We start from the raw sequence: 117,394 nt of genomic DNA on the forward strand, positions 1-117,394 counted from the left end.
TTTGATCAATGGGGGATGAATCGACCACATTTCTGATCTCTCGTCTTCCTCAATTCATTGCTCATAACTGTTTTCTTCTTCTATCATACGCATGTTCCAATCACTCTTCACATTTTAACTGTGTTCCATTCTATTGCTAATTCCATTCCTTTCTTTCCCTGCTTAGACTCCATTCCATTCCCTGTCAATTATGATCCTTTTCCAACATATTGCAAACATTTCTTACTTTATCATGCTCTTTATTAAGTATCATTCTAATTTTATGGCAAATGTAATGCAATGTACTCATATCTCCTCTTTTGTCAAAATGGAAACGAGGGCATTATTGGGAGCAAAAGGCTACTTTTCATTAGAAAAAAGTGAAGTTTCTACAATCAAGTATAATGACAAGGAACAAGGGAAAATTGATTAATACCAAGGGGATACAGTTCCTTCTTAATGACTGTTTCGATAGATATTAACAGTAGTCTCAAAATTCTATCCCGAAATAGGCACATTTGTCAGCTCCCTTGTCTTTTGCATGAACATCTCGGATCATGATCTTCACCCTTTCTGTGTTAAGCCTTTGTAGTATTTGGACCTTTTTCGTGTCTAGACCGCCCTTTCGGGTTTTCGCCCTAAACACATCTCCCAAATTCAAGCTGCCTTTTCGGGTTTTCAACTTGAAAATTTTCTTTTTTTTTTTTTTTTTCATTATTATTTACTTATTATTTTTTTTTTATGCAAAATATTTCTTGACAGCATCGGCATTCACCGGGTTGGAAAACTCCCTTCCATCCATCTCCGCCAAAATTAGTGCTCCTCTTGAAAAAGCTTTCTTCACCACGAATGGTCCTTCCCAATTCGGTGTCCATTTCCCGCGAGGATCATGCTGGTTCGGGAGAATTCTTTTCAATACTAATTCTCCTTCTCGAAACTGTCGAGAGTGTGCCTTCTTGTCATATGCCCTCATCATTCTTTTTTGATATAACTGCCCATGGCAAAGTGCTGTCAACCTTTTTTCTTCTATGAGATTCAATTGCTCATAACGAGCATTGACCCATTCGGCTTCTTCCAACTGTACTTCTTTAAGGACCCGAAGGGAAGGGATTTCCACTTCAATTGGCAAAACTGCTTCTATCCCATATACCAAAGAGAACGGTGTAGCTCCCGTGGAAGTTCGGACTGTTGTGCGATAAGCATGCAAAGCAAAAGGTAACTTCTCATGCCAATCTTTGTATATATCTGTCATCTTTTCAATTATCCTTTTGATGTTCTTGTTGGCTGCTTCCACTGCTCCATTCATCTTTGGGCGATAAGGTGTTGAATTGTGATGCTTGATCTTGAACTTGGCACAAACCTCTCTCATCATCGAACCATTGAGGTTACTAGCGTTATCCGTGATGATCCTTTCTGGGAGACCATAGCGGCATATTATTTCTTTTTGGACGAACTTACACACCACTTTCTGGGTCACATTGGCATAAGATGATGCTTCTACCCACTTAGTGAAGTAGTCAATTGCCACCAGAATAAATCGATGCCCATTTGATGCCTTCGGAGTTATCAACCCAATCACATCCATGCCCCACATTGAGAATGGCCATGGTGATGTCAATACATGCAGTGAATTAGCAGGGGTGTGGATTCTGTCCGCATATATCTGACACTTGTGACACTTTCGAGCAAAGTCTATACAATCCTTTTCCAACGTGAGCCAGTAATACCCTGCCCTCATGACCTGTCTTGCCAACTTATGTCCACTTGCATGTGCTCCACAAACTCCTTCGTGAACTTCTTCGACTATTCTCCGAGCTTCGGTTGAATCCACGCATCTCAAAAGTGTTTGATCCCTACTTCTCTTGTATAAAATGTTCCCATCCAAGAAGAAATTCATTGCCAACCTTCTAATGGTTTTCTTATCATTTTCTGAGCTTTGATCCGGGTACTGCTGAAATTTGAGATAGTGCACAATATCGTGGTACCACGGTTTCCCGTCTATTTCTTCTTCTACACTAGAGCAGTGCGCGGGACACTCTCGAAGATTAATCATGATGGGTTGGATCTTGACATTGGTACCAACTTTGAACATTGCCGCCAGCGTGGCTAATGCATCGGCCATTTGGTTCTCCTCTCGGGGTAAATGATTGAAGCAAATTTCATCAAAATTTTCAATCAGCTTTGATACATACTTGTGATACCGAACTAACTTTGAGTCACGCGTCTCCCATTCTCCTCGCAACTAATAAATAACCAAAGCAGAGTCCCCATACACTTCCAAAATGTGAATTTTCCTCTCGATTGCTGCTTGAATGCCCATGACACAAGCTTCATATTCAGCTACATTATTGGTGCAATAGAAGTTGAGTTTAGCTATAACGGGATAATGATCTTCTTCTGGTGATACTAACACGACCCCTATGCCATGCCCCAAGGCATTCGAAGCTCCGTCGAAAAACATCTTCCAATTCTCTTTCTCTGATTCCTCCCCACTTGTTTGACATATTGACATCAAGTCCTCATCTGGAAACTCAAACTCCATTGGTTCATAATCCTCTTCCACCCTTTCTGCAAGAAAATCTGCGATTGCACTTCCTTTGATAGCTTTCTGGGACACATATACAATATCATATTCAGACAATAACACTTGCCATCTTGCCACTCTACCTGATAAGGAAGGTTTCTCGAAGATGTATTTAATCGGGTCCAACTTTGCAATGAGCCAAGTGGTATGATATAGCATGTACTGCCTGAGTCGATGCGCCGTCCATGCTAAAGCACAACACATCTTTTCCAACGAGGAATACTTGGACTCGTATTCAGTGAACTTCTTGCTCAAGTAGTAAACTGCCCTTTCTTTCTTACCAGTTTCATCATGTTGCCCTAACACACATCCCATGGATCCTTCATTTACCGTTAAATATAAGAGGAGGGGTCTCCCGACCACAGGTGGTGCCAATACTGGCGGACTTAACAAATATTCTTTAACTTTGTTAAAAGCAACTTGGCACTCCTCATTACACGCCCCCGGATTGTGTTTGCGAAGGAGTTTGAAGATCGGGTCACATTTGAGTGTGAGTTGTGATATGAACCGGGCTATATAATTTAATCTCCCAAAAAATCCTCTAACTTCTTTTTGCGTCTTGGGAGGGGGCAAATCACGGATTGCTTGAACCTTATCTGGGTCAACTTCTATTCCTCTTTCACTGACGATGAAACCTAGTAGCTTTCCTGAAGTGACTCCAAAAGTGCACTTTGTCGGGTTTAATCTGAGCTGAAATTTTCGTAACCTCCTAAATAATCTTTCAAGATTAGTCGCATGGTCCTCTGTTTTGCGAGCTTTTACAATCATATCATCCACATACACCTCGACCTCTTTGTGCATCATATCATGGAAGAGAGTCACCATAGCTCGCTGATAAGTTGCCCCGGCATTCTTCAAACCAAATGGCATTACCTTATAACAAAAGGTCCCCCACATAGTTATGAAGGTAGTTTTCTCTCTATCCTCTGGTGCCATCTTAATTTGGTTATACCCTGAAAAGCCATCCATAAAGGAAAACATGGAGTGGCGGGCAGTATTGTCAACAAGGGTGTCAATGTGGGGAAGAGGAAAATTATCTTTTGGGCTAGCTCTATTCAAGTCTCGATAATCCACACACATTCTCACCTTCCCGTCTTTCTTAGGAACTGGGACAATATTTGCAACCCATTCAGGGTACTTAGCTACTTCCAAGAATCCTGCATCGAACTGCTTTTTCACTTCTTCTTTAATTTTCAACAACATTTCAGGTTTCATTCTTCTCAACTTTTGCTTAATCGGTTTGCATTCAGGTTTCAAAGGCAGTTTGTGGGCTACAATGTCTGTGTTGAGTCCTGGCATATCTTGATAAGACCATGCAAACACATCTACATATTCATGAAGTAGCTTTATTAGTTTTTCTTTTTCCATTGACACCAACGTCACACCAATTCTAACTTCTTTCTTATTTTCTTCATCTCCCAAATTAATTGTTTCAAGTATCTCTTGATGTGGGACAATTTGTCTCCCCTCCTGTTCTACTAGCCTTAACAAGTCCGGAGTTAAATCATAATCCTCCACGTTTTCTGTACTGTCAAGTTCACTGACACTTGTACCTTTTTCAAAATCAACTTCAAAACCACTGTCATTGTCATCTTTGCATTCATTATTTGGAATCCTGGAAGGTAAAGGGAATTGAAATATGTAGAGCTATTGTATAGGTAAATAGTTAAAATAAAAGGATGAAACGACACTAATGGAAATGATTAATTATGAGAGGAGATATGAGAAATGCACTACGCATGTCAATTTATTAAAATGATAAATGATAAAAAGCCCGATACATAAAATTCCAATGCTTTTGGGCATAAGCATGGATGTTTAGTTTGCATTACTTTGAAATTGAATCACAAGTGACTGGTAAACTCATGGTGGTCCAGTTGCTCAGCTTTAGATTCGGTGGCCCAAGGTATGTAGTAGGAATCTCATCCGCATTTCTTGGCTGTTCTTCACCTTCCTCCGTTGCACATATTGACAAATCAGAAAAAGTCCCTCCTAGAGCTGACACTGATTCTTGGTTCTCAACGGTGAGTGATTCAAGAAAGATGCAACCTCCAGATCGGAATGTCTTGTAAAGATGAGGATATGTCATTCCTCGGATTTCCAACTCATGCCCCTTAAAGCGAGCCAACCTTTCTTTTCTTCTTTCGGCTATCATTTCTTCTCTTTCCTTCTTAGTTGGCTTGTACCCCAGGCCAAACCTTTCTTCATTTTTGGTAGTGCGTATAGGACTTCTAATACCTTGCAGTTCTTTTCCCAATCCTGCCCCTGCTCGGTATCCTTTTCCTAATATCTGACTGACAACCATCTTGGTGGTTTTGGAAAGCCTCGGAATAGGCGGTGTGGTTCCTTCTCCCACATACGTGGTGTTAACGAACTCGAAGGATCGAAAGGAACATTCAGGCACTTCCTCCGTCGCTTCCACGTAAGGCGTATCTGCTGGCTTGCTTATGAGTAAGTCCTCTTCCCCGTTAACACAGACAATCTTCCCTTCCACTATGAACTTGACCTTCTGATGAAGAGATGAAGGTATGGCCCCAGCCATGTGTATCCAAGGTCTTCCCAACAAATAATTGTATGAAGGAGCAATATCCATAACCTGAAATTCAATGGTAAAGGTACATGGGCCAATTTCTACTGGTATCTCAATGTCCCCTACTACTTCTCTCCTTGTTCCATCGAAAGCTCTTACGATCATCTGACTCTTTCGCATGTAGGACATGTTGATGGGTAAACGGGCCAAGGTCCTCATGGGCATCACATTTAAGGACGATCCGTTGTCAAGCAGTACCTTTGCGACGGTACAACCTTTACACTTGGTAGTGATGTGCAAGGCTTTGTAATTTCCTCTACCTCCAGAAGGGATTTCTTCATCGCTAAAGGATATTATGTTACCCACCGAAATGTTCCCAACAATGTAGTCCAAATTTTCAACTGAGATATCATGATCCACATATGCTTGGTTCAGAATCTTCATCAGAGAGTTCCTATGTGGTTCTGAGCTGAGGAGCAAAGATAGTAGTGAAATACGAGCGGGCATCCGGTTCAATTGCTCAACTACATTGTACTCACTATGTTTGATGAACTTGAGGAACTCGGCAGCTTCTTTTTCTGTCACCGATCTTTTTGAGCCATCTGTCGATTCCGGAGGTTGTACCTTTTCTTCTCTAGGACTTTGCTCTTTTTCCTCTCCCTTCTCATTCTTGAGATTCTCGAATGCTTCCGGTGAATAGCAGCGTCCGCTGCGGGTAATCCCTCCAACACCAGTTATATTGGCAGCATCATCTTGAGATTCAGCTATCCATTTCTTCGCTTCCGAAACTTGTACATTGCAGTTGTAGTTCCATGGGACAGCTTTGTTGTCTTTGTAGGGGAAGGGTTTAGGGACTTTGATGACCATCTTGGCATGGTTTTTGTCCTCCACAAGCTCCCCTTTTGGTTCGTAGAAAATGGTCAAAGGTTTTATCTTCATTGGGTGAGTAGACTCCTTGGATATCATGTTTACTGCTGACTCTGAAGCTTCCGTATAGAACTCGATCTTTGATTCGTCCATCATTCTTTGCACTTCCTTCCGGAAAGAACTACAACCCTGGATTGAATGTCCCACACATCCTTTGTGGTACAAGCAACATAGTCTTTGGATATCTCGTGAGTCATTCACATTAGGACATTCAGGCCACACCTCGAGCATATCGGCTTTTACCAAGGCTTCAAATACTTTTTCCATGGAGGTTTCCACTTCCCGAATGTTCCTTTTAACATACACCTCCCTTTCGATTGCATTTACCCCTGCCCCAGCATGATTTGGCAGCGGGTTGTTGTTGACATTCTGTTCTGGCTTTTTTTCAAAGTTCAGGATTCCTGCCTTGATCAACCCTTGCACCTTATGCTTAAATGCCGTGCAATTCTCAATCGAGTGACCTTCGATTCCGTAATGATAATCACAATGGGCGGACGTGTCATACCATCTTGGGAACGGAGGTTTTAATGGCTCTATGTATAAGGGAGCTACTAGATGGTTTGCAACCAACTGAGTGAAGAGTTCAGCATAAGGGATTGGGATAGGGTCAAACTGCACTTTCTCTTGCTTGTTTCGCCATCCTCTTGATTCACCGGTAGTATGGTTGTTTGAGGGTGTTGTTTGTTGTGTGGTTGAAGCTGTAACAGGTGTGGAAGCAGGCGGGTAAGGTGTCCGTTGGATGGGATTATATGGGTACGGGTTAGGAAAGGCATTTGGCATAGGCGGGTATGGGTATGGGCTTTGTGAAGTGTTGTGCACAGCTGGGTAATAGGGGTATGGTAGGTATGGCTGGTAAGGGTTGTATGTTCCTCCTTGGTGTTGTCCTGAAGTAACGGCTTGGGCTTCTCCTTCTTTCCTCTTGAAAGTTCCCCCTTTCCTTGTGTTTGCCATATCACCTCCTTCTATCTTCCCTTGCTTAATGACAGTTTCTATCATTTCTCCCGAAATCACCATATCAGCAAAGTTCTTTGTGGCACTACCAACCAATCGTTCATAGTAAGGGGCTCGCAAGGTGTTGACAAACATTACAGTGGTTTCTTTCTCAGTCAATGGTGGCTGAACTTGAGAGGCCACATTCCTCCATCTTTGAGCATATTCTTTGAAGCTTTCAGTGGTTTTCTTCTCCATGTTTTGTAAAGAAAGGCGATCCGGAGCCATATCTGTAACGTGCTTATACTGAGCTACAAACGCCCGAGCAAGGTCTTTCCACGTGTGGATTCGATTGCGGTCCAGTTGGACGTACCATTTTGCTGCAGCACCAGTAAGGCTATCTTGGAAGCAATGTATTAAGAGTTTGTCATCATGAGCATATGCGGCCATCCTTCTACAATACATGGTTATATGTGTGACCGGGCACTTGGTTCCATCATACTTCTCAAAGTCTGGAACTTTGAACTTTGGGGGTATAACCACATCTGGAACCAGACAAAGCTCAATTGCATCCATAGAACAATACATTCCCATTCCTTCTACCATGCGCAGTCTTTCCTCAAAAAGGTCAAATTTTTGATGAGTATCGGGATTATCTTTCGATTCAACGGATCCACATTTGAGCTTCTCTTGTTCCTTTGGATCATCCAAATCAGGCACAGAGATGGGATCTGAAGGACTTGCCCCTCCAATTGGCCTTTGTTGAGCATAAGTCGGTGGTGGTCCTATTGGCATCCCAAAAAATGGATATTGACCCATGGATGGCATGGGAATAGAAGCATTCCTTGCAGGTGGAGGTGTAAATCCTGGTGGATACACGGGGTCTGTATTGGTTTCTGTCTGTTGAACGGCTTCTGGTGTACCAGAACTCCCCGCCACTTTCTTTCCTTTATCTGTAGATATTAACTCCAAAATTTTTGATAACTGACCCATGATTTCTTCTTGCTTCTTCTCAATCTTATCCATCCTCTCTGAATGCTCGTCCCCCATGATCTTAGAACGGGCTCTTGTATTGTATCTGTGGAGAATTTGTTTTTCTGGAATTTTGTTCTATTAGTTCAAGGAATAAGTTAAAATTTTATATTGAGTGCATTATTATTTATTATTTTTATCTGAATCATGCATTATGATGCAAATGAAATGTATTTGAATAGAAAAAATATTGGCCATCCAACATTTACCATAAGAAAATCCGCATCCATAAAACTTAAATATCCAATTACATCATTGTCTAAAACCATACATAACTATCAAAAAGAAAAACCGACTTTGTCATATTGGTCCCTAACCATCTTGAGGTGATTGATCAACCGCTCACTCAATTCATCCTTGGGAAGGATCTCCCGCCTGAGCTCTTCAGTCTTGTCTGCCATTACTCGAGCTCTAAATGCCACTTCTCTCATCTGCCTCAGTATCCATTGCATTTCAGCTTCTTTCCTTTGAAGGCTTTGTGCGCATGAATTGTTTCTTTCCCTCATTTGGAAATATTCTTGCCTTACTGCTTCATACTGTGCCTTATAGCCCTCCATGGCAGTTTCCAACATGTCGCAGTCATTTTTCAACTCTTGGATGGTTTGTTCTTTCCTTTGTACCTCGTGCTGCAAAGCGTTGTTGGCACTTTGGAGTTCTTGTATTCGGGCTAACAGAGAAGAATTTGCCACGCTCACTTCCTCAAACTTGCTTTGCCACTCATCCCGCTCTTTCAAAGCCACCCGTACCTTTCTTGCAGTTTCTTTCTTCACTTCTTCTAGCTCATCCTCATGCCTACGCTTCATATTCATCATCTCCTTTTCAAGTCTTTTCCTCGTTAACTCACTCTCCAACAGGACGTCTTGAGGTTCTGGGTTTACGGGATGTTTGGATGGGTTCTTCGGGGGATGTATGACATTTTTCACCCTTTGGTCATGCCAAGTATGATATCCTGTGGTGACTTCATCAGTAACCCTTCCCTGATCTACTCGGCAAGTTTTTTTCCAGTCTTGAGCAATTTCCTCAATTCTCTTTAGCGTTTCTGGCTCTCCATATGTAAACTCTAACTGGTCGAGCTGGTGAGTCATGGGCACGAATTGCTCAGATCCGAACTGTCTCCGCACCATTATTGGGGCATAGCTGATGGCTCCCCAAGGTCCCATCAGTGGTACCCACGGCTTATCCCCACATTTATACATTACTTGCATTCGTGGCATCCATGGAGCTCTCCAAGTCACTTCAATGCTCATTAACCTCCGGAGCCTTGTGACCCACTCTTCTTTCCTTTTGTAGTCGGGCCATTCACTTTCGCAGAACTCAAGGATAGGACAACTCACAGACAGATAAAGCTTTCGAAATTTGCTCTCTTTGCATTCGAAATGGCTTTTGATCCATATGGTTAGGAGTTGAGCACATCCGATGAATCGTCCCTCACCTTTGCGTCGACAGAAATTCAAGGATCTGAAGGTTTCAGCTAAGATGGACGGGGCCGGGTTGATGCTCCTTGTCACCTGATCAAAGAAGTCTATGACTGACACCTCCACATGACCTAGAACCTTCGGGAAGACCACTAAGCCGTAAATCGCCATCGCAAAAGCCAAGAGACCTTGTTCATCCTCCATGTGTTTTTTAATATATCCGTTCAAGAAACTCCACGGAAGGCATTCTGTGTCTCCTTTCTTCTTCAAATGCTGATCCACTTCCACCGTAGTCATTCCTAATAACTTGGCCAACTTTCGTCGGTGTCCCGTCTTCTGGGCCCTCCAATAGATCTTGTCAGGCTGCATATGGTCTATCCGGAGCAGAGAGGAGTATTCTTCTATGGTAGGGGTCATGTCCACCTTGTTAAAGACAAAGCAACGATATGAGGGATCCCAAAACTGGATAATGGCTCGGAGCATCTGGTCATCGACTGGTACATATAGAAGCCATGCAATGTGTCCATACTTGTTCTGAAAATTGTCTCGGTGAGCACGTCTCCATTGTTCCCAAATTCCTACCATCTCTGTGAAGTCATTCTGCTGAAGATCCAAGTGAACTCTCTCGGGTAAAATTGAGATATGTCCTTGGGTCAAACAGTCTCCTTTTTCCTATTGAATCTGCCTCATCTGTAACTCTATCTCATAGTCATTTCTGTATATGTTGAGCGGGCCTGCTGATGACGATGCCATGGATATAACTGGGATCTCTTAGGTTGAATGTTGTGTAGCCAATATTCCTCCTATATGCAATTACGATGTATGCAAATGAACATGTAACATGCGCATGACAAGAAAAATAAACTTAAGTTAGTATGGTAAAAAGAAATAATGGAATGTTAAAAATAATGAGAGAATAACAAACAATATCATGGGTATTATTGTCTACTCCACGATACTTTATTATCTCGGGGCATAATTTAGAATAGAGGGAGTGGAAGAAATTCCTTCATGTGTACCTATTTATAAGGTATATTCTCTCGGGTATGGCTCTTTCTAAGGTTAAGCTGCTCTCGGTACTATATATGCTGAGCGGGGTTTATAAACAGAGCTAAGGTTCCCAAATCGTTCCTCACTATCGTCCACACGGACTAGTAAGGCACCCCGGTCCTCACCCATTACAGGCTTCAAACGGACTAGGTTCGATTTGAGTGGGAGTCTTCACTAGCCCGTGCGGAGGTTATCACCTCACGAGAGCGTAGCTACTAAACTCCCTCCTAAAAAGGACATAACCCGGGTGGAGGGTTTATGCATGAATGTAAAATGTGCTGTGTGTGTGAAGGAAACCATGAGTTCAAAGTAACGATCTCACATCCCTCTACCTTAAATCCCCACAAGTATTAGAAGTAGTAAAGTAATAAATGCGAAATAAACTAATGTACCAAACAAGGTATGCAGTGCAAATCATTAATATTAAGAAAACAGTGAATTATTTAAAGCCTTGGATAACCTATTATTATTTTTTAATGGCTCGACTCTCAGCAAGTCCCCAGTGGAGTCGCCAGCTGTCGTAACGTGCGGGTCCGGGAACCCGACCGCTAGAGGTGAATGTGAAAACTCACTAAAAATTTAAACTAGGAGTCGCCACCAATCTTTTTTTTTTTACTAGGTGCGATTGGCCACCTATTGACTCGATTCTAATCGATGCAAACTTAAATTAATTTTAAGCCCACCGAAAAGAACCTTAAACCGGTCTACAATTTTCTGGATCTAGGTTCGGGAGTACGGTTACGCCCGGGGAAGGATTAGCACCCCTCAGACGCCCGTTCTATGAACGGTACCATTTTTAGATCATCATATTGGGCTTTAATTTTTAATTTCACTAGATTTCCTTAATTATTATTTTTATTATTTAACCTAAAATGGAACGCAAATGAGTGGCGAGATGAAATGCATGGCGTGAGATAAAAATGCCGGACAAATAACCTTTTATCGAGGATATTTTCCCGAATCCGCCCATCATACTGGTGGGACTCGGGATATTCTCTCACCTGAGGAATTATTCGAGAAAACTCGCCTTCGCAAATTCGACGAATAATTCCCGTCATCGGGGTCATCGTACGTTTTCTTTTTAAAATAATATTTTGTGCATAATGAACCTAATTCGAGCAAAAGCCTTTTATTAAAGATGGTTCTCGAGCCCTCCCATCACACTGGTGGGACCCGATGATATCTTTTCACCTAAGAAACTTTTCGAGAAATACCCGCCTTCGCAGGATCCCCGAAAGATCCCATCATCGGGGCTTAAACTCGAAAACCAAAAATATTGATATGCGATGATATGTATGATGCAATATGTATATGCTATGCTAATGCAATTATTTATTTTTTTATTATCATTAATTATTTTTATTATATATTTTATTATCCTATTTCCTATTCTTATTTCTTATTATTATTATTATTATTATTTTTATACTTTACATTTTTTGTTCTAAGTTCTTTGTTTTTCATTTATAGTTAGACAAATTGTTTATAATTCTATGTTATTTTAATGAGTAAAAATTATATATATATATTTTTTTTATCGTACTATTTTATATATATTTTTATATTTTTATTATTATTATATTTTTTATAAGCGATTTTTATTCAAACCTAATACCTAAGGTCTTTATTTATTATTTTCACATTTCTTTATACCACTTAATATTCGATGCTTACTTTTAAATTAGTTATTTTTTTTATTATTATTAATTTATTTATTTACTTATTTAATGTCATATATATTGTATTTTCACGAATTAATTATTATATATATATTTGAATTGTTATCATTTTATCATTATTTTATTACTTGTTATTTATTTTTTATCAAAATAATTTCATCAAGTAATAATTTTTGTTGTATAATCAAGCTCTTTATTTATTAAGGATTTCGGAATCTTAACAACGAGACCCTCCCATCATACTGGTGGGGCCTTGATTCGGATTCCGAGCCTAGGGAACATAAGCTCGGGATTGCGACCTCTTGCATCCCGATCAATTATCCCATCATCGGCACTAAGTTAAATGATTCTTTAAATAATCTATTATCTCATCCTATTTTTATTAACTCTACATTTCTCATAAAATTATCTCCTTTGATTTGTTTTTTTTACTTTACCGATCTTATTCCATTACATTTTACATGTATACATATTATATATATTTAGTTTTAGCAATTAGATGTATTTCTTTGTTTTGTTATACATTTATTTAGTTTTTCATTTACCTTTGTAACCAAATATCCATTTCTTCATAATTTCATTATTATTATACATTCAAACATATATATATATATGTCCCTATATTCTTATCTATCTCCATTTTTTACATTTTTATATATTATGAATTATGAAACATCCTATTTTTATTTCTACCTATTTCATTTTTTTGTTTTTTCGTTTTTTAACCAATCATCTTTAAAATGAAATGCTTGTCATTTTACCTCTTCGCATCTTTACATTTTTGCTCATGCTAATTTCCCTACTTATAGAATGCTATTTGAAAATTTTAAAACATTATATTGAAATGATTAAACTTTGTCATATATCATTAATCACCACAATAAGCCCAATTCATGAAAGACATATGATTTTTTTACCTCACCTGAACGATGTCGTTTGGAGCCTCTTTTTGCACTGAGGTATGGTTTTCGTCTTTTCTTCTCTATGCCGCAGCAGATAACCTCTCCCTCCTTCTCTATTTTTCTGGTTCAACTCTCCTTGCTGCAGGTTCCCTCCTTGCTGCCGGTTCTCTTTGCTGCCGGTTCTTCTCCCTTTGCTGCAGGTTCTCCTTGCTGCAGGTTCTCTCCCTGCTGCCGGTTCTCTCCCTTGCTGCAGGTTCTCCTTGCTGCAGGTTCTCTCCCTGCTGCCGGTTCTCTCCCTTGCTGCGGGTTCTCCTTGCTGCCGGCTCTCTTTGCCGCCGGTTCTCTTCCTTGCTGCAGGTTCTCCTTTTGTGCCAGCTGCCGCTCCTTTCTCTCTATTCCTCCGCTCCGTGCTTCTTTCCCTTGCGCCAGCAGCAAATCCTTGGCGTCAATCTGCAGACTCTCTCTCCTTCACGCCTGCGGCTTAGGAATTTTGGTGCTGTTCACTGCTCCGTCTCTCTCCATGGCAGATGTGGTTGCCGATGTTGCTGCCCCCGTGAAGCCGGAGAATAGAGCATCCAAGAAGTTCAGCTCTAGAGGTGCCGATCTTGACGTTCTCTTGGAGATGAGCTCGTCAAACTCTTCCCCGCCCCTGCTCGCCGAAGGCTTTTTTTTCAGATTCGAAGAGAAGGCCCTTGGCTTTGACCAAGAAAATTCTGTAACGCCAAATGGGAGGCCCCACCTGGTGGTTCTTTAGCTTGCAGGTTGCTTTTTTCTTTTGCCTACCGGATCTCTGATTTTTCTCCTCCCATTTTCTTCCCCTGTTCCTCTTTCTTCCTCCTATTTCTTTTTGTGGGTTCTTTATGTGGCTGCTGGAATTTTTGTTCTTGCCGATTTTTCTTCGTTGCTCGGATCCCCCTCCCATTTATACCAGATTTCTGGGTTCTGGAGGGGGCGCTCCACTACCCTGCCAGACGCGAAAAATTCGCGTCTGGCAGGTGAGAGAGGTGCCTGGCAGGGTGCGTCCGCACCCTGTCAGTCGTACCTCTCTCCTTTTTTTTATTCTTTCATTTTTTCATTTTTCATTTATATATTTTTTACTCTGTTTTTCATTTGTAATTTAGTGTCTGCAAATGTCAATTCTTTACCTAGGAGAAGTTCTCGAGCCAGACATGTTCCTAAATATTTAGAAGCCTACCATATTGATATTCCTTCAAGCTCAAACAATGTAACTTCATATCCTATAACAGATTACTTGTCTGCTCATAAACTGTCTTCAACTCATGAGTCCTTTACCTTGGCCTTATCTCAAATTCATGAACCTACTTCCTATCATCAAGCTATTCAACATTCTCATTGGAAAGATGCAATGGCACTTGAATTGCAAGCCTTAGAAGACAACAAAACATGGTCTGTAGTACCCTTGCCTTCACATTGTCACACTATAAGCTGTAAATGGGTATACAAAGTGAAGATGAAAGTTGATAGTACTGTGGAAAGATATAAGGCACATTTAGTAGCAAAAGGTTATAGCCAAGTTGAAGGTTTTGATTACCAAGAAACGTTTAGCCCTGTTGCTAAACAAACTACAGTTAGAGTTTTTCTAGCTATTGCAGCAGCACAAAGGTGGTGTTTAAGGCAGCTGGACCTAAATAATGCTTTTCTTCATGGTGACCTTGAGGAGAAAGTTTATATGGAGATTTCACTAGGTTATACAGTTCAGGGGGAGTATTCATCTGATACAAAACTTGCTTGCAAGCTTCACAAGTCTTTATATGGGCTCAAACAAGCTTCTAGGCAATGGAATGCAAAGTTTATAGCTTCTCTCATCAGGTATGGTTTTAAGCAATCTTTGTCAGACTATTCTCTATTTACTATGTCTATTGGAGATGGAAATTTTGCTGCATTACTGGTGTATGTAGACGATATTGTGATTGGTAGTACATCTGATCAGTTAGTTGATAGCATTAAAGAGTACTTAAGTACACAATTCAAGTTAAAAGATTTAGGTACAGTTAAGTATTTCTTAGGGTTCAAAATTGCTAGATCTCCTGAAGGAATATCTGTTTGTCAACGCAAGTATGCTTTGGATATGCTTGAAGAATATGGTCTATTAGGTGCTAAACCAGTGTCAACCCCTATGGATTATAATTACAAGTTGTAAAAATCCATTGAAGATTACCAATTAAAAGATCCTACTGTTTACAAACAATTGGTTGGAAAGTTATTGTATTTGACATTTACAAGGCCAGATGTTTGTTATGTTGTTCAAGTGTTATCTCAGTTTATGGACAAACCTTCAAATGATCATTTGGCTGCAGCATTCAGAGTTTTAAGATACTTGAAAAGGGCACCAGGACAAGGACTTCTACTGCATTCACAGTCAAACTTGCAAATTCAAGCTTATTCTGATAGTGATTGTGCAGGTTGTCCAAATACTAGAAAATTTGTCACTGGATATGCTTTATTTCTTGGAAACTCAATGGTTAGTTGGAAGGCTAAAAGCAATATGTAGTTGCTAAAAGTTCAGCTGAGGCTGAATATCGTTCCATGGGAGCAACATCCTATGAGATAATATGGTTGAAATCCTTGTTGGCAGAGTTTGGAATTTGTCAGACAAATGTTGTTAAACTGTACTGTGACAGTCAATCTGCCATCTACATTAGCAAGAATCTTGTGTTTCATGAACGTACAAAACACATTGAGCTCGATTGTCACTTCATTAGAGAAAAAATAATTGCAGGTTTAATAGAACCAGTATATATCTCAACAGCAGATCAAGTTGCAGATATATTCACAAAGGCTTTACAGCCTAGGGATTTCTACAGATTACTTAGCAAGATGAATGTGTATGATATACACGGTTCATCTTGAGGGGGAGTATTAGACTTACTTGGAGAATTTGCTTAACTGGAGTTAAAAGTTAGAAGACTAAAGCCTTAAGAAGTTAGAGGATCGAATGCCAAATGCTAGAGTATACCAAAGGCTTAGTAACAAGAGCCATGTGCAAGTCAGGTGACTATTTAATGTAAATATTTTTTTACTATTTTACCATTCTACTGTACAGTAATTATGTAGTTAGCCTAGTCATTAGTTAGTTAGTTGAAACAGACTATTATAAATAGTTTATTAGTGATATTTTCTTCTTTTCAACAAAGAATGAAAGAACTTCTTCTTCACCATCGTTTTGCTCTCTCTGCACCTGTTCTCTTAATTTCAACAGATGGCTAATAAAAAAACCTCCTTAAAATTTAGGTCTAAAAATTTTTTGTATGTTCAGTTAAATCAAGTAATTTATCTCACATATTTTGCTTAAAAAATAAGTTGAATAGATTAGAATGATAAACAAATATGATAAAAAAGAAAAAAAAACAGCCCTTGGTTTTCATATTTGGTTAAATCGAGTAATTTACATTTTCATTTCAAAATATACCGAAATCTTATTCGATATATATTTCAACTTTTTCTTTTTCTTTTTGAATGAATTGATATATATTTCAATATTATCCTATCATTATTTTTTTTAATTTTCCAATTACTGGTGAATAAAACAGAGAAATGATTAATTTATTCAACTTTTTGATAAAAAAAACAATTAATTGTAACTCAAATTTTCCTTTCCAAAAAGCAGAAACAAAGTTATTTTGTTCAGTACACAGACAATATACAAATAAATATAGAGGGAATTGATCCTAAACTTGCAAATTAATTAATGTAATGTAAAGGTTAGGTCTCTAAACTTACAAATCAAACCTCTCTCTTGAAGAGAGGGGATGGGTACCACCAAGTGCATGATCTTGGAAGGGGAAAAATTAGAGCATCTAAACGTTGCTTTTGTTGCCTTCTCTCTACTAAAAATAATATAATCAAACTTTAAATTTAGAAGATTATCTGAGACAAAAAGAAGGGAAACAAAGCATATTCCTTTCTCTTTCCCTTTTTTCTTTCTTCTTTACATGTTTTTTTTTTTTGTCATTTTTTCCAACTTGATTAATCCAGTTTTTTTTCCATATAATTACATGTAAAATTAATTAGTCTTCTTTTAATACCAATATGCGCATTGCTTATATTGGATTTTAAATTGAGAGGTGAGGGTAATTTTTATATTATATATAATTTGAAAATTTTTAGGGTATGTACTTGAATTCTTTATGATTGAAGTCATTCTATGGAGAATAAAGGGCAACAGTAGTAAAGGAGTCCTTCTAAGTACATTTTGTGATAACAAAACCGTAGTCTTAGGCCCTCCTCAAAAGCATTCTTCTGCTATCCTGGCCACAAGCTCAAACTTCTGAGTGGACACAAAGCCCTAAAAGAAAGAGAGAGATGGAGTCAGAAGATTTTGAGCATTCACATGTATTGATGTCCAATGAAGAGCAGAGCAATCAAACGAAAGATGCTGATTGCTCAATTGCGGGGAGGTGGTGTCCGGTCCAAGCTTTAGTTGCGTGGAATGTGGGTTTTACCCCCACAAAAAATGCGCTGAGGCACCCTCGAAGATTGATCAGCCTTTCCATCGCAACCACTCTCTTATTCTGCTATCAGAATCACCATACATATGAGCCTGTTTTTGCGGTTTCTACAATGAAAACTCAGAGGTTTTTTTATCATTGTTCTTGTCTATTAGACTTTCATATCAAATGTGCTTTGTTTTCTCTTAAAATTGCTGAAAAGAAACTTGGAAAGCTTCAACACATAGCCATAAAAAATCCATCAATCTCCACTGAATAGTAATAAGGATCCGGAAACTGCTGAATGTTTCGGATGTCAGGAACCTTTATTAGTATCTATATACTTTTCTCTTGATTGTGGGTTTAACTTACATAAAAAATGTGATGAGTTGCCTGATGAAATTAGTCATCCCTTTCACAATAAATATCCTCTTGTTTTACAGTTTGATGGTGAAGGTTTCTCTTGCTATACTTGCCGATATACACAGTACAGGGATTCATTTATTGTTGTTCACCTTGTAATGTGCCGAGTTACCTTCTGAAATCAATCACCTCTGCCATCGTAGACATCCTTCCTTTCTACAGTTTAATAGTGAAAATCTCCTTTGCAAGGCATGCAAAGAAACCCGACTCAAGGACTTTGTTTGTTGTTGTTCAACTTGCAAGTTCGCTTTTCACCATGATTGTGCATTCTCACCACCTATACTCAAAGTTAAAAAGCACCAGCGCTCATTCATTCTGCTTCTGAAAGAAGTCTCATTCATTTGTAATGCATGTGCCACCGAAGGAAATTATGTTGCCTACGTATGTTTCAAATGCATGCTAATGGTTCATAGAAAATACGTTTCGTTGCCACTTATCATCAAATTCAAGTGGCATAAGCACCCCATTTTCCACAACTATTTTCTTTCTGAAGAAAATCTCAAGGAGTGCCAAATGTGAAATGAAGAGGTGAATACAGAGTACGGGAGTTACTCTTGTTCCGTTTGCAATTATATTTATCATGTGGATTGTGCAATAAAGAATAAAAGATGGTATGATGTAGTTGATAGCCAAAATGAAGATGAGGAACCTTATGATAATTTGCATTGTTGCCCAATATATCTATGGATTCCGTTGCTTGTGTTATCGAGAGAAACAAAGACCGAGAAGCCACAAAGATGAGCCATTTTAGTCATGTACATGACCTAACGTTAAGTGACAAGATCATGGAAAATGATACATTTTGTGATGGGTGCATGCTTTTCATCTCGATTCCGTTTTACTGTTGTTCACAATGCAATGTCTTTCTTCACAAAACTTGTGCTGGATTGCCAAAAAGGGAGCCATTTAGGTTTCATATTTGTTGCCAGCCACACATCCTTATATCAGATGGCATTTTCAAATGTACAGTATGTGAATACGAGTGCAGCGATTTCTCCTATAAATGTTACGGCTGCAAGAGGTATCTATGTGTTCGATGTGTAGCTCAAAATAATTGCAGAATTGAAGGACACCAACACACTCTCCTTTATTATTACTTCAGTAAAGGACAGTGCAATGCATGTGGTATTGATATATATGGAACAGTTCAGATGTAGTTGCAATTTTGTTTTGCATCGTACATGTGCTACATTACCATGAAAAGTTCGGCACAAGTGTGATGAGCATCTTCTTGCACTCACTTATCATGGTCAAAATGATCATTCTAAATGTGACTACTGCAACATATGTGAAAAATGAAAAAAATTCAAATCATTGATTTTATCATTGTGTAACCTGTGATACTTTTATTCATCTCAAATATACTCTTGAAAAACCTTCATTTATCAAACTTGAGAGCATCTATGAAGAAACAGATCATCCTCATCCTCATCCCAATAAAGCAAGCAATCAATTCAAAGCTGAGCATCAATAAAAAGTGCCATGTCCCATCTTGAAGTTGAAGTTTGTGGGGTGGGGTTTAACTATAAACCTTATTGAGCATTCATTTCAGTGTTTGTCACGTGAAATACATCTTCACAAGTCTGTATCTGTTAAAATGAGCATGACCCGTTAAGTCAGTTCATTTTTCATTTAATATAGGGTGGGTTAAATCATGAAAATTTAGGCTCATATTTAAATCGAACTTAGATAAGTCAGTTCACTAAATCAGTGGGTTGGGATGGACTGGGACGAGCCAACCCTATAGGTTAAAAAATTAATAATTTTAATTAATTTAATAATTTTATATATTTAATTATATACAAGTAATAATTTAATTACCAATAATATTACTTATTTTATATATTTTAATGTGTTTAATCTTTACTTATCAAATTAATAAATTTAATTTATGAATGAAATTATAAAATAATTTTATTAATAAAAAATTTATTAACTAAATTATAAAAATAATTTAAAAAAAAAATAAGCTGATCCAACTCAACTTATGGACTAATAAAAGTGAACTGGGTTAGAAATTTTATAACTCATATAAAAATAAACTGACTCGACTCGACTTATATTTTTTTAATCCACAAATATTAAGACCGGGCTGGTCCGAGCTTACCCATATGTACAGGGCTCACAACCTCACTTTAAATAGTACAACCCGCAACTTAACTTTTAATCAAGTACAGTAGTAGCAGTATTTGAGTTTGACTTGACTGGAGGAAGAGTTGGCAAAGTTTGATTTGAGCTAAAAAAAAATTATAATTTAAATTCGACAATTTAACTTTTTTTTATTAATATAAACGAATCTGGTCCGTTGGATTCGACTCATAAATCGTACTAAAAGAGTTGAAAAATCAACTAATCATAGTCGATGCATATTTTGCAGGAACACCTAGCTCTTTATATAGGTATTGAAGATCCCATTCCTAACTTCTTATTTTTCCGATTTCATCATTTCTAGCGATCAAATTGAATACAGTTCAACGATGGCAATGTGCTCGCTAGAGAAACGTGGCAACCTTTTTATCCTGACCCTGATAACTGACCAGGACGTCGAGCACCGGCTCAACCCCAACCTCTTCACATCAATCATCTCAGCTCTTTCAAAAGCCAAGGCTCAGTCAACGCGTGGTTCAGCTCTTGTCACTGTGTCGCATGGCAAGTTCTTCTCCAATGGCTTAGACCTTGCTTGGGTCAAAGCCGCTGGCTCCAACCAAGAAGCCCAACAACGCTTCGACCAGTTGCTCCACTGCCTCAACCAGCTTGTCCTAGCCTTCATCTCCCTCCCTATGCCCACTATTGCCGCCGTCAATGGCCACGCAGCTGCAGCAGGCGTGGTGCTCGCCCTCAGCCATGACTACGTCCTCATGAGGCGTGATAGAGGTGTGCTTTACATGAGCGATTTGGATCTAGGAATTAAGATTCCTGAGCCTTTCATGGCTTTGTTCAGGGCCAAACTAAGCCCGGGTTCTACTCGGCGGGATTTGCTGCTGCGTGGGCTGAAGATAAAGGGAGAGGAGGCTGTGAAAATGGGGATTGTGGATGCGGTGCATGATGGTGAGGAAGGGGTGAGCGAGGCCGCGATGAAGATGGCAGATGGGTTAGTCAAAAGAAATTGGGACGCTCAAGTTTATGTGGAAATTAGAAAAGGGTTGTATCCTGAGCTTTGTGGCATGCTGGGATTGGCTACCGAAGTTATTGCAACTCCAAGGCTTTGAGTACGATGGATTTTTTTGTGTTTGATTGTTATTTTTAATTGTTGATTCAATAAATTTGTCCAAGTGGAGAGATCACAAATCCACAGGAGATGGCGGCGCAACATGTGAGGTGCGTGTACCAAAATTAGTCTTTATACGCCAATAGAAGTCTTCTAATAAGTACCAAGACTTCTTACCATTCTAGCTCGTGGGAATGAATAAAATTTACTTTCTAAAAAATAAGTTACTTTCACAGCAGTCTTGTTTTTTTTTGTTTTTAATTTGGTTTCGTAGTCACTGTTATAAAAAGAATTAAATATACATTTAAAATCAAATGACATCAAACTTAAAGATAGAAAAGGAGCTTCACTTTTGCTTACATCCCCAAGCCTTTGCCAAAAGTCTCCAAACTCGCCATGTGTACGTTGGAGAAACGCGGCAACCTCTTCTTGTTAACCTTGACCGGCGATGATCAGCACCGCCTCAATCCCACTCTCATCACCTCCCTTCTCTCCGCTCTTTCCCAGGCCAAGGCCCAATCCACTCGTGGGTGCGCCCTTATCACCGTAGCCCAAGGCAGATTCTTCTCCAATGGCTTCGACCTAGCCTGGGCACAATCCGCCGGATCCAAACAAGGAGCCCAAGAAAGGTCACTCCACTTGGTCGAATCGTTCAAACCTGTCGTTGCGGCTCTGCTTAACCTCCCTATGCCCACCGTTGCCGCCGTCACCGGCCACGCCTCCGCCGCCGGATTCGCCCTCGCTTTATCTCACGATTACGCCGTCATGAGGCGAGATCGAGGGGTTCTTTACATGGCCGAGGTGGACATAGGGCTATCAGTTCCCGATTATTTCATGGCCTTGTTTAAGGAAAAGATGGGCGCGGCTTCTGCTCGGCGCGACTTGTTGCTGCGGGGGCTGAAGATGAAGGGGGACGAGGCTGAGAAGAGGGGGATCGTGGAGGCGGCGTACGATAGCGATGGTGAAGTCAGGGAGGCTAGCGTGCGCATGGGGGAGGATTTGGCGAAGAGAAAGTGGGACGGTGAGGTGTATGCGGAGATCAGGAAAGGGTTGTATCCGGAGCTATCAGCCATGCTGGGATTGGCCACCAAAGTGTTTGCTTCTCCGAGGCTTTGACTGAAAAATAAGCAGCCATTGTTACGATTTTGAATAAAGGCGTGTTGTTTTTACATCTTGAACTTGTAACCATATTATATATCATTTTAATGCCAGGGAAGTTAATACAAATTTGTATAGCTTTAGACTAGAAATTGGAGGGTCGGCCAAGCGAGCCAACCCTATTAGGGTTCCACAAATTATGTCGGCCATATGTCTTGATAGCCATACAGCACCCACCAGACGAGGGTGAGCGTGGCATATTTAGCCAACCGACCCTTTTAAGTTTTCTCTTGTGCTTGCTTAGCTGATATATGGACAACCTCTTTCATGCTCTTGGCACCTTTACCCCATGTGGGATATTTTGCAGTATCTTCATCGTAGTATCTAATCAAGAGCCATGGCAGCAGCTACCGGTTCAAGCCCCGTTTAGGAGATAAATGATATATTTATGCGAAGGAGGGCAAATAATCAGAAGAAAATCTATCTCGGTTGCAGCTCCATTAACAATGAACCCAAGTCATACTTGCTATACAAATTTGATGATGCACTCTAAGAGTCTAGTTTGTATTGATTCTGCTGAAGATTCTGGTTTATCACATCAAACAACCATGGATATATGAGTGTAAAAACAAAAATAAACCTGCCATGCAGCTGTACCTATCCTAATGCACAATTGCTTTGCTATCCCAAAGTGCAGTCAACAAGTTACTTGGTCCTGAAAATGCAAAACAGCAAGACAGTGTGAGTTAGGAACTTAATTAGAACAAGAATTAAGGGCATCAACTTCAATCCTTGTTGACTAATTGTAGAAGAAAAATAAGTACAAGTATCCAACAGAATATCACCTTCAAGCTTGAAGATGAAAATTGCCTAGACAAATTCTCTCCTATCTACCAGATTCTAGGAATTGATGTAACACATTGCCTGTGCTTGAAGGAAATAAGAATCCTTGTATTTCCTGCCACTCCCAATGTGAATCCCATTGCGGGTCCAGTCCTCTCGATGTATCCAAGCATCCCGACCAAAATCTAGAACACCAAGGATCTGTAGTAAACAGGGTATAGGCATCATGAGAAAATTATTTTAAGAAATCTACAATCAATCTAGTTAGCTGCGGCTAAGATAACAGAAGAAGCAATTGGGATAAAGGCTGCAAACTGAACTATGGAGCATTGACGATAAAAGGGGAAAAAAAAACTGAGCACTACTGACATAAATTGCAAAGCAGACTGCATCTTACTGCGCACATTACAAAAGCACCTATCTCATGAGCTCATTTATCAACAATAGTATACATATGAAGATCTGACCTCCCAATCACGTTCTGACATCTATGTGAAACAGTTAACCTAGTCTCTATGGTACTTACTGTTGAAAACAGTAATTTCTCTCTGGTAGTTATTAATGTAAATTTTAATCTGTGAAATTTCACCCTTATGAAGAAATTGCATGGCAAAATGCAATGAGCAAATGCACTTTCATTGTAGCCAACACAAAAGAATCCCGAGCATGGAAAAGAAAAAGGATGGGAGATAACTTACGGCTCCGCCCTTCCAAGACACAAAAGTTGGATTCGTTCTTGATTGCAAAACCTATTTCCAAAGTGAGAATCCAAGAATATAAAATCAGCTTCCATGTTCAAAGAAAAAAAAGAGAGAAATTGCATGTAAGCAACAGGGAACGACTAACAGCCTAGAACCTAATTGACCTATAAAACTAACTTAAACTAATCATGAAAATAAAGTTGGTCATAAAAGAATTTATATTTTTCTTTTGAGATACAATATAAAAAAATTTACTTAATCTAAATATCAATACTGATGATATAGAATTTTGACTATATATTCCTTTTTTGCCAATAGTTATGTCAATCGCAAGAGATTGGATTGTCCAGGAATTATTGCTTATATATTCAATTTTAAAATTAAGTTCACCTAAATATCAAGATAAATAATATACTCGAATTATAACCACATCGAAGTGGCTAAAAGCTGGCATAGAAGACAGGCTTAACACCTTTACAATGAAGAAATTAAGCAGACTTACCTCAACAGTATCGATTGCTTCATTTGAAGGAATGGCATGTAAAACTCTGCAAGAATATAAAAGAAGATACAAAGATGATAGGGTGCCAGAATCATCTACAAGGACTAAATGATTACACTAAATATCACTAAGGAAAAACTCTATTACCCTGACAACTAATAAAAAATGGATCTCAATATGTTGCTTGTAAGTTACTCTGCTAATCAAGGTAATAGATAAAAAAGAATGGATTCACAAAGTACAAGCATTCCAGATCAGTACTAAGCTTGAAATCACAGAGCACAAAAGAAACCAACATTTATATGATTCTCATAACTCTTGAGATGATGAATTAATAAAAAACAGAGTAATAATCCAGTAACTAAACTTTCTGTGATGATAATATGCAAAGAAATGTCAATCACAAGGTAACAAAGAAAACAATTATTACCATTTTCTTGACAATCAATGCACTTAAGGCATTCTCAGTCAAGACTGCCAGTAGAGAGAACTAAGGCATTTGACCTAACCCAAGTTAGTGCTCTTCCAGCCACATACTTTATGATGTAGGCCTCAAATAAATCAGTTAAATACACCTACTTTAACAGGTAAGGGTCCTAATAATTAGCTAGAATGATGGATTTCCAAATAGACATTTTGATTTTTCTTTTCATTGAATACGTATTTGTAGAATCTATTAACTGCCTATACCATTAGCTACAATGATACGTGCTTAAAGTAGGAGGATAACAAATGAGGGGAAAGAGAAACCAACCTCTCCTCCACAGCAGGAATTAGCCCACCAGTCAAAGCCACTCCACCAATCTGAAGCACAAAACCAAGTTAAAAGTTCAATTATTAAAAAGTAAAAGTATTTCATGTGGCCTACACTTCCTAAGAAACTCACCAACTGTATGCTACAAAACAATTTTCGTTGCAGGTCTATGCGACCTGTCAATTGAAAAGAACCAAACGATTAGATTGGGATACTATTATAGCTTATCAGAACATGCTAAATTAGCAGTAAGCAAACCTACCAGTTGAAAGAATGCTACTGGTTATGGCTTCTGCTAGGCCAACCTTCTCTTCTTTCTTTGGTTTCATAGAAAAAATTGGGTAGTTATCCCACATTGGTAACCCAACATTAATTCCAGGATATAGACCATCTGGCATGTCAGGTCTTCTTGGGAATTCAACATGCCATGTATCTTCCAGCATATCTTCATAGTCATGAAACCTGATGAAGCACACCACCAAAATAGTGCTAAGGGAAATAATTCAAAACTACTTTCACAGAAAAAGTAATAACTTGGACAAGTATTACTAACCAAGAACGAGGTGGTGGAGGATACAAATCAGGAATCAAAAGTGTTGGGTAGAACAAACCCATAGGAGGAACCTATTTAAAACGAACCATCAATAAATCCTTCAAGAAAGGAAAGGAAATGATATCCGAGTTTGACTGAAAACATACGTTCAGAGCAGTTAGCCTTGTCTTATGAGATCCAGGAGGCATTGCATCCTCATAAGAATGAACTACAGCTATAGCATCAAGTTCACCCTCCTGTACAACAGTAAATTGAAAGAGTACAGTAAGAGTCTTTCCACAGCAAGGAAACCTAAGACTACAAGGTCCAGGAGCCAAATGATTCACCTTAATTTCACAGTAGGACACTTTTAGCCTGTTCAGCATCAATAGATCTATAGGCTTTGTCAAAATGTCGGTACGAATTTGTGGCCATGTCTGATGATGCCTCTGAGTCCAAAGAAGACATCTTGATATATCCTGGAAAAGGGAAAGTAAACGACAATGATGAAATCACCAACATGCAATGGTAAGATATCTTTATTTTAATCTGAGGTAGAAAAGTTTTAATTGAGCCATTTAAACTAATGGGCATAAACAGATTTCACCAACATCAACATTAGTTAAACATTCAACAATGAAGCTTCTGCCTCCACATGATGGAAAGCTGAGGAACTGAAGGAATGATGAGAATTCAAACCTCTCCACCAAAGGGTAAAGTCTTCTCTGTATTAGGTAGAGCCACTCCATCCTGCACATCAGAAGAGACATTAGGCAATTATTAGAAGTAAGACCACAGCTCTCGTAAATTAGGCATTTCCTAGTTATGCTACTAATAATAGTACCAAACACAAAAAAAAAAAAAAAAGCATGTACTAATTCAGTCTGCGTTATCTCTACATGCATGCAGAAGAGTGTGCAAGGAAATAGCATAACCCAAACTGAAGTATGTGAATGCTACCAGGTGCTTTTTTTGACAATAGTCACTCCAAATTGGTAACATCATATAGTTAAGGTGTTCATTTTGTATAGATGTTATACTCTTCATGACAATCACAGTGATACTGATATAGAGACAAACTACCATGATTTCCATGTATGATTGTGGGAGCAATAGTCTTTTAATTAGTGTCAATGGAGGTTGAGATGGTGATGGTGCTCAAGCGAAATGTAAATATTAAGGTGGTAATGACAGCAGTCAAAGAGCGATGGTGTTATGAAAGATACCAGGGTGTTTTGATGGAGGTGGTGATGGTGCTCAAGCAAATTGAAAATATTATGGTGGTAATGACAGCACTAGAAGACTGATAGTGTTAAGAAAAGTAACAGGGTATTATTGTGATGGAGGATGAGTAGAAGATAGTAGAGTAAAACAGAGTAAAAGGTTTAATCTATCATGATTGAGTTTTTTATTTTTTTTAAAGGGAGGGGAGAGGTTTGGAGGTGAACCATACCTCTCCGAACTCTCTCAAGACCTCATTCTTAAAATTCCCTTCAATAGGAGGGGCTTGAAAGTATAGTATTCCATTTAATAATTTTGGCTTGTGATCCCTTATTCCCAACCTGTAGCAAACAGTAAATATACACAACAATCAGTTACCTCAATGCAAATGACCGATGTCACTTGCGCACCCATATTTACAACACATGCCGTTGATAAACCATTCCCAAAAACTGCTGCCAAGCCTTCCTGACACCATCATATATGAAGGAAATATTATACACCAAAGAGTAATTCACTACTTCAAAAATATATTTACCGGTAAAGCTGGGACAGGCAAATGTCATGAAAGAATACCAGAGTCAGTAAGACTGAGAACCAAATATGATATTGACGCAGGATACCTGTTGTTTTATTACCACAAACAGTTTGTTCATAGATTTGAGTACAATCGTACATATATGACATAGATACAAACCTTTATACATGAGAATGAACACATGCATATGTAGACATTGTAAATAAATCAGACAATTTCAAGGAGAAAGACACTTGCGTCTAGTTGGTATCATTCCTATGAAGGAAAACAAAAGATCCCTAATGGAATGCCTCTATCATACCACGACAAGTTTATACTGCACAGCCCACGAATCCGTCAAACACGCATGAGCAGAAGCCAATGACACAACCTCAGAATCATCACTCTAAAAGTTTTTGACTTGCTGAGGCAACTAGGCATGTGCCAGTATTGACAAAGTAATTATTAAGTACTAAATAGGGTGATACATCATTCAGTTTAATGCTGGTATTGAAACTGATTTACATTTGCATCTAAGAAGTATCAGAAGAACTTCTCACCTGGTGTACCACTGCTGAGCTAAAGCACAAGTCTCGCAGTAAAATAGATAAGATCTCCTTTATCTCTGCTTGTGACAACCACAAAATTGCACATTAGAAAAGATTTGATACAATCTACAGCATTTAGTTTCAGTGGCAACTGATATTCAAGAGATAAAGCTAATCAGATTGAGTAATGATCTTATTGTCACACACACATCAATTTTTAAATACCACAATTATCAAACGTTTCAGCCCATTTAGAGTATGATAATCAATTTTTAAATACCACGATTATCAAATGTTTCTGGCACAACAAGAATAGCAGAATATAAGCTCCTTTCTTGGTGAGAGATATGCAGTTTGTCTGACAAAATCCAGTCCCATAGAGCGTGCAGATCTTCAAGGACCTGCAAGAAAATAAATATGTCATTTTAAGAAAGTAGATATATTTGTCACTTTTTTTAAGCAATGCAGCATCAACTGTATCAATAATTAAGTTTTATTATCTCAAACGTAAACAACAAACTGAGCAGGATTAAGATGATTCAAGATGTAATTGCAGCAACATCATTTGCTAAACCCTAAAAAGAAGAAATAACATGCACATTCCTTGAATGTAGGAAAGCCAATAAGTATAGAGACTATACCTGCTGCATGGGATAATGTTGTGAAATATTTAGGTGACCTCTACGAATAGGACGACGTAAGCAATATGGCTCAGTGGGAGATATCCTTAGGGCTTCCTCACCACATATGACCGCCCTGAACTTGCGTTTGGTCAAAGTAGGTTCCTTTGAATCAGTACCTTCATGTTGGACCAAGGACTCATTTATGAAACTTTTATCCATTGAACTTTCTGCATAACCAATATCAATCTATAAGAAGATGAAAGTAAGACCAAAGCAATAGAACTTACAACTAGAAATATTAAAAGCCACACAATCCAAAGAAACTGCTGAGAATTAGTAGCAATAAGGGTGCACCACCAATATTTTATAGATCCAGTCAAACAAGGAAGAGTGAGGATATAGCACAAGGAAAATAAATGGAAATTTCTAATTACCTGGTGCCACTGATGAATGTATGTCCTTCACATGTATATCAGTCCAAGTGAAGGCTACATCCTTCCTGGTATTCTGAAGATTATATCCATCAACACGTCCCATCTGTACATTAGCGTTAGTAATTTCACTACTACAACCTATAAATGGTCAATTGACAGCCACCATCATTGGCAATACATTCTGCTTAAAATTCTTACCTTCCGTGGAACAGAACTATTGGCAACCTCTTCATCAAGGAAAGGTATCTTCAACAATGACGCAATCTTTCAAACAAACAAACATTTAATTCAAAACTAAATTACAGTACAAAAACATGAGAATACAAACAAAAAAGGAAAGAAAAATGAAAACCAAATGAAGACACTCACAACATCATAAGCCTTTTCGCGCTCCATGTGCTGCGCTGTGGTAAGTTGAGAATTAAGCAACTGAAAACCAACAAATCGAAAATTTCATCCCAAAAAGCTCCGAAGAAAGGCGGAAAAAGGAAAAAAGAAAATGTAGTTAAAAAAGAGGAACCTGATCTTGAACATTTAACTTGGAGAATTGGGTGGTTCGGCGAGCAATGCAATGAGGAATGATGAAAGGAGAGTCCTGCTTAGCTAACCCTACTCTTATATTTGCAGAGCCTAAGCAATTAACAAGCAATTTAGTTCATTCAATTTCGTTTTTTTTCTATTTTAATTTTGGAATTCCTAAATTTGGAGGAAAATTGTAAAGAAAAAAGGAAAAAGGAAGTACCGGGGTTGATGACGACGAGATTGGAGCCACGTTCGGAGAGGAGCTGAGAAGGGACAACAGTTTTCAAATAATCCTGCAAAAAATTTAAAATGATTAATTTTACATAAATTTAAAATTTCGTAAAATTAATCTCTCTATTTTTAGGTTTTACCATGAGAAAATTGACGTGTTGAAAGAATGAGCTAGTTTTCTGTACTTGGAAGAATTTTCTGCTTTGTTTCTTCTTCACTTCTTTTCTGGCTCTTCCTGTCTTCAACCTTCAACACAAGTGAATCACTTGCAATTTCCAAACGTCTTTGTTTACGAAGCGTAAAATACCAAAACGGTGCCGTTAACGGCGTCATTAACGTTCTTCCATTCAAGGCTCAGAGCTTTGTTTTTGGGCCAGAGTCCAGAAGAAGTGGGCCGACATTGATATGATGAATCTGCTTACAGATTGGTATTAAAATATTTTGAAAATTTGGCCGTGCCTATGGTCCAAACTACCCTCTTATCATAATTTTTTTAAATTGATATAATATATTAATATATCATAATAATTAATGACTTGATAAGTTAACATGATCATATGATATTGTTTACTTCCAATATAACACCATATGGTCCATATCAATGTCTCATAGTTATAAAATAACAAGTTATATTTTAATTGAACGTATAAAACAATAAAAATTTATTTAAATATTTTTATAATTTAAAGATTTTTGTAAATAAAATGTAAAAAAAAACATGTTGACGTGTCAAACTCTCTTTGGGAAAATTAGTGAGATAGTGAAGGCTTGTTTTTATTTATGAATTTCTTATTTCCTGCTCAAGAATCTGTTCATGTGGTATTTACTGATAAGTGAATAACCAATTACCTGCAAGTAATCCTTGTGCCGTAGCTTAGACCCTTTACAAACTCCACGCAACAATGAGTGAAAATTGACTTCAGTTGGAAGTGAAAATGCCAGCTGACCTGAGACCTCCCCAAGAGAGTAGAGACCTAATCATGGTCTTGGGTTTTTCCTTTATGATACTAGTGAGCTATTGCAGGCATAAAAGAATGAGCCAAACCATTTACGTTAACCCTGAGATCATCCACTGGCACAGCAACTTCATGACTTGAAGTGGAAAAAATCATTATCCAAGTCCAAAAATGGAGAAGAACAATAAAATAAGCACGATGGTACTGATAATTTTCGGCTCTTGCCTGTGAATATATCCCATCCCGTGAACTAATAATGATCATATGAGAAGCAATTTCTTGCTCCATTCAGATACATGAATGGCTGCATGAAACATTAATAAGTACTGCAATTGCTGCTGTCTTAAAGGGCAGCCATGATTCCAGCACCATAAAATGTATGATCCAGTCATTTGGAGTGTACACCAGAAAATAGTAGTCATCAAAGCCCTAATTTTTGAACTCAAAATCAAACTGTCATAGAAAATAAACAAGGGGCAATCCATTCAATTTTTCAAATGTTCTGGTGAATAAGGAACTAATAAAAACTTAACAACTCCTAAAATTGGGAAGCAATATTTGGTAGATCTGCAAAATATTATCTGGTGCTGCACAGCAACTACTTGACATCGTTTAAATATCAAGACTTGAAGAACTTTCCAATCTTCACCAGCTACTTCTTCAATAAATCTAAGCAGCTTTCGATTTCAGGGCCTTCTTCTTCAGTTGCCTCTTAGGTATTGACTGCTTCATCCCCCAGAAGAAAAGTAATGCACCAAATTGTGCAACACACTGCCATCGATTAAGAAAAAAATTTAAAAACAATGAAGTCCTTACATCATAATGCTTGGGAACACATTAGATATGCCTTTGTACGTACCTGCACAAAATCACTGAGCAAAGCAGAGTATTGAGGCTCATTGGGACCATAGTTGTAGAAGTCATAGAGAAGAGGAGTGCTAACCAGCAAGTAGGCACCCTATGTCGAAAGAAAGGACAATTAAATGAGACATAAAACTAAAATCAGAAGAAACTACTAGGTGCAGTTTCAAATGTAAACTTCCTTTAAAGTTCAAATATAATCAAAACGATCACCCAAAAGAAACAAAATTCTAACCAAGAGGAAGGCTCCAAAGCCATGGCCAAATACAAATAGAATGCCACCAAGTCCTTTCAAAGCAATGGCAGCTGCAACTAATTGTCTAACCTGTGTAAAAAAGTCTGCATATCAGAAAACAATGTACATCTAGAGCAATATGAAAAAGATAAATCATATTAACACAAACTTAATATATCAAAAGCACCCGAGCATTTGGCTCATTGGTTAGTGCATAATCCCCTGCCTAAAGAGCAGGTTCGAATCCCCCCTCCCCCAATTATAAAAAAAAAAAAAAACCTTAATATATCAAAATAAGAAAGAACTTTATTACAAGTTATTAAGAGAGAAAAAGAATAACTTACTTCAATATCTGGAAAATTTACATGGACTTGAGAATATATATGTTTCTTAGCAAGATCAACCTTTGGTATCAACTCCTTTGCTGCAGGCCCGCCATCAACCCCAAATTCAGTGAACCTGCCAACATATTGTTTATGTTACTATATCTACAAAATAGCATTAGCTTTTACAGAGAGTCCTAGCTGAGTTCTTTACGCAGTCTATCTTCTCTTATCATTATAGGAGCAATAACTGGCAAAAATATAGTAGCAGCAGTGCAGTAAAACTTAGTATAGGGCCAATCACTGAAATTACACCAACCAAACCAGAATGGTGATTATGGGATTTTTATCTAGAAATTCAGGACATTGACTCAACTGCCACATTAGATAACAACAACAATCCATCACATCTTGCGTACTACCACTTCATGGTATTCAGATTCATCTTATCAAAATGACACGGCCAAGACAACACTATCTCCGGGAAGTACTTATAAAATACAACCGTATTCACTAAAACTAACCATCCAATTCTGAACTTGCAAATATTAGGTTTATTCAACCAAATAAAAAAGAAAGAAAATGTTTGTCATACCATTTTTCTTTCCTGGCAAAGTTTAAACATAAAAAATTGAAAAACAAAAAGGTTTTTCTCCTACTAAGCAGTAACTCCCCAATATACAATCTAGACAAGTGGCCCAGATCCTCAAGCGAAAGCAATCATTAACAACAGTTACAAATTAAGGAACATAATGCAACAGTACACACAAAAAATACCAAAACTGCAGGATAAACAAAATAGAAATAACCCAGATCTAATAAATAACATATTTCTAAAACAACCCAACAAAAAGATTTAACAGATCTATAACAAGAGAGAAAGAGAGATTACATTTGCCTAGCAGAGAGAATAAAAATAGAAGCAAACAAAACTCGTCCAACAAATGACATGAAACCCATTATTCTTGTTTACTTCTTTTTTCTTCTCCCCACTTGGTTTCGAGCAAAAAACAGAAAACTGTTAAGGCCGAATTTCGGGGTTCTTCTTTTCTCTTCTTTGCTGCTACCGTTAGAGGGGAGGAAGAGACAGAGAAGAGAGAAATTTTGGGGTTTTGGAGTTGGTCGGGTCTTGATGGGTCAATTATTTATGAAATTAAAATGAATAAAAAAAGTTTAAAATATTTATTGAGGTGGGATGAACGCGGAAGAAAGAAATGAATCAAGGTCCGATTCTTCACCAACACTACTACTATTGTAGTTTACTACTTCTGGGTTTGCAGTTTATCTTAATTACGCCTTTGCCATTTCTGTAAGAAGAATTCTTTAGCCCAAATTACCAAGCTACTCTACATTTTTATGCATATTTTGAAATTTGATATGATTACATATAAGTGTTATTATCAAATTAATTACGATACATTACAACTTACCAAAATTTAATATTTTGTCCATAATTTAACATTTTAAATAAAGATGTCAATAGATAGCGTATTCGCTATTTTTTAAGTTTTTTATCTCAAATCTTGTTATTTGATAATATATTCAAATTTTATAAATACCCGATTAAATTTTAAAATTACAATATGAATTCCTACCTGAATATTTTAAATATTATCCATTAAATACTTGAACCGATATTAGATTAAAATAAATTTAGAATTCAATTGTTATGTATATTATCAAAATTAAATTAATAAATTAAAATTAGTTCATAAAAATTTAAATTATAGTTTGAATAGTATTTAAACAATTAATAAATTTTAATAAATATTATATTAATTATAAAAAATTTATAAATAAAAATAATATATATATAACATTGAATTTTAATATTAAAATATTATTTATAATTGAGTTAACGAGTATTCTAAGACCACTACTTAAACCTTATCCAAACTTAATTATAAAATATTTTAATCTTACCTAATCGGATTGAGTAATGTAAGATATCCGATTATATGGTGTCCATGAACATCCCTAATTTCAAGTGATATCAAAACGAAAAACTATGTGTTTTTTGTTTAATTGAAAATAAAACGATTCTTTTGCAAAATATAGGTTAGGAATTTTAAGTTGAACCTTTAATTCAAGTTTAAGTTTTAGGAATTTACAAGAAATGTTAAATGAGTAAGATACGATTATTTCCTATTTTATAGCTAATAAATGAATCGAAATTTACCTTCACTTTACTATTTTTTTGAAAAAACATGAGTTAACCTTTTTCTAATACCAAACAATTATCACTCGATAAATAATTACTGATCTTAAAGAGGGATGTTTCACCCAACAAAATTCTACATGTAAATACTAGAAATCATAGATGTATCATAATCGCTACAAGTTGGAATACTTGGCACTTATTTTTTACCCTTGAATCTTTCCTTCAAAGCAAACTTTGTGATTATATATCATAAAATTAGGTTTTGCATAATTAATACGACTATTCAATGTTAAGCACTTAATTAATATTTAATAATTGAAAACCTTTTCATATTATACTAACCACTAAATTTAACCAGAACAAAATAAAAAATGAAATTAGGTTTGCATCTGATCTATATGATCTATAAAATGCTTTGCATTTATATTGTCATTGATTTCAATTATTTCATACGAATATTAAATACGAATATTTAATCTATATCTATAAAATTAGGTTTGGCACAGTTGATACCATGTCTGTTAACACATTTGTGTCTTCATTATTATATAGATTATAAAATTAGGTTCTGCAAAATTAGTAGGCATAATTGTTTAATAATCGTGGTGCATTTAATAAATGTTTGTTTAATACAGTTGTGTCTTTGTAAATTTTAGGGTGACGAAAAGCCATCTAACATTATTACATGACTAATGATTTGAAACTAAACTTTAAAGAATATAAATCAATTTCATCAGATTTTTGTTCATATTCTACTTAATTAAATTAAAGTAACAAGGAAAATGAAAAGTTTTAAGATATTGTTCTATTGATTTTAATTATTTCATGTTTTATAAATGTAATGATTTGAAAGTAAATATTTGAAAAAAAAAGAAACAATAAAATATTTTTTTTAAATTTTTGTATGAGATTTGATAACATAATGTAGTTTTTCTTCAGTGCAATTAAGTTTTGTATTTTTATATTGATAAAAAATGACAAAAAATATTTTTAATAATTTATAATCTTCGGATTGTCAAAAACTTGAGATTTTTGCAATCGTTGTACTTAATTTATAGTTATTTATTAATTTGTTCATAACTCTTGATCTCTTTTATTTAATTTATAAATAAAATTGTCATGATGAAATATTTTAGTCGTTTATATTTCATTTTTATTTTTTATAAGTTCAATATTGAGGTTATTGTTAAATATGACATGAATTTGTCTCTCTTTTTTTTTTTCTATGATATGATTATGATTTTTGTTTTTGACTTATTTTTTTTAATTTTTCCGAAGTTTTGTTTACTTTTTAATCTTTAGGTTATTATTTCTATTAAAATAACACAAGTAAAATGTTTTACTAAAATAAAGGTTTTGAATTTTGGAAAATAATATATATTTATCTTTGATAAACAAAGATCAATCATGCAAAACATGGACCAAAAGACCTAACAATCAATTGGTTTTAGTTTTGTAAGGTTATAATTTATAATCTCACATGGTGTTGACAAGAGTTTCTTCTAATTAATTTTAATCAAAGATAAATATAATTATTTAATATCTACATACGCACATATACAACATGCCTCAAATAATTTGTAGACTAGTAACTAGGTTGGTTAGGTACTTAGGCAATTGATGATTATGATTTGTTAGTTTAATCAAAACTCTTTCTCATAATGACTTTGTATTCAGTCATCACCACTCATCTACCTTCACCAACTCACTCTTGTTATTGCCCATATCTTTTTATTAATTGCATTCCAACAATCATGCTTGAATACCACTACAACTCACTCATCCTAAATGAGCATGGGAGACACACCTTGAAAGCTAAATTGATATTGAGATAATTTTGGGTTTTATCCAGTTAAGCTAGTTTTTCTTATTAAAATGATACAAAATTTAATTTTAAATTTGATCTTTGTGAAATTCTTGATTCTCAAAGGAAACTAGTTAAATGGAGATTGTGATGCCATTAATAGTAATGTGTTATTTTTGTGAGACGTAGTGTAGATGGGAGACACACTTTGAAAGTTAAAATAGTACAAGGGTAATTTTTTTGGAGTCTTTTTTGGTTAAATTATATTTTTTGATTGAAATGATAAATGTATATATGTAATCTTTTTATTTTAAAAAAGTCAAGTTTAAATTTCTCTTTTTTTTTAATAAAAAAATTCGTTAAAAAAAAGGAGAAGTTAAGCTTACTTTATAAACAAGTGTCTATAGATATGCCAAGTTGATTGAAAATTTGAACATGTATGCATTTTCAATGGAGAAATATGCTTAACTTTAGTTTATTTTAATCAATATTTCGCAAAAAAAAAAAAAAGAACATTAAATTTTCCTATTTATTGTATAGTTGTGGCATTGTGGGCTTCATGGATTGTATTGACTTCCCCCATTCCTCATAAATTATAGTGAGAAACAGCAAAGCGATCTTGATTCTTGAATAAGATCTGATCTCCCTTTTGATCATCTGTCATGGTTTTTTGATCTAGGTGAGTTGTTATTTTCACGTGCAGCCCAATCAAGCTTTCCCTATATCACAATTTTCTATTTTCAATTAATTACTGTAAATTAAATTAAAACAAATGAAAAAAAGCAAATAAAAGACAAAAAAAAAAAAGAATTATTAAAGTCAGCCACGGCACACTTGACTTGAATATTGGGATTGAATAAGAACATGGAAACAATACCTGACATTGTTCATTGCTTTTACATGAATTTGACTTGGATTTTCAAAATAATTTTGGCAATTCCTTTTTTCTCTTTACTTTCCTTTTAGCTTATTTATTTATTATTTGTTGAGATCTGAGATTCGCAAAGTCTCATTTGTTTTCTGCAATTGCTTGTGCCATGCCAAACTCCTTTCTTTTTTGAAAGTAAAATTCCATTGCATTGCATGTGCAATGGCAACTAAACTTACTGCTACAATTATTTCTTGGTAGGCAATTAATTATCTTTCTTTCCAAGGGATAAAGGAGAAGGAAAGCAAATGCTTAATAATATAACTTGGTGACATTAATTAAATGCTCCATTATAATTGAGGTAGCCACTAGCCTTAATTGGAGTGATGATTTTTTTGTTGGAATTTTTTATTATGTGGATTATTATTAATTGGTCATTTTAGTTTGATAAAACAGACTGATAATTTAATCTTGTTGTGAGACAAAGCATAAATTCAATTATTATTAAAATGATTAGTTGATGATGGGCTTTGCACGTTTAATTAGATTAGTGTGATTTGAGGATTGTGTAGGTTTTGACCCAATAAACTTTTAATGGGAGGTTGTTACTAAAGCTTATTTTATTATATATATGACTAGGTCTCCTATTCCTTTGAACAATATTTACTCATTGAGAGTTGTTATAAACAATAAAGAAGTGCAGAGAATATGATCTAGCATTGACTATAAATTTTTACATTCACGCATGGATCTAAGGATTTTAACTTACACTTTTAAATAATAGAATCTATATTTGAAGCATTGTTAATAGATAATATTTGTATACTATTACTTAATCGCAGAGTGTTACTTTGTAAATATATAAAATAAAAATTCAAAGTCTTTCAAAATAAATATTTTTAAAATTATGAGTATTTACATTTTAAAATTATCAAGTTTAAATTTATTTATTAATAAAATAACAAACATTTAATTCACTGATAGTATATAAATATTATATACTATATAGCGCATCAAATATAAACTTTTAAATAATAAACTTTTGTGTTGAAAAATAGAGTTATTTTTATTATTTTTGTATATTTTATTTAGTTGTTGGGCTTACTTAAAGGATAAAAATGTCTCAAAATGGAGCTAAATATAGTATTTGTAATTTTTGAACAATTTTTAGAGCATGCTTGGTTGGGGAGAATAGAATAGCCATTCCTCCCCTATTCTCATTATTGAGATAAAGCTGCATTTGGTTCAATGAAATGGTTATTTTTCAAAAATTACCAAGGCTCCCATTGGTAATAGCTATTCTAAATTGTTGGAAATAAGAAAAAAAATTGATTAGACAAATATACCATTTTACAATTTAAAAAATTACCTTATAAAAAATACTAAACCTATTTTTCTCTCTCTCTTCCTCACTCCTCTCTCTAAAGCACAAAAGACACAAAATTTTTTACTTCATTTAAAAAAAAAGAAAAAGAAAATATTTAAATATTATTTAATATATTAATATTATTTCACTATAATAAATATTATAAAGCATATTACTTAATATTATTATTTGAATATAATAAATGTAACAAAGAATATTATTTAGTATTATTTAAATTTAATGAAGAATATATTTTATCTTTTAATATTAAATATTATTTAATTATAATAAAAGGTTTAATTATCTTTTAATACAAAATATTATTAAATTATAATAAAAATATGTTTGTATTTTGGTGAAAATATTATTTAATTATAGTAAAAGTTATTTTAATTTTATTACATAGAATATTTTTTTTTAATAAAATAAATTCTTTAATTTTAATAAAGAGTATTTATTTCTCATCATAGTTTTTTTTTTGTTTTTTAATTAAAAAATCTTAAAATTTTAATAAATGATATTTTTATCATTTACCCATTATTCCTTAACCATTCTTAAAATTATTTCTGCCAATCAAATAATGGAATAAGTAATAATAGCAATTTCTATCCTATTCCATTCCCATGAACCAATATACATAATACCTATTATTTCTCTATTTTATTTTTTTAAAATGACTATTCTATTCTTATTTTATTATTTTCAGTGAACCAAGCATGCCATTAAATATATTATAAAAAAGAGAAATGATTCTCCTTAACAACTACAAATCAAACATTCAAACATTATTTAATCTTACATTTTACCTAAGTAAACGAGCAATAGTCATTTTTATTTAACTCGGTAATTTCCTTTTCCTTTCTCAAAAGCAAGCTTTTTGAACGGACCAACGCACACATGCACATTCAAATTTCAAAATTGGACCAAAATACCGGCAAAATGGACTGATTTCAAAAACACATATCGCTAAGGCCACAATCGTAAATTACAACCAACTACAAGGACATTTTCCGTAGCCAAACCTCAGAAAGATCAAACCCAAAAACACAACTCGCTCTCCACTCTCGCCCACGTCACTCCTGCCTCGTCTTAAACCAACAAATCTGATTGGTTAAACCGACGTGTTCCCTCCCCAGTTGTGCGAGTTTTATAAACACTCTAGTACTCGCGCGCGTACGTCATCTTTTTGCGATTGATCTTTTTCTCTCTATAAAAGTCGATGGTTCTGGGATATTTTTAGTTTTGAGTCTCTTCCCTTGCTACTCTATCATCTCTCTCGTCTAGTTTTCGGACAGTAGTTTCTTTTGTTTTTTTTCAAAATTCAACCTTTTATTTTTTTGTAAGATTTTTTTTTCCGTAGAATTTAAGGTAATTTCATCGAAAAAATGTCGTTCGTTTCTTTCGTCGGAAGAGTTCTTTTTGCTTCAGTGTTCATCCTCTCTGCTTGGCAAGAGTAAGCCTCACTTCAGATCTGCACTTTTTTTACTTTTACTTTTGCGTTTTAATGAAGATTGTTTGGTTCTCGAGAAAAAAGAAAAAAAAAGTAAGAAGAATAGTTTGGATCTTACTTTAGATTTGGCAATCAGAGCTCTTGTGAATGCTTTAAGCAGACGTTGATTTTAGTTATTGACGATTTAATGCTTCTTCTCAAGGAAATGTTTGACAGATGTGGGGTTTTATGTGTATAGATCGATCTTGTTTATAGTTTCTAGGTAACCCATAAAGTTGCTAGCTTTTGTTGGGAGAATTGCTCTAATTCAAGATGTTATTAAGAGTCAATTTTTTATATAAACTTTTGAAATTTATATAGCTGATGTGACGTGTAAGGGTTGCTTAGATGTTTAAGTCTTGTGGCAGTTTTCCTTTTTTCTTTTTCTGAATCTACTTATTGAATTCTCCACTGTAATGCGGAAATATTAATGATTAAGTGCTAAATGAGGTTTATAAGGTTTAAACTTATTTTCAAGTTCCAGATCTCGTGAATATTATAAATGCAATGGCTGATGTTGGTTGGCAGTTAATATTCTGTGTAACTGAGAACTAAAGAGTGTTAGGAGTAACGGTTTTTGTTGCTTAACACATTCTCTATTTTGGCCATGTAAGTAAAGCTTATTGGTTTATGTTTCGGACAGCGATACAGTTTGGAGATTTTTATCCTGGGTGTGTTTCAAATATTTTCCCATGTGTCCATTTAATTGTAAATAAGGAAATCAACATTTAATTATGGAACTAATATATAGTAAATGAGATAATGAAATCAATATATTTAACGAATGACACATTGAAAACATTCAAAACGTCAGTCTATAGTATGATCATCCATAGTCCTGCTCACCATAGTGGGGTCTTGGGAAGGTTATGGCCTATGTGGATATATGGTGTAAATTTTAAAATTTTATGGTTGTGTTGAAGGAAAATTTTTGTCAGCAAGTTTATCTTTTTTCCCGTAAGATTTAGATTAGCTATTGTTTGACTTCCTTTACTGTTCTCTAGCTTGATCTTGGTATATGTATTCTGTAATTTTGAACTAGGGCTAAGTTCTGTCATGCTTGTGTCTAATCTACATTATGTGTTCATGTGTATAGGTTCAATGATTTTGGCGTTCATGGAGGGCCAGCAGCGAAGGCCCTGAAACCAAAATTTAAAGTCTTCTCAAAGCTTGTGTCATCTCATACAGGGGTGGAAGTGCCAGAATTTGAAGTAAGAATTGCTATAGGTTGCGATGGCACTGACACCAAAATTTAATGTCTTCTCTGCTCATATCAGTGTTTTTCTGATGTCATAACTCTTGGATTTATCTACAGATTAAGTATCTAGTTGCTGCCATTGTAGCCTTTAAGGGTGTTGGGGGCATCTTTTTCATCTTTGGAAGCATCATCGGAGCTTATCTTTTGGTTTGTTTAATGATCTAATGTGTTATTTTGATTAACTAGTTCAATTATTAACCAAGTCAACTGATGAAAGTATTACACTGTTCTTCTCTTGTAGGTTCTGCAACAGTTCATTGTTACTCCTATATTGTATGACTTTTACAACTATGACATGGAAAAGAAAGAATTCGGTCTGCTTTTTACAAAGTTCACCCAGGTTAGCAATTGGTATTTATTTTTCCGTAAGGAATAAGGGTTGATTGGTGTTTCTATTTCTTCCTTCAAATTGTAATCCTTTTGTTGGTGATTCTTTCCAAACTGTAGATGTATGTGATGAAATTCGTCAATGGATTGTTTCTTACTAAATTTCCTTTACTTTTTAGAACTTGGCGCTGTTGGGGGCATTGTTCTTCTTTATTGGCATGAAGAACTCAATGCCCAGGAGACAACTCAAGAAAAAGGCTCCAAAATCCAAAACAGTTTGAAGAGGAAAATCTGGTAAACTGAGGCTATAGTTTCTTGTTCGATCTTTGGCTACCTTGCTGAGTCCAGATCTATTTTTGTATGCTTGTATCAGGGCTTTGTTTCTTAAAGATTAGGGAAAAAGGGGAATACTACTTAGACAGTTTGATGTTAAGTACTAAGTTAAGTTCATGGTTATTTAATTGAGTTTCAGAAAGAATTTGATAATTTTGCTTTTGAATCTGCTGCTGCCTTTAGTTTTTCTCGTTTTTATGGAATATTTTTTCATGGGAGATCAACAACATTTTTGAGAACCTTCAACTGTTGAGATGCAGAATGGAGAGCAACTAGTCAATGCTATTCAGGTGCAATAGCTTTCGGTTTTGGTTGAAATGCATTGTGCTAGTCATCAGCCGGAGGACATTGTTAACTAAAAGATCTTTATTGCATCCGATATTCCCTTATAGCATGTTTGGTACAGGGAATAGCTAAGCTATTCCCAGTCTATTCCCATGTTTTTTCTTTACCTCCGTTTGGTAAGCAATGGTATAAGCAATGGTATAAGGAATAGCTATTATTTAGTAATAGTTATTTCTTAAAATAGGATAAAACTCAAGTTTAACTAAGCCCAAGCTCTCTTATGGGTTTTGCTATTTCATGATTGAGGAAATAATCTTAAAATGTGATAAGACTAAAATATTTTTTATAACTTTTAAATATTATAACTTTATATTTATAAATATTTCTTTTTCTTATCATTTTTTTACTTTTTTTCTCTTTTATTCTCTCTCTAACTTGCACTAATCATCGGAGAAGATGTGGGCGGCGACGATGGCGATTTCACGACCGAATATAGTTGAAAAGCATCAATCTAATCTTTTTTGACTAAATTTAATTGAGAAATAGTTAGATCTGACACTCCATGGCTAGATTTGGTCGTGAGAAGCATCGGATTTGGTGCTTCTCGATCAAATTCAGTTACGAGAAGCGTCAATTTGGTGCTTTAGTGGCTAGATCTGATCACATGGTGCATCAGATCGACGTTTAGTGGCTAGATCTGATCACATGATGCACCAGATCGACGTTTTATTACATTGGTCACCTTTCTTGTGGTCGGCTTATGGAGAAAAAAATAGAATAAAAAAAAATATTTATAAATTTTAAAATATTAATATTTTATACATAATTTAAATATGATTAATATTAATATGATTAAAGTATTAAAATAGTAATGTTTTATTTATTAAATTATTAATATATTAAATTATTAATGAGTATAAATTAAAAAATTAAAAAATTAATATTTTAATAATAATATTAAATTATAAACAAAATATTAATAATTAAATTATACTAAAATATTAATATTTAAATTATTAATTATTAATATTTTAATTAAATTATTAATTATTAATATTTAAAAAATAAAATAAAAATAAATAATCGTATATATATAATAAAGATATTTTTATTTTTTTATTTTTTATTCTAAAGTTATTATTACTAACAAAATATTGTAATAAATTATAATAATTATTTTTATTTTATTTTATTTGTCATACTAAATTATATAATATTTATTTTATTTTTACGTAATAATTATTATATTTTATTTTTATCTATTTCACGAACTAAACGTGCTAATAAGATGCTTGATCTACTTAGTGCGGCTGTTTAAGTAGTGAACGGTCCTAGATTGCGCTTTTGCATTGACAAAAGCGTCTGGGATGAACATTAACTTGTACAAGTGGATGCATCTGGTGACGGATTTAGAACTTTGAATGAGGAGTAAAGGGTAGTATTTTGAATGAGGAGTAAAGGGTAATTATAAAGGTTATAATATGATATATAAACTTTTATGCTTGTAATAATAAAAAAATAAAAAGTCGAAAGGCGACGGTACTTACCACCACATGTCACCCTCTTGCTCCGCGCCTGCCTGCATCTACTAAATGGACACAATTTGGGATCATTTTACTCCTCAATTTGTCAAGATGGCTCTGTTTCTGAAAGTGATTGGCATCATTGAGCAAAGTCGGGTAAATGATAATTTAAGTCTAAGGTGACTCTTGCTCCATACGGAAAAAGACTAGTTTGAAATTTGAGTATCCTATTCATAGAAGTAAGTAATGTTGAAATATGTGTAACGTATAGTGTTCTATGGGGAAGAAAGAGAAAAACAAGGGTTCTATAAGGAAAGAAGATAGCACGAAAACGAGAGTTCTATGAGGAAACTCATAGCTAAGTCTATCGTCAGTTCAATCTGTACAAGAAACTGTGATATTATTACTCTTATGATTAGGAAATAAACAGCTGGGAGTGTAGCTATTAAGGCTCGAGTATCCAGGCATATTCTCTCGCCTAATCCTTGACAGCAGCTTATGGCAGTAGTTTATTCCGTAGTAAAATTTAGATTTCTTTCCAACCATAGATACAAGTCAAAGGACTCAAAGCCAATTGCCGTATCTTCATAGAAAAGAACACCAATTACCGTATCCTTTATCAGAAAAACCGGTCGCTGATGTACATGACGGCTTCACAATTTGCACATACAATTTCTTTCTGGTCCCTTTCAATCTTTTGTCGTCATCCGAAATATCTTCTTTCCCTTCTATTTATTCCAAATGCCTTGATTGTCAATATTAAATTTGTATTGAGCAAAGAGGCTGCCTCCCAAAACAAGAAAAATGGTGATAGCCAATACAGGTGAAGTTCAGACTACATCAAAACCTGAATATGACAGAGCAAGTGAAGTTAAAGCTTTTGATGACACAAAAGCGGGCGTCAAAGGACTCGTGGATGCTGGAGCGACTGAGGTTCCTCGCATGTTTTATCAACCACCAGATAAGTTTGAGAAATCCTCTGTTCCTGGTGACGCCCAGGTTCGTATTCCTATTATAAACCTTGATAGAGTGAAGGAGGATCCAATTACTCGCAAGGAGATTGTTGAAGAAGTCCGTGATGCGTCAAAGAAATGGGGTTTTTTTCAAATTATTAACCATGGGATTCCAGTGGGTGTTCTAGAGGACATGAAGCATAGTGTCCGTAGGTTTTTCGAGCAAGATGTCGAGGTCAAGAAACAGTTCTACACTCGTGATAATATGAAAACGGTGGTCTACAATTGCAATTTTGATCTGCATACTGCCCGGGCAGCTAACTGGAGAGATTCTGTTTTTTGCACTATGGCTCCTGATCCTCCTAAGCTGGAAGAGCTGCCAGAATCATTCAGGTATATATACCATGTTATTAACAATTTATAAGGGATAACCTAAAAAAATTGAACTCTCACCTGCAAAATTTACGTGTAGGGATATAATGGTGGAGTACTCAAACCGGTTAATGAGTTTGGGATATTTACTCTTTGAGTTAATATCAGAAGCTCTTGGGCTGAATCCTGACCACCTGGTGAAGATAGATTGTGCTAAAGGTCTTGGTGTGCTGTGCCATTACTATCCGGCGTGTCCGCAGCCAGAATTGACTCTGGGAGCTAGCAAGCATGCTGACAGTGACTTCCTCACCGTGCTTCTACAAGACCATGTTGGCGGCCTCCAAGTTCTTCATGGAAATCAGTGGATTGATGTACCTCCAACCCCTGGGGCTTTAGTAGTTAACATTGGAGATCTTTTACAGGCAAGCCTTATAGCTTCTGTTATTAGAAATGAGCATGGAGAATGCATTAAAAATTCAGCAATCAGCTTGTTGAATAAATTCATAACTATGGTTCTAATCGATTTACTTTCTGTTTGGCTGTTTTTCCAGCTTATATCAAATGACCGTCTTTTAAGCGTGGAGCACAGGGTACTAGCAAATTCAGTAGGACCTAGAGTATCGGTGGCAGGCTTTTTTGTCACAGGTTTTCGGCCAAACCCAAGACTATATGGACCTATTAAGGAGTTGTTAACGGAAGACAATCCTCCGAAATACAGGGAAACTACTGTGATAGACTATCTTAAACACTTCAACGGAAAAGGCCTCGATGGAACTTCTGCCCTGCTGCATTTCAGGCTATGAACTAATCCGTGAAGACAAAAAGAAGCATTTGCATCCTAGATAGTTTCTGAACTACTTACTTTGGCACTTATTTGTAATATTTTCTATCATGATAACTAGAATTAGAAAAGGAAGTGATGGTTATATATCCAATTTATAGACCCAAGTAATGTTTGATTGTTGTGTCTTTCTGCTTTGGTGACTGAAACTATGTTCCACTATTTTTTTTTCTCAGCTAGTAAGGTATTTTCATTTATAATCTGCCCAGGATAGGAAGGGTACAGTAAACTGTTCATACTACAATCAAAGTGTAACTGGTGTAAGCATACATAACACCAGCGAACAAAACATATCTGATATGAAAGGTACCACAATTCTAAGCTAAGCTTTACAATATCAAAACATTGTGAACTACAAGTATTCATAAAGAAATTTGCTAATGAGAGCTACCACCATGCTGTAAACAGACTCACAGTCAACACTATGTTTAGCAAGCATGTCTACAAACGAGTTCCCATCTCGTGCAATATGTTGGAAAATCACTCCACCAAGAGTTGCCCTAATTGTATCTATTTCATTGAAAATATGCCAGATATTCCAAAGTCTGTGATTCACCTTCTCCACCCAAGTGAGTGCCGCAATAGAGTCAGACTCCACAACAAGTTGGTGGTTACCTGCATAAGGAGAACTCGCATACATTTACAGGGCATGTTTGATGGTCATTATCTCTGCATGATTAGAGTCCTGCACGCCTAGGGGACCAAAGAATAGACCTGTCACATACCCCTCTGAGTCTAGAAGAACACCCTTATAGCCTGCAGGCCCAGATGTTTCTCTAGCCGAGCCGTCAACATTGAATTTGAACTCACCAAGTTGTGGAGGCTGCCAAGTAATATTAACACTAGTGTGGAGGGGAGCACGTGTAATATTTACATTCCAAGGCTCGGGCCACCAACCATACTCATCCAGCGAGCCCATTCCATCACAAGCTTTAGTCCAAAATAATGAGAGTGTACGGATGTTATTAAATACGTACTATCCCAACCCTTACCATTAAACATGGATTCATTCCTTGCAAGCCATAGTGACCAAATGGTAGAACCACGAACAATCATCCATCTCTTTTTCGTCAAACCTTTACAGTGACAAGCATCCCAAATGCATATATCAGTGCCAACAGAACTAAGGGGTGCCCAAATCATTTGCCACCATCTATGAACCATGGCCCATATTATCCAACTAAATTTGCAGCCTAAAAGAATGTGAGAGCATGTTTCTGTCTCAGCTTGGCACCAACCACATAGTAATTGCTCTTCGTTGAAAGGAACTCCACGAGTCCTTAGAAGGCCCGTGTAGGTATAGAATCAAGTATGGCAAGCCATATAAAGCACTGAACTTTTGGGGGGATAGGAAGTTTCCAAATAAAAGCAAATCATACCTGCTGCTCAATGCTACCCGTACCCAACAGAAAGTTTAACCTCTTGACAGAGAATTTCCCTTTTGGAATATGTCATAAAAATGGCAGCTAATCAACACCACAATCAGCCTGAAAAAGCTAATCTTGACAGATACAGAAACAGTAACTGCATCAGAAGAACATGGGGTAAGGGCAAACAGCCCAGACAACTTGATTAATAAAATGTCAAGATATGTTAAAAACTATCTGAACCTTACTAATGAATAACTTACTAATCATTTAGCTATTAATGAAATATGATCATTTGCGCACATAATTTTCATTCTTTTGATCTTTGGGCTAACAAGAAACGGCTGTAAATTTTGAGGCAAAAGGATAAGCGGGCGAAGGAACAGGGACACGATCCTTTAGAATTGAACTTGAGGTGGCAGCTGGCGGCAAATGGCATCACAAAGTTACAAAAACATGGTCAGAAGAGATGGCAATAATTCTGAGGCAGCCGCGGCGGCTGTGATATTAAACTCTTGCCATTGTTGTATCATTCTCATGGTTCCCAGAAGATAATAAAATAATAATAACATTGATTATCCCAAAAACGGTTCACGCCAACTCTAAATTTAGAACGGAAAAATAAATCTCTTCATTTGCTAAAACAAGAAAAATCTGCTTCCTACTCTTTCTATTTAAAGTATCAAGATTGTCTGAATAAGAACAAGAACAACTCATAGACCTGACAATTCGTGTTTTCGTATCTTAAACGTGTCAGACACGATAAGATACGAAACACGTTAAAATTAAATACGAACACGACACGTTTAATATTCGTATATTAAATTTGAAACACGTACACGTATATGTTTAATACACGTGTAACACGACACGACACGATTAACACGTTTTACACGTTTATTAAACGTGTCAATATACGACACGACACGATTAATAACACGTTTAACATGATTAAATAAAAATATTTATAATTAAATATAATTTTATTATTTAAATTTAAAATCTATAATTATAAAAATAATTATAAAAAAATAATAATAACATCAAATATAATAAAATTTAATATAAATAACATGCATAAAATTCATTATCATACATAAAGTTAAAATACATATTAAATAATTATTAAAAATTATTTATATAAGGTTAAAATAGTTTTTAACTATTAATATTTAATAAGTTAATAAACGTGTTAGGTATACACGTTTAAGTACGTATACACGTTTAAATACGATAACACGATTAAGTAAACGTATTAAAAGTGTTTTAAACATATTTATCGTGTCTAACACGTTAAGACACTAAAATTTTCGTGTCTTAACGTGTCAGACACGATTAGACATGAAACATGTTGAAGGCAAACTCAAAACCTGTTTAACCCGTGTCTTTTCGTGTCGTGTTAACATGTCGTGTCCAAAATTATCAGGTCTAAGAACAAGAAATGGTGATAGTCAAATCATCGAACCCTGATCAGTTTGATAGAGCAAGTGAATTGAAAGCTTTTGATGACACAAAAGCTGGAGTTAAAGGCCTTGTTGATACTGGAATCACGGAGGTTCCTCGAATATTTCATCAACCACCGGATAAAATTCAGAAAACCTCAGTGTCAGGTGATACCCAGTTCAGTATTCCTGTTATAGACCTTGAAGGAGTGAAGAAAGATCCAATTACTCGAAAGGAAATAGTGGAAAAGGTTGGGAACGGGTCAAGGAAATGGGGATTTTTCCAAGTGGTCAATCATGGAATTCCAGAAAGCGTTTTAGAGGAGATGATGGACGGTATAAGGAGGTTTTTGAGCAAGACCTTGAGGTGAAAAAGCAGTATTACACTCGAGATTATTCGAAACCGGTGGTGTATAATAGCAATTTTGATTTGTATACTGGTTTAGCAGTCAATTGGAGAGATACATTTTTTAGCCTTATGGCTCCTAATCCTCCTAAGATGGAAGACTTGCCAGCAGTTTGCAGGTATGTTTCATTATACAGTTTACAAATGATATGGGGGCTGTTAAATAATTTATACGTAGCTTTTACCTTTTGGTTGAGGCTTGGTTCATTTCCTTATATGCCCTTTTTCTTATTTAATCTTTAATAAGTAGCTTATGAATCTGGGAATATTAGATGCCATAGTAATTCTACTTTCAAATGGTTGGAATATTAAACATTAGCCAGTATGATAAATTTATAGAATATATAAGAGTACTATTTAGGTTGCCCTATTCCTTGTTCTTTCTTACCAGATTCAATAACTTAAAACCGCCAGCTCATATGCAAATATTTTACTGTTTAGTGTTTGAAAACAAGACTTGACCGGATGAAGAAATGATCACTGACATGCTTAATTCATTTGCGGGGATATAAGGGTGGCCTACTCAAAACAAGTACAAAATCTGGGTTATTTACTGCTGGAGTTACTTTCTGAGGCTCTTGGGCTGAAGCCTGACCACCTGAAAGACATGGATTGTGGCAGGGGGCTTGCTATGCTATGCCATTACTATCCCGCATGTCCACAGTCAGAATTGGCTTTGGGCACAAGTAAGCATGCAGACAATGACTTTGTCACGGTGCTTCTACAAGATCATATTGGTGGCCTCCAAGTTCTTCATGAAGATAAGTGGATTGATGTACCTCCTACTCCTGGGGCTCTATTGATTAACATTGGAGATCTTTTGCAGGTAAGCCCTTCAGTTTTGAGTTTTGCTAGTTCCATACTGTAAATAACAGATTGTTTCATCTTTCAGTTGCAATATTTGCTGGCAATTCTTCAAGTGATCCTGGATGATCATAATTCATAAAGTGGGAAACTAGGTCATAAAAGAAATCAGCTTACACCAAAGTGAATGAAGTACATGACAATAGCAGTGATTTGTTTTAGACTGATTTCTTGAGTTCAGATGATTACATTGGGATGATTCTTTTTATTTTTTCAAAGTTTCTGTTTACTACTGAGAACATGTTACTGGCTGCATCTTGTTGAATAATTCTTGTTTTGGCTAATTTCAACTTTTGGTCCCCTGTTTTTCAGCTTATATCAAACGACGCTTATAAAGGTGTGGAGCATAGAGTACTGGCAAATTCAGTGGGACCTAGAGTACCAGTGGCATGTTTCTTCAGCACTTCTGTAATGTCAGACTCAAGGCTATATGGACCGATTAAGGAATTGTTATCAGAAGGGAATCGTCCCAAATACAGGGAAACTACAGTGAGAGACTATGTTATCTATTCCAACGGAAGAGGTCTTGATGTTGATGGTACTTCTCCCTTGCTGCATTTCAGGTTATGAACTTGCCTCTGAGAGATGCAAAGAAATGTTGCCATGATAGAAAAGTTAGCTTATGAACTGAATCATTTTGTAACTTTCTTATGATTGAACTGTCTATTGTATTGGAGGCATGTGGTTGCCTCCATTGCTTATATTCTTTCCTACAAATGAGTTGCAAAAAATAAAGAAGTTTAAGTTAATGTGTACATCCTGGAATCTTGCAGCTACTTCACTTTTCAGTTTTGGCATTGAAGCTCTTATATACGACTAGCTATTCAATCATGTTGGAAAGCTTTTGCTCTCCATTGCAATACTTTCCAGTTGAATAACCCTATGCTAAAGTCTTACATAAGAGATGGTTTTAATTCTTTTCCGAATTGGACATACTTTTTTTTTTTTATTTGGCCAGAGGATAAATACTTGTATTGGCAAAATTCTAGCTATTTAAAAGTTGGGTTTGGGAATGCCTCTTGTTAGCCTGAAGTCAGAATGAACAATAGCAGTGCCCAGCTATAACCTTCCGTAAGAATGAGAGCAGCTGCCTAAAAGAAAAGTTGAAAAGGAAAGAACGAGATAAAGAAGGAAATCCAAATTATGTCCCCCACTTGTATGGTTTATAGACCCTAGGCTTTTGTGTCCAGTAGCTTTGGTTAATGGCCCATAAAGATCCACACTGCAGAGATTTGTCAATGTAGCTTGTCATTTTATTTCCTAAGTTGGGGAAGTGGACCAAACACCGCATTTCTTCAGCACCTTGACATTTGTATCAATTCTCATTGGCCGCAGGAGAATATATCACAATCTGAAAAATCAGTGATAGTTACCAATATAAAAATTTTCAGTTACAACTCCATATCAAAGAAGCTTAATCCTGTAAGAGGCAGCAGCTTCATGCATATTGCATAGTGCTCTGTTTTGATTTTTTGTTGTTTTCCTTATTATTTAAACGAATCTCCTTCCCTCCCTCTTTTGGTTGCATTAGACTCAATTTTTATCATAAGATTTGAATAGTCCACGGGGGTTACTTAACGAAAAAAGAAAATGATGATAACCAAGTCCAAGAGTACTAATGAGGAGCAGGACACACTAAAACCTGAATATGATCGAGCAAGTGAATTGAAAGCTTTTGATGAAACAAAAGCTGGTGTCAAAGGACTAGTTGATGCTGGAATCAAAGAAGTTCCTCGGATATTCTATCAGCCGCGAGATCAGTTTGAGAAGGACTCAGTTTCAGGTGGCACTCAGGTTAGTATTCCTGTTATAGACCTTGAGGGAGTGGAGAAAAATCCAATTACTCGAAAGGAGATAGTTCAAAAAGTCCAAATTGCATCAAAGACATGGGGATTCTTTCAAGTGCTTAACCATGGAATTCCAGTGAGTGTCATGGAGGAAATGATGGATGGTGTGCGTGGGTTTTTTGAGCAAGATGTTGAGGCTAAAAAACAACTCTTCTCTCGTGATTATACGAAAAGGGTGGTCTACAATTCTAATTTTGATCTGTATAGTGCTCCAGCAGCTAAATGGAGAGATACAGTTTTCTGCTCTATGGCTCCTAATCCTCCCAAGCCAGAAGAGTTGCCAACAGTTTTCAGGTATGTTAAAACTTAAAACACAAAACTCATTTCTGCTAAAAGAGTTTTCTTGTAGCCGTTGTTCGTTCTAAACCTTAATTCCATCTTGGTCTGCCGTAATAATCTGATTTGCTCACCCACAATACCAAGCCTTAATTGTGCCCTGCTTTCAGGCATATTGCTCTTGGTGAATTTGTGCCCGCCACTATGGCCTATAAAGGAATTTTCCTGTTTTGTGTTTAATGCTTGTATTGTTTGAGAGAAGTTAAGGTGTTCTCTGTATAGTTTGTGACCATTTTTGATATTGTACCAGGATGCAGGTGACTGATCCTGTTTCTTGTGGATAGGCTGTGTTTTGTGTTTTTTGGCTGTGCAGAAGGTGGTTTGGGCAGTCTAAATGTAGCATAAAGGCAACAACCCGCTACTTTTTGAATGGCCAATGGCCATCTAATAAAACTATGCCTTTCAAAAAAAAGAAAAAATGTTAAAGTTAGAGCCACATGCTTTAGCTATTTCCTAAAAATATATCTTCTTATCTTTAGGTTGCCACTGTTTCATCATGTCACTGTAATCTGCAGAATTTGTACTTCTGATCCACTCAAATGGCACGCCCCATTTTTTGGATATATTAAAACTTGAACCTAATGATAATAACCAAAGATGATAATCTTATTATCGAAATTATACTTTCACACTTATTTCTATTATTCACTTTTACAGATTTCATGCGTGGACAATAGATCTTAATTACAGTTTTTGTGGTTGGAAAAAGAGTATATAAAGGGTTTTGAAATCTAAAATCTGAAGTTGGAGATTAAGAGAGCAAAGGACAACAGTATCTACAGCTATGAGTCAGTCGATGGTATCCTGTTTGTTGATAAAGTTTAATGGAGAAAGCCTTAGAGCTAGAGTATAAAATCCTTAATACACTTACTTTACTTGTAGGGATATAACGCTGGAATACTCAAAGCAAATAATGAAGTTGGGTTATTTGCTGTTTGAGTTGCTCTCGGAGGCTCTCGGACTGAACCCTGATTATCTGAGAGATATTGATTGTGCTAAGGGGTTGGTCATGCTGTGCCATTACTATCCCATCTGTCCACAGCCAGAACTGACTCTAGGTTCAAGCAAGCATGCCGACAATGGCTTCCTCACCGTGCTCCTACAAGACCATGTTGGCGGTCTCCAAGTTCTCCATGAAAATCACTGGATTGATGTACCCCCAGCCCCGGGGGCTCTAGTCATTAACATTGGAGATCTTCTACAGGCAAGTCCTTATCTTTTTTAAACTTTTGCTAGTTATATTGCATGGAATAACTATATACTAATGTCATACTTAAATATTGTTCTATTTCTCTAGCTGGGATTATCCCTGAGTGGCCTCACAGCTGAAGTTTAGGCCTTAATTATATATCACTTGTTACTATATAAGAATGAAGTACATTATCACGGGTTATGAATACTTCTGATTTTAAGCTAATTTTCATTTTTATTTTCAGCTTATATCAAATGATAGTTGTACAAGTGTGGCCCACAGAGTACTGACAAATTCCGTAGGGCCTAGAGTATCAGTGGCAAGCTTTTTCACTACTGCTCTTCTGCCAGACGCAAGATTGTACGGGCCTATCAAGGAGTTGTTGTCAGAAGAGAACCCTTCAAAATACAGGGAAACCACTGTCAAAGACTATATCACCTACTTCAACGCAAAAGGTCTTAGTGGTACTTCTCCCTTGCCACATTTCAGGCTCTGAACTTGGTGTTAGAGGTGAAAACAGCAGTAGCAAGACGACTAGTTCACTCAAATATAATATAATTCAGATCTTGTAAAATATTTTGGTCCTGATGACTTTGATCCTTGGGCAGTTTGATTTATGAAAATGAGTGTTGTCTACGTATCTTGTTTATAAACCTAAGGAACGTGTGCTCTTTCTCCTCTTCTTTGGGTGTTGTAGCCACAACATTGTTCATAATTTACGTCCACAAAAATTGTGAAAATAAAAAAATTTTCTGTGAAGCTGAAGTGTTGTTAAATTGAATGGGATGCTACAGTACTAAGGTTGAATTTTCAGCAACTCACAGAAAAGAGACTAGACTATTATAAGTCAAAAAGCTTCATCCAGCATCGCCTTATTTTTCATCGGATGACCCCTCTTTTTGTTGAAAATTGCTAATCGGAGGAAGAAAATGGTGATTGCCAAGACAGATGAAGTGCAGGTCGAACTAATGCCTGAATATGATCGAACAATTGAACTGAAAGCTTTTGATGATACAAAAGCTGGTGTAAAAGGTCTTGTTGATGCTGGAATTAAAGAGGTTCCTCGGATATTCCAACACCCGCCAGATCAGTCTGAGAAGATCTCAGTTTCAGGTGTCACGCAGGTTCGAATTCCTGTCATAGACCTTGAAGGCGTGAAGAAGGATCCAGGAACTCGTCAGGAGATTGTTGAGAAAGTCCGAGATGCATCGAAAACATTGGGATTCTTCCAAGTTGTGAATCATGGAATTCCACTGAGTGTCCTGGAAGAGATGAAGGATGGTGCACGTAGGTTTTTTGAGCAAGATTTGGAGGTCAAAAAGCAGTTCCACACTCGAGATTATACCAAAAGGGTGGCTTACAATAGCAATTTTGATCTGTACAATTCACCAGCAGCCAACTGGAGAGATACAGTTTCCAGCCTTATGGCTCCCGATCCTCCCATGCCAGAAGAGTTACCGGAAGTACGCAGGTATAACTATGCAAAGAAAAAAAAATTCTTAAATTAGTTAAAAAAATTTAAATAATTTTTTATTTTATGTCAATTAATGATAACGTAACATACTAAATATTACATAATATTATGATTTTGTGACACTTTTTAACTTCAATGTCAACTTTACTTAAATGTAAAATGATAAAAGTATTATTTTAATCGATCATTAATTATAAAATTTATAAACATAAATATATTTGATTGAATAAAATAAAAATTAAAAATTTATTTAAAATTTTTTAAATAATTCAATCGTTGTTTTAAAAAAAAACCTAAATTAGAAGAGTGAGAAGACGTGTGTGGAATAAAGAGTACACGTAATTGTTTCTTGATGAGTAGTTGACTTGTAAGCAATGGTCGTGCAAGGCTTTCACCCCATTGGTCAGTCGTAATCCGATTTACTCAGTCACGAATCTGAGCTGCACTCCTTTACCCACTTAAATTAGGAAATTTCTTCTGATATCTTGAAGCTTAATCGGCAGCAGCTGCATATACAGCCTTGTCAATGGCAAATTAGTAATCTCCTCATGTCACCTTGGTTTACTATCACTATAATTAAATAAAGGACCAAGGGTTGCGAGGGATGAGATTATAAGATAGGGTGTGAATGATTGCTTTTCTAACCATAAGTAATAAATTGGGCAGTGATTTAAGTACTTTCATGCCACTTCTTTATTTTCGAATATATGTGTGGTTCATTGATTCAAATTGTACGCGGCTCTTAACCTACGAGTAAGAGAAAGGAAGCCAATACTCGTTATCTAAATTTATGCAGTTAAAATGACAGATTGTGTGCTTGATGTGTTCTTTTAGGGATATAATGATGGAGTACTCAAAGCAAGTAATGCATTTGGGTTATTTGCTGTTTGAGTTACTCTCAGAGGCTCTAGGGTTGCACCCTGATCACCTGAGAGACATGGATTGTGCTAAAGGGCTCGTTATGCTGTCACATTATTACCCCGCGTGCCCACGGCCAGAACTAACTCTGGGTGCAACCAAGCATGCGGACAATGACTTCCTCACGGTGCTTCTACAAGACCATATTGGTGGGCTCCAAGTTTTTCATGAAAATCAATGGGTTGATGTACCCCCAACTCCTGGAGCTCTTGTGATTAACATCGGAGATCTACTACAGGTAAGCCTTGATTCTTTGGTGTTGCTAGTTATATTACTAGGAACACCGACTTCGGGCCATTTCTTGGTATTCTGTTTTTCTAGCTTGTATTGCCCATTGGCAATCCTACAAGGTTTCATGTCTGTAGTTTTGCTTGTTAGTTTCTACGGGCAGTTCTGTTATAATTACCAGTCTTTGCAGCTAATTTGTAATTATTTTGCTGTTTTCAGCTAATATCAAACGATGCTTTTGTAAGTGTGGAGCATAGAGTGCTGGCAAATTCTGTGGGAGCAAGAGTATCAGTGGCATGCTTTTTCAGCACTTTTCTTCTGCCAGATTTAAGACCTTATGGACCTATTAAGGAGCTGTTATCAGAAGACAATCCTCCAAAATACAGGGAAACCACTGTGAGAGAATATGTTGATTACGTCCATGCAAAAGGCCTTGATGGTACTTCTGCCCTGCCGCATTTCAAGCTCTAAACTTGGCCATGGAGATGAAATCAGCCATATCAGCATGATCTAAATTATATAATTTGGACTGTTTTCTGAAAAATTTTGGTCATAATTACTATGATACTTGACCAATTAAAAGGAAGTGATGTTTATCTATGGAACTTATGAACCTTAGCTTGTTGAGATCCGTGCTCTTTCTAGTCTTCTTTGAGTCTTGAAGCTATAACTCCTCATAAATTTAAGTCTACATAGGTTGCATGAAATGAAAATATTGAAGTTAAAATGCTATTAATTTGCTAATGACACTAACTTAATTACACTGAAAACTATACTTGAAGAAATCAATTTCAACTAACCGAGAAAAAGAAGGATGAATAAATTTTTATTGCAAAAGGTGGTTTTAGTTTTACCTTTTCCCCTGCATATGTTGAAATTTGTCATTTTATTATAATTCTAATTGTATTTGGTGTATTTAATTTGTTATTAGAGCAAAACTTAGGATATTATCTTGTTTTTATCCTTAACAAGGCTGAAATGAGCAAATTAGAAAAACAAAGCATAGAAAATGGACAGTTTAAAATAATTATGTACATATTTGGTCTTGAAGTACATATCAATGTCACCTGTCTCTATCCCACTTGGAAGAATTACATGTATTTTTCTTTGAATGGATGTATGTATGCTTCATATTGGAACGATAGGACTAACAATTTAGGTAGACAAATGGACTTTTTTTGGTCTAATAAGTAATAATGACTATTGACTAGCCAGTGACAGAGTTGTTGTGGTGGACTTTGGGGAAAGGTTGTTGCCTTCTTGTTGAATATGGCTTTTTCTCTGTTTGGTGATGGGGAGATTTTACAATGATCTAAAACAGCCTTACTGCACTAACAATTTAACACAAAATCAACCATGGTGGAAACAAAAACTGGTGAAGTTCACGCAGATACTAACCCTGATTATGATCGCCAAAGTGAAGTGAAGGCTTTTGATGATACAAAAGCCGGTGTCAAGGGACTAGTAGATTCTGTGGTGACAAAAATTCCTCGTAGATTCGTTGATCAGAACCTTGTACTCGAGAAGAACTCCAGTTGTGTTAATTATCAGTTCAGTGTCCCAATCATAGACCTCCAAGGTATCACTGAAGACTCAACTATGCGTGCTGAGGTAATCGAGCAAGTTCAAATTGCTTGTGAGAAGTGGGGTTTCTTTCAGGTGGTTAACCATGAAATTCCTGGAAGTGTTTTGGATGAGATGATAGATGGCATACGTAGGTTTCATGAACAAGACACTGAGGTGAAGAAAGAGTTCTATACGCGCGATACAACTCGCAGAAAGGTGTTGTATCTAAGCAACGTTGATTTGTATAGATCAAAAGCTGCTAATTGGAGGGACACTTTAGGTTGTCTGATGGCTCCTGATCCACCTGACCCTACTGAATTGCCGGAAGTATGCACGTATGCGTTAGTAGGAGTAATACTAGCTGGCAAGGCAATTGTGGAATTGTTTTTTTGGCTTTTGACAAATATTTAAATCATTAAACATATTATAGGGGTGATTTTTGTGGAATTTTGATCCCACTTTTACCTCCAGTCAATGTTTCTTGATTTCATGAGCCAGAAATGAAGTTAAATAGTCATTTGCCTAATTCAGTTGGTTCTACCATTCTAGTGACAGTACCTTTATTGTTATTGGCAAAGTAGCAAGCATTTGAGCGAGAAGATGCTCCTTATACCAATATGTAACTTCACCAGCACAGACGAATTGGCTTGGTTAAAAGTTATTAACCATAAAGCAATGTAGACATGTTGAGATGGCGTTGGCTATCAAAGAAAAAAAAAAAAAGAAAATGAAAAGAGTCAAAAAACTAAAAAAAATATGGTTTATGAGAAGGGTGCATCCTTTTGCTGCTGCTTGAATGTTCTTTCATAAATCACCTTGCAGAGACATAGTGATGGATTACTCCAACCGAGTAGTAACATTCGGTTTTACACTGTTTGAACTGCTGTCTGAGGCTCTTGGGCTTAATCCCAGCTACCTTAAAGATATGGATTGTACTGAAGGACTCCTCCTCATGGGGCATTATTATCCTAAATGCCCCGAACCAGAATTAACAATGGTACTACCAATCACAGAGATAGTAGCATCATCACCATACTCCTGCAAGATCAAATGGGCGGCCTACAAGTTCTTCATGAGAATCAGTGGGTTGATGTTCCTTGCATACCTGGAGCGTTGATAGTAAATGTTGGAGATTTTCTGCAGGCAAGTCTATCCCCAGAATCTTGAATGTTGTATCTGATGACCTTACCTTAGTGAACATTTAACTAACTGGTAATTATATTTTATTTAACTACTTCAAATTGTTTAGTTCACTTAAGTCATAATTATTCAACTGCAATATTATCAGCTGAAAAGTGAAGAGACCTCATAAGATGTCGTTTTAATGTATCATATAGCAACATTAGCTATGTTGCTAGCCAGTTGTGCTACTTGATTTTTGTGTAGTTGCTGTTTTTATTGAATTGAGCAAATGCAGATGGAATGTATCAGAAATTGCAAACAGATTTGTTTCTTGTTTCAATGCAGCTTCTTTCCAACGACAAGTTTAAAAGCGTTAATCACAGGGTCTTGGCGAAACACGTAGGCCCTAGAATATCAGTGGCATGTTTTCTGAGAATGCAAGCTAATACAGGAAACGCATCAAGACTTTGTGGACCAATCAAGGAAATGTTATCAGAAGAAAACCCCCCAATCTACAGAGAAATCTTAGTTCAGGACTACTTGTCACTCTACTACTCAAAGGGGCTGGATGGTACCCCTTCACTATCACATTTCAAGCTGTGAAACCAATCTACAGAATACAATTAGGGGCAACTTGTCGCTTGCAGAATAAACTATGGTTTCGTACTTCTTTGGACCTTAATTTAATTATGGACTCATATTCATCAAAAAAATTTGTACCTTCACTGTGCTTTATCAGTGACATGGTGATCAAGTCATGCATGTGTATGTTGTGGACTGGTACTCATGCCGAATCTAAAGTCTATACATTTTACTTAACTTTGGAAGCTGAAGATGGAAAATGAACCGACAAAACACATAGAAATGGACGGGTTAGTAATTATGCAAATCATTGGCGTTAAAGACAGAGTAATAGGTGTAAACGGTTGTTGCTTTCTTCAACATGCTTGTTTATCTGTTTTGTAATAAAGAAAATTTAGTATTTGATAAAACAGCCTCATTGCACTGATAGTTTCACACAAGATAAACAATGATAAACTATAAACTGAGAGAGGGGAACTAAGACTTCATTAATATTGAAAGAGGCTGTTTCAACTGATGAAGGATTTGATGTTTCAATTCTCTCTTGGCAAACTCACAGAAAGATGCTATTGCCGTTGAAGTAGAAAGGACAGAAAAATGAGTAGGAAATGATAATGTAAATAAGGCTTAAAAAACAGAGAATATGAAAGAAGAAGAGAAGAGAGAAAGGAAGATAGGATCTAATCATCATTTTATTAAGATAAAACAAGGTTTATATTCCCTGTGTACGTGAGACACTTGTAAACATGTTTAACAAGTGTAAGTGCAGATTACATGCAAACTAACACGTAAGGGACAGCAAAAAACAACATTAAAACTATCATTATAGTACAACGAAGCAAACTGAAATTAACTAAGAAAATAAACTTAGCTGAGAGAAGCACTTGCTGCATACATGCAAATATTATTTCTTAACATTCCTCCAAAATACTGGCATCTTGAACATTCATTTTGGTTTCTCAATACTCAAATCTTGGCTTTCCCAAAGTCTTAGTCATTATATCAGCTAGCTGCAGTTCAGAACAACAATACTGAACATTGACTTCACCTAACCTCTCAGCATCTCTAATGGCATGAAATTTCACTTGGATGTGCTTGGTCTTTCCATGGAAAATAGGGTTCTTGGTGATAGCGATAGCTGATTTGTTATCTACCATTAGTGGAGTAGGATGATTCTGTGGAAACTGCAAATCAGTGAGCATTTTCCTCAAGCAAATTGCTTGGTTGGAAGTTGCAGTAGCAGATATGTACTTCGACTCAGCAGTGGATTGAGCAACAATGGATTGTTTGTGAGAATTCCATGAGAAAAATCCACTACCAAGAGTATAGATATGGCTTGAAATACTCTTGGAATCATCTACATTTTCTGTCCAATCACTGTCAGAGTAGGCAGTGAGAATAAAATTTGGATTTCTGGTATAACAGATTCCAAAGTTTAGAGTGCCCTTCAAGTACTTAAGCACACGTTTCCCAGCTGCAAAATGAAGAGGAGTAGGTTCTTTCATGAATCTGGACAGCAAGCTCACAGAATACATGATATCTGGTTTTGATGAGCATATGTAAAGGAGGCTTCCAATCAAGCTTCTGAACTGAGAAAGATCCTTTAGCTTGCTTCCACTATTCAATGTAAACTTCTCATTTACCGCTAATGGTGTAGCTGCAGGTTTGCAATTAAGCATGTGGAATCTTTTCAGAACTTCATTGATATATTTCTGTTGAGATAGAAATACCCCTGTAGCAGACTGTGTTAAGAATAATACTTGCATGGCTTGGTGTCCGTGTATGTGCAGTTGCTGATTATTTGGATAAAGACATGCAGTTGCTGGTTATTTGGATTTAGACATGCAGTTACTTGTAGTAAACTGTTTTTAAACTTCCTTTTAACACTTGTAATCCATGCCTTAACACTTGAATCTATGTCTTGACAAGTGTTATGCGTGTAACTACCTTTTTTGTGTATAAATAGGGGTGTCTAGTATGAATAAAGTGTGCCTTAATATCTGTTCTTCTTTAAAATTCCTTCTCTGGTTTATTGCTTCATACAGCAACTTTAGTTCTGTCCATACTTTATCTTTAGACTGCTTAATCTCCAGACCAAAAAAGAAGCTCATCAATCCCAAATAAGACTTTTCAAACTCACTTTGCTTCTGCTTCTTGAACAATTGCAAAGTAATATCATCTCCTCCGGTAATCATTAAGTCATCCACAAAAACGAAACAAACAATGGAAATTGACTTTTAGACTTGAGTATATACAATGTAGCTTCATTACTGCCTTTTGTAAACCCATTGGAAACCAGATATGCATCAATCCTGCTATACCAGGATTGTGGGGCTTGCTTCAAGCCGTATAGAGCTTTATGAAGCTTGTATACTTTGTTTGGTTCATCCTTTACTTCAAAGCCCTCAGGTTGATCTACATAGATTTCCTCTGCAAGAATTCCATTAAGAAAGGTAGATTTTACATCGAGATGGTAGAGATATCTAGCGAGGGTCAACATTGCTGATGGCACTGAGAATTTCCTGTTTTCTTTTCTGGGGTCATATTCGGTGATTGGTTCATTTGTTATTGCTCATACTCGACATTTCACCTGTGTCAATAATTTTTTAGCATCACTCTGGTTAGTAAAATTTAGTATTTGCTGGTTTAATTTGTAAAACCATGTTTGTTAAAACTATAAATTACATCAACAAATACGTTTTTAACTCTGGTTTAATTTGTAAGAAGAATCTTACAAAACTCTAGCATTTCTACCGTTGGCTTGATTAATTGGTGCTATGAGGAACACATGCGACCAATTAAGTAATAGGAAAGAAGACCACCAGAGATCCAAGAAATTACATGATTTTCTTCTTAAATCATAGCAGGGGTGGCTCAATAAGTTTAAAAACTTAAAACGAAATATTCAATGAGACATTCTTTTAGTGAAATTAAAAAAATTATTAAATTTTTATTCTTCTAGCTTTTTGAGATGTAAAATTTTTATATTTTTTATATGGTTAATACAAAATCAATAATCAAAATTTTTAATTCAAATAAATCAACTATCATATAAAATAAAAATAATATAATAATATAATATAAATTAAAAATTAAAATAAAAAATATGTAAATATTAAAATAATAGTACATAATTATTGAATATTTATTGCAAACTGCAAATGAGGTTCACGAATTTATAAAAATAATAACATAACGAACTTCTTGTGTATTATTTTGAAAAAAATTAAAGTTAAAGGAAAAAGAAAAAAAGAGCAAATAAGAAAAGAAAAATTTAAAAATAGATATTATACATTAAAAAATAAATAATTAGTTTTATATATAGGAGAAAAAATAGTTGTTAAAAATGATTAAATATGTTGATTAAAAATAGGAGAAATAAGTGAGAAAAAAATAGTTGTTAAAGATGATTAAATATATATGACCGTTGATTGATTGAAGATAATATAATATTTTAAAAATTAAAAAGTAATAAAAAATTAAAATTTATTAAACATATAATTAAAAAAATAAAAAATAAATAATTTTATTAATTATTTTTTATTTTTTAATTTTTTTATATTTTTAATATAATATATTATATTATAAAATTATAAGATCTTCCTGAATTGAAAGCCTAAAGCCTTTACTTGGCTGACTTTACCGAAGGGCCGACCCAGATTCATACTTGCTTAGATTCAAGAAATAAAAAAAAAAAATTAATAGATAGACAGATAAACAAATAAAATAACATACAAGTTGCGTATTTTCAAATCTTTTGTTAACTTTTCTGACTGTTATCCTCGTGTATATAAACATACCAACAAAACTCTCATATATTTCCTTACCTTGTTGTAATCTTATCCCCTCATAGAATATCAAACATGGAAGTCACACACACTAGCGGGATTCATTCCAGAGCAGTTCCTGGTTATGATCGTACAAGTGAATTGAAAGCGTTCGATGAGACAAAAGCAGGAGTTAAGGGATTAGTAGATGGTGGAGTGACAAAAATCCCTGGTATATTCGTTGACCAGCAGCTAATCCTTGACAAGAGGTCAGCTGGTAGCGATTCGAAGTTTAGTGTTCCGATCATAGACCTCGAAGACATAAACAAAGATTCATCTGTTCGTGCAGAGATCATTGACAAAGTTCGGGATGCTTGTGAGGAGTGGGGTTTCTTTCAGGTTGTTAACCACGGAATTCCTTTAAGCGTTTTGGATGAGATGATTAATGGAGTACGCAGATTTCATGAGCAAGACACCGAGACAAAGAAAGAGTTCTACACGCGTGATCTCAGCAGAAAGGTTGTGTATCTAAGTAATGTTGATCTGTGGGAATCACAAGCTGCAAATTGGAGGGACTCACTCTTTCTTTTCATGGCTCCTCACTGGCCTACTCCTGAAGAATTACCAGAAGTATGCAGGTATGTGATCAGAAATATTATCTATTTCGCATGGGCTTTTTTCTTTCCCCTTATTTTTCTAATTTCAATAGACACTCGTTGTTTCTTGAATTGAAATTATGGTAATTGACTTGCAGAGACATAGGGATTGATTTCTCAAAGAGAGTGATGAAATTGGGACTAGCTCTGCTTGAATTAATATCAGAAGCCCTTGGACTTAATCCTGACCACCTAAAAAGCATGGGATGTGCTGAAGGACTCCTACTTGTAGGCCATTACTATCCACCTTGCCCTGAACCTGAATTAACCCTAGGAACTTGCAGCCACACAGATCCCAACTTCTTGACTGTACTTCTACAGGATCAAATAGGTGGCCTGCAGGTTCTTCATGAGAACCAATGGGTTGATGTTTCTCCCACACCTGGAGCATTAGTGGTAAACATTGGAGGTCTTTTACAGGCAGGTTTTTCACGTGTGACTTTGATTATATTGCTAGTATTTTTTTACTTGTGAATCATAGGTAGTCCAGCCAGTAACAAAAGATAAAATTCTGGAACCAGCTCCATAATTTGCCTTTTTTTGTTACTGAAATAGCTTTATAGTAACTGATATGACCTCATACCACACTCTTAAAAAGGTGTGACAGGGTACATTTTTCATTTATAGAGTAAAATACTGTTTGACCTGAATTAATTTCTTGCTTTGGTGCAGCTCATGTCCAACGACAAGTTTAAAAGTGTGAATCATAGGGTGTTGGCGAAATATAATGGCCCAAGAATTTCAGTGGCAAGCTTTTTAAGAACACAACCTCAGTTAGGGATTTTCCCTGAGAGCTCGAGAGTCTATGGGCCAATCAAGGAATTGTTATCAGAAGACAACCCGCCAATCTACAGAGATATAACTGCCAGAGATTTTCTGACATATATATACTCAAAAGGGATCGATGAGGTCTCTTCACTTGCACATTTCAAGTTGTGAAATCATCCGGAATATATAGGAAATACGGCATGAATGGAACCAAGAAAGCACACATTGTGTACCAGTTTAGTCCATATGATCAAATCATTTTCATATGTTTCCCCTTTTATGTTATTATTATCACCAGAATTTCAATGATATGTAGATTCGTGAAGGACTATCAAAATGTGTGATTGATTAGGAAAATTTAACTAGTTGATGACTGGATGTCACCTTCGTGGTCTATGAATAGACTGTGGTGGACAGTGCTCTGATGTGGCTGCTTCAACTTTCAAGTCTCCTTTAGCAAACTCAAAAGGAGTTAGATCCCTTATGGAAATGATATCATAAAAGGGGCAAAAAAAATCTGAATTCCACCGCCAGTAGATGTCCCTCTCTGTTTTTTGTCCTGTTTTTCCTCTGTTCTCAACTATGAGGTCCATGACTAAGCAAGAAGACTCTTCACCCTAGCTATTAAGACAAATGGCAAGATTGCACTGATGGTAAACACGTCATGTTTTCTTGCATTTTTATATGCGAGTTCAGTTTGGAAACTGTGGATGCCATCCTTTTTTCTCAAGGCTATGACTCCTTCAAAAAGATGGAAAAAGTAAAGTAAAACTATAATATAAAGATTTGATTACCCTCGAGATTAGACTGAGGTCCCTTGAGGCCTATTCTTTTTGTAAACTAAGCCCTTGTCCAGCAGTGGAGTTAGAGCATTTATTAAGGGAATCAAACAAAAAAAGACACTTAATAATTAAAGAGAACTTTATATATTATTTAATTCTCAATCATCTAAAAAATTAAATAAAACTTACAAAACATTAAACATATAAAAAAATACATAACAATAATAATGACATGTCATATATATATATATATATATATATATATATATATATAAAATTGAACAAAGCTATAAGAGTTTTTACTCTTTGTGTGCAAAAGTGAAAGAGAAAATAATTTGTCAAATTCAAAATGAATTATTTTTTTATTTTGTGTATTAGACACGAAATGTGTAGCATTTTGTAAAAGCTTTCTTTTTATTTTTTATTTGCTTCTTGAATTGCTAATTACATATTGGGTTATTAAATTGCATTGTTAAGATATAATATGTTATCTATTGGATTGGATTGTTAAGATATAATATATTAGGATAGACTTAAATTTATATTAAAATTTTGTAAGTTTAAGTTAATAGACTCACTTTTATTTTTTTAAATTTGATAAACTTACCATAATATGTTAGAATTTAAATGATAACTAATAATGTACTGATTGTCTTTGATTTCATCAAACGGTTAGAGGAATATATAGTAAGTAAAAAATTTTGAAATTTTTAAAAGATTGTAGTGTTCATGATAAAATCATTTTATTACTTTTATTTATATTAATTATTTAATAAAAAATTATTTTAAAAAACTTATTAAAAATATATATAATATATAAAAAAATTTTAAAATTTTGAAAGCAAAGGGACGCTCCTCCCCTTCCCCCATCAAATATGATGTCACAATCTCGCTGTAGTTATGAGTACCACCAGTTTCTTTCTTGAATAAAAAATACAAAAACTATGCTCAATGATAAGTTGGAAGAACATGTTTTTATTGGTCAGTGAAGCATGGGGCCACGCAGCTATCGTTGTTATTATCTTTGATGTGGTTGATTTCTAGCCACTCCTATGGGGAACAAATTTTCCTACCGTCTAGTGCTCCAATCTTCAAGATTTACTCTTTTGGTATTCCATAGAATTTCTTCAGCTTTAGTTACCTTAGAGAGAAAAAAAAGGGAAAATGGTGGTAGCTGGTGGCGTTGAAGTTTGTGATGATTCCAACTATGACAGAAAAAGAGAACTGAAAGCATTTGATGACTCAAAAGCTGGTGTCAAAGGTCTTGTTGATGCTGGGGTTACCAAGGTTCCTCGGATGTTCATCCGACCACCTGATAACTTGAGAGATGCTTCAGATACCAAGAAAATCCAATTTAGTATTCCGGTTATTGATCTAGAAGGCATTGAAAACAATCCAGTGCGGCGTAAGGAGATCATCGACGAAGTCAGACATGCCTCAGAGACATGGGGTTTCTTCCAGGTTGTCAATCATGGAATCCCTTCAAGTATTCTCGAGGAGATGAAAGATGGGGTTCAAAGATTTTTTGAGCAGGATATTGAGGTAAAGAAAGAATTCTATGCACGTGATCGCGTTAGAAGGTACAGGTATACTAGCAACTTCGATTTGTACACATCTCCATTTGCGAATTGGAGAGATACCTGCTTTTGCGTAATGGCTCCCGATCCTCCCAAGCCAGAGGAGTTGCCTGCCGTATTGAGGTCTGTCAATGACTATGAATACTGTGTTTTGTTAACAGTACTACATTGCTGAACTTCATTGTTTTGATTAATTATCGGATTGCAGAGATATTCAACTGGAATACAGGAAGCAAGTCATCAGATTAGGAAGTTCTCTGTTTAAATTGTTGTCTGAAGCTCTTGGACTAAAACCAAGTCACCTCGAGGAGATGGGATGTGCTGAGGGACTTTCAGCTCTGTGCCACTATTATCCACCGTGCCCTGAGCCTGAACTAACCTTAGGCACAAGCAAGCATTCCGACAATGACTTCCTAACGGTGCTTCTACAGGACCAAATTGGAGGCTTGCAAGTGCTTCATCAAGATCAGTGGGTTGATGTTCCTCCTGTGCCTGGTGCCTTAGTGGTCAATATTGGAGATCTTCTACAGGCAAGTCTCTCACTTCCTAATATTTTCTGTTATCGGGTTTGGATTTAGACACCTAAAGTTCCTTTTTTTGGGGCTAGCATCTTACAGATCCTTTGTGACTATATAAATAGATAGTCAGAATTACGTAAATAGTCCCTCTACTCTACTAAAATGGTGGATGTCATGCCTCTCCCATGATTGGTATAAATCAAGTCCATGTGCTTTTTGTTAATTGGTTTAGAAGTTAAATTAAAGTTTATAACATTATTCATCACATTGGTTTCAAATACACATAGAGTTCAGATCCTTGGTTCTTGTTTCTGTCAGCTCATAACAAATGACAAGTTCAAAAGCGTAGAGCACAGAGTGTTGGCAAACCGCGAAGGCCCAAGAATATCAGTTGCATGCTTTTTCACCACAGGCCTACTACCATCTTCAAGGCTGTATGGACCCATTGAAGAGCTTCTATTAGAAAACAATCCTCCAATCTATAGAGAAACAACAGTTAGAGACTTTGTTTCCTACATCTATGAACATGGTCTTGATGGAACTCCCCTACATCTCTTTAGGCTGTGAAATGGGCCATATAGCATATATGTTTGATTAAGGAAAAAAAAAATGTTAACATGGACTGGTTGATTGATTTATCAAGACACCATGAGTATATTTGGCACAAATTGAGCTCAAATAAGTATTATCAATTTATAGCCATTATCTACTTTATCAAAGTGGTAGCAAACTTCTTTTATTGTCTTTTCTAGTTAGTTGGAGTTGATATGCTTCTTCATTTCCTAAAGTTTCCGAAATTGCATTTCATGTTCTTATTGGAAATTTCAAATCATTAACCTTGCTAAATCTGCATTTGATAGTCAATTTGCAAGCAGATGGATTCAAGAAGTAGAAGTATATCGACCAGCAGTCTTTTCATCTTTTTCAGTCTATAGTGATTTTTCTAGAAAACGGCAAGTTTATTTGGTGATGGTGAGACATTGGAGGAGATATTTCAGCTAAAAATCTGCTGTGTCGTTAGCTTTAAGTAATGGGACACATAGGATCTATCAATGGTGCTGGCTTGCTGGCCATGAGTCATGATCAACTAATAGTTAATGAAAGAGAGATGGTTGGCACATTGAATGGTGTTCTAGAATTAACCCAAAGATATTTCTAAAATTAACCTACCAAGAACAGAACAGTCCATTCGACTGCGCATCAACAAGATAAGAAAATATAGAGAGAGAAGAATCAGCTTGCAGATAACTTGGCGAAGGAGGGTGTAAATATACAGAGTGACCTCATTAATATCCTTGACAGTGACGAGGAGAGCATTGAAGGTTAGTGTGAATCCTGGAAACAGATTGGATGTGGGCGATCTCGGTGATACGGCCGGATTCTTTTGCTTCAATATTCTTCCAGGGAAAGTCCTTATCCGTGTTACATATTGTTAATGTCTGGTACTGGGTTTAGTTTTTATGTACGATGTGGGATTCATTTCTCCTTTTTTATTTTTCTTATCTGCTGGTATGGATATTTGGTTGAATGATGTACAGAAAAAGATTAAAATTGAGTTTTAGATTCAGGGATTGATGTGTTCTTTGTTGGGAAAGGATACTGGTTTGATGTATTGACAGACCTAATGAATTATACTTCCAAAAATACCAAGATAAGAAAATATAATACTTACTTTTCATCTTTCATCCGTCTAGTCTACTTAATTGTTTACAAGGTAATTTTTTTTTTTGCCACTCTTTATTTTCTCATATTTTGCACCATGGAGCTTGAATTCGTTAGTATTTGTTAATATCTGGGATAAAAGGCACAAAAAGAAGTCAATGGTATTCTTTTCAAGCTACTGTAGGAATTAATTTGGCTAATGCGCTCAGGGTAAAAGGCCAGCAAGTTCAGGCTAAAGTCACAACCCTTAGGTTGTGTGATAAAGCTGAAACTGAATGAAAGAAAAAAGAGGAAAAAAATAAAAAAGAGACGTAAAGATTCATGCTTCATCTAAAAGATAAAAGAGAAAAACCAATTCTTTCAAAAAAAATCTTAAAATAATACATTAGTAACTGTTGTCTTTATATCAAAGAAAGAAAGGGGATCATAGTAGGAGTGAGCAACCGGTCGGTTGCAACTGTGCAACCGACCAGAACTGATGTCGACGGCCACAATTGGTTCGGCTTTTTATTGTCGATTGTGGTGTTGGTTTTAACTGGCGGTTAAGGGAGTTAGTTAGCTCGATCGCCTGGGATACTTTGCGGTTGTGGGGTGCTGGTCTGATTTGATTGTTTCTCAAATTATTTATTGTTTTTCTATGGTTTGATTGTTGTATTTAATTATTTTCATTTTTCATTTGTACATTTTACATGTTTAATACAAATTGAAATTAGATATTGGGTAAGAATTTTTAATTGAAAAATCAGTTCAATAAATAAAGTTTAGGCTTATGACTGATATACGAATTTTCATGTTTTGCTTATTATGAAGTTTAATGCAATTATTAATATTTAATAAATGTAAGCTCAATTGATTGTTTGGTTTTTGACAAGTTTTATTTTTTCTTTCATTATCAATTTATTGCTCTAATTCAATTTCAATGTTTCATCTTTTATTAATTTATTGTTCGTTCTTTCTTTCATTATTATCTTTTGTCTAAATGAAACAACTTTTACGTCAATGTAAATTTTTATGTCCAAGTCGCTATATAATTCATAACATGCTATCATTGGCCAAATTAATACTTGCATTGACTTTTTTTTGCTCTAAGAAAATTTGTTTTATTTTCAAGTTCTTAAAAAACTTAATCAATAAATCATAGAAATGTTTAGACTTTGACAAAAAAATTCATGTCACACCCTTATTAAGTTAAGTTCTATTCTATATGTCCAAAAATTAAAATTCACATGTTCAACCTCTCATAATGGATAGGAGACATGAGTCATATAAAGGGCACATCAATCAAAGAACAAATTCAAGATATTAATCCGAAAACAAAAAAGGGGATATCAATTAATACATTAATTTTTCTATTTTTCATATTCATAGATCAAAATTAATTTAGGTAGCAAGTCCTATCAATTATCAAATGAGATTTGGATTTAGAGTAAACAAAGATGAAAAACCCTTAAAAGCTTAATGTATAATTGATGTAACGTAAGTAAAATACCCAGTTGTTTAAACCAATATAATATTATGCTCCATTTAAGTATGACAAACTAGAAAATGACAAAAGGTATAGGAATTATTAGAAATAGTATTATATTGACCCATCAATTCTTTTTCAATTTATAAGTTATTTATTTTCTTTAGTAAGTGATTTTTTAAATTAATACTTACAATATTAATATTAGAGAAAATTGAATCTAATTTTTAAATAAAGAAATATATATTTTTTCTTTTTTTTTTTTGTTTGTTTTGTTTTGTTTATGCTTGGTACTATTATTCTTCTTCACTTTGGCATACCAAATTGGCTTATATGATGATTATTTTTTTTGTAGATGCCAAATGAAATTGAGGAGAATATAAATTTGGCAACAAATGACTTAACATCTACACCTCACATTGATGCAAGTGCTACTAAAGGCAATGCAAGAAGTGATGTAGTAAGCTCTAAACCGCAGAAGCAAAAGGAACCATTAAAGACATTATCGCTTGTGTGAGATCACTTCACAAAATTTGTTGATGACAAAAGTAATCATAAGGCTAGATGTACTCATTGTGATAAGGTTTATGCTAATACAAAAAAAAAATGGAATATCTTCTTGAAATAATCATGTTAAGGTTTGCACAAAGTTAACAATACTCTATGCTATCAAATGGAATTAGTTTTTTCATCAGGAGGAGATGGGTCTTTGGGTAGTTGGAAGTTTAACTAGGATGTAATTAGGAGGAGTTTAGCTGAAATGATCAATTATAGATGAGTTGCCTTTTAGATTTGTGGAAAGGAAAAGGTATAGGAAACACATGAAGGAAGCATGTCCTAGATTTCGTATGCCATTACGATGGTCTGTTGCTAGGGATTGTTATAAGGTTTATGCTCATGAAAAAACTTGTATAAGAAAATTTTTGAGATCATGTCCTGGTAGAATATGCCACACCACAAACACATAAACTTCGGTACGAAAAATTAATTATATGTGTCTGACCACTCATTTTATTAATAAAGATTAAAAGTTACGGAAAAGGATTTTGAACGTTTGTCCCATTACTAGTCACAAAGGTCAGGCTATTGGGAAGGCAATTGATAGATGTTTGGTTGATTGGGGGATTCAAAAGATTTTTTTCTATTACTGTTGATAATGCTAGTTCCAATGATGTTGCAATAGGATATTTGAAGAAAACATTTAATGTTGCCGAAATTAGTATTTTATGAGGTAAATTTTTTCATATGAGATGCATTGCGCATATTATTAATCTTATTATGGCTGATAGATTAAAAGATATCAATAACTCAATTGCTCGTGTTAGAGCAATAGTGAGATATGTTAGACAATCTCTTTCTATATTAGCCAAGTTTAGGGAGTGTGTTACTAGTGTAGGAGTTGATAGTAAGTGTTTATTATGTTTGGATGTATGCACCAAATGGAATTTTACTTTTTTTTATGTTAGATACAACTATGAAATTTGAGAGGGCTTTTGCATCATTTGAGTATTGTGATAGTAGTTACAGAAGTGAAATAGTAAGGAATGGAGATAGGGTGCTTGATGATAACGATTGACCAACTGTTAGGAGGATTTTCCTTTTCTTGAAAAAGTTTTATAATATGACTGTGAATGTTTCAAGTACATCTTATGTCACTGTCAATTCTTTTCTTGATTCTATTTCTGATGTGTATGGCACTTTGATTGAATAGCAACAAAGTGATGATGTTGATTTGAAGTCTATGTCAATGAAATTGAAAGCTAAATTTGACAAGTATTGGGAGAATGTGAGAAAAATGAATTTTGTGTTGTACATCACCTCGATTCTTGATCCGAGGAAAAAGCTTGATTGTATTGAATTTACTTTGCAAGATATGTATTCTCTCGAACAAGCTTTGTTGATGTTTTTTTTGGTGGAAAAAACAATAGATGAGTTGTTTTAACGTTATTAGAATATGTTGTAACCCCAATCTCAATCTCATGCTAGTGAAAGTGGTCAATAGTCTCAAACGTCAATGAGACAAGTCACTGGTGGTGAAGGTGGGTATAGCAGTGTTATTGTTTCGAGTGGCAAGGGCCTAATAACTACTAAGAAAAGATTAAGTGCTTTTAAGAGGCATCGATTAAATAGTGGCTTAAAGGAGCAGAAATCAAATTGGATAAAAATATATCCGAGCTGGTGGATGATGGAGCTAGCAAGGATACTAACTTTGATGTTCTTATGTGGTGAAAACTCAATCAGTATAAGTTCCCTATACTTGCTGCTATTGCTCATGATGTATTGACGGTTTTGATCTCAACGGTTGCTTTAGAATCTGCTTTTAGTACTGGTGGACGTATGCTTGATGCATATAGGAGTTCTTTGACTCCTAAGATCGTGCAAGCACTTATTTGTGCTCAAGATTAGCTATTTGGAAAAGCACATAGTGATCCGGAGTAGCTTGAGGATGATTTGGATGAGATCGATAAACTTGATTTCAGTAATTTTTTTTTTTAGTTTTTTGTTTAATTTACTGTAACATAGTATCATCTTATATAATATCATTTTTTTCTCAATTTATTTCTTTGTTTCTTTAGTTCTTTTTTTTTATAAAAGATTTTATCATACTTGCTATTTTATGTTTTAAATTTATTAAAGATTACATTGGAGCCCATACGTGAGACTAAAGCTGAGTCTAACTCTGAGTAACATGTTATTCTTATCGATTATTTCCACTTTTCAGGTAATGTTATCCATAAGTGTTATGCATATTTACATTCATAATTTATTTAGATTATCTTAACATAATCATTTATACTAATTATTTTATATTTTAATATTTTTAGGAACACGTTTTCGAAAATTACTGAATTGGAGTTGGAGGTTTGAGGTCCATCAAATCTATGTTTTGAATTTTAGTAATTTATGTTGTGTCACTTTTGGTTGTGTAACTTCCAATTTTTATGGATTTGTAACATGTACAATTTATTAATTTATGTTGTACTTCTCATATTTAGATTAATTGCATTGCATAAATTACTAAATTGCATTGCAAATTATGTACAATTTATGAAAATCTTTTTCCCTTTTCTTATCAATTTTATTTAATATTGCCGTTAGCCAATTTAATATATGGTATTTATTGCTTCTTTTAAAAAATAAATTATTGATTTTGTATTCTTATAAATAAATAATATGGTGGTTATTGTTTTTATTAAAAAATTATATAATTAAAAATAAATCATATGGGTTGGATTATTTATTTAACTAACATGGATTTGATTTTAATTATAAAAATTAATTTGACACAAATTCAAGTCCAAACCCAATATAAAATTTTTCATGATTTTAAACTTTTTAGGCCATTTAAGCCCAAGCTCAAGCCAAGTCCAATGCACTGACTGAAATCAAAATCAATTTTGGTTTACCGATTTTTCCTTATGACCGGTCGATTTCGGTTGATCATAAAGAAAGCTCAGTTTAGCCAATTTTAGTTTATCCCGAAATCAAAACTGACCAAAACCGAGTAAAGCTCACCACTAGATCATAGTGTTAGAAACCAACTCAGACTGCGGTGATATCACATTGGACTCTTTATCCTTTTTGAATATTGTTGGTTTTTTTATCTGTAAATGAAGCTACAGCAGAGGAAGAAGTAATGGTGATTTCACGAGTTGAAGTTCTAAAGGAAGAAAAAGAAGTCAGATTCAATTTTCATTTGTTTGTTTTTTTGTTGTTTATTTTATGTTGGTTGAAAAGTCAAATTTGGTTGCTTGAATTAGTAAAGCTATGTGGTAGTGGTAGTGTACGAGTCATTGTCCCGAGAAATGTTTTCATTTCAGCACCTCAGTTTTTGTAATGCCAGATGGCTTCATTTGGTTTATTATTTCTTTTGTCATTTTCTCTCTCCTTGAACATCATATAATGGTTGTTACAAAAATGAAAAGTAGTGGAAAAGTCGTTTCTGAGTAAAGAGTATTTTTTCTCTCTCTTCTCTCTCAATTATTCTCTCTCCTGTTCATCATCTTTTTCAGCCCTTTGAATATTCACAGGTTTCAACATGGTATCAGAGCATCTATAAGGATCTTAAGGGATTGTTGGTGCCATTTTTTTTTTTCTGTTTTCATCTACCTTCGTTTGTTGGTTGTTTGTTCATCCGATTGTGATTCTTTCTCCATGGCCACAACTGGGTTCAGTACATCTGCTCCGCCTGTTTTTTCTGAGGAAAATTATGTTTTCTGGTTAGTCAAAATGAAGTTCTACTTATAGGCTTTCAACATTTGGGAAGCTGTGAAAACTGGCACTGAGCCAGTGCTAAGACATGCCAACCCAACCATTGCACAGATGAAGCAGCATGAAGAGGACATAGCTAAGAGGTATAAAGCTTTGTTTTGTTTGCAATATGCTCTGTCTAATGATATTTTTGCTAGGATAATGCATTTAGAAAATCCTAAAGATGTTTGAGATTACTTGAAGGATGAATTTCAAGGTAATGAACGTACCAAACAGATTCAGGCATTAAACTTGAATAAACAATTTGAGATGTTGAGTATGGATGATGATGAGTCTGTTAAGGAGTTTTCAGGAAAGTTGACGGGGATTGTGAATCAACTCAGATTATTGGGGAAAGTAGTACCTCAAGATAGGCTAGTTAGTAAAATGCTAGTCAGCTTACCTGAAAAGTATGAATCTACAATTTCTTCCTTAGAAGATTCCAAAGATTTGTTGCAGTTCACCTTGAAAGAGTTAGTAAATGCCTTAGAGGGGTTAGAACAGAGAAGGGCTTTTAGATAGAAAAAAGCAGTGGATAGTGCTTTTGTAGCTAGAACTAAGAACCTGAAATTGGGTGGTAATAGTTCAAAGAAAACTGATGGAGAGAAGAAGAAGAAAGGGAAGAAACCAATCGATGATAAGTCTGGGAAACAGAAGACCAAATATCCTCCTTGTACTCATTGTAAAAAGACCACTCACACTGCTAAGTTTTGCTGGTATAGGCCTAATGTGAAGTGTAGGTCTTGTGGTTAGCAAGGACATGTTGAAAAAGTATGTAAAAGCAAGAGTTCTCATCCTGATGAGAAGGCTGCAATTGTAGAGGAAGTGGAAAGTGCAAATGAGGTGTTGTTCATGGTTCGAGAGGTCAGTAATTCAGACAAAAAAAATTTGTGGCTGATAGATAGTGCTTGTTCAAATCATTTGACTGAAGATGAAAGTCAGTTTACTTCATTGAACAGGAGCTATAAGGCTAAAGTGGAAATTGGTGATGGGTCATTTCTTAGGATTTTTGGTATAGGGACAGTAGCTGTCTAGACTCAAGTAGGCATCAAATACATACATGATGTCTATTTTGTCCTTGAAGCCACTCAAAATTTACTTAGTGATGGTCAGCTCATATAGAATCATTATTCACTTTTATTTAAGGGTCAATATTGTACCATTTTTTATCCTAAAGGTGAGGAGGTGCTGACTGTTGAGATGAAGAACAAGTGCTACCTTATTGATTGGAACAGGGCAGCTTGCAAAATTTTTATCAGCTGTGTTGATGATTCGGATTTATGGCACAAAAGATTTGGACACGTCAACTACCATTCTTTACAAAGGATGTAATCTCAGAAGCTGGTTGATGGCTTACCTAAGGTTGAAAAACCTGAGTTACTATGTGGGATATGTCAGATAGGCAAGCAATGCAGGCTGCCATTCCCAAAAGAAAGGAAGTGGAAAGCATCCGAGAAGCTGCAGCTCATACATACTAATCTGGGAGGCCCCATGAAAACTGTCTCTCTAAGTGGCAGTAAGTATTATCTTATATTTATTGATGATCTAACCAAGTATAGCTGGATTTATTTTCTTAAACTCAAGTCAGAAGCTTTATCTTACTTTGTTAAGTTTAAGAATCTGGTTGAAAACCAAGCTAATGTGAGCATCAAGATCCTCAGGAGTGATAATGGTAAGGAATACACTGTTTGGGAGTTTGAGAAGTTTCTTTCTAAGTTTGGCATTACTCATCAACTCACTGTTGCATACAACCCTCAGCAAAATGGGGTTGTTGAGAGAAAGAACAGAACATTGATGGAGATGTCCAGATGCTTGTTGTTTCAAAAGCAATTACCAAACCACTTTTAGGCAGAAGCTGTGAATACAACAAACTACCTATTGAATGTAACTCGGACAAGGGCACTGGTTGATAAAACACCATTTGAAGCTTGGTTTGGTTACAAACCTTCAATTGCTCACTTAAGAGTATTTGGGAGCATTTGTTATGCAAAGGTTCCTGATCAAAGCAGGACCAAGTTGGATGAAAAAAGTATTGTGGCCATTCATATTGGATACAATGAGGTCTCGAAAGGATACAAATTGTATAATGTAAAGACTCAGAAGATTTTTGTTATTAGAGATGTCAAATTTGATGAACATTTTTACTGGAATTGGGAGAAGTCAGCTGTTGATTCTTTGAATTTTCAGAATTTGGTGCAAGAGCTGTCAGTGAGAGAAGATGATGCAGAAGTAGATATTGAAGATGAAAGTCTTGCCGTGAGGGGTACAAGGTCACTGCAAGATATTTATGCTAGATGTAATATGGCAGTGTGTGAACTTGTTAGTTATGTAGAAGCTGCAACGGACAGAATGTGGGTGCATACAATGGAGCAAGAAATGCTGATGATTGAAAAGAATGGTATTTGGTTATTGGTGGATAAACCAACAAATTAGCATGTTATTGGAACCAAGTGGATTTTCAAGACAAAGCTTAATGCTGATGGAACAATGAACAAGTATAGAGCAAGAATGGTGGTAAAAGGGTATTCTCAGATTTATGGAGTGGACTACTGGGAGACTTTTGCTCTGGTTGTGAGACATGACACAATAAGGTTGCTAGCTGCATTGGCAGCTCGAGAAGGGTGGAACATCTGACATCTTGATGTGAAATATGCTTTTTTGAATGGCTATCTTGTAGAAGACATCTATATTCATCAACCAGAAGGATTCATCAAACCTGGGGCTGATGATAAAGTCTGCAAGTTGCTGAAAGCATTGTATGGCTTGAAGCAAGCTCTAAGAGCCTGGTATGACAGAATTGACTCATTCCTCATTGCTGAAGGTTTTCAAAGGAGTCAAAATGAGCCAACACTGTATGTGAGCAGCTTTGCAACTTCAGTCAAGGTAATTCTCTCTCTATATGTTGATGATTTATTGCTTACTGGTTCAGATGTTAGTTTCTTAAGTGATTTTAAGAACAAGTTATTAAAAGAATTTGAAATGACTGACTTGGGAGAGATGCACTATTTTTTGAGGTTACAATTCATTTAAAGGTAAGATTATATTTGCATACATTAAAGTAAATATGCAAATGAAATTATGAAGAAGTTTAACATGGAGAAATGTAAAGCTGTGGATACTCCTTTAGCTTCAAACTGTAGATTAACCAAGGATGATGGTACCCCAAGTGTAGAAAGCTCAATGTACAGAAGCATCATTGGAAGTCTACTCTATTTAACAGCTTCAAGACCAGATATTATGTTTTTTGCTAGTTTGTTGTCTCGATTTATGCAAAGTCCCTCACAAACTCACTTTACTGCAACTAAGAGAGTTATAAGGTACATTAAAGGAACAGTAGATTTAGGCTTGAAGTTTGAGAAGAAGAAAAACTCTGTTCTTATGGGATATTGTGACAGTGACTGGGCAGGAAGTCTTGATGATTCTAAAAGCACATCTACTTATTGTTTTTCACTTGGCAGTGCAGTTTTTAGCTGGAATTCAAAAAAAGAGGAGGTGGTGGCTCAATCTTCAGCAGAAGCAGAATATATTGCTACTGCTGCTGCTACAAATCATGTGATTTGGTTGAGAAAAGTCTTTCATGATCTGGGGTATAACTGTGAGAAGGGTACACTGCTGTTCATTGACAACAAATCTACTATTTAAATTGCTAAAAACCCTATACAGTATGACAGGACAAAACACATCAAAGTGAAGTTTCATGCAATCCGCGAGGCCGTGAAAGATGAAGAAGTTGATATTCAGCACTGTGGAACTACACTGCAGTTAGCAGATATTTTTACTAAAAGTCTAAGCAAGGATCAATTCATGTTTTTGAGATCTGAGTTGGGGATTTGCAGTTCAAACACCAAGGAGTTGTGTTGAATATTGTTGATTTTTTGATCTGCAAATGAAGCTACAGTAGAGGAAGAAGTAATAGTGATTTCACGGGCTAAAGTTCTAAATGAAGAAGAAGAAGTCAGATTCAATTTTCATTTGTTTATTTTTTTGTTGTTTATTTTATATTGATTGAAAAGTCAAATTTGGTTGCTTGAATTAGTAAAGTTGTGTGATAGTGATAGCGTACGAGTCATTGTCTCAGGAAATTTTTTCATGTCAGCACCTTAGTTTTTGTAATGCCATGTGGCTTCATTTGATTTGTTATTTCTTTTGTCATTTTCTCTCTCCTTAAATAGCATAGAGTGGTTGTTACAAAAATGAAAAGCAGTGGAAAAGCCGTTTCTGAGCAAAGAGTATTTTTTCTCTCTCTTCTCTCTCGATTATTCTCTCCCCTGTTCATCATCTTCTTCAACCCTTTAAATATTCATAGGTTTCAACAATCCTCCCTCGTTGACCCTAAACAGAAATGGTGGAACCAAGCTTAGGACGAATTCAGGAATCCAGTTACGATAGGAAAAGCGAATTGAGAGCTTTTGATGATACAAAAGCAGGGGTAAAAGGGCTTGTAGATTGTGGTATGGCAAAAGTACCGAGGATTTTCATTCATGAGGAATACAAGCTTGAGAGAAATCGTAACCAGGATGCGGGCAACTCTAACATTGGTATCCCGATTATTGACCTGACAGGCATCAGTGAAGATACAAGTTTACGGAGGGAAGCAGTAAAAGAAGTTGGAGAAGCTTGCGAGAAATGGGGTTTCTTTCAGGCAGTCAACCATGGAATTGCTGCGACAACTTTGGATGACATGATCGAAGGCATTCGCAGGTTTCATGAACAAGATAGTGAAGTTAAGAGGGAGATTTACTCTCGAGATTACACGAGAGAAGTGAATTATAATAGTAATTTTGATCTGTACGGGGCAGAAGCCACCAATTGGAGGGATTCTTTGACTTGTGTCATGGCACCTCGTCAACCTCATCCTGAAGAATTGCCTACAGTTTGCAGGTAAAGTAAATATATACTGTTCATCCACTTTTAGAGCTGACCCTTTTTTGTTCACCGAAGTATGTGCTTCCTTCTTAATTTCAATTGGGTTTTATTTATCAAAGAGACGGGGGAGCCCAGCAAATCAATTGGTCTGCGTAATCCATGGGAATGAGACAATTTTAAATCAAATCCATCAGTTTATTTTATAAAGAGTGAAGTATATAGTAATCAATTAATTAACTGATGTGAAAGATGGGATTCCATTGTTTCTCTTGTAATTGAGTTGTCCCAGGCATGTTCACTCCATAGCTGCAATCTGTCAAAAAAATGTCATTATATCTGCTTCTTCCCTAATCTGCAGAGATATATTGATCGAATATTCAAAGAAAGTAATGAAATTCGGTGACACTCTGTTCGAACTGCTGTCAGAAGCTCTGGGTCTCAGCCGCAGTCACTTGAAAGACATTGGCTGCGGGGAGGGACTTTTTGTCCTTGGCCATTACTACCCACCATGCCCTGAACCGGACTTGACTTTGGGTACTAGCAGCCACACTGATAGCAGCTTCTTCACCGTGCTTTTACAAGATCAAATTGGTGGACTACAAGTCCTCCATGAAAATCAATGGGTAGATGTTACCCCTATTCATGGAGCTCTTGTGGTAAATTTGGGTGATATGTTACAGGCAAGTCCTCCTCACTCTAACCTTCATTAAATCAAAATCTAATATAACTACCTGGTTTTTGTCCTAATTAATGGTCAAAATACCCCATCCCTCTAAAAAATAGTATTATTATTGTTATTTCTTTTTGGTCATTGATTTAATTTGTAGCACTATTATCAATTACACATTTCCATCTGTCTTTATGCAGTTAATAACAAATGATAAATTTAAAAGTGTTCATCACAGAGTGCTTGCTAGCACTATAGGTCCAAGAATTTCAATAGCAAGTTTCTTTAGAACACATCTTCCACCAGAGAATGCCTCTAGGCAATATGGACCAATCAAGGAGTTGCTATCAGAAGAAAACCCTCCAATCTACCGGGAGACCACTGTAAAAGACTATGTGTCACACTACCACTCAAAAGGCCTTGATTGTAGAACTCTTGAACACTTCAGGCTATGATTAATTATCTTGCCGCCGCAAAATACGTTGTGTGTTTTGCCAGGCTTGTTAGCACTTTCAAGTGCCGAATTGTTCTATGTATTAAAGCTACTGAACTTATGGCAGAGCACAAGCCTTTGCATTGCATACTAGACTATTAGTAGACAATAAGGCAGTGAGATGAATACTGCATCCTAATATCACGTTTCATGTATTGCTTTGATAATTACTTAATCATCAGTTATCTTACTAATCTGTGCTATAATTTCTATTTGTCTAAATTCATCTTTTTCTTCATTTTGAAATATATTAAAATAATAGTTGTATCTTCTTTCCCTTTCCACACCTCAGAGATTTTTCTTTCTCATATTTAATGCTATATATATTTTTTTAGAAGTTAAGAATTTATTAAACTCCATTGGGATCAACCCTATGAACAAAGGAGAAGATTTGAGGTTGTTATGCTACCTTAATGCATACCAACCCCATACCCTCTGTTCTGGGCGACCAAAAAGAACCCAGGCGCCAGCCTCTGCACTATACAAAAGAAAACAGTCCCCCCCATACAACTCCAACCCTGTACAGAGAACTCCCAGAAAAACCCAGCCACCCAAAGATATCCACAGTAAGAGTCAGGGTCTCCTAAACCATGGGACAAAGCCCCCAGACCACACGGCGACACATGCATCACAGACCTGCAGGCTCATTCATTCATTAACACACAAGGAAAACAAAACCAGATCCTGTTGTCAACACCTTCCCAAACAAAGTCATATCCAAAAAACAGTAGAGAAGCACGTGATTAGTCAAACACATTCAAAAGTCAATCTGCCTCTGCATTCCCTCCTTTGCAAGGCTATCCGCCAGCTGATTCCTTTCCCTGAAAATATGTTTAATTTCCCATCTCCTAACGCCCTTTTTCAATTGCTCAACGTGCGATATCCACTTTCTAAACCTTCAAGCAGCTTCTTCCGGTTCCGTGACGCACTTAACAGCGTTCTTTGAGTCACTTTCGATCATTAAGGCACAAGAATGACTCCACTTAGAGGGGGCAAACACAATAAAAGCCTCCCTTATTGCCCTAACGTAAGCCAAACTAGACCCCCAACCCTTGATTATCTCGAAGGACTCCCCCTATGCCGGATTCTCCAGGACACCCTTGAGCGGCACCATCGACATTAAACTTCATTTCTCCCGCAGCTGGTCTGCACCACTCCTCCACCAACCTTTCCTTCATAGCCTTCATCATTACCTTTCCTAACTGGGGGCACCGGTAGTTATCCATCACAACACCATACTCAAGACGCCATCTCGCTTTAGCCTAAGTAGCGATCCTTAGCTAGCTTAAATCGAAGATCTGGTTTGGATCCCACTCTCTCCCATTAAACACCATGTCGTTTCTGTGCAGCCAAATAGTCCAAACGATGGCATAAAAAGTCTGTGAAAGAAAATCAAAGAGTTCATGAACTCAGTGAGTTAACTCATTAAACAAAACAATGAGTTAATGAAAGCCAACACACGTGAGATTGGAGAAGAAATGCATGAAGCCATGCAAAGCCACACACACGCATTCCATTAAGTAAAATATTTTTATAAGTACAAGAGAGAGAGAAAGCCATAAAAAATACAAATAATGGGAACTAACTGACACTCTTCAGGCCAAACACTTAATGGCCTACAAAGCCATTAGAAACTATCCCACTAAAGAACAAAACACAAACTGTAAAAACTGAATAAAACTGACACATTATAATATTAAAATAGTAACTATATAAATTAAAAGAATCACGTGGCCAAGGCACGTGAAAATGGTCTTTTTCATTTTGAATGTTCTCAGACTCGACTTGCACCAAAGCTCTCTCGGTTCTTCATGCTAAGTTTCATTCTTCAACAAGGTCATTTTCCACACTTTAATTTTCCCTTGTTTCACATGAGTAGAGTTCCACATGCTGAAAAAAGCTTCCAAATCCTTAGCGACAGTTCAACATGTACCCCACTCGCCACACCATCGCATCCAGACGTACCAAATGTCCGAACAGTGAAAAAACAAATGTCGCACAGATTCTGATTCATTCTTGCAAATAACACACCCAGCTGGTCAGTGGTAATCATACCCCGAGGGACCAGTTCTTGCTTGACGGCAACTCCCTCATGGATGATCTGCCAGCAGAAGACTTCCATTCGTAGAGGGGCAAGGCCAGACCATACATCTCTCCACACTCCCCTGCTGTTGTTCACAGCTTGCATTGCCTCTTTACAGAATGATTTGACGAAGTAATGCCCATATTTAATGCTATCTATTGAAGCTGCATAATTACCATTAAAAAGTTTATTTCATTAATTAATCTTATAAACATGAAAGACCATTAAATTTAACCAACCGAAAGCAAACTAAAAGTTTTGCTATCAAAAAACCAAGTTCATGCGTATGTCCTGCTTTTATTGCTTGTGTGGCTCGGCCTGTCTTGTGGGGCTTGGTGTTGTTCTGCCTTTTTCCTTTTGTTTTCTGGTATTTGTTGTACAGATGTCTGTTTGCTGTCAAGAGTTGGCCTTTGGCCAATCTTTTTCTGTATTTTGCATATTTTTAATGAAATTCCACTGTATGGCCAATCCTTTTCTGTCAAAAGTTCATGCATATGTCTAGGAGCATATACATGATTCACTTTAGCTCGCATTAAGAACTTAATATGACCGTCTATATTTCCCAGAAAATCTATAAAGTCAATTAGATAAGGGTAAATTAGAGAGAGACATAATCAAATGAGAATAAAAGATGTATAGAGCCATTGAGCAAAGCAACAGAAAAAGGGAGAATACAAATGTAGAAAGACAAAATGACGATGTTAACTATGTTCCTAATTGTTCTATTCCTTTTGTCATCTTTTAAGATCGGACGGCAAGCCTTTTCATATAAGTAGAAACTGGTGGAGTTGTAGTGTATTTCAATTTTCAAAAGCCAGATTTGTGTCTGATTTAATTCAGACATTGGGGGTTTGATAAGTTTTAACTTTCTGTCCTTGCATCTTATTGGAGAAAGAGAAACCACATATATAAGTTTGCCTTTCTCAAGGGTTAAAAAGAGATGGCCGCAGAAATAGGAAAAATTCAAGAGTCCAACTTCGACAGGAAAAAAGAATTGAAGGCCTTTGATGACACAAAAACAGGCGTCAAGGGGCTTGCAGATGCTGGTTTGGCCAATATTCCAAGGATATTCGTTACTGAACAACTGAGGCAAGAGAATAACTCCGAGCCTCGCCATGGCTCTGACTTTTGTATTCCAATCATAGACTTAACAGGCGTCGATGAAGATGCAAGTTTACACAGAGAGATAATTAACAAAGTTCGAGATGCTTGCGAGAAGTGGGGTTTCTTTCAGGTGGTCAACCATGGAATTCCGTTAAACACTTTGGATGACATGATCGATGGCATCCGCAGATTTCATGAACAAGACCCTGAAGTAAAGAAAGGGATTTATACTCGTGATTACACCAAAAAAGTTCTCTATAATAGCAATCCTGATCTGCACCGTAAGAAAACAGCGGCTAACTGGAGGGATTCGTTAACCTTTCACATGGCTCCTAAGCAACCTGATCCTGAAGAATTGCCCTCAGTATGCAGGTAGGCAAAAATATATAACTTTACCTTTTGTAAATAGCAATTGATTGAGCAACTAAAAGATGAAATTCAATTATCTTTGTTCTTGGTTTTAAATTGTTGCAGGACCTTTTTTCTACATCATATCTAATTAATTTCTACTTTGCAGAGATATAATCTTCGACTATACAAACAAAGTAACGACATTAGGTCGCACTCTGTTCAAACTGCTATCAGAAGCTCTCGGTCTCCATCCCACTTACTTGGAAGAGTCTGGCTGCATGGAAGCAACTTTTTGCTTTGGCCATTACTACCCGGCATGCCCTGAACCAGACTTGGCTTTGGGCACTGCTAGCCATGCTGATAGTAGCTTCCTCACAGTTCTTTTACAAAATCAAATCGGTGGCCTACAAGTCCTCCATGAAAAGCAATGGATCGATATTCCTTCCGTTCGTGGTGCTCTTGTAGTAAATTTGGGTGATATGTTACAGGCAAGTAGACCTTACCTTTAAACTTCATTTTTATATATGCTACTAAAAGGTTTTCTTGTAGTAAAGTTTTTTTTATGATTGTGGGTTCTCATTTTCATATATATGCTACAAACATGTATCAATTTCATGTTTGTCTTCCCGCAGCTCATTTCCAATGGTAAATTCGTAAGCGTTTATCATAGGGTGCTGGCTAAAGCCATAGGCCCGAGAGTTTCAGTGGCATATTTCTTTAGAATACATCTTCCACCAGCCAATCCCTTAAGGGTGTATGGGCCAATCAAGGAGTTGCTATCCGAAGAAAATCCTCCGATTTACCGGGACATCACTATAAAAGACTTTGTATATCACTACTACGGGGAAGGGCTTGATGGTCGCAGATCTCTTGAACATTTCAGGTTGTGATAAACTGAGTATTAAGCATGCAAGGCCGCAATTGCAAGATGAATTCTACCTTTCCCAAGGCTTGTTATAGCGTGCACTTCCAAGCATAAAAAATGTACTAGTATTTACCTTTTTTTTTTTTTGGCTCAGCAGGAAAATTTGTACTAGTATTTGCTTACGGTGAAATCATGCAACTTCTTGATGCCTTCTCCTTATTAGAGATTAAAATACTCTTGGGTTCTATCTATCAATGTAAACTTCAAATTTTCAGTGTTTCTACTACTACAAGGGCTAGCGGTATATTCTGATTTTAAATTAGTAGAAGAAAATAAAAGAATGGCAGATTTTATAGTAAATATATTTTGAATACCGGCTTGTGGTGTCAAGTGACTGATAAATAAAATTTTAAACCCTGCATACCGTTAATAAAAATGGAATTTGTTAGTGGCATGCAACTCTAGAAGCTTTGCAGTTCTGGCAAAGGCCAAAAATAGTGGTTATGAGAATCTTGCATATGTACCTCACAAGCCATTAGCAATTCCATTTTCAACTCATATACAAGAAGAAAACTAGTGTCATCAGCAAAGGCAAAACCTCAAGCAAATATGGAAATGGAATCCAACTATGACAGGAGAAGAGAATTAAGGGCTTTTGATGACTCTAAAACTGATGTGAAAGGACTTGTAGACTCTGGAGTTGCGAAGATTCCACCGATATTCTTTGATGAGCGGTATCAACGAGATTTCAGATCTGATTCTGGCAACTGTAAGGTTAGCATTCCTATCATAGATTTTGAAGGAATTGATAAAGATACAGTGAAACATAGCAAAGTTGTTGACAGAATTCGAGATGCTTGTTTGAAGCGGGGTTTCTTTCAGGTGATCAATTATGGAATTCCTATAAGCATATTGGAAGAGATGCTTGATGGAATACGTAGATTTCACAAGCAAGAAACCGAGTCGAAGAAAGAATTTTATACGCGTGATGCAACTAGAAAGGTTGCATACAACACAAATTGACTTTCATCAAGCACCAGCAGCTAATTGGAGAGATTCATTATATTGTGCCGTGGCTCCTCAGGCACCCAATCCTGACGAGTTGCCTGCAGTATGTAGGTATGTTTCCATCTGCTAACATCATTTTGGTTACATGCTGACAAATTTGCGGAAATATTTTAGCATCATTCTGGTTACATGAAATATTTGCAGAGATATAATGATGGAATACTGTGATAAAGTAATGAAATTGAGGCTTACCATTTTTGAGCTGATATCTGAATCCCCGGGTCTCAAGCCCTGCCATTTGAAAGACATGTGCTGCGCAGGACTTCATTTTATAAGTCATTGCCATCCATCTTGCCCTGAACCAGAATTGACTTTGGGCCTTGGCAAGCACACTGATAGTGCCCTCCTCACTGTGCTCCTGCATAACCAAATGGGTGGCCTCCAAGTCTTGCACCAGGATCAGTGGGTTGATGTTAGTCCTATTCCAGGGGCATTGATTGTTAAACGTTGGAGACATGTTACAGGTAATTAATCCTACTTTACATTTGACAATCACGTAGTCAGAGAAGCAAATTGAACTGGTCAACCTATGTGTTTATGTAGCTAACATCCAATGACAAGTTCAAAAGTGTCCGGCACAGAGTTCTGGCAAAAAATATAGGACCAAGAATCTCGGTGGCCTGTTTTTTCAGAAAATATCTTTAGCAAGAGGGTGACTCTACACTCTATGGTCCAATCAAGGAACTGCTATCAGATGACAACCCTCCATTGTACAGGGAAACCACTTTTCGAGAATATGTTGCATTTAAACACACAAGAGGGCTTAAAGGTACTCATAAGCTAGAACATTTGAAACTGTGAAATATGTTTAACAGTCTAGAACTTGCTGCATTTAACATAATATATCTAATGCCAAATTCGTTTTCATATTCCTGTGTTTAAGAGAATATGTTGCATTTAACCTTTAATTAAGATACCAACTCTTAAACTTTGATTTCAGTTTGTTATTGCTGATAAAGCTTGTTTTTGTTCTTATATATACATATATAAAAGCTTGGACTTATATGTTTTAAGCAGTGTTTATACTTGTATAGCTAATTCCGATACAGAATAAACGATGGACTATCCATTTGATCATCTAAAATTGCAAATCTTCAAAAATCCTCGAAGAGTTAGTTTTATGTTGAGTTTAAAATTAATTCTGAATCATATTGATAATGTTTAATTAGTTGAAAACGTATTTGTGGATGTAATTTATAATTTTTCCAAACATGGTTTTACAAATTAAACCAGCAAATACTAAATTGGACTATAGTTGAAAATTTAAAAGGTTAACATTATAATAAATTTGATTTAAGGCGGTTCATTTTTCAAATGTGTTAATAAAAAATTGTTTTGGTAACACTTTTATAAATTGATTACAAAATACAAATTTTTAGCAGTTTTACATATAAAATGTAATTATCAGGATTTCATACTAGATTACACTTTTGATATTGCTACTAAATATGAAAAAAGTACAACTAAAAATTTAAATAGCTGCAATTTTAAGATTTCACTATATATAAAAAAAATTATCTAAAAAAATGTAAGTAAAATCCTAATCTGTTATAGTGTTAGATAACTTATAATTTATGTACCTTAGACAAAAATCAAATTATTTCCGGGGTAGTCCAGGCTCTCAAGTTTGAAGACCAAATATAAATATATATATATATATTCATCCAACATTGGATGAATTTAGGCAATCTTCTTTTGATATATTCATGAATTGGGTCTTAAAGATCACCAATTATTAAATTCGATACTTGAACAAGAAATTGTATGTTGTACGACGAGAAACAGCTGAAAAAAAAAATTATTAGGTATATGTTCTTGGACTTGATCTTCATCCATGGAATTTTCGACATCTTCCATGTAGAGCACCCTGAAGACAGAGAAGGGTTGAGCAGTCGAAAAATGCTCAGGAGGACACTGCCGGATGATGCCAAGGGGGTGGTTCTTGGCATTGAACCATCGCTCACTATATGAAACTGATGACTAAATGAAGAGAGAAGCTGGAGCTTGGGGCTGCAATTCTATAGAATGGTCCTCTACCTAAGCAAATTAAATTCTCTTGAATGGTCCTGCAAGCAAGAGGTGGAGGCTATATAAGTATGGGGATCTCCAAAAGGAAATTTTCTTTTTCAATTTTTGGTAGAAAAGAAATTCTAGAATTCTAAATTTAGATTTTTCATACTGAAATTTTAAAGAAATTTTACAGATTTCACAAATTTAGTATGGTTCAAACTTGATTTTAACAAATTTTACGGCAAGTTAAGGGAGGACATAATAATACTTGACGTGATATAACTCATTTTGTACATAATTCTCATTTCAAATTTTAAATTACTTTTTTTTGTCATTTTATTGTAAATTTTAAAATATTTTTGTAAAAAGGTCCATATAATATATATATATATATATAATTTTTAATTTCTAATAAAAAATTGCAGAGACTAAAAATGCCTCTTTCTCTTTTAAAAATCGAAGTCAAGATCTCGAGGCTTCTCTTGGTTCTCTAACGGTCTACATTTTATATCTGAACTTGGCAGGTAGCCATATCTTTACACAAGGACAGAAGGCCAAATCACGTGCTATCTGGAAGTGGTAGGCACATAATTGTGGCAACAGTTTCTTCTCTAGGCAAAGCGTCAGACAAATAAATAGTTACATAATTTACTCAAGCCAACAGCACAAATAATAAAAAAATAAATAATTGATTTAAGTAAACTCATTCTTTTTGGGATCTGGGAGAAGAAGATTCAGATCCCCCGTATCATTTTAACTATAAAAAAACAATCTTCTTACCTTTAATTATTTTATTTTATTTTAAAAAGAATATTCAAATATATTTTTTTTAAGTAAGAATCTATTTATTTATAATTCCTTTTACTAATTGGATGTATACACTGGACCCAGCTGAAAAATTAATCAAGCAAAAATCTGCATAAGTTAAAACTTGTGATAAATGATATAGATTTAGATAAGACATGAACTTACATATTTTAAAATATAATATTTTTTATTGCATTACTTCAAGTTGATCACAGTAAATAAAGTAACTCGAAATGAGATATGAATATATATATATATATATATGTATATATGTATGCATATTGAACTTAATCTTTTAAAAGCGAACAAGTTGAGATGAAATAATTTTTATTAGCATAAATCTCATCCTTATTATCTCAATCAGGTGGGATAATTATATGGTTGGTGATTAGGTGAAATGAGAGGTGGAAGAGACGTACGAACATAGGGTCTGGTATGTCAGCTTGTGGACAACAAATTATTGTCGAATGTCTCCCCGCGTTCATGATTGGAATTCTTCTTGGTAAAAAGAGGTGGAGAAATGCTGATAACTGATAAGGTATTCACTAGAAACAAACACTTTGCATATATAGCACATTGAATGACATAATGAATGAACAGGGCCGACTTTAGCATAAAGTCATTAAAACCCTTTCTTTAGGCTCCACAATTTTATAAATCTCATAATTTTATATAATATAATTAATTATATTAAAAGTATATAAAAAATAAAATAATTAATAAACTATTTTAAATTAAGTGTCTATTAAATATTTATTTTCTCTCACTTCCTACTTCTTATTAATTTTCAACTATTTATCTCATTTTCTCACTTATGTAAAAATCAAAATAATTAATAAAATTACATATTCTCTCACTTTCCTAATTATGTGCCTAATAAATTTTTATTTTTTATTATTTTTTAATTCCCATAATGCTAATAATTGTTAATTATTTTTTCTATTTTCAATGAACATAATATGTTTTTAATGATCTCCAATTAACTGTAATTTTTTTTAATTTTAATAAAAAAGATCATATTTAAATATTTGAATGTTTTAGGCCATTAAAGGTATTGAGTTGTCCCTGTAAATGAAGGTTTCTTTAGGGAGCCAAAGGGGAGAAGGGGAAGGTCCTTTGCATTAGCTTTTCCCAGGAGATATTCTAGAGTCTTCTAATAGTAATTGTGAGTTTCATTTCTGCGTTACCTCTTGTACAATTAATTCCAAAGGTTGTATGGCTTTTATAAGTAGTTGTGTTGATCTAGTTAAGAGGTAAAAAAAAAATGGGAAGTCATAGATTAAGTAATTTTGTGTAATTTAAAAATCTTAGGTTTGATTTAACGGAGTATATATTTGGTTCGTCAAATTATACAATTAGTCATTGTAAAATTCAGTGTTTGTGTTTGTTGAAATTGACAATGTAAATCTAATAAAATTTTTTTATTGTTTATGCTAATATAGTACTTGACTGTACTGACTTAATATTGAATCTAATGACATAGTATTGAATTTAATGATGTGACATAAAAAAATAATGCGATAATTATTTCAAATAATCAAAATTTTATCTTGAATTTTAGTTTTAGATCTTAAACATTACATCATCATTACCATATTAATACAGTCAAATACCATGTCAGCATAGATAACAAAAAGATTTCAATATCGTTGGTTGATTGGACTAACATTGTCAATTTCAAAAAGTATAGTAACTCAATTTTACAAATTATTGTTCAAGAATTAAATCCACCATTTTGACGTAAGACATGTACTAATTGTTTAATTTGACTAATTTTGTAAAAGTAAATATATCAATGATTCTATTTATAGTAAAATACACAATTAGAAATAATTCTCTCTTATATTACATAAATTTCACATCTCTCATTTTAAAAATCGAATGTAAAATATCAGTACACTTAAATCTTTTTGATGCGGAGAAGATATTTTGAAAATTAGAAGAAAAGGTAATATCTTGAAAAATAATACTTGAAATTATGGATGTTTTAATTTGTTTTTACACAGAAATCGAGAATAAAAAAAATCAAAGCTAATGCTCAATCTTTTATCCAAATAATTGTCCCATACACTTCTAACTGAGCAAGCTCAAATGAGTTATTCCATCAATTGTTTAGAATCCTAGAGAAACAAGCATACCAATGTCTTATATCCTAGTATAACGACAAAAAAAAGGACACGCATTGAATTTTGCCAAACACCTGAAACTTTTCTCCTGGATTTCCTTCAATGCGAATCCTTTGCTCTTCCATGCCAATGTGCGGTCCGCAAGGTACCACACAGGTGACATGGAGAAGCATTTTTCTTTGCCATTGACAACAACCTTCCTTTAGTTTTCACAGTTTTGGTTCGGTTTAGTTTGTGATGTTACCTTTTTTTTTTTTTTTGTAAAAATTGAATAAAAGAAAAAATGGAAAAAAATAATAATAAATAATAAAAATATTAATTGAACGAAACCTTATTTTGATGACAAACAAGAGAATTTAATGTAATAAGGTTTGATTTGGTATGCAAAAGAAGTAACGAATTTAATGTAATAAAAGTATCCAAGTTACTCTAAGAAGTAAGAAGTGTAAAGTAAAGCAACAAAAAGAAAATAAAAATCTCATATTACATCTATATTCGTGTACTAATGTGACAAACTATATATCATCAAAAACCAAATCCAATGTATCCCCTTAATTGTTGAAGTGTAAACTTTTAGCTAATGGTTCGATAATCATAGGTCATCTTCTTTGATCGAGTATGCCAAAGGGAGAAAAGGTACGGTAACTGCCCCAAGACTATGAAGCTGGGTTGGTTAGGCTTAGTGGTGAATCCGTATGCTACATGGCCAATAGGCAATTTTCCAAGTGGAACCGATCTCAACATGAAGGGTACGCTCGTCCACGTGTGCTAATAAAACCTAAGACAAAATCAGGAGGCTGTCATTTAATTGGTTGAAATTTGATTTTCTTGGTTTTAGTAATAGGAGCTGCAGACGTGTCTATATAAGCGCTAGAAGTATAGTTCAAGCTTAGTCCACTTCCAAAAATCAAGTCTTTTGGCTTATTGGTCACAACAGTTGTATACATTTTCTTATTGCATTAGAACAAAAAAAGCAAAACACTTGGGAAAAAGAAAATGGTTGTCACAAATACAGCAACTGTCGAGTCCAATTATGACCGGAAAAGTGAGTTAATGGCTAATGACAGGTCAAAAGCCGGCATAAAGGGACTCGTTGATGCTGGATTAGCAAAGCTCCCACGAGTTTTCGTGGATGATCACTTGAAACTTAAGCTGAAGTCAGGGCCTACAAACGCCATTGTCGAGATTCCGGTCATTAACTTGGGCGGTGTCAACAATGACCCCACTCGACGGGCAGAGATAATCGACCAAATCCGAAATGCTTGCCAAAAATGGGGATTCTTCCAGGTGGTTAACCATGGAATCCCTGTAACTACCCTGGAGGAGACACTCAACGGCATCCGTAGGTTCCACGAGTAGGATCCTGAAGCAAAAGAAGAGCTCTACTCCCGTGATGATTCCAAGAAGGTCACGTTCAACACTAAAATTGATGTCACAAGCCCTGACTGCCTACTAGAGGGATACCCTGACTTGTGTCATGGCCCCGCATCCCCCTGCTCCTGAAGAATTGCCTTCAGCCTGCAGGTAATTTAATTACACAATGACACCATCATTAAAAAAGATAAAAATCCCATTACTCTTATTATTATCATATACTACTAGTATTTATTATCCTAATTGTTGGGGCCTTATTTTCAATGCCGACTGGATCACTTTGGCAGGGAGATTATGATTGGTTACACAAACAATGTCATGAACTTGGGGCTTACCCTATTCGAATTGTTATCAGAAGGTCTTGGGCTAAACCCAAATCACCTCAAGGACATTGGTTGCGCAGAGGGACTTCACATTATGGGTCATTACTACCCTGCATGCCCTGAACCAGAACTGACTATGGGCACAGGTATCCACACTGCCAGTGGTTTCCTCACTGTGCTCCTCCAGGACCAAGTGGGTGGCCTCCAAGTCCTCCACGACAATCAATGGATAGATGTTACCCCGATCCCTGGAGCTCTTATAATAAACCTGGGAGATCTGCTACAGGCAAGTTCCTATCTTTGCTGATGCTGTTGTTAGTCATTATTAAAATTATTTGGTATTTTTTTTACTAAAACAACTTTACTCGTGTCCTTTTTTGCAGCTCATCACAAACGACAAGTTTATTAGCGTCTATCACAGAGTGCTGGCAAAAAATGTTGGCCCTAGGATATCGATTGCTAGCTTTTTCCGAACATATATTCAGCCAGACAACGCCCTAAGAATGTATGGACCAATAAAGGAGCTGCTTTCGGAAGAAAACCCACCACTTTACAAGGAAACCAATGTGGTCGACTACTTCAAATTCAAGCACGTAAAAGGTGTAGAAGGGACCTCCGCCCTGGCACATTTCAAGCTCTGAAAAAAATATCAGGATTGACATTCAATTCTTGCTTTCATGTGGGTCAATAAATTTAATCCCATCTAGTATGGGAATTCATTATCACGTGTCGCTTTCTATGTCCTAGCCTATGCATGTGCTTGATAATAAGTAAAGTTCAAGGATGGAGGTCCCCTCCATTGTTGAATATCTGTTAGCGCCAGCTGCCTGGAAATGCTTTTCGTCTCAGTAACTCATTGGTTCGTACTTGTTGGTTTTTGTCTCCATTTGAGAGTGTAATTTTTTCTTGAGTAGTAAAACAAAATAATAGTTTCGATTACATGTATTTTTTCTTGCATTTTTCTCTATGATAGACAGGGACAACATTGAGAAAACGAATTATATAAAACAAAAACGTTTACCCTAATTTTCCTACTTAATAAATATTGCATATTTAATGGGAGAAAATCAATTACTAGCAAGAAAAAAGAGTAAAAATTAACCTAAAAAATATGATGCTAACTAGGTCATGTGAGCTATATGCAGGTGAAATTTTCACTTAAGACTTTCTTTTTTCTCAGGGATTAATGCCTATGCCCTATGGCACATACAAAACTCAAGTAGCCACCATATATTTGCGTTTAGCCCAAATTATAAAGTTAAAGGATCAGGTTCGATATATCCATAATCTTCTAAGAAAAAATACATAATTTCTTCTTGTTCTCACATTAGACGCATTGTACATATAGGCAATTTTTTCCCCCATGATGCTAATTTCTTCAAAGTGCATTAATGTATTCCTACCGTAAATAGAAGTTCACACGCAGGTGTACCTTCGTTCTGAAGTTTCACATCAAGCTTTAATTGTTCATTTGTTTGGTTATGTCCTGCACATGGGTTGTGACCCACAATCGTACATATATTTTAGAAAACGTTTTCAATGGTACAGTTTTTAAATTATAAGTCATTGAGCCTTGCAGATAGCTTATGTTCGGCCAAAAATTGAATAGAGATAAGTTATGCATAAAGTATCCTATACATCTACAGTTTGTGAAGGGGGAAGGTGGGAGGAAGGAAAGAGGAAGTAATATCTTCTTTCGATAGAGATTGAAGGTTGTACGGCACCTATAACAACTGTTAGGAACTTTGGGTATTTTAATAAAAAAAGAGTAAATTATTCTGCTAAGATAAATGGATGAGGCCAAGTTTGACAACCCTTTTGATAGTTATAATAACTAGAAGTATTCATGGACTGATTAACCTGTCTAGGCCCGGAGGCCTGGGTCGTCATGACTTGATATGATCCAATCCATTTATTTTATTAATAATTATTGTACTCATTTTAAATTCTAATTTTAAATATATTTAAAAATATTACAATGAAATAATTCTTATTTTTTAATAATAATAATAATTACATAGGTGAGTTGGGGAAGTTTCGAGCTTGATTTTTTTTTTTTAAAAAAAAGAAACCCGATACCGATTCAATGCATGAACATTTATAATTACAAAACGAATTCATTATTCATAATATTTAGGCCTTTTACTTACCCTTCGTACACCTCTTGGGCCTTGCTTAACACATTCTTGCACATTTCCTATCATCATTTTATCTGCTTCTTCCATATTCCTAATACACTATTATTACTATTTCCTATCTTCATTAAGAAAAAGATTTAATGGTCCTGATATTTTCAATGATGTGCAGGTGGTGTAATGTTGAATTTCCGCTTCCCTTCGGCAGAGTCCTTAGCCCTGAAGAAAGCTTCCTTCATGATTTAAATGAAAAAGTAGCTGCTATATACTATTCCAATGATCTACATGCGTTTTGTTCATTTTTGTGGGGATTTGGGCCTAATTTTGAAAGCCTTAGTTCTGATTACTCGGTTCTGCTACACATTCTTTTAATGTTCATTTATCATATAGCTGCATTTACTTGCCATAGATTTGTTAATTTCTCATCCTCCTTTAGATGGGATCAACTTGGCAGCTGAGAGGGGCATCTCAGAATTGTGTGTTTTGATGCATGCTTTGTTTTTTTTTTACCTCTGTTAAGTTTTAAATTCGATCAGAGTAACTTTAAGATTTAAGTTTTGGTTGTTTACTGAAACTATCTTTCGTTCCAATCTGAGGACAGATAACTTCCCTTATGTGTTTATTTAGCCATTTCCTATTTACTCTCCTCTGCACCATGTCATATTCAGAATATCTATTAAGCATATTACTTGGTGGAGGATATTTTAGCTTTGCAATCTCTCCTTTTAAGTGCCAAGTTTAGACAAGCTATAACTTCTTGGGACAATTTAGGCTTTTGTTAAAACAACCATTGACTATTTGTTATAATGTACTTACTAATTATTGAAATTTGGAAGCTTCTTGAGTACTTCTAGTGGACTGATACATTTGGACCATGGTCGCTGGAGGCGCTGCAATTCTCATTCACACTGATACCGTGAACCCCATCTCAAGTTGGTGCAACATCCGCCAATACAAATTTCCTGGCTAAAAACCTGTTCACAAGGAGGTCAGCTTTTACGTGATTCTCAATTATTGGAAAAACAGACCTTTGACTCTAATCTATAAATGCTCCTTGATCAAAACTTTATCAACCAGGTTTCTTTGGCACTTATTTAGGTTGGAGACCTGGATTATGCAGCAGAACTTGGAAACAGAGTATGGAGGTCCAAGTGAGGAGGAGACGTTGAAGTTAGCCAGGGTCACACTTGATGTATAAATCTTCTGAAAATTATTTTCAGCTTCTTCTCCTTTAATTCTATAGTATTTATAATTTCTTCATCACTAAATTAGTGGAAATTAAATCTAAATCTTCTAACAATTCCTGGATGATAAATGAGATGTGTTGATATTGCAGGGTGCCACAGCAAATCCTGATGATCGCAAAAGAGCCCTTCTAGTTTGGGTTAACATAGTTAAATTGACAGCAGAGCCTTTTAGAGAGAACGTACGCCATTCACATTAATTAATACAGCCGACAATTCAATTTCATACCTTTCCTTCTCCTTTTCCTTTCTCACGGACATGGATCTTCTTTGTTGCATGAAAAGAAATCAGAGCTTAGAGAAGCATATATGCATATTGACTAGGAAGGGGGCGGTCCAAACAATCAAACAGGCTTGGCCAAGATGCAAGCTGTGGAAGAGGAGCTCGGAGTTCCTGTTGAGGGCCTTGGGGCAAATTATTTCTGGTGTTCAGATGAATAATCAATCACATTCTTCACACCCATCACTAAAGAAATTGATTTTATTCTCTCCTTTTGAAAGCATTTTGTTTTGCTTATAAAAAAAGTGTGCACGCTTTATCATCTCTTTTAATATTTTTAGGTAATCAAAGCGAAGAGAAATCAAACTTTAGACATAAGTAATTCATACAAAATCTTACATTTAGAGAGAGAGAGAGAGAGATAAAATGATTAGAGAGGTTGATTAAATTACCATGATAATTGAATTACTATGGACTTTAAAACTTTTAGTTACACAAAGTAAACTTCCTCAACGTGCCACGTATTTGCACATAATGACATGATTTGAACTTGTGTCTTGTTGCCCAACTCCTGTCCGGTCTTCTTACTGAACTCCGCCGAAAGCAACTCTAAACCGAAAATGGCGGCTAGCTTGGCCGAAGATTCCTGCACGGAAAATCTAACCACTTATGACAGATTCCAAGAACTCAAAGCCTTTGACGAATCAAAATCAGGCGTCAAAGGCCTTGTCGACACTGGAATCACCAAAATTCCCCGGATTTTCCGCCGGCCAAAGGAGGACCGGAATTCGGTCAAACCAATTTCTACCCAGTTTTCTATTCCGGTCATTGACCTTGAAAACATCGAAAACCGGTGTGATGAGGTGATCGCTGGAGTCCAGAAGGCGGCAGGGGATGTTGGGTTCTTCCAGGTGGTTAACCATGGGGTGCCCCAAAGGGTGTTCGACGAGATGTTGGCGGCAGCGCGTGGGTTTCACGAGCTTCCAAGGGAGGTCAAGGAAGGGTATTACACAAGGGAGACGATGAGAAAAGTGAAGTATGGGAGTAATTTTGATCTGTACCAGTCAAGTTATGCCAATTGGAGGGACACTTTGTTCTGTGTTATGGGACCAGAGCCTCTTGACCCACAAGAATTGCCTCTAGTTTGCAGGTACACTGAAATTTCCATTTCTCTTGATATTTGGAAATTGATGATGAAATGATTCAATGCTCTAAATTTTCTTCGTTTATTTGATGAAAATCATGGATGTTATATATATTTTGTTAGAATGGAAATTGGCTATTGCAATTTGCAATAAATAATTAAAGAAAGAAAGGAAACTGGACAATCTGAATAAAATTCTAAAACATTAGGCTAGAAAGACTTTGATGTCATATTGTAGGACAATTCAACCTGCAAGTACAACAAGATCTTTAATTAGACTATGGGAGCTGAACAATAAGTTTTAATTTAATTTCTGGAAATTCTTAAATAAAATCTTACTAAATGTAGTTAACTTTTTTGAAAATAATGAGTGAGAAATCTTGAACATCCCTTGTCCTTTGGAAACAGAATTCCTCTCAAAGAAGTGTGAGCATAACCCATCTTTGTTCTGTATGTAAATATTATGCAGAGATATAACGATGGAGTACTCAAAACAGATTCATAAATTAGGGACAACTTTATATGAGTTGCTCTCCGAGGCACTTGGGCTAAAGCCTGACCACCTGTTAGGTTTGGATTGTCCAAAGGGGCATTGTCTTCTGAGTCACTACTACCCTGCATGTCCAGAGCCTGAACTGACTATGGGAACTACTAAGCACTCTGATCCTGATTTCCTCACCATCCTACTTCAAGACCATATAGGCGGACTCCAAGTTTTTCATCAAAATCAGTGGATTGATGTTCCTTCTGTTCCTGGGGCTTTAGTTGTTAACATTGGAGATCTCTTGCAGGCAAGCTATTGTTTATTAAATTGCATTGTGCCTCTTGTCCATCTATCCATGCATCATCCTTCAGTATTTTTTTTTATCATCATCATGTCAGAATTAGGTTCTTGCACATGACAACATGTTCTGGAAAGAGAGAGATCTGGGTTATCTTCTTTTGGAATTCAAGGATATCATTCTTTTTCTATAAAGATCTTAAATAGAAAACGGTTCATTGTTCAACAGAGGAAAGCAAGTTAAAACATGTTAACAAACTTGTATGATTTCTGTTTGTTGCAGCTTATATCGAATGACAAGTTCAAAAGCGTGGAGCACCGAGTTTTGGCAAATCATATAGGCCCTAGAGTATCCGTAGCTTGCTTTTTCACTCCTCATTTATACCCCTCAACAAGGATATATGGCCCGATCAAGGAATTGTTATCAGAAGAAAACCCCCCTGTATACCGTGAAACCACAGTGCAAGATTTCATTAACTACTATGATTCGAAAGGACTTGATGAGAACTCCGCATTAACACACTTCAAGTTGCAAGGATAGCTTTCAAAAAAAAAGTTGCAAGGAAGGTTTATGAATGTTCTGTAGGCTTTTTTCATGGATTGTTATGTTCACCAATAAATGAAAGATGAGATGAGGTGACCCCTCTTGCATTGAGTTCTTACATGATAAAATGAAAGAAAACAGAGTCATGGGAGCTTTTTTAATCCTGCTTTCTTCAGAACCAAAATCAATGCCCTCTATGAAATTGTGCCAGTCTTATTTGTCTTTTACTCAATAAAATGGATGCTTAACTGTGGCAGCAGACCAGCTCAAAAAGTATTGCAAGAATTACAAAAAAAGATATATAGTCCCTTGCAGAAAAGTCAGCCCTTGATGCTGTGAATATCCCATTCATTTCATTTGTTGAAAGTTGTTCTTAAAACTTTTTTGCATGACATTGACATTTACGACTATAAGGAAAGTCCCTGGAAACATAAGATTTTTACGTTTTAATTGTTTTTAAGAAAAGCGTCACGCGGGTTAATATGAAGATTGCAATGTGATGCAGTGCAGGTTAGGACCAATTCTGCTACCATACAGTCAAAACCCGTTGGAAATTAAAAAATCGTTTTAGTCATTGTAATCCATGAGTCATTTTTCTATTTTTATTCATTTTTTAGTCAAAATTGTCTTCAAGAATTACACTAAAAGATAAACAGTAACTTGGAGAAAAGTCAGCACTTGACATTGAGAATCTCTCTCTCTCATTCATGTCAGTTGTTGAAAATTGCAGTTACAGAGATTGCAATGTGATGCAGAGTAGGTTAGGACCAATTCTGCTATCAGACGCAAAACCCATAGTGAATTAAAAAAAATGGCTTTGGTATTGTAATGCATTAGTCGTTTGTCTTTTTAAATTCATTTTGTGGTCAAACTTATCTTCATAAGAAGCATTTAAATTCTCGGAGGGAGTCTTTAAAATCCTGTAAGAAGGAAAGAGCATATCAGGCGCCTGTGAAAATGGCATCAGAGATCTCAGTGGAGTATAACAGAAGTAAAGAGTTGAAGGATTTTGATGACACAAAAGCAGGTGTCAAAGGACTGGTAGATGCTGGCATAGTTAGCATCCCCAAGATTTTCATACGACCAGCTGAGGAGCTTGCTGAGGAACTGAATTCCTGCCGGATAAACTGTGAAGTTCCAATCATAGATCTAACCGACATCCAAGAAGGTAACCGGCGTAAGGAGATTGTAGACGAAGTGAGGGTTGCATCAACAGAGTGGGGCTTTTTCCAAGTAGTTAATCATGGGATCCCTTTAAGCGTGCTGGATGAGATGATTGATGGGGTGCGCAGGTTTAACGAGCAAGATTTGGAGTCAAAGCAAGAGTTTTATAGCCGTGACCCCACAAAGAAAGTGAGGTTCCACTCTAACTTTGATCTATATGCATCACGAACTGCTGATTGGAGGGACACTCTGACCCTTTCTTTCCTTGATTCCGATCCTCAACCTGAAGAATTGCCAGCAGTGTGCAGGTAACTGAAAACTAACCTAATTTTTTTGTTTGTTACCTGCTTGTCAATCAATTCTGTCCCTGAATCACTTTTGGTTAAGTTGAATATCTCAGATTATTTGGTCACTAAATCTTTTTTTGTTATCATGATAATATCGAAATTTTAAAATTGGTCAGAATCTGTCATATGCTTTAGATTTTTATGACCAAACCATAACTACATGATTAGTGGGACTTGAGCCAATATAGGAGCATATATTAGTACTGGGTATTCCTAATATCTCTCAAAAATCAAGGCTACAGTTATACTACTGAAGTTTTATGGAAATTTGTCTATTTATCTCAGTTTCGCTGTAGATGCTTCTTGCTCTGTTTGTTTATATTTGCAGAGAATCGACATCAGAGTATACAAAGTATATCAGAAAATTAGGAGAGACTTTGTTTGAGTTGCTATCAGAGGCTCTTGGGCTTCAAGCAGACCACCTTGTCTCATTGGGATTTGCTAAAGGGTGTAGCATTGTGTGCCACTACTATCCAGCTTGCCCCCAGCCGGAACTGACTTTGGGAGTAAGGAAGCATGCAGATCCAGGCTTATTGACTGTGCTTCTGCAGAACGAAATCAACGGCCTCCAAGTCCTTCGTGAGGGTCAATGGTTTGACGTTCACCCCGTTCGAGGAGGCTTGGTTGTAAATATCGGAGATCTGCTTCAGGTTTGCTTCATATGCTTCTGCTTTCATTAAACTTTCCTTTTCACATTAGCCACTAACTATTTATGTCGTCATGGTAGATTGTATCAAATGACAAGCTCAAGAGTGTCAAGCATAGAGTAGTCGCCACTCATGTTGGACCCAGAATTTCCGTGCCATGCTTTTTCTCAGGCCATTCTAGTTTGCTTGACAAGCCTTTCAGGCCAATCAAGGAGTTGACATCAGAGGCAAATCCTCCTCGATACAAAGATGTCGTGTTAAGGGAATATGTTGCCAGATTTTTATCTGGCTCACTTGATGGGAAGCCTCCTATTGATTACTACAAGCAATGAATATAGATTACCATAAGCTATTAAGCTAACTATCAATGCCAAGGAATGATATTTCCAATGGCAAGCCAATCCAGAAGAAGGTTAAGCATTTAAGCATTTGTACTTTGTGTGGAGTCTTGCTAGCTTCTATTAGTTTGTGTTGGTCATGTCTAAAATTACTATATTCTGTGACATGGACACCTCCCTTATATTTTGTCAATAAAATAGCTCTATTTCCTATGGCATGTTAAATCTTTAAGTATTAGACGAATTTCAGAAAGGGATACAGAAAAATGCCAAGAACTAAAGAACACCGTCCTCCCGCCCACAAACCTCGTTCCACTCCGTTCTCTGTCACAAATTAGATTCTCTGGTTTCTGATAAATGATCACCTCGCCAACTGGTTGAATTCCCCACTTACAAGTTTCTGCTCTGTGAGCCTTAACATAACATGCAGGCAGTTGTGCTCATTAAAACATAGCAGAAAATTAAAATTGAAAGGCATTTTATTCGTGCAAATGAATTGATAATGACCAACATTCATGAGTTTCTCTCCAAGGTAGGAATCAGCATCCACTTCAATCAGTTGATGGCCTTGATTTTAGAGTAAAGTTTATCAGAATGACCCTATGTGACAACTTGTGTTTGTAATCAAGATATACAAGGCATGGCCTGCTTTTAGATTCATTCGTTTAAAGTTCAATACACATCCTACAGGGTGAAAGCATGTCTGAGCAAGAAAAATAGCCTTATCCCATAATTGATTAACTGCCTTTGTTTAAGTCTCTTTCAACTAGTTGTCAAATTACCCTCCCTCATGGATAAGACAGAGAGTCATAAAGTAGACAGATTAAGTTAGATATGATCAACTTGGATTTTATATTTATAAATTTATCAGAAAATTAAACTGGATTGAGAATGTGCTCATATGTTTGATCAGAACATTTCAAAGGTTTTTTTTTTTCTTTTGAAAGTTAAATTTTCATTAACTGAATGAGAGGGCACCTTGTTGCTCTTTAACTTTTATTCCACCTTATGTTATTCCCCACCTTTATATATACATATTTTTCCATATTTTTCTCCTTGTCTCTCTCTTTCTTTCTTTTTTTTTTTATATTTTATATATATATATATATATATATATATATTTTTTTTCCTGTAATATACACTTTGTTATGATTAGATTTTTCACCTACATCAGTTCATTGACCATGCCGATCATGCCTTCTATCCAGCATCCCTAAATCATCACTTCCACTAACATTACCTCATCCACTTTCAACCTTGAGATCGACCACACTTTTTCCTACCAATCAGCAGCAGGGAAGTGTGATCATCTTCAAGGAACGCGCTTTCCCGCTCCCCCCACTACATTACTTGGGATACATCTCCCACAAGTTCCATCCCCCTACATTTGTTTTTTTTTTTTTTTTTTTTTTGAGTCTGCTACCTTACCTCCCCGGATCCGGAACTATCCCCGGGACCAATAACACCGAGCATAAAAACAGTAAGTAACAAATCCCTCCTGGCACTCATCGTCGCCTTAGCCTATATCCCTATCGCAAGAGTTAGCTGGCAAGCATCCGAATCCATCCACAATCACCATGTCTTGTGTTCTGTAAACCTGCAGGATACAAAACCTTTTGGCAGATTTAAGTGAGGTACACCTAGTCCACAAGAAAGAGGAATCAAAGGAAAGGATAAAGCACACAGTAAACCACTTGGCACTCAAGGTTAACAGCCAACCTCTACCACCCTGCCTCCGTGGGCCCGGCCAACTTCCCTAATTACCCCCTTACCCCTCCCCTTAAAAATCCCCTGATTCAGGGAAAGCAAGCATTAATGCATCCCGGATTGCATCTAGGGGTGAGTAAATAGAAATCTAATCAAACGAAATGAGTTCGGTTTTTTTACTTTGGTTAGTTCGATTTTTTGATTAATTTAGTTAGGATAGTTCGGTTAGTACAATAATTTTAGTTGGGTTTCGGTTAAAGAAATATCTAATCGAACTAATTGAAGGGTATTTTAGGAATATTATTTAAAAAATTAAAAAATAATAATAATAAGAAAACTCTTTTCTCTCGTTGTTTTGCGCCAAATTTGGCCCCGAAATTTACAATCTTTCACCGCTGCTCAAAGCTAAAAGTAAAAGGCCTAAAGCCTTCTCCATCTTCTCTCTGTCGTTTCAAATGCCTCTCTTCTTTTCTTTTTGAAACGTTTCTTTTCGCTCCTTTCTTTGAAAAAAAAAACCGTTGTTAGGGTTCCTTTCTCTATTTTATCCATGTTCTTGGAAGTTTCATGTGCTTTTAACTCAATTCGTCGTCTCGGCGTTCTAAGTTACCTTTCAGTTTTGGGGTTTATGTGACATGCAGGCCATTGATTCTTCACGCAGTTCGAATATTTCCATTCTCTGCATTTCCTCAATTTGGGAAATACCTTTCTTCTCTTTCTCAATTGCACCCTGTTTTTGTTCCATTTCAGCTTCTGGGTTTAACGATCCAAGTCTCCTTCAATTTGGGTAATTTGTTAGGGTTTTTATTGTTTCTTATTTGAATTTCATTTCAAAGGGCAAAAACCAAAAAAAGCTTTTATTATCTAATTTGGGCGGTGCTTTAGGGTTTTTGGTGGTTGTGGGATGAATAGTGTACTCAGTGAATAGATACTTGCAGAAAAGCTGTCCAAGCTCAACAGCACTCAGCAGTGTAGCGAAAGTATCATTTTCTTTCTTTTTTTCCTATTTTGGAGATTTTTTTTATTACCTAAAAAAATTATTAAGTTCGATTTTTGATAACTGAATCGAACTAACCGAGTTAGTTCGATTTCGGTTAGTTCGGTTAGTTATTTACTTCGGTTCAATTTTAGTTAGTTTTACATAAGAGTTTAGTTAGTTCGGCTACTAATATCCAGAAACCGAATTAACCGAAACTACCTGTTTGCACAGCCCTAATTTGCATCCCCGGATTTGGCAAGACTGTCCGCAGCATAATTTGCCTCCCTTAAAGTACGTATTACCTCCCAACTCCTTTCCTTTGCTTTCAAGGCGTCAATTGCAAGCACTATACTTCTATGGGAGAGTCAAGAGGTTTAGAGCATCACTTTACTGTATTGGTAGATTCACTTTCAACAATTGGACTATGCGACAAAACCCACTTGGATGCGACAAAACCCACTTGGATGCGACAAAAATTGTGAGAACCTCCTTAATTGCCGAAATTTCCGCCCAGCCCAATTTGCATCTCCCAACATTTCAAAGGTTGATTAGTTTAAACATAGAAGTTTTAGTTCACAAGTAATTGGCTTTGACCGTTATGTTTGATCAAAAATTTTTTCAATACCTTCCATTTCTTTAACTTATGTCATACTTCATCTTATAGACAAAGTGACAAGCTTACCTTCTATAAAGGGATTTGAACTCGCAGTGGAAAAACCTCATCTCAACTTGAAAGAGAGAATGAGTTTGTCAAATACTGGAGAAATGGCATCCCCAACCTCAGTTTACAATAATAGGACTGAAGAGTTGAAGGCTTTTGATGACACAAAAGCTGGTGTCAAAGGACTTGTAGATGCTGGCATAGTTAGCATCCCCAAGATATTCGTACGACCTCCTGAGGAGCTTGCTGAGGAACCAAATTCCTGCCAGAAAAACATTGAAGTTCCAATCATAGACCTTAACAACATCCAAGAAGGTAGCCGGCGTAAGGAGATTGCAGATGAAGTTAGGATTGCATCGGAGAAGTGGGGCTTTTTCCTAGTAATTAATCATGGGATCCCTTTAAGTGTTCTGGATGAGATGATTGATGGAGTACGTATGTTTAATGAGCAAGATGTGGAGGTGAAGAAAGAGGTCTATAGCCGTGACACCACGAAGAAAGTGAGATTCAACGCTAATTATGATCTATATAAATCACGAGCTGCTAACTGGAGGGACACGCTGACCATTTCTTTGCTTGCTGTCGATCTTGACCCTGAGTTATTGCCAGTGGTGTGCAGGTAAATAATCTAATTTGTTAGTTTTGTTACCTGTCTGGATTCATCTCTGACACTGAATCACATTGTTAAGTGTTAATGATATATTCTCTACTCAAAACTGTAGTATATATGTAATGAGCTTGATGAATGCAGTGCTTGCAGCCATCTTCATTTTGTTGGATATTTTCAGCAAATAATATGCGTGAAAATAAGAATCTAAGTCTTTAGCAGTTGGATTAAATTGGGCTAAAGTTCAAATTGGATTATGGTTAGGTTTTCAAGTTTTGGTTGATCTTGTAATTTAATAAATTAATAATATATAATTATATTATTATTTAATAAAAGTACTTTGCACTTCAAGTGGCAGTTGACTAATAAATTATTTTAATTCAAGTTTAATTTTTGAATTAAACAGTTGTTAATTAACTTTTAATTGTGCCAACAAATTTCTCTGTACAAAAAGAGCAGATATGTCTGTGAAAAAGACATTTAATTGTCTTTAAATAGGATTCTTCTGGTTAAAAAAAATACAAAAACAACTTCCATTCAATCTGTCATTCACTTAATATTTGTTCAGATTACTTATATATTGTTTTGTTATAGAAAAACTCTAAAAGAGTTTGATAATCTTATTCTACATCAGTGAGTGTTCAGTAAATTGATTTCGTCAATACAAAACATAATCATTCACGAGTTTTCGTTGTATTTTTTATGTTTAAAAGCGTAAAACCCTCTTGCACTCCAATAATGGAAACAAATATAACTTTAAGAATAGTGATATTGATGCAGGCTTTAGAATCATTTCATAATTTTCTGTATTTTCATTCAAGTATTCCAACACATTTCTCTTTCTAGACCATAAGTTATCTCTGTAACTACGTGTTAGAGGATGGTATACTCATCTCCGATGCTGGAATATTTAAGTAGATGGTTCTTGTACTATTTGCTCAAATTTGCAGAAAATCAACACTAGAGTATGTTAAGCATATCAGAAAATTAGGAGACACTTTGTTTGAGTTGTTGTCAGAGGCTCTTGGGCTTCAAGCAGACTACCTTGGCTCGATGGAATGTGGTAAAGAGGGCACCCTTGTGTGCCACTACTATCCAGCTTGCCCCCAGCCGAAACTGACTTTGGGAGTAAGCAGGCATGCGGATCCAGGCTTCTTGACTCTGCTTATACAGAATGAAATCAGCGGCCTCCAAGTCCTTCATGAGGGTCAATGGTTTGATGTTCAGCCCATTCAGGGAGGCGTGGTAGTAAATATTGGTGATCTTCTCCAGGTTTGTTTCTTATGCTTATGCTTTCATTGAACTTGCCTTTTTACAAAGCCATTAATTTTAATGTCGTTACCATATAGATTGTATCAAATGACAAGTTCAAGAGTGTTGAACATAGAGTAATTGCCAACCATGTTGGACCTAGGATCTCTGCACCATGCTTTTTCGCAGGACCTCTTAGCATGCCTGAGAAGACATACAGTCCAATACAAGAGTTGACATCAGAGGCAAATCCTCCACGGTACAAAGAAATCCCGTTAAGGGAGTATGTTGCCAGATTTAACTCTAGCTCACTTGATGAGAAGTCTCCTTTAGATTATTACAGGCCATGAAGGTTAAGCCTTTTTTTTTTATATGAGATTGAGAAAAGGTTAAGCTTTTGTAATTTTTTCTTGCTAGTTTTTATCTGTTTGTGTGGTCATGTCTATGCAACTTTATACTATGACTATGCTAATAGTTCAATAATAAATGATTGGGAAGTTCCCCCTGTAAAGGTAAAGATTAAGATTTTTTTTTTTTTTGAGAATATTAAGGAAGTTAATTGATACTGTATATAGTTTTTGGAACTATGATAATTTATGGTGGTTTGAGGAAGAAGATAATAAGTTATTTCACAATGTTAATCACAAAATTTATGAATTTAACTATATAAAAAACAATTATCATATTGTCCAATTAATTAATTACTCTAATAAATGCTAAGGGGGAGAGGATTTCCATCAAAATGCAAATTGGTGTTCAATAAATAATAATTTAGATTTTTTATTTTGAAAATTGCTCAAGCAAACACATCAAGGTTCTTATCACCATGTCTAAGTTCTTATTTTATTTATTTATTTATTTATAATTAAGAGAGAGAAAATTCGAATTTTATTTTTTAAGTAAAGAGATTATATATCAATTAATAAATTAAATACTCAAATATCTTTTTTTACTTTATTTATTGTTTTTATTATTTTTAATATTTTTTTTCTCTCTATTTCTTTCTTATTTTTTCCCTTTCTTTCTCTAAATTTATATCGTTTTAGACTTTTTACACTCTCAAAACCCTAAATATAAAAGCACATTTTTCTCATTTTTTCTTTTCCTCTCTACCTCCACTTTTCTCTATCTCTCCCCTCACCTTCTTTAAAGATTGACCACTGTAGCCCATTGTCACAGGTCGTCGAGCGTTGATTGCCAACTGTCGACAAGTTGTCACCTACCATTGGTCACCAGTCACCAATAGCCGACAGTTCGTCATCGATCACTAGCAACTGGTCACCAATCACCAACAATCGGAAGCCGATCACCAGTTGTCGGCAATAGATCACCGATCGTCGATCTATTAAGGGGAAAGGTTAGAGGAGAGAGAGAGAAAAAGGGAGGAAGTAGAGAGAGGGAAAGAAAAAAAATGAGAAAAAAAGGTATTTTTATAGTTAGAGTTTTTTGGAGTGTAAAAGGTTTCAAAATAACATAATTTTGGAGAAATAAAGAAAAAGGAACAGAGAAGAAAAGAAACAAATGCAATAAATAATTAGAAGCAAAGGCTAGAACCTTGATGTGCTTGTTATAAGTCTTTGGTTAGAACCTCAGCAAGCACACATCCTTGCGATTTTGGATACTTTGGCCATGATATCAATGAATTATAAGATAAGCTTGAACAGAGGTCAGGCAAAGCCAGCTTAAAATTTTCATCTTTTATTAAGACAGCATGGAAATTAAATTATGAAATTTCTAACTAGACATATTATTTATGGCTCAACAGAACATGTCAGGCAGCTGACATGAACATTCACTAGGAAAATTGAAATGACAGGCATTTGAGGACGAGAGTCGATTTTATCTAGAAAGATGGAGATATAGAAGCTGTATATCATGTCTTTTCAAGATGATTAAAGCTCATACTATAAATTGTGCTACACATCTTGAGTTATGGGGATCCAGATACCAGGCTGGGTTTCAGGCCTAAAATTTGCTTGATAGTACTAGAAAATAATAATACTAAAAATGATCAATCTCACTTTGGTAAATCCGTAATGATATTGTTTGAAATTAAACACATCTGGCGTTTCAGAAACTTGACTGAAATCCCCCGTTTGCATCTACGACAATCATCTATATGCCTTAACAAACCTACCTAACTGAAATAGATCCCATTTGCAACTCTAACCCCATATTTTTTTTTCAAAGAAAAAACTATTGGCAGACTTCTGTTTTGTCTTAAAAAGTCTACTTTGCCAATAAGTTTCTAACACATGGACTAGGTGGTTAGTCGATAGTTCCAAGGACACAAGAAGTTGAAATTGGAATTGACTGCTAACATTGATTTCGTCATATAATTAAAGAATCCTTGAATCACCGTAGGTGGCCACTTGGCCTTTCTAACGAGTGCTAAAGCTTGCGTCGTCTTTTCTTACAAGCATGTTTTTCTTTGTCGCAACTTGGTTAATCCAATAACACCCTCAATAAATCTACTTTCATTTCTACTTTTTCCCAGTCCAAAGGTTAAATAATTATATAGCATCAAAGTGAACTCAGCTGGTACTAACAGGGACATTTGGTCCATATCTGCCATTATGAGAGACTTATTAGTTAAGCTAGATGCAGATTTAAGTTTCAACAAGTTCAATTTTGTAATGTATATACAAAATGCCATAAAGTTTGACCTAGCGAGCAGCAAACTTTGAAGTTCTGAAACCAGAAAAAGATGAATACTAAATTCAGGATCAGGCCCACAATAGCCAGTACTAGATCCTCAATTTCAGTCCAAAAACCGTTGTGCTAAGTTCCCGGATTCAAGCCTCAAATATGAATATTCAAGTTTCTAGGGCGGCCATCTAGAAGGATTAGTTAATTTCCACCGGCGCTAGGTTTGAGGCTTGGAGAGAACAGGAACTTTTGTCCGATCCAGGAACATCTTTTGTCTAATCAGAAGGTCAATGTGAGCTCTGGACTTTGCAAATGTTTCTATTGCTTTTTAGGGATGATTACGTGCTGCCTATTGAAGAATTACTAATTAAATATCATTAATTTCATTGAATCATGTAATTTTTTATTAAAATATTGGAACTAGCTAATCAGACCGAGGAACTAGAACGGAACAAGTTTCCGAGTAGCATGTCATACATATAAATATCAGGGGTACTCAGAGTCATACCTCCGCTTCCCTTCGAACTTAAAATTGAAAAGACAGAAAGATAAGAGGGACCATTTAGCAGCTTCAGATTATTTTTAATCATCATTAGCAAATACCATAGTTGCGTGAACAGAGAGGAGAAATGGAGATCTTAGGCAATGGCAAAAATGAATCAGATTGTGACAGAATGAAAGAACTTAAGGCTTTCGATGACACAAAGCTCGGTGTCCAAGGACTGGTGGATTCCGGGGTAATGAACATCCCCAAAATGTTCCTCAGATCGGCCAACGAGCTTGCTGAGGAATTGAATCATTCCCGGAGTCACATTAGACTTCCTGTCATAGACCTTAATGGTCTTTTAACTGATCAACGCAGGAAGATCGTTGATCAAATCCAGAGTGCATCAGAGGAATGAGGCTTTTTCCTATTGGTGAACCATGGGGTACCTCAAAGCGTATTGAACGGTATAATAGATGGGGTACGGCAATTTCATAAACAAGATCTTGATGAAAGGAAAGAGTTCTACTCACGTGGTCGAGCAAGAAGAGTGAGGTTTAACAGTAACCACGATTTGTTTCAATCCAATAGAGCTGATAGGAGGGACACGTTGTCCGTTTCCATGCTCACTTCCGATCATGTTGACCCAAACGAACTGCCCACCTCATGCAGGTATATATGCTTTTTTTTCATAAATTTACTAAGTTCACAAAATGTCCAAGGTTGCACATATTATTTGGCTACATTAGTAATGTCCTTTTCCTTTGTTTAGATCACCTTTGTCAAGTTGTTTGCGTACTCATATAAAGAAAAGCTCATCGTTTCCTCCCTGAATTGACAGGGATGCTGCAATTGAGTTTATAAATCAAACTGCGAAAGTTGGAGACACACTATTTGAGTTATTATCCGAGGGTCTTGGTCTCAAGCCTGACCATCTAAGATCCATGGAATGAAACAAAGGGCGTACCCTGGTATGCCACTACTACCCAGCTTGCCCTGAGCCAGAACTGGCCATGGGAGTCACCAAGCATACAGACAACACTTTCCTCACCATTCTCGCAGAAAACCAGACCAGCGGACTCCAGGTTCTCCATGAGAGTCAATGGGTTGATGTTCACCCCATTGCAGGAAGCTTGGTAGTCAACATTGGGGACCTTGTTCAGGTTTGTTCTAACTTTCAACTTTCTATTAACTTTTTTTTCCCTTGAAGGCTGACCTTTTTATTAATAGTAACACGTCTTAATTACATTGAGGTTGTATCCAATGACAAGTTCAAAAGCAATATGCACAGAGTACTCCCAAGGCGGGTACCAAGAATTTCTGTTATATGCTTCTTCACGGGGCGTGCGGATCCGCCCGCAAGGCTTGATGGCCCGATTAAGGAGCTGATCTCTGAGGGAAACCCTTCCAAGTACAGAGAGCTCCTTGTAAGTGAATATGTTTCAAGATTTTTCACCAGAGGACTTCATGAAAAGCCAAGCCTTAAGGACTACAGGCTGTGAAAGCTAGAAATCATCCAAAGGAGAATAACTGGTTATCTGCATAGTGCTTGGTCAAACCAATAAACAATGAAGCAAAACTACATCTGCAATTTTTCATTTTACTTTTGTATTTTCTTGGCTTTGCTAGACTCCTGTCCTCAGTAACTAATAAGAGTATGGCTAGATGTTGTACATCTGAAAATCCCATTCAAGTTTGGTGGATAACTCTGTGCTAGGAAGCTGTCCAATGATTGATTTGTGCAGTAAAATACGGGACTGAATTTGCAATAATACGACCTTATTCTCTAAACATTTTTTAAAAAAATTTTACAGCTCAATATTTATAAAGTCGTTATGTATTTATTCAGTTATTTAAAACTTAAACTTATATATTTAAAAAGAAAAAAAATTACTTTCAAGTACTTGATTGAGTGATAAATATACGTATTTTTCTTAAAAAGTAAAGTCGAACTTCTTTTCTCTAGATCTAAATATAAATAAATTTACAAGTTCTGAACTAAAACTATAAATCTGTGCCTAGATAGCAAGATCAGTCCATTTTAGTAGCACGTAGTGGTTTTACATGAAACTAAATAATTATAATTAATGTTCAATGAAAGATAATGATTTCACTAAGATATAAATTATCTCTTTTGAATATTTATGAAAAATAAAAAAAATAAATAGCAAAAACATTAATGAGATAAAATCTAAAACAAATTAAGAACAAAAGAAATGAAAATGTTTTTAATAATTTCTTTAGAAAATAAAGTGTGATTACATCGATAGAAAATTGCTTCGTCTTTTTATTTTCACATATAATTTAATATTACAAAAAGAAAACGCATTATCTAATTAAAAATTACATCAAATTGTACAATGAATTAAAAAAAATGCATTCTTCCCTTCTCCTTTTCATTTATAGTCACAAAATTGTAAATTTAGGATCAATTAATGTATACTTTACCAATTACATGGCAGTATTAAATTAGAGAGTGAAAAGAAAAAAAAATGATTGAGAAAATAGGGATAAGTGAAAGCCTTATCCAAAATCCAAACCTTATGTGGGGCTTATTTGAACAAAAACAAAAAGTTGAATACAAATCAGTGAATTACCCATTATTGCAACGACAGAAAAGAAAAAAAAAGGTTGAAGCGTAATTTTGCACGACAAGAAAAGTCGCGTGAGACATCATTAGTTTACAGTTTACACTTCACCCACTAAGATGAAGTTTCAGTTCAGGCATACTTAGGTAGTTGTTGAAACTCGAAAGTATTTGATGCGTTTCTGCTGAAAATAGAAGTGAAAAGACTTTTGTCTTGTAATAACAATATTGGCAATTAACCTGTTTTTTTAATATTTTTTGTTTGACAATTGTCTTCCATTTTCTTAAGTTTGTTTCTTGTACCACTTGTTCATGTCATTCCTCTCTTTCTTTTGTCTTTTTTTTTATTGTCCGGGTTCTACAAATTCCATAATTTAATTCGTAAGTAACATAACCCTGAGAAAGTTTATCATCAACTCTTCCAATCTTAGTTTCTGGGTCTTTTTTATTTGTCTTAAAAAGGCTGGTTTTTCTTTTTATATGGTTTGTGCTGTGCTTAGATGATCTATGGAGATTTAATAAAAGAGTGTTCTTTGGATTTGGAGGTAGAATAAAAATGAGGGTATTTCCTGGAAGTCCAGGGACGCTGACTAGCCTCTTTTTGAGGGTTGCACAATGTGTTTTTGCAGCTGGGTCAATTGCTTCCATGGCTACTACTTCTAGCTTCTTCAATTTCACAGCTTTCTGGTATTTTCCTTTTGCTCTTTTATAGTTTCTTGCTGAATTTATTTTACTCGTAATTTTTCCTTTTTAGAGTTTGTTTCTAAGGCTATGCTGTATATAGCTAGGATCATAATTTCCTGCCTTTTGCTTTTAATCGTAATTTCTATCTTGTGCTTGAAAAAGTTAAGAAGAAGACCATGTTGGGTTGGGAATCCTGCAGGGTGCAGAGTTTTTTGATTAGTTTGCAAATTTTGAATGGGCTGATCTGTCAATATTTATTTTTGTCTTGATCCTGCAATAAATTTCGGATTCTCTGTTGAGCCTACTCATAAAGTAGTTGAAAAATATGTTTGTATATCATTCAATTGTGAGGCTGAATACCTGCTTTCTTGCTGTATATTGTGACAGTGAGGTGAATATATATAGTTGAGAAATAAACTGCATTTTTTAAAGAATTTTCTGTATAGTAACTAAATCAGGAATTTTTTTTCTTTGATGAATTAGAGATTATAATGCTGGTAATTTTGCAAATGTTACCCAGTTTTCACCCTCCTCATCAAATTGTTGAATTTGTGAAAAAGAAGTGGTGGACTGGTGACAGTTTATGTGTTTTTCCTGATTCATATAATTGTATTAGGGACTATTTGATCATTTTTCTTATATATCTCCATCTTATTGTGTCTCTCTGGAAAAAGTAATAGGGAATTCAGGTTGGGTATTTGGTACACACGGATTAGAGAAAATGAAGGGAAGATAGAAATTGATTCTTCCTTTACTCATTGTCGCAGATTCTATGCTAGATATTATTTATTAAGGGATGATATATGGCAAATTTTTCTTTGCTTCTGCTTGTGCATAAATAGATAGACGCAAATGTACAGTTGCTTCAGTATGGATGCTTTGCTTATGAGGAAATTAATCCAGTATAAGTTAGATCTTGCTCTTCTGTCTTTTGCATCCTCTAAGGGACAATATTAGGGTCAAGTATATGAGACCAGGGTTGTGCTTTGTGAAGTCACAACTTCTGATTATATTTCCTGATTACTTAGCACTTAATAACAAGTTGAGATATAATGTGGTAGGTTTAAGCTTATGATGATAAAATCTTCATCATCTTTTGAAACCATAGAAAGGATGATTTATGCTACTTCTCATAGGCATGATATTCGTTTGATTTTAGTTTTGAAATTTTTTTGTCTGAGGTATGATCAATGGATTTTATGACTTACGCAAATTGACTAACCAGAAGTGAGACCTGAATAGTTCATGTAATCAATGGAATTCCACTATTTTAAGTTTGTAATTCAAGCGCTGGAAATTTTTGTTGAGTTACAAGTCCTTATGAATGAGCATTCTAATCTTAGCTGCATTATTTTCTGGTTCGCTAGCTCTTAATGGGCCATCAAACATATCTATTTTTATATCTCTGCTATCACTGAAGTCCATTTGCTGTTTCTGCAATCTTATCACCAATTGGTGCAACCTCTATGAATACCAAATGCATATATAGGGATTTCCATTCCTAAATTTTTCCCTTTAGCCACTCATATATTGCTTCTTAAGTAGTTCATATAGACTACTTCAGTGATGGAAAAACTTTAAATAGTGGGCCATTCATAACTTATGGACAAGGCAACCAACTGTGAACTCGGTTTTACCATCAGCAATTATCTTTGAAATATTCCTCAGTACTGATATGGGGCTATAATCATTGGGTTATAGTTGGATAAATCTTACTGGCTTGCATATGTATGTCTCAGTCTAGAAAAACTAAAGATTTGTTTATGAAGACCATCTTGCTTTTGCAGCTACCTGATTGCTTCAATGGGATTGCAAGCTGTTTGGAGCTTTGGTCTTGCATTACTAGATGGAATTGCCTTGGTCAAAAGGAAGGTCCTTCATAGTCCCGTTCTAGTCAGCCTTTTTGTAGTCGGAGACTGGGTCTGCCTCTTTGGAACCTCTGAACCTTCTTGAATTTTTCATGAATTCCATTTATTTAAGTCATATTGTTATTAAATTTTACACAGGTGACAGCTACATTATCTCTGGCTGCAGCTTCTGCCTCAGCAGGCATCGCAGTATTGTACTTTAATGACGTGGGAAATTGCAAATTCGGAGAAGAATGCCAAAAATATCAATTGTCAGTTGCCTTGGCCTTCCTCGGTTGGATAGCGATTGCAATATCATCCTTAATTATGCTTTGGCTATTGGCTGCAGGTTAAACCATTTGTTGTACAGGGTTTTGGTTTTCTTCCACCTTCAAGAACGTGTTAATCTCAGAAATTTTGATCTTCTCATAGCGTCCATAGAAAAGAAAAAAGTGAATATAGTTTTATGATACTCAGCATTGTTTATTTCCTCATTTAGGAATCATTTTTTTTGTTTCTGGTGGTGGCAAATAAAACATCAGTTTTGTGGATTTGAAAAGTAAATAGATATGGAATTCCTCCTTTCTAAGCAAAGTAGTTGAACTACCAAAAGAATTACTTATTTATGATACAAACATTTTTTGGAGATGGGATGAGGCAAACATCATTATTTTGTCTATATCATGTGAAATTAGTGGCTGAAAAGTCGAACTTCAACCACAGTGGGCTTTGGTGAATTGGTTGCTCAATCATGCTCTTACCAACATGCTTACACGGCAAGGCATGAAAGTTATGCCCCCTTTCTTGTCCATTTTTATTTCTAACAAATTATATTTTACAGAATGATGGACTTGCCATTTGTATGCTTGTGGATACTTGCCCTTCCATCAAAATGTATCTGGCTGCAACTACAGAATCATCTCATTCCATGACACCTTGTATGCTGAGAGCTCAAATATGTTTGGCCACTCTATGCTTGTCCTACTTCTCTTTCTTGCTGTGGTTGGATTAGAAAAATGAATTAATGTTTTCAAATTTTGTGATGGAAAATCACTTCTTTTGTTCAAATGCCAATTACACCAACAACTTTGTATCCATTTCACATTGCATTTGCAGTCCAAATCAGCTTTTTCAAGAGCCTAAATGCAATGCCGAAAAGGGCCCTTTGTGTTTCAAAGTGGTTCCCCTGCTCAAGCCTTAGTAGAAGCAATGCTGGATTAACTTAACGCTCTACCCCACCATCATGCATTTGATCCTTAACCATTGAATTTAATAATCCACCTTTTTCTTTTTCTTTTCAATACAATTAACATTTCAAAATTACCCATCAATTATCATTGTTTCTAATCGTTTGACTTTTAAACCTACATGCAAGCTGTAAGGCTCTACAGTCCATGAATCATGACTTATAGTTTTCTTGAATTTGGTTCCACCAAAGATAAGCCTTAGCACTAGAAAACAATGTAGCTAAAGAACTTCTATTTTAGACTTATATTCTATACTTGTAATGTTGTAGCATCCATGAATTTCTAGTTGAAGATGGAAAAGTTGACATAAAAACCAAAGTAATGACAACCAAGCCAAGATGTTGACTCAGCCCACTAAGTGCAGGAGACTAGAGTCACTATAGAGCCTTGAGCTTCATTAATTGAAACATTTTCATAGTGATTTTTCCATCTTTTGGTGGAATTGCATGACGTGCTTCAATTCTTTTTCCCATAATTTGCTAGAAGTGATGAGTTGACATCCAAGTGCTAACAAAGATGGCCTGGTCCATCATTTTTCGAAAGATTTATTATTCCCTGAACGCTGAACCCAAGAAAAGCAACGTTTTAATGGCTATTGGACATATAGCGTAGTGCATGCTTAGTTTCCAATATGCTATACATGAATTTGAAGAAATGCCTCGTTTGTGCCAACTCTTTCTACCTTTATATATCCAGTGCCGTGTTGAATAGATATACTTTCATGTTTTCATATTTACTTATTTCACCTTATGGGACTTTTCATTTAACTGATGCTTAACTAATATTTTCACTAAAAAGTGAAAATTAAGTAGTTTTTGTTGTGAACAATTATGTCAATGTCCGATCAAGTCAAACAGCTTAATAGGCAAGATACAAGAAATGTAATATGATTTGAACTCTTAGACAAAATTAGATTAGAACTATGATTTAAGAAGTTGTTGGCCTATAAATAAGTCTCTCACTTTATTTGTAAATACACACTTGAATAAAATCTTCTTATTTCCTCTAAATATTTTCTTTTATATTTCTCTTATAGTTATTTTTTTAAGATATATTTCATAACAGTATTAGGTTGTAAAATTTCATATTTATTTGACAATGACATAGCAAAACAGAATCCGACTCAATCTCAGCTTTTGCCAACTTGCATGCAATTAGATATATCCTTTGCGATGCACTTCATCTTTTTCCTTTGAGAGCAAAGAAACAATCTCAACTAGTTCAATGTTGAAGAACCAAAAATGTCAAATCAGTTTTACACAAATGGCAAATGCAAAAACACCATGCACATCGTGACATCGACACATTGCAGCAGGCAACATAGTATCTTAAAAGGTTATGACAGAGGTCAGTAAAATGCAGGGCTCGAGTCTCCCCACTGGCTTTGGCTGCTGTCATAAGCATACAGTTCTGCGGGAAAGACTGCTGAAATTTTCGAGGCTGGTCATAGTTGGAATCATTCCAGGAGAACCAGAGTCAGTTGTAAGTACAGTGATGCTCTATGACTCTCTCCTTTAACATTTCAGATGTATATTTTTTACAGTTTTATGTTGTTAATTTTTACTTTAATTTCAATTCAAATTGTTCTTGATGCTTCCTGTTTGAGTTTCTTCTT

The 117,394-nt window shown here is 35.6% G+C and overlaps 14 protein-coding genes, 1 non-coding gene and 7 pseudogenes across 25 annotated transcripts; 19 read left to right on the forward strand and 3 right to left on the reverse strand.

Moving 5' to 3' along the window:
• The first annotated feature begins 17,296 nt into the window (after positions 1-17,296).
• Positions 17,297-19,056, forward strand: LOC148763378 (uncharacterized; annotated as a pseudogene).
• Positions 19,057-20,243: 1,187 nt separating this feature from the next.
• On the forward strand, positions 20,244-21,285 carry LOC18603173 (enoyl-CoA delta isomerase 2, peroxisomal pseudogene; annotated as a pseudogene).
• A 115-nt stretch (positions 21,286-21,400) lies between these two features.
• On the forward strand, positions 21,401-22,537 carry LOC18603174 (enoyl-CoA delta isomerase 2, peroxisomal-like). Its single transcript, XM_007034990.3, has one exon. It carries the CDS (start codon positions 21,504-21,506, stop codon positions 22,221-22,223), a length of 720 nt encoding a protein of 239 aa, XP_007035052.3. The 5' UTR covers positions 21,401-21,503; the 3' UTR covers positions 22,224-22,537.
• Positions 22,358-22,486, reverse strand: LOC148763379 (U11 spliceosomal RNA). Its single transcript, XR_016026075.1, has one exon. It is a non-coding gene; the product is annotated as a U11 spliceosomal RNA (small nuclear RNA).
• ARP9 (actin-related protein 9) lies at positions 22,358-29,915 on the reverse strand. The gene is made up of 21 exons (XM_007034991.3): positions 29,774-29,915; positions 29,623-29,695; positions 29,401-29,510; positions 29,250-29,309; positions 29,079-29,144; positions 28,881-28,983; positions 28,465-28,673; positions 28,104-28,224; positions 27,836-27,900; positions 27,137-27,226; positions 26,237-26,287; positions 25,885-26,016; positions 25,705-25,794; positions 25,559-25,629; positions 25,268-25,467; positions 25,138-25,181; positions 25,006-25,055; positions 24,252-24,297; positions 23,747-23,797; positions 23,051-23,249; positions 22,358-22,920 (listed from the first exon to the last, which is right to left on the reverse strand). Exons 1-20 carry the CDS (start codon positions 29,774-29,776, stop codon positions 23,106-23,108), a joined length of 1,779 nt encoding a protein of 592 aa, XP_007035053.3. The 5' UTR covers positions 29,777-29,915; the 3' UTR covers positions 22,358-22,920; positions 23,051-23,105.
• Positions 29,916-30,900: 985 nt separating this feature from the next.
• LOC18603176 (uncharacterized) lies at positions 30,901-33,163 on the reverse strand. Its single transcript, XM_007034992.3, has 5 exons — positions 32,901-33,163; positions 32,030-32,144; positions 31,686-31,775; positions 31,449-31,547; positions 30,901-31,360 (listed from the first exon to the last, which is right to left on the reverse strand). The coding sequence occupies exons 1-5, from the start codon at positions 32,966-32,968 to the stop codon at positions 31,259-31,261; spliced, it is 474 nt and encodes a 157-aa protein (XP_007035054.3). The 5' UTR covers positions 32,969-33,163; the 3' UTR covers positions 30,901-31,258.
• Positions 33,164-39,440: 6,277 nt separating this feature from the next.
• LOC18603177 (uncharacterized) lies at positions 39,441-41,767 on the forward strand. Its single transcript, XM_007034993.3, has 5 exons — positions 39,441-39,660; positions 40,793-40,907; positions 41,012-41,101; positions 41,196-41,294; positions 41,461-41,767. The coding sequence occupies exons 1-5, from the start codon at positions 39,593-39,595 to the stop codon at positions 41,560-41,562; spliced, it is 474 nt and encodes a 157-aa protein (XP_007035055.2). The 5' UTR covers positions 39,441-39,592; the 3' UTR covers positions 41,563-41,767.
• Positions 41,768-44,173: 2,406 nt separating this feature from the next.
• LOC18603178 (1-aminocyclopropane-1-carboxylate oxidase homolog 1-like) lies at positions 44,174-45,714 on the forward strand. Its single transcript, XM_007034995.3, has 3 exons — positions 44,174-44,768; positions 44,848-45,169; positions 45,299-45,714. The coding sequence occupies exons 1-3, from the start codon at positions 44,227-44,229 to the stop codon at positions 45,548-45,550; spliced, it is 1,116 nt and encodes a 371-aa protein (XP_007035057.3). The 5' UTR covers positions 44,174-44,226; the 3' UTR covers positions 45,551-45,714.
• A 2,682-nt stretch (positions 45,715-48,396) lies between these two features.
• Positions 48,397-50,338, forward strand: LOC18603180 (1-aminocyclopropane-1-carboxylate oxidase homolog 1 pseudogene; annotated as a pseudogene). The gene is made up of 3 exons (XR_016025944.1): positions 48,397-48,921; positions 49,307-49,629; positions 49,980-50,338. The product of XR_016025944.1 is annotated as a 1-aminocyclopropane-1-carboxylate oxidase homolog 1 pseudogene (transcript).
• Positions 50,339-51,051: 713 nt separating this feature from the next.
• LOC18603181 (1-aminocyclopropane-1-carboxylate oxidase homolog 1-like) lies at positions 51,052-53,801 on the forward strand. Its single transcript, XM_018119726.2, has 3 exons — positions 51,052-51,808; positions 52,733-53,054; positions 53,287-53,801. The coding sequence occupies exons 1-3, from the start codon at positions 51,258-51,260 to the stop codon at positions 53,536-53,538; spliced, it is 1,125 nt and encodes a 374-aa protein (XP_017975215.2). The 5' UTR covers positions 51,052-51,257; the 3' UTR covers positions 53,539-53,801.
• Positions 53,802-53,827: 26 nt separating this feature from the next.
• On the forward strand, positions 53,828-56,289 carry LOC18603182 (1-aminocyclopropane-1-carboxylate oxidase homolog 1-like). Its single transcript, XM_018119725.2, has 3 exons — positions 53,828-54,513; positions 55,351-55,672; positions 55,882-56,289. Exons 1-3 carry the CDS (start codon positions 53,972-53,974, stop codon positions 56,131-56,133), a joined length of 1,116 nt encoding a protein of 371 aa, XP_017975214.2. The 5' UTR covers positions 53,828-53,971; the 3' UTR covers positions 56,134-56,289.
• A 355-nt stretch (positions 56,290-56,644) lies between these two features.
• On the forward strand, positions 56,645-59,108 carry LOC18603183 (1-aminocyclopropane-1-carboxylate oxidase homolog 1-like; annotated as a pseudogene). The gene is made up of 4 exons (XR_016025711.1): positions 56,645-57,563; positions 57,810-57,905; positions 58,051-58,371; positions 58,696-59,108. The product of XR_016025711.1 is annotated as a 1-aminocyclopropane-1-carboxylate oxidase homolog 1-like (transcript).
• A 3,581-nt stretch (positions 59,109-62,689) lies between these two features.
• On the forward strand, positions 62,690-64,569 carry LOC18603184 (1-aminocyclopropane-1-carboxylate oxidase homolog 1-like). Of its 2 annotated transcripts, none has more exons than XM_088805170.1 (3): positions 62,690-63,337; positions 63,454-63,751; positions 64,028-64,569. In XM_088805170.1, exons 1-3 carry the CDS (start codon positions 62,796-62,798, stop codon positions 64,292-64,294), a joined length of 1,107 nt encoding a protein of 368 aa, XP_088661296.1. In that variant the 5' UTR covers positions 62,690-62,795; the 3' UTR covers positions 64,295-64,569. The 2 variants fall into 2 exon arrangements, with proteins under 2 accessions (XP_088661296.1, XP_017974607.2); XM_018119118.2 differs by having other exon boundaries at positions 62,691-63,337; positions 63,454-63,775.
• Positions 64,570-65,957: 1,388 nt separating this feature from the next.
• LOC18603185 (1-aminocyclopropane-1-carboxylate oxidase homolog 1-like) lies at positions 65,958-68,685 on the forward strand. 3 transcript variants are annotated; one of them, XM_018119518.2, is made up of 3 exons: positions 65,958-66,605; positions 66,691-67,012; positions 67,861-68,685. In XM_018119518.2, exons 1-3 carry the CDS (start codon positions 66,070-66,072, stop codon positions 67,933-67,935), a joined length of 933 nt encoding a protein of 310 aa, XP_017975007.2. In that variant the 5' UTR covers positions 65,958-66,069; the 3' UTR covers positions 67,936-68,685. The 3 variants fall into 3 exon arrangements, with proteins under 3 accessions (XP_017975007.2, XP_017975008.2, XP_007035064.3); XM_018119519.2 differs by lacking the exon at positions 67,861-68,685 and adding an exon at positions 67,288-67,475; XM_007035002.3 differs by lacking the exon at positions 67,861-68,685 and adding an exon at positions 67,319-67,739 and having other exon boundaries at positions 65,960-66,605.
• A 9,880-nt stretch (positions 68,686-78,565) lies between these two features.
• Positions 78,566-80,610, forward strand: LOC18603186 (1-aminocyclopropane-1-carboxylate oxidase homolog 1-like). Its single transcript, XM_007035004.3, has 3 exons — positions 78,566-79,259; positions 79,603-79,924; positions 80,112-80,610. Exons 1-3 carry the CDS (start codon positions 78,721-78,723, stop codon positions 80,364-80,366), a joined length of 1,116 nt encoding a protein of 371 aa, XP_007035066.3. The 5' UTR covers positions 78,566-78,720; the 3' UTR covers positions 80,367-80,610.
• Positions 80,611-83,254: 2,644 nt separating this feature from the next.
• LOC18603188 (1-aminocyclopropane-1-carboxylate oxidase homolog 1-like) lies at positions 83,255-85,086 on the forward strand. Its single transcript, XM_007035006.3, has 3 exons — positions 83,255-83,963; positions 84,109-84,430; positions 84,575-85,086. The coding sequence occupies exons 1-3, from the start codon at positions 83,428-83,430 to the stop codon at positions 84,830-84,832; spliced, it is 1,116 nt and encodes a 371-aa protein (XP_007035068.3). The 5' UTR covers positions 83,255-83,427; the 3' UTR covers positions 84,833-85,086.
• Positions 85,087-85,416: 330 nt separating this feature from the next.
• LOC148763380 (1-aminocyclopropane-1-carboxylate oxidase homolog 1-like) lies at positions 85,417-86,676 on the forward strand (annotated as a pseudogene). The gene is made up of 3 exons (XR_016025963.1): positions 85,417-85,926; positions 86,020-86,339; positions 86,419-86,676. The product of XR_016025963.1 is annotated as a 1-aminocyclopropane-1-carboxylate oxidase homolog 1-like (transcript).
• Positions 86,677-91,737: 5,061 nt separating this feature from the next.
• LOC18603190 (1-aminocyclopropane-1-carboxylate oxidase homolog 1-like) lies at positions 91,738-93,223 on the forward strand (annotated as a pseudogene).
• A 3,415-nt stretch (positions 93,224-96,638) lies between these two features.
• On the forward strand, positions 96,639-98,744 carry LOC148763381 (1-aminocyclopropane-1-carboxylate oxidase homolog 1-like). Its single transcript, XM_088805975.1, has 3 exons — positions 96,639-97,264; positions 97,728-98,049; positions 98,323-98,744. The coding sequence occupies exons 1-3, from the start codon at positions 96,735-96,737 to the stop codon at positions 98,578-98,580; spliced, it is 1,110 nt and encodes a 369-aa protein (XP_088662101.1). The 5' UTR covers positions 96,639-96,734; the 3' UTR covers positions 98,581-98,744.
• A 626-nt stretch (positions 98,745-99,370) lies between these two features.
• On the forward strand, positions 99,371-101,297 carry LOC18603192 (1-aminocyclopropane-1-carboxylate oxidase homolog 1-like). Its single transcript, XM_018119119.2, has 3 exons — positions 99,371-100,055; positions 100,423-100,744; positions 100,822-101,297. The coding sequence occupies exons 1-3, from the start codon at positions 99,541-99,543 to the stop codon at positions 101,071-101,073; spliced, it is 1,089 nt and encodes a 362-aa protein (XP_017974608.2). The 5' UTR covers positions 99,371-99,540; the 3' UTR covers positions 101,074-101,297.
• Positions 101,298-103,139: 1,842 nt separating this feature from the next.
• Positions 103,140-110,916, forward strand: LOC18603194 (uncharacterized; annotated as a pseudogene). The gene is made up of 9 exons (XR_016025945.1): positions 103,140-103,570; positions 103,994-104,053; positions 104,165-104,240; positions 104,456-105,042; positions 105,981-106,302; positions 106,380-106,633; positions 109,739-110,086; positions 110,256-110,577; positions 110,668-110,916. The product of XR_016025945.1 is annotated as an uncharacterized LOC18603194 (transcript).
• Positions 110,917-112,129: 1,213 nt separating this feature from the next.
• On the forward strand, positions 112,130-115,126 carry LOC18603196 (CASP-like protein 5B3). Of its 4 annotated transcripts, none has more exons than XM_088805158.1 (4): positions 112,131-112,688; positions 114,473-114,605; positions 114,720-114,804; positions 114,882-115,126. In XM_088805158.1, the coding sequence occupies exons 1-4, from the start codon at positions 112,558-112,560 to the stop codon at positions 114,884-114,886; spliced, it is 354 nt and encodes a 117-aa protein (XP_088661284.1). In that variant the 5' UTR covers positions 112,131-112,557; the 3' UTR covers positions 114,887-115,126. The 4 variants fall into 4 exon arrangements, with proteins under 4 accessions (XP_088661283.1, XP_088661284.1, XP_017974280.2 ...); XM_018118791.2 differs by having other exon boundaries at positions 112,135-112,688; positions 114,692-114,804; XM_088805157.1 differs by lacking the exon at positions 114,882-115,126 and having other exon boundaries at positions 112,130-112,688; positions 114,720-114,853.
• The last annotated feature ends 2,268 nt before the right edge of the window (positions 115,127-117,394 follow it).

The sequence above is a fragment of the Theobroma cacao genome, chromosome 4, assembly GCF_053813885.1.
Source record: "Theobroma cacao isolate CCN51 chromosome 4, ASM5381388v1, whole genome shotgun sequence".
Classification (NCBI taxonomy): Eukaryota; Viridiplantae; Streptophyta; class Magnoliopsida; order Malvales; family Malvaceae; genus Theobroma; species Theobroma cacao.

Excerpts from the sequence above, each read along its gene's own strand:
- LOC148763381 (XM_088805975.1), top strand. The coding sequence starts at position 96,735 with ATGGCGGCTAGCTTGGCCGAAGATTCCTGCACGGAAAATCTAACCACT. Across the intron at positions 97,265-97,727 it reads GAATTGCCTCTAGTTTGCAG|AGATATAACGATGGAGTACT; the intron begins GTACACTGAAAT and ends AATATTATGCAG. Across the intron at positions 98,050-98,322 it reads ACATTGGAGATCTCTTGCAG|CTTATATCGAATGACAAGTT; the intron begins GCAAGCTATTGT and ends TGTTTGTTGCAG.
- LOC18603177 (XM_007034993.3), top strand. The coding sequence starts at position 39,593 with ATGTCGTTCGTTTCTTTCGTCGGAAGAGTTCTTTTTGCTTCAGTGTTC. Across the intron at positions 39,661-40,792 it reads ATCCTCTCTGCTTGGCAAGA|GTTCAATGATTTTGGCGTTC; the intron begins GTAAGCCTCACT and ends TCATGTGTATAG. Across the intron at positions 41,295-41,460 it reads TTTTTACAAAGTTCACCCAG|AACTTGGCGCTGTTGGGGGC; the intron begins GTTAGCAATTGG and ends TTTACTTTTTAG.
- LOC18603188 (XM_007035006.3), top strand. The coding sequence starts at position 83,428 with ATGGCCGCAGAAATAGGAAAAATTCAAGAGTCCAACTTCGACAGGAAA. Across the intron at positions 83,964-84,108 it reads GAATTGCCCTCAGTATGCAG|AGATATAATCTTCGACTATA; the intron begins GTAGGCAAAAAT and ends TCTACTTTGCAG. Across the intron at positions 84,431-84,574 it reads ATTTGGGTGATATGTTACAG|CTCATTTCCAATGGTAAATT; the intron begins GCAAGTAGACCT and ends GTCTTCCCGCAG.
- LOC18603176 (XM_007034992.3), bottom strand. The coding sequence starts at position 32,968 with ATGGGTTTCATGTCATTTGTTGGACGAGTTTTGTTTGCTTCTATTTTT. Across the intron at positions 31,548-31,685 it reads GCTTTGGAGCCTTCCTCTTG|GGTGCCTACTTGCTGGTTAG; the intron begins GTTAGAATTTTG and ends CTTTCGACATAG. Across the intron at positions 31,361-31,448 it reads TGCTCAGTGATTTTGTGCAG|TGTGTTGCACAATTTGGTGC; the intron begins GTACGTACAAAG and ends AATCGATGGCAG.
- LOC18603182 (XM_018119725.2), top strand. The coding sequence starts at position 53,972 with ATGGTGATTGCCAAGACAGATGAAGTGCAGGTCGAACTAATGCCTGAA. Across the intron at positions 54,514-55,350 it reads GAGTTACCGGAAGTACGCAG|GGATATAATGATGGAGTACT; the intron begins GTATAACTATGC and ends GTGTTCTTTTAG. Across the intron at positions 55,673-55,881 it reads ACATCGGAGATCTACTACAG|CTAATATCAAACGATGCTTT; the intron begins GTAAGCCTTGAT and ends TGCTGTTTTCAG.
- LOC18603186 (XM_007035004.3), top strand. The coding sequence starts at position 78,721 with ATGGTGGAACCAAGCTTAGGACGAATTCAGGAATCCAGTTACGATAGG. Across the intron at positions 79,260-79,602 it reads GAATTGCCTACAGTTTGCAG|AGATATATTGATCGAATATT; the intron begins GTAAAGTAAATA and ends CCTAATCTGCAG. Across the intron at positions 79,925-80,111 it reads ATTTGGGTGATATGTTACAG|TTAATAACAAATGATAAATT; the intron begins GCAAGTCCTCCT and ends GTCTTTATGCAG.
- LOC18603184 (XM_018119118.2), top strand. The coding sequence starts at position 62,796 with ATGGAAGTCACACACACTAGCGGGATTCATTCCAGAGCAGTTCCTGGT. Across the intron at positions 63,338-63,453 it reads GAATTACCAGAAGTATGCAG|AGACATAGGGATTGATTTCT; the intron begins GTATGTGATCAG and ends ATTGACTTGCAG. Across the intron at positions 63,776-64,027 it reads ACATTGGAGGTCTTTTACAG|CTCATGTCCAACGACAAGTT; the intron begins GCAGGTTTTTCA and ends GCTTTGGTGCAG.
- LOC18603192 (XM_018119119.2), top strand. The coding sequence starts at position 99,541 with ATGGCATCAGAGATCTCAGTGGAGTATAACAGAAGTAAAGAGTTGAAG. Across the intron at positions 100,056-100,422 it reads GAATTGCCAGCAGTGTGCAG|AGAATCGACATCAGAGTATA; the intron begins GTAACTGAAAAC and ends TTATATTTGCAG. Across the intron at positions 100,745-100,821 it reads ATATCGGAGATCTGCTTCAG|ATTGTATCAAATGACAAGCT; the intron begins GTTTGCTTCATA and ends TCGTCATGGTAG.
- LOC18603185 (XM_007035002.3), top strand. The coding sequence starts at position 66,070 with ATGGTGGTAGCTGGTGGCGTTGAAGTTTGTGATGATTCCAACTATGAC. Across the intron at positions 66,606-66,690 it reads GAGTTGCCTGCCGTATTGAG|AGATATTCAACTGGAATACA; the intron begins GTCTGTCAATGA and ends ATCGGATTGCAG. Across the intron at positions 67,013-67,318 it reads ATATTGGAGATCTTCTACAG|CTCATAACAAATGACAAGTT; the intron begins GCAAGTCTCTCA and ends TGTTTCTGTCAG.
- LOC18603196 (XM_018118791.2), top strand. The coding sequence starts at position 112,558 with ATGAGGGTATTTCCTGGAAGTCCAGGGACGCTGACTAGCCTCTTTTTG. Across the intron at positions 112,689-114,472 it reads TTCAATTTCACAGCTTTCTG|CTACCTGATTGCTTCAATGG; the intron begins GTATTTTCCTTT and ends TTGCTTTTGCAG. Across the intron at positions 114,805-114,881 it reads GAATGCCAAAAATATCAATT|GTTAAACCATTTGTTGTACA; the intron begins GTCAGTTGCCTT and ends TATTGGCTGCAG.
- LOC18603181 (XM_018119726.2), top strand. The coding sequence starts at position 51,258 with ATGATGATAACCAAGTCCAAGAGTACTAATGAGGAGCAGGACACACTA. Across the intron at positions 51,809-52,732 it reads GAGTTGCCAACAGTTTTCAG|GGATATAACGCTGGAATACT; the intron begins GTATGTTAAAAC and ends CTTTACTTGTAG. Across the intron at positions 53,055-53,286 it reads ACATTGGAGATCTTCTACAG|CTTATATCAAATGATAGTTG; the intron begins GCAAGTCCTTAT and ends TTTTATTTTCAG.
- LOC18603174 (XM_007034990.3), top strand. The coding sequence starts at position 21,504 with ATGTGTACGTTGGAGAAACGCGGCAACCTCTTCTTGTTAACCTTGACC.
- LOC18603178 (XM_007034995.3), top strand. The coding sequence starts at position 44,227 with ATGGTGATAGCCAATACAGGTGAAGTTCAGACTACATCAAAACCTGAA. Across the intron at positions 44,769-44,847 it reads GAGCTGCCAGAATCATTCAG|GGATATAATGGTGGAGTACT; the intron begins GTATATATACCA and ends ATTTACGTGTAG. Across the intron at positions 45,170-45,298 it reads ACATTGGAGATCTTTTACAG|CTTATATCAAATGACCGTCT; the intron begins GCAAGCCTTATA and ends CTGTTTTTCCAG.
- ARP9 (XM_007034991.3), bottom strand. Across the intron at positions 26,017-26,236 it reads CTTTACCCTTTGGTGGAGAG|GATATATCAAGATGTCTTCT; the intron begins GTTTGAATTCTC and ends TCCCTTTTCCAG. Across the intron at positions 25,468-25,558 it reads CCTCCACCACCTCGTTCTTG|GTTTCATGACTATGAAGATA; the intron begins GTTAGTAATACT and ends GTGCTTCATCAG.